We start from the raw sequence: 133581 nt of genomic DNA on the forward strand, positions 1-133581 counted from the left end.
GAATGGGATGTGGAATTAAAATGTGTGGCCACTGGGAGATCCTGCTTTCTCTGGCGGACAGAGCATAGGTGTTCAGCAAAGTGGTCTCCCAGTCTGCGTTGGGTCTCGCCAATATATAGAAGGCCACATCGGGAGCACCGGACGCAGTATATCACCCCAGCCGACTCACAGGTGAAGTGTCGCCTCACCTGGAAGGACTGTCTGGGGCCCTGAATGGTGCTAAGGGAGGAAGTGTAAGGGCATGTGTAGCACTTGTTCCGCTTACAAGGATAAGTGCCAGGAGGGAGATCAGTGGGGAGGGATGGGGGGGGAACGAATGGACAAGGGAGTCGCATAGGGAGGGATTGTCGCTTGAATTTCCAGCATCTGCCCAATTCCTCGTGACTCAGAAGATACTCAGTTTTGTGGAGAAGAGGATGACAAAATCAAACAACAGTCCCTATCTCCTGAGTACAACTTTACAGAGAGCGAACAACAGGATTACACGTTTCTCATTTTACCAAGTGTTTTTAATTAAGGCATATTGCAGGAACAGGATATAACAGTTTCTTCAAGCAGTGAAACAAATCCCATTATCACTGCTTGTCATGGAATACAATTCAATAAAGACACCTCACCATCTGTTACCGCCCGCCGTCATGTTCCACCAGCAAAAGGAGTGAACCGTAAACTCAGCCAGCTCCATCACGGGCACTAGCCTCCCCAGCATCCAGGACATCTTCAAGGAGTGACGCCTCAGGAAGGTAGCATCCATCACTCAGGACCCCTGTCTTCCAGGACAGGCCCTCATCTCATTGCTACCATCAGGGAGGAGGTACAGAAGCCTGAAGGTACACATTCAGTGATTCAGGAACAGCTTCTTCCCCTCTGCCATCCGATTTCTGAATGGACATTGAATCCAGGAACGTTACCGCTCTACTTTTTTTATATCTCTTTTTGCTCTAGTTTTAATTTAACTTTTTATATATAGGCTTCTTACTGTAATTTACAGTTTTTATTGTGTATTGCAATGTACTGCTACCGCGAAACTATAAATTTCACGACGTATTAAACCTGATTCTGATTCTGTACACAGATCAGATAAGTGTCGTTACCAACAAAAACGCAAGGACTGTTTCACAAGTGAGACCAAAACAAATCAGGAACAAGACAGCGCACGTGTTAATCAAACCTCTTGCAATGTTAAATTCTTCCTGATGGAAGTTCTCAGCCTGAAATGTCGACTGCTTATTCATTTCCATAGACGCTGCCTGACCTGCTGTGTTCCTCCAGCATTTTGTGTGTGTTGATTTAAATTCTTCAAAACAATTTGTACAGTGAAATGAAGCAACCACTGTGAAAAGTAATTTACTTTGCTATATAACCTGAGGGCTATTTTTCTGGGGATTGAGAATGTTAGAGCATTCCCAGCGCTAATTAGTATGTGATGTGTATGTAAAGGAAGCTTTACATTATTCTAATTAGAATACTCCCATGTCCTGATGAAAGGTCTCAGTCCAAAACATCGACTGTTTATTCATTTCCATAGAAGCTGCCTGACCTGCTGAGTTCCTCCAGCATTTTGTGTGTATTACTCTGGATTTCCAGCATCTGCAGAATCTCTTGTTTTTAAAACATAGGTTAGGGATGGTATAAAATTCCATTTATACTGTCCCATCTCACATTCCCAGGGTTCGTGACAGAGTAAAGTTCACTCTTTACTGTCCTATCACACACCCCCAGGGTTCGGCACAGCATAAAGCTGGCTCTCTGCTGTCCCATCTCACACTCATAGGTCAGTGACAACACAGGTCAGACATAATAAGATTCCCTCTATGCTGTTCCGTCCCATATTACCAGAAGAGGGAGTGTCGTGAACAGGGCCTCCTCCTTATGCCGGAGGAACTCAGCAGGTCAGGCAGCGTTAATGAAGAGGAATAAAGAGTTGACAGTTTGGGCTGAGACGAAGGGCCCTTCATCAGCACCATTTTGCAGTTGATACAAAAATGCAGCCGTGTAGGGCGGTGGGTGTAACTCAGTCAGGGCTGATGGGACAGGCAGGTACATTAGGGGCATTTAAGATGGGCACGTGGATGAAAGAAAAATAGAGGGTGGGGTAGAAGGGAAGGGTTAGATTGATCTTGGAGCAGGTTAAAGGGTTGGCATAACATCCTGATGAGGGATGTTGGCCTGAAACATCGTCTCTTTATTCCTCTCTATAGATGCTGCCTGACCTGCTGAGTTCCTCCAGCAGTTTGTGTGTGCTGCTCAGGATTTCCAGCATCTGCAGCATCACGTTGTGTTTGCAAAGCTCCCTTTACACAGTCCCGTCACTAACTCCCAGGGCAGGGGCAGCGCACGTTGGACACAGATTATAGATACAAGAGGTTAGATACTGTACAGGGGTAAGGATGCTCTATGCTGTCACATCAAATATTCTGAAGGCCCCTGCACAAGGGCTTCCTCTGCGCCCAGTAAAGATTTCACAGGTTGGGTAAAATGCCTTTTATAGTGTTTCGAGAGCCTGTATCCAGTTGCCGTTTTGTATTTGTGCGACAGGATTGTAGCCCTCGATGCAGCCGCCAAACAGGTTTGCTGTCCCGCAGACCGAAGTGATGTATTTGAGGATGCCGTAGGTCCATTTCACATCCAAATAACCGAACATGGCAGATCGTCAACCCATCCTTTTGGGCTCGGTATAAAGGCAGGGCCCGGAGAGAATCAGGCTGGACCCCACTTTTCCCCTTTCTCTTTTCGGGTTCACCCGTCTCTGTTTAACCGATACTCACTGGGCTTGCAATCAATTTCCACATCACTCCGTTCGAAGATTAGTTCTACTGGTATCCTTTGAGCCACATGCCTCCACTGCATGTGAGTCATGTAATTGGTATTTTTCAGCCGGTACCTGTTCTTGATATTGGAAGCTCTCTGTCATACATATTAACTGTGTTGTGCAGTATTTACTTCTCCCCCTTTGTCTCTCCCCCTCCCTCTCTCTCCCTCTCTCTCTCTGCCAGTTGGAGATGGTTGGGAGGCCGCTGATAGTCTTACAGATGGAGTGTTCCCTTATCGCCAGCCTGCCTTCACAAGTTACTGCTGTTTGTTTTGCACAGGGTAAAGGAGAGTCATGTGCTCCGCGTCCTTGAACGGAAGCTTCTCCGTGCCGTAGTACAGGACGACCTCTGGGATACTGTCGAAGAGGGCGCTGTTCTGATTCAGCGTGTATTTATTGTCTTTGGTCTGGGCCAAGATGATGTGGACACATCCCTGGCTAGTCCTGCGAACAGATGAAAATAACAGAGAGCGTGTTAGCAGCGTCCGGAGATCATTCAGGAGTCGATACAAAAACACCAAGAGGACCATTGTGGTTTGGGGGCTTGCACGCCTCAGGGCTTGCTTTGGCTCTTGGTAGGGTCATCCATGCCAAACAGGTCGAAGGGTAGAGGCCAAATTAAGAGTGGCCCACCGGTTCTCCAGGGCTAACAACCCTGACTGGTCAAACAAAACCGAAGCAGCAATGAACAATCCTTCTACGTCTGTGTGTGTTAGCATTCCCGCGTCTCCACCCAGGACTTGCATGGCTGACGGTAGTGAAAACCGAGAGGAAGCTAATAGTACGATGAAGGAAGGCCTGAACACTGCCAAGACCAAGACCAAACTAGGTTTCTGGAATGTATGCCCTCAAGGGTGGGGAAATGCAGGAGACCGAAGACAACATGGTGTCATACAGTAGAGGCAGAAATGAGGACCCTGAACAACACCTGGGGCACATTAGAGAAAATAGGCAAGGACAGACACAGATGGAAGACCTTCATTGCTGCCCTAAATGACAACAGTATAACGAGCAGTAAGTTATGGGTGCGTGGAACACCCATCCAGCTACATTAGAGACACTTAAGAGGCTCTCGTGGATGATAGAGAAAGAACATAGAGCACAGCACAGTACAAGCCCTTTGGCCCATGAAGTTGGACCAACCTAGTACTGATGATATGGGCCAGTATTTGAGCGGGAGGCTTTGGCTCAACACTTCGGTGAGAACAGGCGTGGGCAAGCACGGGCAGAGATCCCAAGTATGTGTCTAGTAACACACATCAAAGTTGCTGGTGAACGCAGCAGGCCAGGCAGCATCTCTAGGAAGAGGTACAGTCGACGTTTCAGGCCGAGACCTTTCGTCAGGACTAACTGAAGGAAGAGCTAGTAAGAGATTTGAAAGTGGGAGGGGGAGGGGGAGATCCAAAATGATAGGAGAAGACAGGAGGGGGAGGGATGGAGCCAGAAAGCAAGATCCCCCAGTGGCCACACATTTTAATTCCACGTCCCATTCCCATTCTGATATGTCTATCCACGGCCTCCTGTACTGTACAGATGAAGCCACACTCAGGTTGGAGGAACAACACCTTATATTCCGTCTGGGTAGCCTCCAACCTGATGGCATGAACATTGACTTCTCTAACTTCCACTAATGCTCCACCTCCCCCTCGTACCCCATCCGTTATTTATTTATATACACACATTCTTTTTCTCTCTTTCCTTTTTCTCCCTCTGTCCCTCTCACTATACCCCTTGCCCATCCTCTAGGCTTTTTCCCCCACTTCCCTTTTTCCTTCTCCCTGGGCCTCCTGTCCCATGATCCTCTCGTATCCCTTTTGCCAATCACCTGTCCAGCTCTTGGCTCCATCCCTCCCCCTCCTGTCTTCTCCTATCATTTTGAATCTCCCCCTCTCCCTCCCCCTTTCAAATCTCTTACTAGCTCTTCCTTCAGTTAGTCCTGACAAAGGGTCTCGGCCTGAAACATCAACTGTACCTCTTCCTAGAGATGCTGCCTGGCCTGCTGCGTTCACCAGCAACTTTGATGTGTGTTGCTTGAAATTCCAGCATCTGCAGATTTCCTTGTGTATGTGTCTGGTAAGTCTGTTTTCTCTCTTTCTTTGTTAGTACATAGCTAGTGCACCAAGAATGGATCCGGAGGTAGTGGCACGTTGCTTGTGTGAGATGTGGAAACTTTGGGAGACCTCCCGTCTCCCCGATTACTACATCTGCACAAAGTGCACTCGGAGACCATGTTGAGGATCTGGAGCTGCAGCTTGATGACCTTCAGCTCATACAGGAGACGGAGGAGGTGACAGACAGGAGCTACAGGGAGGTAGTCACCCCTAAGCTGCAGGAGACAGGCACCTGCTTGACTGTCAGGACAGGGAAAGGGAATAGGCAGCCACAGCCTGTGCAGAATACCCCTGTAGCCATTCCCCTTACTGCTTTGGATCCTCCTGGGGGCGAAAATGCCCTACTAGGGAGAAGTCACAGTGACCAGGAGTCTGGCATTGGGTCTGGCTCTGAGGCTCAGAAGGGAAGTGGGGAGAAGAGGACTGCAGTGGTGATAGGATTCCATAGTTGAGGAATAGACACGAGATTCTGTGGGAAATGCAGATGGTATTTTGCCTCCCCGATGGCAGGATCAGGGGTGTCTTGGATGGGATCCACTGCATTCTAAAGGGGGAGGGTGAGCAGTCAGGAGTTGTCATAGTTATGATATCAACGGCATAGGTAGGGAAAGGGAGGAGGTACGGAGAAGAGAATATAGGGAGTTAGGTGAAGCAGGACTTCCAGGGCAGTGTTCTCTGGATTGCTGCCAGTGCCATGTGCCAATGAGGGTAAGAATAGGATCATTTGGCAGGGCCCAGGTTTTCAGATTTCTGGATCATTGGAATCTCTTCCGGGGAAGGTATGACCTGTACAAAAAGGACAGGTTACACCTGAACCTGAGGGGGACCAATACATTGTGGGCTGCTCAGCTACAGTTGTCGGGGAGGGTTTAAACTAATTTGACAAGGGGATGGGAAGCTGAGTGATAGGGCTGAGGACGGGGCAGTTGGTATACAGTAGATGCAGTGTGTAGTGAGACTGTGAGAAAGGACAGGAAGATGATAGGGCAAATTTGCAGTCAGTAGAATGAATTACAGTGTAACTTGGGGACAACATCGAAAAGGGTGACACTTTCACATTGTAGCCAGGATATGAGATACATATACAATGGGAGATAGAAAATGCATCTCAAAAAGGCAATGTTACAGTAGTCATGGGAGATTTCTACAGGTAGATAAATTGGGAGAATTAGCTGGTGCTGGATCCAAAGAGAAAGAATTTCTAGAATGCCTACAATATGTTTTTTTTCGAGCAGTTTGTGGTTGAGCCCACTAGGGGAAAAACAATTCTGGATTGGGTGATGTGTAATGAACTAGATTTGATTAGGGAGCTGAAGGTAAAGGAACCCTTAGGAGAGAGTGATCATAATATGATGGAATTCATCCTGCAGTTTAATAGGGAAAAGATGAATCAGTATTACAGTGGAATAAAGGGAATTACAGAGGCATGAGAGATAATCTGGCCAAAGTTGATTGGAAGGGAACATTAGGAGGGATGATGGTAGAACAGCAATAGCTGGAGTTCCTGGGAGACAACTGGAAGGCGCAGGATAGATACAACCCAAAGATGAAGAAGTATTCTAAAGGGAGGATTGCAAACATGAGAAATCAAAGCCAACATAAAAGCAAAAGAAAGGGCATATAATAGTTTAATTCTGATTGGCTGCCAGTGACTAATGGTGTTCTGCAGAGGCTGGTATTGAGACCACTATTTTTTACATTGTATGTCAACAGTTTGCACAATGGAATTGGTGGCTTTGTGGCCAATTTTGCAGATGATACAAAGATAGGGGGAACTGCTGGTGGTGTTGAGGAAGCAGGGAGACTGCAGAAGGGCTTAGATAGGTTTAGAGAATGGGAAAAGAAGTGGCAGATGGAGTACCGTGAGCAGTTTAGGGTCATTTATCCGAGAAGAGATGTGGTGGAATTGGAGAGAGTCCAGAGGAGGTTCACGAGAATGATTCCAGGAATGAAATGGTTAACATATGAGGAGCATTTAATGGCTGTGGGCCTGTACTTACTGGAATTTAGAAGAATGTAGAGAAATTCTCTTATGTTTAAAGGACTTAGGGAACTTTAAGCCTACTCTAAAATCATTCTAACCCTTTCCTCCTCCATAGCGTTCCATTTTTCCAACGTCCATGTACCTGTCTAAGAGCTATGAGAAAATTAGACAGCTATGTGGGAAAGAAAGGTTAGGTTGATCTTGGAGCACACTAAACAGTTGGCATACCGTTGTGGGCCGAAGAGCCTGTAGTGTGCTGTACTGTTCTACGTTCTATGTTCTGATCAACAGTGTGAAAGAAAGCTCTGGGCCACACCAGGGTGCAAATGAAATTTGACTGAAGAGGGGTGAGATATTGCACTGGGGGAGGGCTCAAAGCATGCCAGCACAAAAGAGTGGAGAAGTCACAAAGACCAAAGGTCCATAGGGTCAATTGGCTCTTGGTGTGCGGATGACCAGACGAACTGGGTGAGGTGAAGGTGAGAGGAATGAAATGAGATTTGTACAAGGTTGGTGTAGATGAGTATTTGGTGGTTAGTATAGACCTGGTGAGCTGCATGGCCTCTTGGTGAGATGCTATCAACCTCCCAGTTCACGGACTGGTGAAGTAGATACTCTCCTTTACTGGATAAAGCATTTATGAAAGCATGGAACTAATTGTGCTGGTAACTGTAGATAGGGCACACTAGAGTGCACATTAAATGTTGGGACAGGCTTGAGGGACCTGGGTGATCTCTTCATGTTGCCATGCTCTTCTGCAACACCCACCACCACTGACCCCTGGTATGGGAACACCAAATGCCCAGGAATAGAAAGGCCTACAAAAAGTGATGGACACAGCCCAGTCCATTGGAAGAAAAGCCCTACCCACCATTGAGCACATTTACAAGGAGCTCTGCCACAAGAAAACAGCATCCATCATCAAAGACCCCCAGCATTCAGACCAGGTTCTCTTCTCGTTACCACCATCAGGCTTTAGGTCCCAACCCATCAGAATAACACCAGTTATTACCCTACAGCCATCCTGAACCCATGTGCATAACTTCACTCACCTCAACTATGAACTGATCCCATGACTACAGACTCACTTTCAAGGACTTGACAACTCGTGTTCTCAGTATTATTTATTTGTTTGTTTTATAATGTGCGCAATTTGTCCTTCCTTTGCACGTCGGTTGTTTGTCGGTCTTTGTTATTCACAGTTTTTATAAATTATTTTGTATTTATTTATTTTCCTGTACAAGAAAATGAATCGTATGTGGTGACATATATGTAGTTTGAATTAACTTGGAACTTTAAACTTTCCTGCTACGCCTGGTTACACCGCTGACTTATCAGGGTAGCACCTCTGACCAGCTGGACTTCCAACACTACCTGGAAACTCAGAGGACGTGGAAAAGAACAAAACCATTTTAAAATTCCAAGCTGGGTTAGGACGCAGCCAAGCTTACAGCCTCACCAATACTTACTTCAAGGCAAGTGAATACTTGCTGTTTCCTGACTCACTGTTTCGTACCAAGTAACTGGCCTCCTTACAGGCCTGCAAACGCAATTCTGCTTCCAGCCGGGTGATGGGACCGTGATACCAGCTGTGGAGAAAATTGAGAATCTGGTTAAATCTGGGTGAGGCTCAAGGCCCTTGGCTTTTGTTCGTTTATAGTACGTAGGTGGCTTGATAGAGGTGTACGAGATGATGAGAGGCATATATAGAGTGGACAGCCAGAGACTTTCTCTTAGGGTGGCAGTGGCTAATACAAGACCCACCTCTTCTCTCGCAATACATGGAAATTACGGCGAGCTGTCAGTTGAAAAATGTTCACTGGCTGCAGTCTACCATCACTGCAGGACTTGTATGTGTCCAGGCCAAAGAAATGGGCAGAGAAAATCATTACGGACACCCCCACCCGCCCCATCCAGCAAACTGCCTTTTCCTAAATCTCCTTTCTGGAACCAAAAACTTCACAGCACCTTAATAGTTTCTTCCTCCAGGCAGTTAATCTGATCAACCATTCTAGTTCACCCCCAACACCCCTCTACCCCATCACTGTGAACACAGTTAACCACGTTTCATAATGCTGTTTACATTGTAAATACCTGCTGGTATTTACGCACGTTTTATTCCATATCTGCACTTTAACCAGTAATTTTAATTTTTATATTATTATTTATTCTTATAATTGTTGGATGTTGCTGTTTTTAGTTGCGTATTCCACCAACACACCACAGCGAATGACGTTGACCCTTGCTCGTTGAGAAGGCATCATTTTGTGATTGGATGATGCCTGAGGTTTTCCCTCCGGAGAGTGGTGGGTGTGTGGAACGCCCTGCCAGGATAACGGTAGAGGAAGGCACGTTAGAGGCATTTAAGAGACTCTCAGATAGGCACATGGGTGACAATAAAATGGCAGGTTTTGGGCTATGGAGGAGGGAAGGGTTAGCTTGATCGTGGAGTAGGTTTATACAGCCTGGCTGCAGAGGAGATTTATAGATTAGAGAAGCATGTCTTATGGAGATAGGTTGAACAAGTTAGGGCTTTTCTCTTTGGAGAGGAGGAGGTTGAGAGGTGACTTGATAGGGGTGTATAACATGATAAGAGTCATTGATAAAGTGGACAGCCAAAGAGTGTTTCCCAGAATAGAAACGAGGGGCATAGTTTAAAGGTGTTAGGAGGAAAGTCTAGGGGAAATGTCTGAGGTAGGTTTTTTTTTCTCACAGAGGATGGTGAGTACACGGAACACCCTACCAGGGGTGGTGGTAGAGGCAGATACATTAGGGAGCTCGAAGAGACTCTTAGATGGGCACAAGGATAAAAGAAAAGTTGAGGAGGGAAAGGTTAGATTGATCTTGATTAAAAGGTTGGCATGGCATGATGGGCCCAGGTGACCATGCAAAGAAGGTTCACTCAATTGTTTTCTGGCAGGGTTACGCTCCTTAGCTGAGCTCCCTTTCACCAGGGTTCAGAGGAACGAGAAGGCAGAAGGTCCAAAAGTCCTGAAGCAGGATGAACCAAGTTGTTGTTCCCTCTGCTTGTAAAGTCTGGTGCTGGGAGTTCGCAGCCTTAGGATGGGCAGACTGACATTTTGTCAAACAGACTCTTTGGATTTCTCTGTCCCACAAGGACATAGAGGCCAAATAATCTAGTATACTTAAGGATCAAGTATGAATGCCAGGATATGGAGATCAAGAAAGTAGACAAAATGTCAGCCACAATCCTAACGGCCACACAACTGGGTGGCGAGGCACAACCAGCTCAAATGCCATCCAGTAATTTGCCAATGGCTTAACTGTTGCTGGCAGAAGTTTGGATGCTGTCGAAGAGGCATACAGGAGTGAGACAAATCAGCTGGTTGAGTGGCATTGCAGCAACAACCTTGTACTCAATGTCAGTAAGACCAAGGAATTGATTGTGGGCTTCAAGAAGGGAAATTGAGGGAAACCCTCCAGCCCTCCTTGAGGGATCAAAAGTGAAAAGGGTGAGCAGTTTTAAGTTCCTGGGTGTCAACACCTCTGAGGATCTCTCCTGGGCCCAACACATTGATGCAATTATAAAGAAGGCAAGACAGTGGCTATGCTTCATTAGAGTTTGAGGAGAATTCGTATGTCACCAAAGACGCTCAGAGCTTTCTACAGATTTAGCATCACCGTCTGGTGTGGAATGGCCGTTGCACAGGATCAGAAAAAGCTGCAGAAAGTTGTAAACTCAGTCAGCTCCATCATGGGCACTGGCCTCCCCAGCATCCAGAACATCTTCTAAAGGTAATGCCTCGAGAAGGCGTCATCCGTCATTAAGCACCCCCATCACCCAGCCATCCCCTTGGAGGACATCATCAAGGAGGAAGTACAGGAGCCTGAAGACACACACTCAACATTTCAGGAACCGCTTCTTCCCCTCTGCCATCAGATTTCTAAATGGACAATGAACCCATGATCATTACCTCTGTATTTTTTTCTTCTATGTTTGCACTAACTTAATTTAATTTTCTTTTTTATTGTATATACTTATTGTAATTTATAGTTTTCACTATTATGAAGAGCAATGTACTGCTGCCGCAAAACAACAAATTTCACGACATATGCCGCTGATATTAAACCTGATTCTGATGATTTCAAAGTAGTGAGGAAGCAGGGAGGGCAGAAGGAGGCACAGGAATGGGGATTTGGAGAGTCAAAGGAACTTACACTTGTTTCTCTAAAGGGATGGTCGGATCCACCTTCTCTCCCAGCTCACTGCCCTCTGTGCTCTGCTGCTTCGGGACCTTCGGAGTCCAGCTGGGCTGCCTGTTATCGTGCTTGACTCTCTCCTCTTTCGGTGGTGAAGCTCTTTCTGCCGAATCAAACTGGACTGAGGTCACAACACACAGAAAGTGGGAACATCATTAGTCAGACGAGTAGCTTACAGCCATAGAGCACCAAAGCACAGCAAAAGGCCTTTCAGCCCATTTAAGAACATAAGAGATGGGAGCAGGAGTCGGCCATCTGGCCCGTCGAGCCTGCTCCGGCATTCAGTAAGATCATGGCTGATCTGACCGTGGACTCATCTCCACCTACCTGCCTTTTCCCCATAACCCTCAATTCCCCTACTGTGCAAAATTCTATACAACCTTGTCTTAAATATATTTACTGATGTAGCCTCCACCACTTCATTGGGCAGAGAATTCCACAGATTCACCACTCTCTGGGAAAAGTATTTCCTCATCTCCATCCTAAATTTACTCCCCTGAGTCTTGAGGCTACATCTCCTAGTTCTAGTCTCACCTACCAGTTGAAACAACTTTCCTGCCTCTATCTTATCTATCCCTTTCATAATTTTATGTGTTTCTATAAGCTCTCCTCTCATTCTTGCGTGCCGTATTATTATTCTGCCTAGTCCTGGAACTGGACCGTAGACCTCCAGACCCCTCTCAAATATCTCTCAAATGAGCCATGTGCACTGGCAGCTTTTTACACATTCACACCAACCTCTGAGTGAAGAAATTCCCTTAAGTATTTCACTTTTCATCCTCAACCTATGACCTCTAGCTCTAGGCTCACAGTAAAAATCCTGCTTGCATTCATCCTATCTATACTTCTCATAATTTTGTATACCTCTGTACGATCCTGAGAACTTTCTACAGGGGCACAATTGAGAGCATCCTGACGGGCTGCATCACTGCCTGGTGTGGGAACTGTACCCCTCTTAATCGCAGGACTCTGCAGAGAGTGACGCCCTGACCAATCAGGAGACGATCAACTTCCACCTTAACTGTACCCACGGACTTGGCCTTCACCGCAGTCTGGGGCAGAGCATTCCACAGATTCAGTACTCTCTGGCTAAAAAAAATCCACTTTACCTCCGTTCTAAAGGGTTCCCCCCCCACACACACACAATTTTGAGGCTGTGCTCTCTAGTTCAGGATACCCCCATGCATCCTCTCCACATCCATCCTATCCAGTCCTTTCAACATTTGGTAGGTTTCAATGAGATGCTCACATGTTCTTCTAAATTGCAGTGAGTACAGGCCCAAAGTGGCCAGACACGCCTCATATGTTAACCTCTTCATTCCTGGAATCATCCTCATGAACTTCCTCTGGACTCCCTCCAATGACAACACAACCTTTCTGAGAAATGAGGCCCAAAGCTGTTGACAATACTCCAAGTGCAGCCTGACTAGTGTCTTAAAAAGCCTCAGCATTGTCTCCTTGCTTTTATATTCTATTCTCCTTGAAATAAATGCCAACATTGCATTTGCCATCTTTGTCACAGACTCAAACATCTCTTTGCTGAGAAATATATTTGATTTTCTTCCCCTTTTCCAGCACTTTGAGGTCTTTTAAGGGGCCGCTGTTACTCCATCCAATTTTGCTGAAGGTGAGAGTGAATTCTGTGGGACCATGTTGCTATGGTTAGCACACAGGCACACGTTCTCCAGTCTATTAAACGGTGAACGAGAATTATGGAGACACAAGGGGCTGCAGATGTTGATTTCTGTAGCTAAACAAAAAAAGCAAACTGCTGGAGGAACTCGGGAGGTCAGGTAGGATCTATGGAGGGCAATGGGTCGTCGACGGTTTGGGCTGAGGCCCGTCATCTGCATTCGGGAATGATCCCAGGAATGAAAGGGTTAGTGTGTGAGGAGCATTTGATTGCTCTGCCCCTGTTCTCACTGCAGCTTAGGAGAATGAGGGTGGGATTTCAGTGAAATCTATTGAATACTGAAAGGCCTACATAGAGTGGTGTCAAAATGGTTGTTGTGATGCGTCTGCTGTGGTAGTGCTTGTCGCTCTTACTTTCAGCTTCCGCCGCTGGCTAGCAGTCTTGTGAAAAGGAGAGCTGAATGTGTAAGTCTCTCTCTGCCAGTACACAGCCTCGCTGACAGCAAGCCTCATTAGTGCCTCCTCGCTGGCGACACGCAGAAACTGAACCCCTTTGGGACTCGGGTTGAACTACGGAGGACGGGGAGGAGGTCTGGCCCCTGCACATGTAGCACACAGGCCCACCGGTGTGTGGACACGCCCTGGTGCTCGTGAACCAGATCCCCAGCTATGGGTAGATGGCCCCACTGCCTCGTAGGCAGCCTCAGGAGAGACGAAGCCTACGGGAGTAGACACAGACAGCAAATCCGGAGTGGAACCCCTAAGACAGCTGGACGTCATTGAACATCCTTCCAGCAGCTCCTACAGCCAAGCTGGTACCAAATGTATTGCTTCACAAGCTTTCCTTTGGACTGCACCGGTGAGACTGAGAGGGGGATCTTGACGACTGGGCATCTCAGGATCTCCACCTGGGTTGGGATGATGACCATCACCCATTGTCCTTCGAGACAGACGGATAGAGTGAATGTGGAGAGGATGTTTCTTACAGTGGGGGACTCCAGGACCACAGGGCACAGCCCAAGAATAGAAAGATATCCTCTGCAGGTTGAGAGGTTCTTGATTAGCAAATGCGTCAAATTTAAGGGTAGAGGGCAGCAGAAAAGGGTTGAGAGGGAAAATAAATCAGCCATGATAGAATGGCACAGCAGAGTCGATGGGCCAAATAGTCTAATTCAGCTCCTATGTCTTGTTGTCTAATGGAAAGGAGAAACATCCCCTTCTTAGAATTCTGAAGCACTGGGGGAGTAAGAACTAACTTTGGCCCATGACTGCAGCATTTCACGATTTGGCTCTTCAGTTATTTTCAGCAAGACCAGTTTCCTTTCCAGTCTTCATATCCTTGGATTTCCCCATTAACCTTGGCCTTGAGAACACTCAGTATCTGAGTATCCACACCCCTTAAATAGGACTCGAAACATATACAAATTTCCATAAAACCAACTTTGCCTGACACCTTAAGTGTCTGACTTCTTCCCCTGATACTTTGCCCTCAAGTTCTCTCAGACCGAGGGGAAGTAACCTCTCAGTATTTGCCTTGTCAACCCCGGCCTCTTGATACTCCCCTAAATTCCAGAGAAAATACAGTGGATTTTCATTAATTTAGCCATCGGTCAATCACAGCAGCCACTTATTTGGGACAACTTTAAAAAAACAAAAACTAATCGAGAAAATAGTCCGATTCCCTTAATTTATTTGGAACATACTGCCACTTTTTAAATAGCATCAGTTGCGTGAGCTTGTGTTCAAACCGCAGTGATCTTTCACACTAATAGCTGGTGAGAAATAAGCGGTAAGACGGTACAGGACTGCTTTGCTCACTGTGGTTTCAAGTATTCAGGGTTGAAGATGCCAGAAATGGCAGGGAGTGAAAACAGAGTGATTTCACTATGATTTATGATTATGAGGACACACAGTCCTCTTTTATTGTCATTTAGTAATGCATGCATTAAGAAATCTTACAATATTTCCTCAAGTTCAACAAGTTAGGAACTATGAAGAATTTGAAGATATGGACAAACATTTTGAATGTTACAATGAAAATGAAAATTTGGAGGATGCAGTTGTCGAAAGTATTGATTGAAGGCAGTCCATTATCTACACTAGGCGTCTGTGCTAATTTTGTTCATTTACAGTTAATCATAAGAACATGGCAGGGTGCACTGGATAAATTCCTCTGTCAATAACTATTAGGAACTAATACATAGTTTTATAGTACTGCAGATGTATTGATAGTGTGCTAATTTGTTCTGTATTTCATTTGAATAGATAATTTGTTACTCGGTTAATGGTAGTTGTCTTCATTTTTATTTAACGATGAAGTGTGGAATAAGTGCTTCGAGCCTTGCGCCCCAGCAACCCTTGGCAAACCCGATTAACCCAAACCTAATCACAGGACAATTTACATTGAATAATTAACCTACCCGGTAGGTCTTTGGACTGTGGGAGGAAATCAGAGCACCCGGAGGAAACCCACACATTCCGTGGGGAGGATGTACAGACTCCTTACAGCTGGTGCCAGAATAGATCACCTAACTCCAGAACTGCTCGAGCTGTGACACCATCATGCTAACCGCTAACCCACCTCTTTTATAACCTCTTAATTATTTCTATGAAACTTCAGCTAATTGGGGCAGCTGCTTAACTGGCCCAAAATGTAGTAGTCCTGATGTGCCCCAATTAACAGGAATCCACTGTAGGAAAAAAATATCCAGGAATTAATCTTGTAAACCTTAGTTGCCCTATCGCCTAGATAAAGTTCATTGAGAGACCAAAACCATACTTCACATTTTAGGACTGAGCTCACGAAAGTAGGAAGAGAGTATTGTAAGACCACAAGACATAGGAGCAGAATTAGGCCATTCAGCCCTTTGAGTCTGTTCCACCATTCCATCATGGCTGATCCCAGATCCTAGTCAACCACATACACCTGCCTTCTCGCCATATCCTTTGAAGCCCTGACTGATCAGGAAACTACCAACTTCTGCCTTAAATATACCTACGGACTTGGCCTCCACTGCAGTCTGTGGCAGAGCATTCCACGGATTCACTACTCTCTGGTTAAAAAAAAAATCCTCCTTACCTTTGTTCTAAAAGGTCGCCCCTGAATCTGAGGCTGCGGCCTCTAGTTCTGGATATCTGGAATCATCCTCTCCACATCCACCCTGTCTAGTCCCTTCAACATCCGGTAGGTTTCAATGAGATCCTCACGCATTCTTCAAAATTCCAGTGAGTACAGGCCCAAAAGTTGCCAAACGCTTCTCATATGTTAACCCCTTTATTCCTGGAATCATCCTCATGAACATCCTTTCTGAGATATGGGGCCCAAAGCTGTTGACAATAATCCAAGTGTGGCCTGACTAGCGTCTTATAAAGGCTCAGCATTATCTTCTTGTTTTTATATTCTGTTCCCCTTGAAATAAATGCCAACGTTGCATTTGCCTTCTTTACCACAGTCTCAACCTGTAAATTAACCTTCTGGGAGTCTTGCACAGGGACTCCCAAGTCCCTTTGAACCTCTGATGTTTGAATTTTCTCCCCATTTAGATAATAGTCTGTGCTATTGTTCCTTTACCAAAATGCATTATCGTACATTTCCCAACACTGTATTCCATCTGCCACTTTTTTTGCCCATTCTTCCAATTTGTCTAAGTCCCGCTGCAATTGCATTGCTTCCTCAGCACCACCTAATCCTCCACCATCTTCATATCCTCTGCAATCTCTGCCACAAAGCCATCAGTTCCATTATCCGAATCATTGACAAACAATGTGAAAAGCAGTGGTCCCAATACTGATCCCCAAGGGAAACCACTAGTCACTGGCAGCCAAGCAGAAAAGGCCCCTTTTATTTCCACTCGCTGCCTCCCGTCTGTCAGCCATTCCTCTATCCATGCCAGTATCTTTCCTGTAATGCCATAGAATTTTATCTTGTTAAACAGACTCATGTGTGGCACCTTATCAAATGCCTTCTGAAAATCCAAGTAAATGACATCCACTGCCTCTCCTTTGTCCATCCTGCTTGTTACTTCCTCGAAGAACACTAACAGATTTGTCAGGCAAGATTTCCCTTTACAGAAACCATGCTGACTCTGACTTATTTTATCATTAGTGTCCAAGTACCTGAAAACCTCATCCTTAATAATAGACTCCAACAATTTCCCAAACACTGAAGTTAGGCTAACTGGCCTATAATTTCCTTTCTTTTGCCTCCCCCCACTCCTTCTTAAAGAGTGGAGTGACATTTGCAATCTTCCAGTCCTCCGAGACCATGCAAGAATCAAGTAATTCTTGAACGATCATGACCAATGCTTCTGTTAACTCTTCAGCAATGTCTCTCAAGATTCTGGGATGTAGTCCATCTGGTCCAGGTGATTTATCCATCTTAAGACCTTTCAGCTTGCTTTGCACTTCTTCCTGTGTAATAGCAATGGCACTCACTCCTACACCATGACACTACTGGTGTCTCCCACAGTGAAGACTGATGCGAAGTACCCATTAGGTTCATCTGTCATTTCTTTGTCCCCATTACTATCTCACCAGCATCGTCTTCCAGTAGTCCAATATCAACTCTCACCTCCCTTTTACTCTTTATGCAACTGAAAAAGAAACTTTTAGTATCCTACTTTATGTTATTGGCAAGTTTACCCTCAAATTTTATCTTTTCCCTTTTTATGACTTTTTTGGTTGTCTTTTGTTAGATTTTAAAAGCTTCCTAATCATCCAACTTCCCTCTTACTTTTGCTACCTTATATTCCCTTTCCTTTTTTATGCAGTCCTTAATTTCCCTTGTCAGCCACGATTGCCTACCCCTGTCATTTGAGAACTTCTTCTGCGGGATGTATCTCTCCTGTGCCTTGTGAGCTGTTCTCAGAAACTTCAGCCATCTCTGCTCTGCCGTCATCCTCGCCAGCATCCTCCTCCAACCCATCTGGGCAAACTCCTCTCTCATGCCTCTGTAATTCCCTTTATTCCATTGCAAAACTGATACATGTGACTTATAGTTCTCCCTCTCAAATTGCAGTATGAATTCAATCATGTTATGATCACTGCCTCCTAGGGGGTTCCTTTAGATTAAGCTCCCTAATAAGATCACAACACTAATGTCCTCATATCCCCTTGCAGTAAAGGCTAATTTGCCTTGCTGAATTCCCTGCTTACCCAACTCTGCAACTGGGTATCTTTCCTAAAACTTTTCAGGATTTCATGGCTCAGAGCTCCCACAGGTTTGTCCTTTTCCCTGCTTGTATTTTCTGAGTAGGCAGTATGCCATGTTACCCTAGAGAGTTTATGCACCTGCAAGTGCCTTGGCGATTTGTTCTGCCTTCCACTCCCAGGGCTGTTCGTACTCTGCCGCTGGCCGCTCATCATTCTCCGGCAGGCAGCTGTCAATTGGCCACTGGTTCCCCGTCCTTTCTGACACGGTGTTCCCGAGGGCCTCGGTCTTTGGTCCCAATTCCCCTGGTTCGTAGGGGCTGTCGTACAACAGGGATTGCTTCCCAAGTGGATCCTTTGATCCTCGCCTTCGTATTTCTGGATTGGGAGAAAATTGCAATGTGCTTAGGGATCATGCATTCTTGAAACAGGAAACAAACTGATACAATGCTTAGACGGACATGCACTCAGTGGCCACTTTATTAGGTACACTGGTACACCTGCTCGTTAATGCAAATATCTAATCAGCCAATCATGTGGCAGCAACTCAATGCATAAAAGCATGCAGACGTGGTCATGAGGTTCAGTTGCTGTTCAGATCAAAAATCAGAATGGGGAAGAAAGGTGACTTAACTGACTTCGACTGTGGAATGATAGTTGGTGCCAGACAGGGTGGTTTGAGTATCTCAGACACTGCTGAACTCCTGGGATTTTCACACAAAACAGTTTCTAGAGTTTACAGAAAATGGTGCGAAAAATAAAAAAAAAAATCCAGTGAGCAGCAGCTCTGTGGGTGAAAACTCCTTGTTAATGAGAGAGGTCAGAGGAGAATGGCCAGACTGGTTTGATCTGACAGGAAGGCAACAGTAACTCAGATAACCTCACATTACAACAGTGATATGCAGAAGAGCATTTCTCAATGCACAGCATGTCTAACCTAGAAGTGGGTGGGCTACAGCAGCAGAAGACCACGAACAGACACTCGGGTCACTTCACAGGAGGTAGCTAACACTGCGGTCACTGAGTGTAGACCTAGTGGATAGCCAGAGGTTCTTTCCCCAGGCTGGCAATGGCCAATATGAGAGGGCATCAATGTAAGGCGAGGGAAGACAGAGGGATAGAACATGGAACACAGAACTGTACAGTACAGGAACAGACGCTTTGACCGCAGTAGTTCCTGAATCCGCTAAAAAGTAACTCAAGACCACCCAAACATTAATCCCTCCTGCCTACACCATGTCCATATCCCTCCATCTTCCTCACATTAATGTACCGATCTAAACGTCTCTTAGAAGCCTCCAATGTATTTGCCTCCAGCACCACACCAGGCTGTGTATTCCAGACATCCACCAGTCTCTGAGTAAAATAACTTACCTCTCACATCCCCCTTTGATCCTCCCCCCCCCTCACCTTCAATGCGTGCCCTCTGGTATGAGACATTTCAACCCTGGAAAACACTGTCTACTCTGTCGATGTCTCTCATATCGGCGGGAGGAGAAGATGGCGCCGCGCCTGCGCAGCCCTCCGGTGAAAAATGATATCGTATCTGTTAAATAGGGGCCGTGGACAATTCTGATTTGATGGAGAATGGACGTGAAAGCACAGAGGAACATCTGGAGAAATTTCTGAAACGCCCGTTCGCTGCTGTCGTTACTGTGTGGTCGGGAATCTTTTGGAGGGTAGGCCTCAAAATCCCCGGCCTTGCCTGCTTTTGGCCACCGAGGTGGAGGTTGAATCATTAGCACAGAGATGGCGCTCAGTACTCGGTGTCGGAGAGCTGATCAGAGCTCGAAGTTTTCGGATGACTGAGAGTCGGTTTGTGGTCGGCATGGCAGGGAGAGTTTTTCTTCCTTCTCCTGTCTGCGTGAGATGTGGGACATTTGAGAAACTTTGAACTTTTACTGTGCTCACGGACTGTTCTTCATCAAGTTATGGTATTGTTGCACTGTTGTAACTATATGTTATAATTATGTGGTTTTGTTAGTTTTTTTCAGTCTTGGTTTGTCCTGTGTTTTGTGATATCACACCGGTGGGAAATAATATATCATTTCTTAATGCATGCATTACTAAATGACACTAAAAGAGGACTACGTGTCTTCATAATCATCATAACCTTGTAAACCTCTATCAGATCTCCGCTCAGCCTCTGGCACTCCAGAGAAAACAACCCAAGTTTGTCCAGCCTCTCGTGATAGCACATGCCCCCTAAACCAGGGAGCATCCCGATAAACCTCTTCTGCGCCCTCTCCAAAGCCTCAACATCCTTCCTACAGTGGGGCCGACCGGAACTGTGAGCAATACTCCAGATGCGGCCCAACCAGGGCTTTACAAAGCTGACAGAGTTATTTTACAGGGAGGGCGGTGAGTGGCTGGAACACGATGCCCAGGGGCGGTGGTAGAAGCGGACACATAGGGACAGTTAGACAGCCAGATGGCTGAAAGGAGACGGACTGCACAGTAGTGTGGCAGTTACTGTAACACTATTACAGAAACAGCGACCCAGGTTCATTGTAAGGAGTTTGTACGTTCTCCCCATAACCGCATGGGTTTCCTCCCACATTCCAAAGACGGATGGTTTCGGAGGTTAGTTGGTCACATGGGTGTAACTGGGTGGGGCAGGGGCAGGCTCGTTGGGCCGGAAGGGCCTTTTACTGTGCTGTAACGCTAAATAGTGGGCATGTGGCCAAGTGGTTAAGGCATTGGACTAGCGATCTGAAGGTCGTGAGTTCGAGCCCCAGCTGAGGCAACATGTTGTGTCCTTGAGCAAGGCACTTAACCACACATTGCTCTGCGATGACACCGGTGCCAAGCTGCATGGGTCCTAATGCCCTTCCCTTGTACAACATCGGTGGCGTGGAGAGGGGAGACTTGTAGCGTGGGCAACTGCTGGTCTTCCATACAACCTTGTCCTGGAGAGTGAAGACTTTCCAGGCGCAGATCCATGGTCTTGCAAGACTAACGGATGCCTTTTTTTAAAAACTCTAAATAAATAAAATTAAAATGAGAGAAGGGTTAGATTGATCCTGGAGTGGGTTAAAAGGTCAGCACAGCATTGCGGGCCGAAGGGCCTGTACTGTTCTGGGGTTGTTTTTCCCTCAGTCCGCGAGGCTTCCTCTCATGTGATTATCGTTTAGCTTCCGACACAAGAACTGTGACCCTGTGACTCACAGCTGCTATTTTTCCCTTCCAATGACAGCTCCGTGGGAATACTTTGAGAGGTTGGTTCTTTTCCCGGCAGGGTGGGAACCTGTCAGAAATCCTCTCGTCTACGTATGGAGATGTTACAAGTCAGCACTTTTAAACCGGCCACACCCTAGGGACCGAGGCCGTCAGTCACACCAGGGAGCCGCTGCCCCACCGAGGGGCACCGTGGGTCCTCCACACAATCTCCCAAAGACTGGGAGAAGCCAGCGTTTTCAGAAACTTTTTAAACATCAAATCACTGCGTGTAGGAAGTGCATAATTGCACAAGACGGTGCACAGATTGGCTCTGCGAACGTCTCTTGGGATTCGTGTAATTATACTCACAATGCAAACCGGGACAGGCTGGGGTTGTTTTCTTTGGAGGACGTCAGATTTAATCACAGAGGATAAAGTTATGAGAGATCTTTGTAAGAGCGAAATGAGAAGGTTGAGAGACCTAAAATGGAATAACTGGAGGACCGTGGTGTTTCTAATCCTTTATCATTTCCTGTCAGTCACCTTATGTACACACACTCCCACACCTCGTGCCACTTATGTACATACAAACAGCCTGTGATTAGAAGCTATTGTAGGTATTTATATTTATTCTGTTTTTTAAAAAAGTTATTGTGTTCTTTATCTCCAGTGTGTTTTTTTGTGCTGCACTGGATCTGGAGAAGCAATTATTTCAGTCTCCTTTATACCTCTGTACTGGAAATGTCATTGAGCAATCTTTAAAAACTGTGCACAGACCGACACACAAAGTGCAAAAGAAGACGAACTGTGCAAATAGAAAATAAATAAATAGTACGGAGGCAGATCGTAGAATCCTTGAAAGTGAGTCCGTCGGTTGTGGAATCCGTTCAGAGCTGGAATGAGTGAAGTTATCCACACTGGTTCAGCAGCCAGATTACTGAGGGGTGTTCACTGTTCCTGATCCTGCTAGTGTGGGACCTGAGGCTCCTGCACCTCCGGCCTGATGGAGACCGTGAGGGGAGAGCATGGTCCGGATGGTAGGGAGTGGAGGGAGGTGGTGGGGTGGGGTGCTCGATGATGGACGCTGCTTTCTTGTGGCAGCACTCCTCGTAGATGTGCTCAGCGGTGGGAAGGGCTTTGCCTGTGATGGACTGGGCTGTTTGGAGGGTTTCCCATTCTTGAGAGCTGGTATCTCCATACCGGGCAGTGATGCAATCCGTCAGGATAATCTCCACTGTGCATCTACAGAAGTTTGTCAAAGTTTTTGGTTATGTGCCTAATCTATGCAAACTTCTAATGAAGCAGAGGTGCTGTGATGCCTGCTTTGTGATGGCACTTATCTGCTGGTCCCCGGACAGATCCTCTGATATGTGAATGCCAGGGAATTTACCGACCCTCTCTGCTTCCAATCCCTTAATGAGGACTGGATCATGGAGCTCCTGTAGCTGACGATCGGCTCTTTGGCTTTGCTGATGTCCCTTGATCTTTCCTTTTGCTTCTCTGTTTCCTCTGTACCTCACCTAAAGGAGTTCGCCTTCTTCCTGAAAATGGCAATCAAGCATGAATCCTGGTGGGTGCCTCCTATGATCGACCATTTTGTTCAGAAGTGCTCAGTTATTAGGTTTTATAGTGGAGTGTTAGTGGGGAATGTTGCTTAAGAACTTCAGGAAACCTGCTCCCCTCCTCCTATATGTGATACCAGCAAACAACCAGGTGGGCACGTGGCCAAGTGGTTAAGGCATTCGACTAGCGATCTGAAGGTCATGAGTTCGAGCCCCAGCCGAGGTGACATGTTATGTCCTTGAGCAAGGCACTTAACCACACAGTGCTCTGCGAGGACACTGATGCCAAGCTGTATCTGCCTTTGCCCTTCCCTTGGATAACATCGGTATCATGGAGAGGGGAGACTTGCAACATGGGCAACTGCCGGTCTTCCATACAACCTTGCCCAGGCCCGCGCCCTGGAGAGTGAAGACTTTCCAGGCACAGATCCATGCCTAACGCATGACTAACGGATGCCTTAACTTAACTAACCAGCAGGAAGAGGAAAAATAGAGATAGCTGCTCACAAATATCTGCACGCAACTTCTTTATAACAAAAGGTTAGGGTCAGAATCAGGTTTTTATCACTGTCATACTGTGCAAACGTCTTAGGCTCATACATACTGTATAACTAGGGTGCCTAAGACTTTTACACAATACTGTAATAATTTTATGTATTGCACTGTACTGCTGTCGCTAAACAAAAAAATCACGACATTCGAGAGTGATGATACACCTGATTCTGATCTGGGTCTCCATTGTGGACTGAGGGTGGGAAGAGGGCAGGGAGTGGGGAATCAGGTTTGGGAAAATGGGAATGGAGAGGGGAGGGAGCGGGAAGCACCGGATAAATATTGCGTAATGAGTAATAAATCAATTGTTTGGAATCAAATGCCTGGTGTCTCAGGACTAGGTGTGTCTGTACCTGTGGTACCCCACCCCCCCGACCCCTGGCATGCCTTCTCTGCCACCTGTCCCACACCCCTCCTGTGGCACTCCAACCTCACCATTCCCTTTGCTCCTGCCAGATTTACAAACTCACTCTCTGCTCCACGTTGACAATGACAGCACTGTGCGAAGGTCTTATGCACCCTAGCTTTATGTACGTGCCCGACACTTTTGCACAGTACGTATGTTGTGAAGTTTGTTGTTCTGCAGCAGCAGTATGATGCAATGCAAAAAATACACGGTAAGTGCAGCAGGAAATGTTTTAAAAATAAATAATGCAAAAAGAAAGCAAGATAGTGTGGAGGTATTTGTGGATTCAGGGAAGTTCACGGCGAAGTTATTCTCCCATCACCTCGACCCAGTTCCGACCCTGACTTCTCAATCTGCCTTTCTTGTAACGTAACCACGGGATCTCAAGTATGCATCTGACCACAACAGCCTCTCACTCGATGTCAGCAAAACCAGAGATGATCATTGAGTTCAGGAGGAGGAAACTGGAGGTCCGCGAGCCAGTTCTCTCTAGCGGAACAGAGGTGGATAACTTCAAATTCCTTAGCATTACCAACCCAGTCGATCTGTTCTGGGTCCAGCATGTTAAGTGCCATTCCAGAGTTCCATTCGGCGTTGGGAGCAGAGCACTGCGAGTTAAATAAAAGTACAGAAGGGGCAAGCGGGGCGGCCCCTGTCGGGGCAGCCTTTGTTGGGAGTAGGCCAGCGGTGAGAGTGGCAACATCAGGCTTTGCCTCCAGAGGCTGAGGCCAAAGACACAGGTTAGAAGATTTGTCCTTGGTTGCCCATTGTACAGTTCAGGCAGGTTGGCAGATACGACAGTGGAACGCTCCTCCTGTGGGATGTGGGAGTTCACGGAACCTGATGGTCTCCCGGATGACTACACCTGCGGGAAGTGCAGCCAACTCCAGCTCATGAAAGACCGCATTAAGGAGCTGCAGCTGGAGGTGGATGAACTTAGGATCATCCGGGCGGCAGAGCATTTGGTAGATTCAACTTTTGAGCAGGTGGTTACACCCAGAGTGCAGAGTTCAGGGCGTAGATGGGTGAACATCGAGAGGTAAAGGGAGAAAGAAGTCAGTGCAGGGACTCCCTGTAGCCATTCCCCTCAGCAACAGGTATATCCCTTTGGATACTGCCGAGGGGGATGAACTATCTGGGCAAGGCAGCAGCAGCCAGACTAATAGCCCTGCAATCGGCTCTGACCCTCAGAAGGGAAGGGTGAAACATAGAAACATAGAAAATAGGTGCAGGAGTAGGCCTTTCGGCCCTTCGAGCCTGCACCGCCATTCATTACGATCATGGCTGATCATCCAACTCAGAACCCTGCACCTGCCTTCTCTCCATACCCCCAATCCCTTTAGCCACAAGGGCCTTATCTGACTCCCTCTTAAATATAGCCAATGAACTGGCCTCAACTGTTTCCTGTGGCAGAGAATTCCACAGATTCACCACTCTCTGTGTGAAGAAGTTTTTCCTCATCTCGGTCCTAAAAAGCTTCCCCTTTATCCTCAAACTGTGACCCCTCGTTCTGGACTTCCCCAGCATTGGGAACAATCTTCCTGCATCTAACCTGTCCAATCCTTTTAGGATTTTATATGTTTCAATCAGATCCTCCCTCAATCTTCTAAATTCCAGAGAGTATAAGCGTAGTCGATCCAGTCTTTCATCATATGAAAGTCCTGCCATCCCAGGAATCAATCTAGTGAACCTTCTTTGTACCCCCCCTATGGTAAGAGTGTCTTTCCTCAGATTAGGGGACCAAAACTGCACACAATACTCTAGGTGTGGTCTGACCAAGAGACCAGGCAATCGTCATAGGGGACTGGATAGTTTGGGGGACAGATAGGAGATTCTGTGGCAGCAAACGACACACCAGGATAGTGTGCTGCCTCCCAGGTGCTAGGGTCCGGGATGTCTCTGGGTGGTTGCAGGATATTCTTGAAGGGGAGGGTGAGCAGCTGGAGATCGTGGTACATGTTGATACCAATGACATAGGCAGGAAATGGGTAGAGGCATCTACTTCCCGAATTCTGCACTCTGGCTGTAACCATCTGCTCAAAAGTTGTATCTATCAACTGTAAGTTTAGGGAGTTGAAAAGGAGGCTGAAGAGTGGGACTTCCAAGGTGGTAATCTCCGGATTACTCCCAGTGCCACGAGCCAATGAAGGTCAGAACAGGAAGATAGTGCAGATGAATGAGTGGCTGAGAAGATGGCAGAGGAGGCAGGGTTTCAGGTTCTTGGCTCATTGGAACATTTTCTGGGGAAGGGGTGACCTGTACAAGTGGGACAGGTTGCACCTGAACTGGAGGGGAACCAATATACTGGGAGAGAGGTTTGCTAATGCTATTGGGGAAGGTTTAAACTAGATTTGCAGTGGGGTGGGAACTGAAGTGAGGAGGCAGAGGATGGGGCAGTTGGCGCACAAGTAGTGACAGTTTGTAGGGAGTTTACGAGGAAGAATAGGTAGATGACAGAGCAGAGAAGCGCTCAGTCAAATGGTTTGAGATATGTCTATTTTGTCCATGGTAAAAGAACCATGGTGTACAAAGGATGTAGAAAATCTAGTTAAGAAGAAAAGAAAAGCTCATGAAAGGTTCAAGAAACCAGGTATTGTTAGTTCTAGAAAATTACAAGGGTGCCAGGAAGGAGCTCAAGAATGAAATTAGGAGGGCTAGAAGGGGCCATGATGAGCAGGATTAAGGAAACCCCATGGCATTTTACAAATATGTGAAGAGCAAGAGGATGAGCCGTGTGAGAATAGGACCAATCAGGAGCGAGAAAGGAAACGTGCGTGCAACCGGAGGTTGTAGTGAAGATACTTAATGAGCACTTTGCTTCAGTATTCACCAGTGGCCTTGGCAATTGTGGGGATGACTTACCATGGACTGAAACGGTTGAGTGTATAGACATTAAAAAAGAAGATGTGTTGGAGTTTTTGAAAGGTATTAAATCAGATAAGTCACCGGGACCAGACGAGATATATCCCAGGCTACTGTGGGAAGTGAGGGAGGAGGTTGCTGAGCCTGTGGCGATGACCTTTGCATCATCAGTAGGGACAGGAGAAGTACCAGAGGATTGGAAGTTTGCAAACATTGTTCCCTTGTTCAAGAAAAGGAGTAGAGATAACCCAGGAAATTATACACCAGTGAGTCTGACTTCAGTGGTGGGCAAGTTGTTGGGGAAGATCCTGAGAGGCAGGATTTATGAGCATTTGGAGAGACATAATCTGATTAGGGATGGTCAGCATGGCTTTGTCAAGGGCAGATCGTGCCTTACGAACCTGATTGAATTCTTTGAGGATGTAACAAAACATATTGATGAAGGTAGAGCAGTGGATGTAGTGTATATGGATTTCAGCAAGGCATTTGATAAGACTCCCCATGCAAGGCTCATTCAGAAAGTAATGAGGCATGGGATCCAAGGAGTGGATCCTGAACTGGCTTGCCCACAGAAGGCAAAAGGTAGTTGTGGATGTTTTGTATTCTGCATGGAGGTCGGTGACCAGTGGTGTTCTACAGGGATCTGTTCTGGGACCCCTACTCTTTGTGATTTTTATAAATGACCTGGATGAGGAAGTAGAACAGTGGGTTAGTAAGTTTGCTGAAGATACAAAAGTTGGGGGTGTTATGGATAGTCTGGAGGGTTGTCAGAGATTACAATGGGACATCAGCAGAACTGGGTTGAGATGTGGCAGATGGAGTTCAACCCAGATAAGTGTGATGGTGGGTCAAATTTGAATACAGAATATATTAATGGTAAGACTCTTGGCAGTGTGGAGGATCAGAGAGATCTTGGGGTCTGTGACCACAGGACACTCAAAGCGGCTGAGCAGGTTGACAGTGTTGTTAAGAAGGCATATGGTGTGTTAGCATTCATCAACCGTGGGACTGAGTTCAAGAGCCGAGAGGTAATGTTACAGCTATATAGGATCCTGGTCAGACCCCACTTGGAGTACTGTGCTCAGTTCTGGTCACCTCACTACAGGAAGGATGTGGAAACTATAGAAAGGGTGCAGAGGAGATTTACAAGGATGTTGCCTGGATTGGAGAGAATGCCTTATGAGAATAGGTTGAGTTAATTTGGCCTTTTCTCTTGGAACTTGGAGCTATGGAGAATGAGAGGTGATCTGATAGAGGTGTATAAGATGATAAGAGACATTGATTATGTCGATAGCCAGAGGTTTTTCCCAGGGCTGAGATGGCTAACACGAGGGGGCATAGTTTTAAGGTACTTGGAAGTAGGTACAGAGGGGACGTCAGGGGTAAGTTTTTCACACAGAGTGGTGGGTGCATGGAATGCACTGCCAGCGACAGTGGTGGAGGCGGATACAATACGGTCTTTTAGATAGGTACATGGAGCTTAGAAAAATAGAGGGCCGTGAGGTAGGGAAATTCTAGGCAGCTTCTAGAGTAGGTTACCTGGTCGGCACAACATTGTGGGCCGAAGGGCCTGTAATGTGCTGTAGGCTGGTATGTTCTATGTTCTAAGAAAGCACAGCAATGCCTCTACTTAGAGGTTTGCTTAGATTTGACATGCCGTCTAAAACTTTGACAAACTTCTGTAGATACTCAGTTGAGAGTATTCTGACCGGTTGCATCGTGGCCTTTTATGGGAACGCCAATGTCCAGGAATGGAAAAGTCTACAAAAAGGGGTGGATACAACCAAGTCCATCACAGGCAAAGTCCTCCCCACCATCCAGCCCGTCTACGAGGTGTGCTGTCACAAGAAAGCAGCATCCATCATCAAGGTACCCCACATCCCTGGCCGTGCTCTCTTCCCGCTACTGCCGTCGGGCAGGAAGCACAGGAGCCTTAGATCCAACACCACCAGGCTCAGGAACAACAATGAACCAGCCTGGATAACTTAACTCACCTTGACACCGAACAGATTCTATAACCCATGAACTCACTTTCAAGAACTCTGTACCTCCTGTTCTTGGTGTTATTGATTCCCTTTTTAAAATTATTTGTATGCTTTGTCTTCTTTTGCTCACTGATTGTTTGTCAGTCTTTGATTATGTATAGTTTTTAATAAATTCTATTGTATTGCTTTATTTTCCTGTAAATGCCTGCAAGAAAATGAATCTCAGGGTCGTATACTGCGACATATACATACTTCGATGTTAACTTTACTTTGACTTTGACTTGGCAAAGAGATAACTGTGTGAATTTGTTCCAATAGCTTTTTTAAAAAATTAAAGCATAACATAGCAGCAACTGTGCATTGAACCTCTTTAACTCTCTTTCTTTGAAATCAAAGAACCCTCCCACCCTGATCATTCTCTCCTCTTCCCCCTCCCATTGCAATATTCCCTCTAATTTGTAACGACCAGTGTGTGCAAAAATCTTGTGCTGTGCAATTTTTTTTGCCCGGCGACGACAACATGTGCGCAGCTGAATAATTCCTTCGCTGAAGACAGTGTGAGTAAGCCAGTTCTGAAATCTGCAGACAAATCATCACAAGCTCCACGGTGCCTACACCGTCTGAGTCGGAAAAGAAAACGGGATTGTGTACGATTGATTGTGAAATATACATAACGTGCCAATGAGGTGGAGGCGACGTTCTGTCTAAAATGTCCGCATTTACACACACCCATCTTTTGCTACAAGCGCACAAAGGAATTTAAACTGCCTGCACACAAGAGGTTCTCACTTTCTACCTTGTTGGCACCTTAAGTATATTTCACAATCGTACACAATCACGTTTCCTTTTCCGGTTTCTGATGCGCACAGTGTTGATTCAGAGGCAAGGATGTTTCTCCCAAACTAGGACCATAAGACATAGGAGCAGAATCAGGCCATTCGGCCCATCAGGTCCAGTCCATCATGATCTATCCTCCCCCTCAACCCCATTCTCCTGCCTTCTCCCCATAACCTTTGATGCCCTGCCTAACCAAGAACCTATCCAAGGCATCCGTTAGTCTTGCGAGACCATGGATCTGGGCCTGGAAAGTCTTCACTCTCCAGGGCGCAGGCCTGGGCAAGGTTGTATGGAAGACCGGCAGTTGCCCATGCTGCAAGTCTCCCCTCTCCACAACACCGATGTTGTCCAAGGGAAGGGCATTAGGACCCATACAGCTTGGCACCAGTGTCGTTGCAGAGGAATGTGTGGTTAAGTGCCTTGCTCAAGGACACAACACGTTGCCTCGGCTGGGGCTCGAACTCACGACCTTCAGGTCGCTAGTCCAATGCCTTAACCACTTGACCATGTGCCCACTAAGAACCTATCAACCTCCACTTTAAGTACACCCAGTGACTTGGCCTCCACAGCCATCTGTGGCAATGAATTCCACAGATTCACCACCCTCTGGCTAAAGAAAATCCTCCTCATCTGTGTTCCAAATGGATGTATTTTTATTCTGAGGCTGTGCCCTCTGGTCCTAGACCCTCCCGCTATTGCAAGCGTCCTCTCCACACCCACTGGGATGTTTCACAGCACGGTACCAGAGACTGTGAACTGCTCGGCAGCAAAACAGTTAAGCCAATGTTCTCAGAATCCTGTCTCCCTTCCAGATGGTTTCCAAAAGTGGATGTGTTGTGTATTGTTTCCAGGGTGCAGTTTCCTCCGGCTGCTTCCTCCCTCTCTCTCTCTCGTTTCCGCTCAGAGCTGCACACGCCACATCCAGACCGTGGAAAGGAAGTCTCAGCCACGGTGCTGGGATTGTTACAGTGGGCTCGGCGTCGCCCTTGCTCGCGGCGGCGCTGGTCTGCTGCGCCGTGACAAAATAATCCCACAGCCACGGTGCATCACTCCGTGATCGCCAACAAGGGGGCTGCTCCAACACTGAGGAGGGTAGTTAATAGCTGAGCGGCGAAAATGTCCATCTCAGGGCTGTTCCTGGCCATCGGCTTGAAACCTAAAATGGTGCACGCAACTGGTGATATGCATAACGACAGTCCTCCTACAGAGCACTGGAAGAAGCCAGCAGGTCAGTCAGAGATGGATTGGGCTCATGACGAGAAGGGCAGCCAACTCCAGCACCCCAGCGGATCCCTGAACGGTGAAGGAGATGGGGAGACCACAGACAACTTGGTGCTGTGCTACAGAGGCAGAAACGAGGGCCTGAGCCACTGCTGGGGCACGATAGAGAAGATGGCCAACATCAGACAGAGAGCGAGGGCCTTCATTCAAAGATTTCAAAGGTGCATTTAATGTCAGAGAAATGTATACAATATACATTCTGAAATTCTTTTTCTTGGCAACCATCCACAAAAACAGAGGAGTGCCCCAAAGAATGAATGACAGTTAAATGTTAGAACTCCAAAGTCCCCCTACGTGTAAGCAGCAGCAGAGCAACGACCCCCCCACCAGCAAAAAAAAACATTGGCACCCTCCACCGAGCACTCAAGCATGCAGCAAAGCATCAATAAAGACACAGACTCGCAGAACCCCAAAGATTATTCATTCACCCGGTATTCGACATATTACAGGCTAGTAAGGGAAAAAGAGATGTCCCTGTTTCACGGCGAGAGGGGAGACATGACAAAACAACTCGCCGATTTGCAGTGTTAAAAGTCTGTTGCGTCGTTTTTCCCGAGCTCTGTGCCCAAAGAACTCGGGTCTCTGGGCACACAGCCAGCAGCCAGCTCGCTGCCCTAAACCACAGAGGCATAACGAGTAGGAACTAACTGACTAACTTAGCAGGTCAGGCAGCATCTATGGAAGTGAATGAAGAGTCGATGTTTTGGGTGGAGACCCTTCATCGCGACTGATTTCTGCTGACGCTGCCTGACCTGCTGAGTTCCTCCAGCATTTTCTGTGTGTATGAGTTGCTCTGGATTTCCAGCACCTGCGGAATATCTTGTGTTAACAATCCTCCTCGGCAAGTATTGACGATTATTTCTGCTGTGGCGGAATTGTGCTGAATATTTTCAGGAATAGTGACGTCCGGGACCAAGGAATCAGAGGGAGGGAACCGGATCAATGCTTATTGTCTGACTCTAATGATCCAGTCGGTCAATCAAAGTATGTTACCCTACTCCACCACCCGCGAGAAGAACTGGATGATTATTGCAAGTTCAAATCTGCGAAAGGCATTTACTCAAATTGATGGCGTCAGTCATTAATTTAAAATACCTTCGTTCTTTATGAATATTGGCACCCAATGCCCTGCTTCTGTGAGTAGATTCTGTAAATGGTTCCTTCCCTAAGTGGTGTTCTTGCCTTCTTCCCCTCCTTAGTAGTGTTGCCCTCATGGCACATTGGCCTTTATAAATCAATGTATCGAGTATAGGAGATGGGATGTTATGTTGAAGTTGTGTAAGACATTGGTGAGGCCTAATTTGGAGTAGTGTCTGCGGTTTTGGTCACCTACCTACAGTAAAGATGTACTCAATGTTGAAAGAGGACAGAGAAAATTTACAAGGATGTTGCCACGGCTGGAGAGCCTGAGTTAAAAGGAAAGATTGATTAGGTTGGGACTTCATTCCTTGGAAGGTAGAAGACTGAGAGAAGATTTGATAGAAGTATAGAAAATTATGAGGGTTATAGATAAGGTAAATGCAAGCTGGCTTTTTCCCACTGTGGTTGGGTGGGAGTGCAACTAGCAGTCATGGGTTAAGGGCGAAAGGTGAAAAGTTTAAGGGGAACATGATGGAAAATTTCTTTGCTCAGAGGGTCGTGAGAGTATGGAATGAGCTGCCGGTGGTGCACACAAGCTCGATTTCAACGTTGAAGAGAAGTTTGGATAGGTGCATAGATAGTAGGGGTATGGAGGGCTATGGTCCCGGTGCAGGTCGATGGGAGTAAGACAGTTTAAATGAGTCAGCATGGACTAGATGGGCCAAAGGTCCCGTTGCTGTGCTGTACTTCTCTGTGATTCTATGTCTCTATGATCTGCAAATTACCTTTCTGGCACCAATTTCAAAGTCACTAAAGCCTTGCACATTTCTATACCCACCAGTTCATCTGTCCAATGAGTACGTATTCTCCTTCCCTCCAATACATGTAAATATTGTACCTTCTAAACTGTGTGGTCCTGGGTCGTAAACTGCACCAGGCTCCAGGCTCCATTCACCTATCATAAACACAAGAGATTCTGCAAATACTGGAAACCTAGAGCAACACACACACACACACACACACACACACACACACAAAATGCTGGAGGAACTCAGCTTGTACAGTACTAGGCAAAAGTCTTAGCTAGGGTGCCTAAGCCTTTTGCACAGTACTGTAGTAATTTTATGTATTGCATGTACGGCTTCCACAAAAAACACCCACAAATTCCTTGAGTGATGATAAATCCGATTCTGATATGGGTCTCTATTGTGGACTGAGAGTGGGAAGTGGACAGGGAGAGGGAAATCATGGTTCTGAAAGAGGTAGCGGTAGAGATTGTGAAGGCATTGGCAACGATTCTTCAAAAATCGTTGGACTCTGGCACGGTGCCAGAGGACTGAAAAACTGCAAATGTCACTCCACTCTCTAAGAAAGGAGGAAGGCAGCAGAAGGGAAATTATAGACCAATTAGCCTGACCACAGTGGTTGGGAAGATGTTACAGTCAATTTTTAAGGATGAAGTTATGGAGTACTTGGTGACACAGGACAAGACAGGGCAAAGTCAACATGGTTTCCTTCAGGGAAAATCCTGCCTGACAAATCTGTTGGAATTCTTTGAGGAGATTACAAGTAGGATAGATAAAGGGGATGCAGTGGATGATGTATATTTGGACTTTCAGAAGGCCTTTGACAAGGTGCCACACATAGGGTTGCTTACCAAGTTAAGAGCCCACGGTATTACAGGAAAGTTACTGGAATGGTTAGAACATTGGCTGATTGGTAGGAGGCAGCGAGTGGGAATAAAAGGCATGAACATTGACTTCTCTAACTTCTGTTAATGCCCCTCCTCCCCTTCGTACCCCATCCATTATTAATTAATTAATTATCTTTTCCTTGTTTTTCTCTCTCTGTTCCTCTCACAATAATTCCTTGCCTGCTGTCCATCTTCCTCTGGTGCTCCCCTCCCCCTTTCTTTCTCCCTAGGCTTCCCATCCCATGATACTCTCCCTTCTCCAGTCTCGTATCCCTTTTGCCAATCACCTGTCCAGCTCTTGGCTCCATCCCTCCCCCTCCTGTCTTCTCCTATCATTTTGGATCTCCCCCTCCCCCTCCCACTTTCAAATCTCTTACTAGCCCTTCCTTCAGTTAGTCCTGACGAAGGGTCTCGGCCCGAAACGTTGACTGTACCTCTTCCTAGAGATGCTGCCTGGCCTGCTGAGTTCACCAGCATTTTGTGTGTTGTGGGAATAAAAGGATCCTTTTCTGGTTGGCTGCTAGTGACTAGTGGCGTTCCTGCAGGGATCGGTGTTGGAACTGCTTCATTTTATAATGTATATCAATGATTTGGATGATAGAATAACCTGATTTGTTATCAGGTTTGTAGATGATATGAAGATTGGTGGAGGGGCAGGTTGTAGAGGAAACAGGTAGGCTGGAGAAGGACTTAGATTAGGAAAATGGGCAAGAAAGTGGCAAATGAAATACAGTGTTGGAAAATGCTCTTTGGTAGAAGAAATAGATGTGCAGATTATTTTCTAAGTGGAGAGAAAATCCAAAAATCTGTGATGCAAAGGGACCTGGGAGTCCTTGTGCAGAAACCCTAAAGGTTAACTTGCAGGTCGAGTCGGTGGTGAGGAAGGCAAATGCCATGTTAGCATTCATTTCAAGACGTCTAGAATACAAGAGCAAGGACGTGATGCTGAGGCTTTATAAGGCACTGATGAGGCCTCACCTTGAGTATTGTGAACAGTTTTTGACCCCTCATCAAAGAAAAAATGTGCTGGCATTGGAGAGGGTCCAGAAGAGGTTCGTAAGGATGATTCAGGGAACGAAAGGATCATCATACAAGGAACATTTGCTAGGTCTGGACCTATACTGGCTGGAATTTAGAAGGATGGGGGGAAGATGTCTTTGAAACCTTTTGAATGTTGAAAGGCCTAGTCAGAGCAGATGTGGAAAGGACGTTTCCCATGGTGGGGGAGTCTAGGACAAGAGGGCAGAGCCGCAGGATAGAGGGGCGCCATTTCAAAACAGAGATGCAGAGAAATTTCTTTAGCCAGAGGGTGGTGAATTTGTTACCACAGGCAGCTGTGGAGGCCAGGTTGTTGGGTGTATTTAAGGCAGAGGATTGTTAGGTTCTTGATAGGCCATGGCATCAAAGGTTACGGGGACAAGGCCGGGGAGTGGGGCTGAGGAGGTTAAAAAAGGGATCGGCCATGATTGAATGGCGGAGCAGGCTCGATGGGCCAAATGGTTTAATTCTGCTCCAATGTTTTATGGTCATGTGGTTGGGAAAAGAAGAAGGGAGAGGGGAGGGAGCAGGAAGCACCAGAGAGACATTCTTTAATGATCAATAAACCAATTGTTTGGAATCAGATTGGTATCTCAGGGCCGGGTGCGTCTGCACCTGTGACACCCCCTGCCCCTGGCACCTCTCCTCTGCCACCCGTCCCACACCCCACATCTGTCAGATTTACAAACTCCCTCTCTGCTCCACGTTGACAAATGCAGTACTGTCTTAGGCACCATAGCTGTATATGCAGTGCCTTGAAAAGATATTCAGCCCCCACAACTATTTTCACATTTTCCTGTCTCATTTCCTAAACTGAAAATATATGGAAACAGGACTTCTTCGAGTGAGTCTGAAGACATTACATCATGTCAAATAAAAAGAAACATTCACACAAAGTGCTGGAGAATCTCAGCAGGCCGAGCGCAGTCGACGTTTCAGGCCGAGACCTAGCAGGACTGGAGAAGAAAAGAGATGAGGGGTAGATTTAAAAGGTTTGGGGGGGTGGGAGGGAGAAACACAAGGTGATTTTTGAAACCAGGAGGGGGAAGGGAGGAAGTAAAGAGCTGGCAATTTGAAAGAGATACAGGGCTGGAGAAGGGGAAATATGACAGGAGAGGACAGAAGGCCGTAGAAGAAAGAAAAAGGGGGGAGAAACACCAGGGACAGGCGATGGACAGGCAAGGAGGTAAGGTGAGAGGGGGGAAAGGGGGTTGGTCAATGGTGAAGGCGGGGGGGGGGCATTAGCAGAAGTTAGAGAAATCGATGTTCATGCCATCAGGTTGGAGGCTACCCAGACGGAATATAAGGTGTTGTTCCTCCAACCTGAGTGTGGCTTCATCTCGACCGTAGGAGAGGCCATGGATGGACATATTGGAATGGGAATGGGAAGCGGAATTAAAATGGGTGGCCCACTGGGAGATGCCATTTCTTCTGGCGTACTGAGTGTAGAGGTAGGGCGAAGTGGTCTCCCAGCCTGCGTTGAGTCTCACTGATATACAGGAGGCCACACTGGGAGCACCAGACCCAGTAGATGACCTGAACAGACTCACAGGTGAAGAGTCGCCTCACCTGGAAGGACTGTTTGGGGCCCTGAATGGTGGTGAGGGAGGGGGTGTAGGGGCAGGTGCGGTACTTGTACGGCGTTGCAAGGATAATTGCCAGGAGGGAGATCAGTGGGGAGGGATGAACGGACAAGGGAGTTGTGTAGGGAACAGAAAGCAGAAAGTGGGGCGGGGGGGAGGAGATGTGCTTGGTGGTGGTCAAAAACCCGTCAACAATTTACTAAAAATTAACAACCAAAATTGTGAGGCTGAAAAGTATTCATCCCCTTTGTGGAAAAGTGGGAAAAATATGAAACCACAGCCACACTGCTGAGATCAGACCACCCCTATAAACTCAGTCACCGGGGAAGAATGACCCTTGTACGGGGGGCTACTGTGACACTAGCAGTCATGCTGAGAGAGCTGCAGAAGTCAGATGGTGCAATTGGAGATGAAGTTCATGGCTCCACAATCTCTAAGACCTTGCACAAAAAGTATATTTTTGGAAGAGTGACAAGGAAGAAGCAGTGGCTTAAAAAAAACATACCCTTGTGCATAAAGACTCTGCAAAGAGTCACTTAGAAGATACTTTAAAGATGTGGAAGAATCATGAGGTTGGATGGGACTAAAGTGGAACTTCGTGGCCTGAACACTAAGCAGTATGTGTGGCATGGCTTGAATGCCATGCATCAGCCGGGTAACACCATCCCTACTGTAAAGTCTTGCTGTGGGGATGCTTTTCAGTAGCAGGGACTGGAAATCTGGTCAGGACTGATGGGAACATGAATGCTGCTAAATACAGAGAGATCCTGGATAAAAACCTGCTCGCCTCTGCAGAAAGCTTAAGCTGCGGAGGAACACACATCAAAGTTGCTGGTGAACGCAGCAGGCCAGGCAGCATCTCTAGGAAGAGGTACAGTCGACGTTTCGGGCCGAGACCCTTCGTCAGGACTAACTGAAGGAAGAGCTAGTAAGAGATTTGAAAGTGGGAGGGGGAGGGGGAGATCCGAAATGATAGGAGAAGACAGGAGGGGGAGGGGGGAAGTTTATTTTCCAGCGGGACCACCCAAAGCACACTGCCAGACCAGCCATGGAATGGTCTCAAATGAAGAAAACTGATGTCCTTGTGTGGCCCCGTCAGAGTCCTGACCTCAACCCGATCAAACATCTCTGGCAAGGCCTCAAGATTGCTGCACTCTACCGCTCCCCGGCTAACCTGGCACAGCTTGAGCAATTTTGCAAGACAGACTGGGCAAATCTTGCTTCACCATGTTGTGCGAAGTTAATAGAGACTTGTCTAAAAAGACTGCTGGCTGTAATAGCTGCGAGAGGAAAAGGGGTTGAACAGTTTTGAACTGCTGACATTTAGGTTCTTGAAATTTAGTTTTTCATGCTTTACAATTATTCCTGTTTTTTTTGGGCTCTACTGTGGAAAAAAAAGAACATGTGATTCACAAATAAAAGTTCTCAGTGAAATTGATTAAAGTTGTAATACTCATTCAAGTGAAAGTTGTAATACTCATTCATGTTAACAAAGGGTTGGGGACTGAATACTTTTACAAGGTACTGTACGTGCTGAAGACTTTCACACAGTCCTGTAGAATGATGGGGGTGGGGGGAAATTAAACAGTCAGTGTTGCTGGCCGCGATCATCAATCCTGATGAAGGAATTTTTTAACGACTTACTGAGCTATGAAGCTACGTAAAATACTGTGTAATTCAATTCTCACTGTTTTCCTATTCTTTGCCGCAAAGCAGTAACTTTGCATTTCTCCTCATTATACTTCATTGGCTCTTGCTTCACCCTTCTCTAAACCCAGATGCTTTCTATCCTTACGATAATACTTTCATGTCTATCGTCATGATATACACAAAAAAAACAATGTGACTCCAGTTGGTTCCTTCAACTAAGTCATTAACAGGGATTGTAAAGAAGTAAAGGCTGATTTATACTTCTGCGTACCAGCTTACGCCGTAGCCTACGCAAGTGGGCTACGCCGTTGTGAGCATTTATACTTGTGCGTTGGTGTGTCTGCGTCGCTCTGCAATTCACCGCCAAAACGTTAGTTGGTGGTGGGGTTTCTATGCCACTGTGTTGAGTTTCTTCGTGTTGAAACTCAACATGAAGAAACTCAAACTTCAAACAGTGACGACTGAAACTGAAGGAGGGTGAATTTTCTGTGCTTGTCCGGCCACTGAGAGACATGGATGAGGAAATGCATTTCAAATATTTTCGGATGTCGGCAGGTAGATTTGACAATTTGGTTCATCGTCTCCAACCATTTATTTCGCATCAGTGTACGCACAGTATGCTCAGAGACTGGCAATCACCATTTGAGTTTTAGCTTCAGGTGGAAGTGAACAGCTGTAGCAGCTAGCTACAAACTGGCGTCAAGCACAGGCTCCTCCATAATTTCGGAGGTCTGTGAAGCTTTATGGAAAACACTGCAGCCAGAGTTCCTTCCCTGCCCTTCAGTCGTCCAATGGGAAGCTATTGCAGCGTAGGAGGAAATGCGATGCTACCAAGCCGACCAATCACAGTTGTTCGGTCTGCGTCGCTGTAACACGTAGTTACATTTTGGGAGAGATGCGCGTTAGGCTACAGGGTAGGGTTGGCGTAGAGTACAGCGTAGTGTATGCTGTACCTGCGGCGTACATTTGACGCACAAGTATAAATCAGCCTTAGGCACCACTTTGATTCTTAGCTGATAATTAGAAATGATCTATTTAACTTGACTTTTTGTTCCATCTGAACCGATCTCTATCTTTGTCAATGTTTCACCTTTAACCCCATGAGTCATTATCTCGGCAGTGTCCTTAATATGACACCTCATCAAATGTTCTTTGGAAATCCAACCATACAACATCTACTGGCTCCTATTATTCATCCTATTATTTTTATTTGTATTTAGAGTTACATGACAGTCACAGTCCCTCCCAGTGCAACGAGCTCACCCACCCTGTCCAATTACACCCAAGTGACCAAATAACCTACGCGGTCACAGGGGGAACATACACGATCTGTACAGGCAGCAGCCGGAAATGAACTCCAGGCACTAGCGCTATAAAGGTTTATATTAACCGCTACACTACTGTGCCCGTTCAGGAAATCAAAGATAAAGAAAAAATTAGTTTTATTTGTCACATGTACGTGAAAATGTAGAGTGAAATGGATGATTTTGTGTCAGTGACCGGTGCGGTCCGAGGATGCGCTGGGGGCAGCCTGCAAGTGCCAACATGCTGCTGACAGTAGTGTAACACGATGCCCACAACTCACCAATTCTAACCTGTACACCTTTCACCTGCGGGAGGAAACCCGCACAGCCACGGGGAGAATATACAAATTCCACAGAGGCAGAGGCGGGAATCAAACCCTGCTGGTCTTGTCAAGCTGCTGTGCCATCCTGCATTAGTAAAAAATTTCCGAAAGACCATGTTGGTTCTGCTCAATCAAAGTACACTCTGAAGAAAGTGCTATTAATAATGGATTCCAGCACCCCCCTGACCAATGGCCTGTACGTCATAATTTTTGGTTCCGCTTTCTTCCTTGAAATCCATGTAGAAGTTACTGTTTTGAAATGGCAGGGAACATTCCAGAACAGAGTAGGTTGTAAGATGACAATCAACTGCCTCCGTACCCACCTCCTTTAGAGTCCAAGCTTATGGGCCATTTTAAGGGATTTTTTAGCTTGTTGTGAGTAAACGATATATATATATATTTTGTAACTGGGTTACCTGTCTGGACACGCCCCTCTGCTGACTGCTCCTGTGGCTCCTCCCACTGATCCTGAATAAAGACGATTGCGCCATTGCTCCTGCTCCTCAGTCCAGGGGCAGACACTCAGCATGGTGGAGGTCACATTTTACTGCTAATAAAAGCCTTTCAGTATTTACTCTACTTCCAGTCTTTTGGGGTTATTGATGGTGCATGACTTGTATACTGAGTATTTTTCCTCCTGCAAACAGATAAGCGGCGGGTATAGGCTACTCAACCCCTCAGTCTCCCCCAGCGCTTCATAAGATCAAAACCAATGCAAATGCAACCTTGGCTTGGAATTTCCATCTGCTGAGAGGAGATTGGTTACGCCACCAAGCGTCCTGGCAAGTTTCTGCAGTACGATGGAGAGCGTTCCAACTGGCTGCATCAGTGGCTGGTGTGGGGTCTCCGCTGCACAGGGTCACAAGATGGTGGTAGACACGGCCAGCTCCATCACGGATATACGATCCACCTTCCTGTGTTTCCTTTCATGAGTTGGGATGCATCTACTGCCATGTAACCCATTCCAGTTCAGAACCTTTTTTGAAGAAAAATTCTACGAAAGTGAGGCATGACTCACTAGCTTACGATAATTGAGGAGAAAATAAAACAGAGAAGATATTGCTGAGAAAAGCCACACCAAGTTTCACATTAATGATAAAAATTGTTAAAACACAGTGACGTTACTTGAACAAGGTTATGAATAAACTTATGCTTGCAATGGATACTGGCTGGTCTAAGCGATCAGAAATTTAATGACATAATTAAAAAGGGAGAAAAGGTGAAAGCTTAATCAACATGTCTCTAGATACGGTAGGTACATGAATACCAGTAAGGTGAGAGGAATGAAACCAGCTCTCTAAGGTTTTATGGAAATTAAAGATATTTTGATAAATTTTTGGGAGAACACTGTATTAGGAAAAAAAATCAATGAATTGTTCTAAACAAGAGGATGACTTCCTCACTCACAACAGGGAAATGTTCACCAGCCAATCTATTTACGAGGGGTGATTGATAAATTCGTGACCTAGGGTAGAAGGCGATGAGTTATACAGCTCTCATTACATGCGCATGCAGGTCAATTCTTTGAGTGATTATGCAGAAAGTTTGAGGTTAACAACTCATCAGGGGTGATTGATAAGTTTCTGGCCTAAAGTAGAAGGAGATTAGATTAGATTATGAGGACACTCAGTCCTCGTTTATTGTCATTTAGAAATGCATGCATTAAGAAATGATACAATGTTCCTCCAGTATGAGTTATTAACCTAAAACTTTCTGCATAACCACTCAAAGAGTTGAACTGCATGTGCATGTAACAAGAGCCGTATAACTCATCTCCTTCTGCCTTAGGCCACGTATTTATCAATCACCTCTGCCTGTGGACACTTTCTGGAGGTCCAAGATCTGTATGCATCACGATCGCTGGACTGAGTGTGTAAATGTAGGAGGGGACTATGTTGAAAAATAAATGAGCTAGGTTTTCTAAAATTGACTCCTTCTACCTTAGGCCACAAACTTATCAATCACCCCTCGTATTTTACCCCTGTTTTAACATTCACACCCTTTACACATGTAACTAGTTCCATTATGGTCACAACCCTCCCCACCATCGAGGACATTTTCAGAGGGCTGCACCAAGAAGACTATAATGACCCTCATCATCCGGGACGTGCCCTCTTCTCGTTACTACCATCGGGGAGGAGGTACGGAAGCCTGAAGGGGGTCAGTGTGGACATGGTGGAGGATTACAAATACCTGGGAATACAAATTGACAATGAACTGGACTGGTCAAAGAACACTGAGGCTGTCTACAAGAAGGGTCAGAGCCGTCTCTATTTCCTGAGGAGACTGAGGTCCTTTAACATCTGCCGGACAATGCTGAGGATGTTCTATGAGTCTGTGGTGGCCAGTGTGATCATGTTTGCTGTTGTGTGCTGGGGCAGCAGGCTGAGGGTAGCAGACACCAACAGAATCAACAAACTCATTTGTAAGGCCAGTGATGTTGTGGGGATGGAACTGGACTCTCTGACGGTGGTGTCTGAAAAGAGGATGCTGTCCAAGTTGCATGCCATCTTGGACAATGTCTCCCATCCACTACATAATGTACTGGGTGGGCACAGGAGTACATTCAGCCAGAGACTCATTCCACCAAGATGCTGCACAGAGCGTCATAGGAAGTCATTCCTGCCTGTGGCCATCAAACTTTACAACTTCTCTCTTGGAGGGTCAGACATCCTGAGCCAATACGTTGGTCCTGGATTTATTTCCTGGCATAATTTACATATTACTATTTAATTATTTATGGTGCAACTGTAACGAGAACCAATTTCCCCCGGGATCAATAAAGTATGACTATGACTATGGCTATGACTAAGACCCACACTCGACGATTCAGAAATAGCTTCTCCCCTTCCACCATCAGACTTTGGAACGGACCATGAACCCATGAACACTACCTCACTATTCCTTTGTTTGCATAATTTGTTTATTTCATCATTCATAGGAGTTCTTGTGCATTGCGTTGTACGGCAGTTGCAAAACAGCAAATTGGACGTCATATAAGTCAACAATAAAAAACCTGATTATGATTCTATCCACTTCTGCTTTGAAATTGTTCATAGACTCTACATCTAGTTTGAAGAAAAGGGTTCCAAATACCCTCAATACTTAGAGAAACTATTTTCCGCTTCTTCTGTATTGAAAGGGAAACTTAATTTTTTCTACAGTGATCTCTTGCTCTAGATTCTCCCTCAAGAGGAAACATACTCTCCACGTCCAGCCTGTCAAGTCTCCTGAGGATCTTACACATTTCAATCAGGTCCCTTAGTCCACAGTGAATACAAGACAACATTGTTAAAGTTTCTTCAGAATTCAATCTGTCCATTCCTGGAATTAGTCCAGAAAAGCTTCTTTGCCCAATGTATTGAGATCCTTTCTGAGATGACCAACATTGTACACAGTGCTCTAGATGTGCTCTCTCCAATACCCTATGTAACTGCATGAGATTCTGCAGATGCTGGAAATCCAGAGTTAACACATAAAAAATCTGGAACTCAGTAGGTCGGGCAGCATCTATGGGGGCAAATAAACAGTCGACGTTTCAGGCCAAGACCCATCCTCATGATGAGTCTCAGCTCAACACATCTCCTTCGATAGATTCTGCCCGAACTACTGAATGTACGATTCCCCTAGCATCAGACAACAGCGTACTGCCGGCTTTCTGAATTACTTGTGCCAAGATGAGGCCACCCCCAATGTGGAGGAACAACACCTTATATTCCACCCCTCCAACCTGATGATATGAATATAGATTTCTCTTCCCGGTGAAAAAAAATCCCCTCTCCTTCCTCTATTCCCCACACTGACCACCTATTTCTCCTCACTGATCTTCCATTTCTCCTCACCTGCCTATCACTTCCCCCTGGGTCCCCTCCTCCTTCCCTTTCTCCTATTGTCCACTTCCTCTCCAGCCCTTGACCTTTCCCACCCACCTGGCTTCACCTGTCACCTTCCATCTAGCCCCCTCCCCCCCCCGATCTTCCCCCTTCCTTCTCAGTCCTTATGAAGGATCTCAGCCCAAATGTCGACTGTTTACATAGATGCTGCCTGATCCGCCGAGTTCCTCCAGCATTTTGTGTGTGCTTCTGCATTATTTGTTCTACCTGAAAGCTAGTCTTTTGTAAATGGTACACTAGGGCTCCGACATCCCACTACATGTCTAAGTTTTTGTTTTAAGTTCCTTATTCACACTTGCACCTTAATTATCAACTGTTTATGGTGTGCTTTTATTGTCTTTTACCTTGACGACAATATTGGTTTAATGTGGCTGCCATCTCCGTTTCTCTAGTACAAGTTGCTACCTCAACTTCCAAGGGATCATCATTAACTTCTCCTACGATTGTTGTAAGCGTCAATGATTTACAGGGTGTTCAGTGATCGTCAGGTTTTTAGGGTTGATGCTGAGGAGCGAGGCCCGAGGGTTGAATCGGAAGTTCGGAAGTTGAGGTCCATTGGCCGGAAACGCTGGGTCTGCGAATCTTTGCAAGTCCGCTGGGCTAGCTGAAGGCCCCTTATCTGCATGTCTGCGTCCGGACCCAAGTCCAATGGGCTGAAGGACATGGACTGCCTTGGCATTAGAGCGCTGTGTCTGTGCGTGGATGGGAGGGAGGAACGGGCCTCTTTTGCTGTTGCTGCGTTGTTGGAGTCTGTATTATTCTGCCAAGCATTGTGGGCATGCTAGGTTGGTACTGGAATGTGTGGCAACACTTGTGGGCTGCTCCCAGCACATCCTTGTGCATAAGCCATAGGAGCCATTTGGCCCACCGAGTTCGCTCCGCTATTTAATCATGGCTGATTCATTTTACCTCTCTCCCCAATCTCTTGCCTTCTCCCCATATCCCGTCATGTCCTGACCAATCAAGGATCAATCAGCCTCTGCCTTAACTATTCCAAAAGACTTGGGCTTCACAGCTGTCTGTGGCAATGAATTCCTCAGATTCACCACTCTCTGGCTAAAGAATTTCCTCCTCCTCTCCATTCTAAAAGGATGCCCCTCTATTCTGAGCCTGTGCCTCTGGTCTTAGACTTTGCCATCACAGGAAACATCCTTTCCACATCCACTCCAATGAGGCCTTTCACTGTTTGATAGGTTTCAATGAGGTCACCCCTCATTCTTCTGAATTCTAGTGAGTAGAGGCCCAGAGCCATCAAACGTTCCTCATATGATAAGCTTTTCAATCCTGGAATTATTTTTGAGAACCTCCTTAAAACTCTCTTCAGTTTCTAAGATAAGGGGTCCAAACCTGCTCACAAAACTCCAACTGAGGCCTCACCAATGCTTTATAAAGTCTCAACATTACATCCTTGCTTTTATATTCTAGTCCTCTGGAATTGAATGCTAACATCACATTTGCCTTCCTCACCACAGACCCAACCTGCAAACTAACCTTTAGGGAATCCTGCACAAGGACTCCCAAGTCAATTTGCACTTCAGATTTTTGAATTTTTTTCTCCATTAAGAAAGTAGCCTATACTTTTATTTCTTCTACCAAAGTGCATGAGCATACATTTCCCGACACTGTATTCCATCTGCCACTTCTTTGCCCATTCTCCTAATCTGTCTAAGTCCTTCTGTAGCCCCTGCACCTCCCTTCATATCATCTTCAAACTTGGCCACAAAGCCATCAATTCTGTCATCCAAATCATTGACATATAACGTAAAAAGAATCGGTCCCAACACAGAACCCTCTGGAACACTGCTAGTCACTGGCAGCCAACCAGAAAAGGCTCCCTTTATTCCCACTCTTTGCCTCCTACCAATGCTCTATCCATGCTAGTTATCTTTCCAGTAATACCATGGGCTCTTATGTTGTAAAGCAGCCTCATGTGTGACACATTGTCAAAGCCGTTCTGAAAATTCTCTAACCTCCCACTAATTTTTGTTCTATTATATGCCCTCTCTTTGGCTTTGATGTTAGCTTTGACTTTTCGTCTCAGCCTGCCTTTTTGTGTCATCCTGCCTTTAAAATATTTCTTCCTCTTCGGGATGTGTGTTGGTTTTCCAAGCAAATGACTCATTTCATTGTATCTTTTCATGTACATGTGACAAACTTCAATCTTGCATCCACGTTTGGTTCCAAGAATTGCATGTGACAATTCTCAGGACTTTTGTAATGTCATTAGCTGGCAACCAAAGGAAAAGAACAACTGGATTTTTCCCATGAAAGGCAGAACGCCACCGAAAAGCAGCAGGCAGCCTGGCTGATGCCCCTGTCTTCACGTTGAAGCCAACGTCGCTGGAAGTTTGAAGTGACAGGAATGCCCATGTACACAACCTCATCAGAACCCCAGTGTTGGCAAACCATGCCTGGGGTTCAGTGAGCAGAATTCTCCGCTGAAGTCGGAAATGGTGTCCCAGTCCTTCTCCACAGGCTCAACCTTGTTAATTAATCAGTCTGGAAGTCCAAGCCCAATGACCGAAGTCCTGGATCTGTGAGTGTGAAGTTGGAGTCCCGTTGTTCACAAGTCCGCTGGAGGCCTGTCCTAGGTTTGGAGGACCACTTGTGTAGGAATATGGGTGGGAGGGAGGAATTGGGTTAGTTTTACTCAACACACCCAAAATGCTGGTGGAACGTAGCAGGCCAGGCAGAATCTATTGGAAGAGGTACAGTCGACGTTTTGGGCCGAGACCCTTCGTCAGGACTAACTGAAAGACGAGATAGTAAGAGATTCCCCCTCCCACTTTCAAATCCCTTACTATCTCTTCTTTCAGTTAGTCCTGATGAAGGGTCTTGGCTCGAAACGTCGACTGTACCTCTTCCAGTAGATGCTGCCTGGCCTGCTGTGTTCCACCAGCATTTTGCTTGCGTTGCTTGTATTTCCAGCATCTGCAGATTTCCTCATGTTTGGGTTAGTTTTACTGTTGTCTTTTTGCTTCTTGTTGCGTTCTGTGTTGCTCTGCAGAGCATTGTGAGCTATGAGGGTGCCGGAGAGTGTGGCAACACTTGTGGGATGCCCCCCACCACCAGCACACCCTTGGGTATTAAATCATTTTAGTGTGTTTCAATGTACATGTGATAAATAAATGAATGAGTCTGAATGAAGCTGACCTGCCAGTGCAGTATTGGGAGCCTCAGCTACTCTTTAGTATTTTTTTAACAAATCTGGCACGAGAAGTCAGTCAGTGTGATCACTTGAATCGGGTACGAAGTTCTTCCAAGGGGTTGTCTACTGGTGGGTCAGTGGCTGTAGAGGTCCATCTGGGTTTACCTGACGATCCTGACCCCTTTGCCCCACGGCTTAATCCAGGACGTTAGGGTGGATTCCCTTAATGGAGAACGCCTGTCTGTGACTTTGTTTAAGGTGGGGAGGCTGATGCACGGGCAGACACTACACGGTCCCTGACAGATCGGGGTCAGAGTCCAGCAGAGGGGAGTGCAAGATGACTTCCTCCGCATTGCGAAGCATCGTCATCTCCAGCAGCTCCACCGCTGAGGTCCAGGTCGGAACTTCCCCCTTGACCTTCCTGGATGGGTGACCCTACCAGGAGCTAAGCAAGAAATGGCTAAGCTCCAGATGGCTTTGCTCTGGGGGCCTCAGGAACTCACAGGCCTCTCCAGCACAACAAGGTGTCAATCCTCAGAGGAGTCATGAGAAGAGCTATGCAAACACAAACCCTGCCTTCTCTGGCTTCATACAGGTGTCAGCGCAGGGCCATTTATTGCAGTTCACAGGGGGTTAAAAATGATTAAGTGCAAATTTAAGAAATAATGTTCCATAAATATCAGAGATCAGGAACTCAACACAAACAACAGGCATAAATTATATTAATAAAGGGAACAAATTCTTTTATTTTGGCCTTCCGTTGCCTGCCCGCTTGCTTCCTGACATTCTCTGCAGCTGGAGAGTTTTTAACCTTTTCCGAGTCTGCCGAGAGCACTGCCTGTCTCACTGAGTTTCATCTGTTGCCCGGCACTGGACACACGCTGTTGGATCTTGTTGAGGTTAGCGGTGCCATCCCTTGAGTCAAGTAGGATTGCCCATTGGTGGCTCCTCCGACGGCTGTAGAAGCTGATCTGGGATCCACATAGTCTGCCAGGGTGAATTTAAGGGTAGTGCCCGCCCATGGGGTAGCTGAAGCATCGGCAGCCCACCACAGGTTCCTCGACAGATTGGGGTCAGCGCCAGTGACGTGGAGTACAAGGCAGCCAGGGATCCTTCAGTGCTGTAGCCTTCCTCCAGCTTCACTGCCGTTGTGATGTGTCGTCATCTTCCACCAGCTCCACTGTTGAGGACTTGGCTGGATCACTGTTTGTCTGGAACCTCTCCTTTGACCTTACCACCATGAGCAACCCTACCAAGAGCCAAGTGCCAGAGAACATCGCTCTCTGGAATCTCAGGAACTCACAAGCCTTTCCACCACGACAGGGTGACCATCCTCGGGGAAGCACTCAACCCAAGACCCAAAAACCCCTTCCTTATCTTCACAGCACACTCTGAGCTGCAGGTAACAGTACAGCTCTCACTGAGGTGAGTAGTCTCCTTCTAGCCTTAACCCTACGCCCGCTCTCCAACAGGAGTTGTGGACCATGACGACAATGATGCAGAAACGAGCATCGAGAAATATCCCAAGGCACTTGGCATAGACCTATCACATCCCATTGTGAGTAAGTGAACAGCTGAGGGAGGGAGGTGCAGCAATATTCTGACCTTTAACAGTGACAGGGCCCAGAATGTGACAGTTCATGTAACTGAAGCATTCACCCCATGTTCATCCAGAGTCTAGAACAAGAGGGCACAGCCTCAGGATAGAGGGGCGCCTTTTCAAAACAGAGACATGGAGAAATTTCTTTAACCATATAACCGTATAACAATTACCGCACGGAAACAGGCCATCTCGGCCCTTCTAGTCCGTGCCAAACTCTTACCCTATCCTAGTCCCACCGACCTGCACTCAGCCCATAACCCTCCATTCCTTTCCTGTCCATATATCTATCCAATTTAACTTTAAACGACAACATAGAACCTGCCTCAACCACTTCTGCTGGAAGCTCGTTCCACACAGCTACCACTCTCTGAGTAAAGAAGTTCCCCCTCATGTTACCCCTAAACTTTTGTCCTCTAATTCTCAACCCATGCCCTCTGGTTTGAATCTTCCCCACTCTCAATGGAAAAAGTCGAACCACGTCAACTCCATCAATCCCCCTCATAATTTTAAACACCTCTATCAAGTCTCCCTTCAACCTTCTACGCTCCAAAGAATAAAGACCTAACTTGTTCAACCTTTCTCTGTAACTTTGGAGATGAAACCCAGGCAACATTTTAGTAAACCTCCTCTGTACTCTCTCAATTTTATTGACATCCTTTTAGCCAGTGGGTGGTGAATTTGTGGAACTTGTTGCCACGTGCAGCTGTGGAGGCCAGGTCGTTGGGTGTATTTAAGGCAGAGATTGATAAGTTGTTGATTGGCCTTGGAATCAGTTATGGGGAGAAGGCCAGGAATTGGGGTTGAGGAGGAGGGAAAAAAAGGATCAGCCATGATTGAACGGCGGAGCAGACTCGATGGGCCAGATGGCCTAATTCCGCTCCTATGTCTTGTGGTCTTATGGTCTTATAGTCATAAGTTCCAAGTACATAATTCCTCTTGGCTTCCTCCAGCAAGTCTTCAAACAACTCCACATCGCGTCAAGAAATAGCAGAGTACAATGGATATAGTAAAGTCTATGGGATCAGAAAACATCCCAGTTGTGCTTCTCGCGGAGCCTCTTACCAAAAAGTTCCAGTCTATTTAAACACCGGATCTACAGATAGATAGATTCTTCGTTGGTCCCAAAGGAAATTACAGTGTGACAGTAGCATTATAAGAGCACAGATACAAATATTAGAAGAGAAGCAGAAAGAATAAAAAATCATTTTCCACAAGCAGTCTAACAGGAGGAGGGTCACCAGTTCGTGTAGTGGTCAGCACAACGCTTTACAGTACAGGTGACCCGGGTTCAGTTCCCACCTCTGCCTGTAAGGAGATTGTACGTTTTCCCCGTGACTGTGTGGGTTTCCTCCGGGTGTTCCGGTTCCTTCCCACAGTCCAAAGATGCACTGGTTGGTAGGTTAATTGGTCATTGTAAATTGTCCTGTCACTAGGTTAGGGTTAAATCGGGGATTGCTGGGCGGCCTGGCTCAAAAGACCAGAAGGGCACTGTGCGTCAATAAATAAATAAATAAATTCCTTGGCTAAAGTTTGCCTCATTACAGAACCTAATGGCCATGGTAAGTATGACCTCATATAGTGCTCGTTGGAGCAGTGCAGTTGTCTTAGTCTATTACTGAAGTCCTCTGTTCAGCCAAGGTGGCATGCAGGGAGTGAGAAACATTGTCCAGAATTGCCAGGATTTTCTGTAGGGTCTTTTGGTCTACCACAACCTCCAGTGTGTCCAATTTGACTCCTATAACAGAGCCAGCCTTTCTAATCAGTTTATTGAGCCTAATGGCATCACCCGTGTTGATGCCATTGTCCTAGCACGCCACCCCATAGACAACACACTGGAAGGACATGTGAAGGAGAGGCCTGCATATTCCAAAGGACCTCAGTCTCCTCAGGAAGTAGAGGCAACTCTGGCCCTTCTTGTACACAGCCTCTGTGATGGTGCTCCACTCAAGTCTGTCATTCAGGTGCACCCCCAGGTACTTGTAGATCCTCATCACATCCACGTCCTCACCATCAATTGTAACAGGGAGCAGTGCAGGCTTAGTCTTCCTAAAGTCCATCACCATCTCCTTTGTCTTACTGATGCTGAGCTGCAGATGATTCAGCTTGCACCATTTGACAAAGTCCTCCACCAGGGCCCTGTAGTCATCTGCCCATCCTCCATGACAATGTAGAAAATTGCTAAGGTACAGGAGCCTTCGGTACCATACCACCAGGTTCAGGAACAGTTATTACCCTACAACCATTAGACTCCTGAACAATTAACTTCACTTACCTCAGCACATAACCTATAGACTCACTTTCAGTGACTCAACAACTCATGTTCTCAGAATTATTTATTTACTTCTTAAATCATTTGCACGATTTGTCTTCTTTTGCACATTGGTTGCTTGTCAGTCTTTGTTATGTCTAGTTTTTCACAAATTCTATAGTATTTCTACACTACTGTAGCACCCAGTTTATATACTTATTGAGATACAGTGTGGAATGGGCCCTTCCATCTCTTTGAGCCGTGCTGCCTCGCAAACCAGCAATTTGATCTTGGCCTAATCATGGGACAATTTACAAAGACCAACTAACCCACCAGCTGGCACATCTTTGGACTGTGAGAGGAAACCAGAGTACCTGGAGGATGTGCAAACTTCTTCCAGGCAGGTTTGAACTTCTGTTCACAAAATGCAGTGTAGATTCAATCCAACTAATTACTACCCAACCCATTGTCAATCACCGGTGATGGTAGGTTTCATTGGTAGCTACTTTGGGTTTCACCAGGAGATCACTCTGGTTCTGAACTCGCCGTGGTCTCAATCCAATCACTGAACAAAGAGCAGAATTCACTTTGGCAGGGTGAAACCAAGGGCAGCATTTAACTTAATGTGGCACCAAGGAGTTTTGGTAAAACTGGTCAAGGGGCAGCAGTCTCCGTAACTGGAGCCATACCTTGTGCAAAGGAAGATGGTTATGGTTATTTGAGGCTGGGCATCGCACAATGTTCAATTCCATTGGCAACTCATCAGCAAACAGCCAATAAAAACACAATTGTGCGTAACCAGACCTAGACAACGTGGCGTGGACCAGACGGGCGAAAGTGTTGTGATGCTACTTCAGGGTTAAGTTCCAACATCGTCTGTAAGGAGTTTGTACGTGGAATGCGTGGGGTTTCCCCACGTGCTCGGCTTTCCTCCCACAGCCCAAAGTTAGTAGCTGAATTTATCCCGTGATTAGGCTATGGTTAAAGCGGGGGTTGATGGGTTCCACAGCTCAAAGGGCTGGAAGGACCTATTCAAGAAATAAATTATCTCCAGTCCTCCAATCTACAGATTTCGGCCATTGGGCGACAACTTCCAGGCTTCCAGCCATCCTTCAGCCCTCACTCCTGGGAGTTGAGCCCCGGACTCGCCGAGAACGGGACCCTGAGATCCGGGATTGGACTCCGAGAGTGCTGACCTTATTAACAGCTCTGACTCCTGATTCTTCTGACAATAGAGACGAGCGCAAATATCTAAGCCCTGGAACGCCTTCAATATCACCTTCAGCAGATGGACTGCTGCAGGCACCTCATCCCCGCATTCTCAAAGGCACTTACAAAAGAGTGACAAATGCTGCAATTGCTAACAATGTTCTGACCCTGAAAAATTAATAAATTTAAAAAAACTTAATCAGGCAAACGCTTGATACAAGCCACGCAGGATAGCTAACGTATTGTCTGTTGTGGCTGGCGTTTATGGCAGCAATGAAGGTCTTCCATCTCTGGCTGTGTCCAGGGACTCCTCCATCGTGTCAGTCGCTCAGCTTTCACTACTGTCAGTCATGCAAGTCTCGGGTGGAGACTCAGGAATACTGTCACACTCAGACGTGGAGGGATTCTTCATGGCAGTTTTGTTTGACCAGTCAGGGTTGTTAGTCCTGAGCTGAACCCCCAAACCTGGAGGACCAGTGGACCACTCTTAGTCTGCCCGCTACCCTTTGACCTGTTCGGCTTGGGTGACCCTACCAAGAGCCAAAGCATAAAGCCCTGACTCCAGCCAACACAGCCCTCTGGGTCATTGAAGCACGCAGGCCTCCAAACCCTACGGCCAGGTAGTGGTCCACTTGGAAGACACAGCAGTTAAAGCAAGACCGAAATGACTTATAGAAGGAGTTTAAGAATTTTAGCTTAAACAGCTGAAGGTATAGCTGACAGTGATGGATAATATTTATGTGGAATAATTTTCAGGCTAGGAATGAAGTATACAGTATATTTCTTCAGGGGATTGGAGAAGATTGTAGAGATGGGGGGGCAACGAATGATCAAATTAAGATATACATCGATCTTAAACTTATCTCTTAAACATCAATCATGGAACAAAATGGAGCAGGAGCAGACCCTTTGGCCTGTGGTGATGCGCCAAATTAATGAGATTTGATAAGTTAGCTTTATTTGTCACATGTACAATGAAATATAGAGTGAAATGTGTCGTTTGCATCAAATCAGTAAGGATTGTGCTGGGGGCGAAATGTTGCTGTGCTTCTGGTACCAATATAGCACACCCACAACTCACAAACAACACAAGTAATGAAATGCCTAAATAAACCAATCCCTTCTGCCTACAGAATATCCAAATCCCTCTTGTCTCTGCACATTTAAGAGCCTCTTAAATACCTCTATTGTATCTGGCCCCAGTATTGCTTCTGGCAGCCCATTCCAGGCACCTGCCATTCTGTGTTTTTTAAAAAAGTAGCTTGTGCCACACATTCCCTTTCAACTTTGACCCTCTCACCTTAAACGCATGCCCTCTAGTATTAAACATTTTGATCCTGGGGAAAAGATACTGGCCGTTCTCTGTTCTTGTGCCTCACATAATCCTATGATCTATCTCTACCAAAGGAGGCATAAGGTGCTCCTTCCCCCTACTAGGCTGCAGGTCGCCCTTGGGCAAGGTGTAGCACCTGCTTAGCCTTCCCCACCCCGATCAGGGTCATGTGAAGCCATGGGAGCAGGTGGTGGATGGTCGTACGAGCAGCCAATGCAGATCACAAGTCCTGGTTATGTGACCACTGACGCCAGGCAGATAATCTCTGAAGTGTATTGATATTGGCTGGGGTACCTGACAGAAGAAGGCAATGGCAAACCACTTCTGTAGAAAAATTTGCCAAGAACAATCATGGTCTTGGATCATGATCGCCCACATCATACCTTATGGCACGTAATGACGACGGTGATAGATGTCCCATAGGCGTCTATTCATCAAAATTGGATTTCTTTGAGAATATAATTAGTAAAATCAATATAGTTGAACCAATGGATGTGAGGGCTTTCAATAAGGTCTCACACAGGAAGATGCTCAAAAAAGCTAGAACAAACGATTTGGGTCAGTAAACTTAAATGGATTGAGAATAGGTAGTGCTTGGGTTTTAACTATGCAACGTTTGGCTGAGGGAATCAAATTTTGAGGGTAAAGGAGAGAGTAAAAAGGCATCAATTTGATTGTGGGCAAGTGAGAGGTGCAGCTGAAAACAGAGAAGGTGGAACATAACATGATGACCCACAGGATGCACAAAGCAGAATATATTAAAAAATGACATTGGGAAATTTTGATGTATTTAAGTCACTGATAACTAACATGCAGGTCTAACAAGTACAGTGGATTCTGATTATTTGGGACACACTGGGATCAGTACATTTTGGCCCAATTAAGTGGCTGCCCCATTAACCAAATTTTCATGGAAATACTTAAAAAGGTATTAAAAAAAAGACAAACTACCATTGAACTGGGTAACAGATTATGCATTTAAATGAAATACAGAATAAATTAGAACACTAACTTACAGACAAGCGCGAGGTTTTGCACTTTGGAAGGACCAGTCAGGGTGTCTTACACAAGGTATGCTTGGGCACTGAGGAGTGTGGTAGAACAAAGGGATCTAGGAATATAGGTCCATAGTTCATTGGAAATAGCATCACAGGTTGATGGGGTCATAAGGAAAGCTTTTGGTACATTGGCCTTCGTAAATCAATGTATTGAGTATAGGAGATGGGACGTTATGTTGAAGTTGTGTACTGCAGAACGTTGGCGAGGCCTAATTTGGAGTGTTGTGTGCAGTTTTGGTCACCTACCTTTCAGGAAAGAGGCAAACAAGGTTGAAAAAGTACAGAGAAAATTTGCCACAATGTTGCTAGGTCTGGAGGACCTGAGCTATCAGGAAAGATTGAATAGGTTAGGACTTTATTCCTTGGAATGGAGAAGATTGAGAGGAGATTTGATAGAGGTGTGCAAAATTATGAGGGGTATAAATAAGGCAAATGCAAGCAGGCTTTTTCACTGAGGTTGGGTTGGGTGGGACTACAATTGGAGGTCACATGTTAAGGGTGAAAGGTGAAAAGTTTAAGGGGAACATGCGGAGAAACTCCTTCGCTCAGAGGGTTGTGAGAGTGTGGTACGAGCTGCCAGCACAAGTAGTGCTTGTGAGCTCGATTTCAAAATTTAAGAGAAGTTTGGATAGATACGTGGATGGTAGGGGTACGGAGGGATATGGTCTCAGTGCAGGTCGATGGGAGTAGGTAGTTTAAATGGTTTCAGCATGGACTAGATGGGCCAAAGGGCCTATTTCTGTGTTGTACTTCTCTAAGACTCTATAACTATGACTACCAATACTACTACAGTACTGTAAAACTGTGTATTATTTCCTAATAGTTATCGACAGAGGAATTCATCCAGTGTACTGATTGACTGTAAATTAACAAAATCAGAGCAGACAGTTTGCGTAGATGGTGGACTGCCCAGTATTTTTGAAGACTGCATCCTTCAAGTCTTCATCTTCCTTGTAACGCTCAAGATAATTGTTGATACCTTCAAATTCCTCATGATGTTGAAGTAGTGAAATAATTTCATTTTTTCTCCCAGCCTGAATGCTTGGAACCACAGTGAGAAAATCCGTTCTGAATTGTCTCACCCCTTATTATTTGCTGACTACCAGAGGCAAAAATCACTGCTTTTTGAACACAAACACACCAAGTGATGCTCTTTAAAAACGATTCCCTCGAAGTGCAATGTAGTGCCCAAAACCAACATGTGCACACCACTGACACTAGTTAGAAAAGGTTTGGCAACAGTGTCCTGCCTCAATTAAGTCTTAAATAGACAAAAGGAATCCAGCCATTTTCTCGATTTGGTTTTGTTCTTTAAGAGCTGTCCCAAATAAGCGGCTGCCCGATTAAACAATGACCCAATTAACAGAAATCCACTATAATTGGAAAGGCAAATGGGATGCAGAACAAATGAGTAAAGATGTCTTACTAAAATTATCCCATCCTCGGTGAAATTACAAACACAAGAGATTCTGCACATGCTGGGAGTCCAGAGTAACACATGCAAAATCCTCTTCTCTGCTCCTTGCCTGCCCATCATCTCCCTCTGGTTCCCCCCTCCTTCCCTTCTCCCATCTCTCCTCCTATCAGACTCCTCCTTCTTCACCCTTTACCTTTTCCACCTATCATCTCCGAGCTTCTTACTTTATCGCCCCCTCCCCCATCCACCTGGCTTCCCCTATAACCCTTGTACTCCCGAACTATGCAAGTCCAGGTACAAAGTACCTAAGGCTATCTTAAGGGCGAAGGGACAAAACTGATTCAGGGTAGAGATGGAATCGGACGCATGTTAGCTCTGCTGGGGTTTGCAGACCGTTATTTCCTACAAAAGTCAAACCTAACATGGCAGTGATGCTCCACTTTGATGCATGCGTTGATAGGGAGAATAAAGCCACATCTAGGCAAATCCCTGCAGCATCTGAAGACCCTGGGATCTCTGTGTTGGAGGCCAACATCAGAAGATCTTTCAACAGGGTGAACCTTCGCAAGGCATCAGGCCCTGATGGTGTACCTGGTAGGGCTCTGAAAACCTGTGCCAACCATGAATCATACCAGTGCCCCAGGACAGCAGGGTGAGCTGCCTCAATAGCTATTGCCCAGTGGCATCACATCTGCTGTGATGAAGTACTTTGAGGTTGGTCATGGTCAACAACTGCCTGGGCCGGGATCTGGACCCACTGCAACCTGTGTATGGCCACAATGGGTCTACAGCGGATGTGACCTCACTGGCTCTTCACGCAGCCTTGGATCACCTGGACAATAGTAATATCTACATCAGACTGTCTTGTCTCCCTTTCTCTTCACCATTTACACTTCGGACTTCAACTACTGCACAGATTCTTGTCATCTTCAGAATTTTTCTGATGACTCTGCCATAATTGGATGCATCAGCAAGGGAGATGAGGCTGAGTACAGGGCTACGGTAGGAAACTTTGTCTCATGGTGAGAGCAGAATTATCTGTAGCTTAATGTGAAAAAGACTAAGGAGCTGGTGGTAGACCTGAGGAGAGCTAAGGTACCGGTGACCCCTGTTTCCATCCAGGGGGTCAGTGTGGACATGGTGGAGGATTACAAGTACCTGGGGATACGAGTTGACAAAAAACTGGACTGGTGAAAGAACACTGAGGCTGTCTACAAGAAGGATCAGAGCTATCTCTATTTCCTGAGGAGACTGAGGTCCTTTAACATCTGCCGGACGATGCTGAGGATGTTCTACGAGTCTGTGGTGACCAGTGCGATCATGTTTGCTGTTGTGCGCTGGGGCAGCAGGCTGAGGGTAGCAGACACCAGCAGAATCAAGGAAACTCATTCGTAAGGCCAGTGATGTTGTGGGGATGGAACTGGACTCTCTGACGGTGGTGTCTGAAAAGAGATGCTGTCCAAGTTGCATGCCATCTTGGTCAATGTCTCCCATCCACTACATAATGTACTGGGTGGGCACAGGAGTACATTCAGCCAGAGACTCATTCCACCGAGATGCAACACAGAGCGTCATAGGAAGTCATTCCTGCCTGTGGCCATCAAACTTTATAACACTTCCCTTGGAGCGTCAGACACCCTGAGCCAATAGGCTGGTCCTGGATTTATTTCCTGGCATAATTTACATATTAATATTTAATTATTTATGGTGCAACTGTAGCGAAAACCAAATTCCCCCAGGCTCAATTAAGTATGACTATGACTATGACTATCATGCTGCTGTTTATTGGCTGCAGCTCAGCAATCAACACAATCATCCACCCAGTTTCAATAAAAAGCTCCAGAACCTGGGTCTCTGCAACTGGATTGTTGACTTCCTCCAGAGACCAGAGTCTGTGTGGATTGGAAGTAACATCTCCTCATCACCAGCGCACCTCAAGGATGCGTGTTTAGCCCACTGCTGTACTCTCTCTACACCCACGACTGTGTGGATAGGCACAACTCAAGTGCCATCTATAAATTCGCTGATGACACGATTATTGTTGGCATAATTTCAGATGCTGACAAGGAGGCGTACAGGTGCAAGGCAGATCAGCTGGTTGAGTGATGTCACAACAACAACCTTGCACTCAATGTCAGTAGACCAAGGAATTGACTGTGGACTTCAGGAAGGGAACACACTCCAGTCCTCATCGAGGGATCAGAAGTGGAAAGGGGGAGCAGTTTCAAATTCCTGGGTGTCAGCATCTCAGAGGATCTCTCCTGGGACCAACACCTTGACGAAAATACAAAGAAGGAATGAGAGCTCCTATATTTCATCAGGAGTTTGTGAAGATTTGGTCTGTCATCAAAGACACTTGTAAATTTCTACAGATGTACGGTGGAGAGCATTCTACCTGGTTGCGTCACTGCCCGGTAGGGAGGGGCTACTGCACAGGATCGGAAATTTGTAAACTCAGTCAGCTCCAGCACGGGCTCTAGCCTCCCTAGCAACGAGGACGTCCTCAAAAGGTCAGAAAGGTGGCATCCATCATTAAGGACCCCACAACCCCGGGACATGTCCTCTTCTCACTGCTACCATCAAGGGGGAGGCACAGGAACCTGAAGACACACACTCAATGCCAACTTCATTCCCTCTGCCATCAACTTTTTGAATGGACAATTAATTCATGAACTATTTTTCCCTCTCTTTTTGGACTACTCATTTAATTTTTTCCAATATATATTTCTAACTGTAATTTATAGTTTTTACTATGTATTGCAATGTACTGCTGTTGAAAAAGCAACAAATTTCATGACATATGCCAGTGATATTAAACCGGATTCTGGTTCTCCTTCTCCTCCCACACTGCATTCCGCCCCCTTCCTTTCCAGTCCTGATGAAGGGTCTCAGACTGAGGCGTCGACTCTTTGTACTTTTCTACAGATGCTGCCTGACCTGCTGAGTTTAGGTTATGAAGACACGCAGTCCTCTTTTATTGTCATTTAGTAATGCATGCATTAAGAAATGATACAATATTTCCTCCGGTGTGATATCACAAAACACAGGATTGACCAAGACTGAAAAAACTGACAAAACCACATAATTATAACATATAGTTACAAACAGTGTAACAATAGCATAACTTGATGAAGAAGTCCATGAGCACAGTAAAGTTCAAAGTTTCTCAAATGCCCCACATCTCATGCAGACGAAGGAAGAAAAACTCTCCCTGCCATGCCGACCACAATCCGACTCTGAGTCATCCGAAAACTTCGAGCTCTGATCAGCTCTCCGACACCAAGTACTGAGCGCCATCTCTGTCCGAACGATTTGACCTCCTTCTTGGTCGCCAAAAGCAGGCAAGGCCGGGGATTTTGAGACCTACCCTCCCAAAGATTCCCGACCACACAGTAACGACAGCAGCGAACGGGCTTTTCAGAAATTTCTCCAGGTGTTCCTCTGTGCTTTCACGTCCATTCTCTATCAAATCAGAATTGTCCACGGCTCCTATTTAACTGATACGACATCATTTTTCACCAGAGGGCTGCGCACGCGCGGCGCACTGCCATCTTCTCCTCCCGCCTTTTTTCTTCAACATTTTGTGTGTTCGTCAGTGAGATCACACCTGGATTGGGTATGGCTTTGGTTTCCTTACCCAAAAAAGGGTATGAAATAAAACTTGCTATAGATGGAACTCAATTAAAATTCACTAAGCTGGTTCTTGGGAGGGTAGGTTTGCCGAATGAAAGGAGATCGAGTTGACAAGGCCTGTATTCCCTGGAAGAATGAGAGATGATCCCATTGAAAATTCCTGTAGGGTCGGGCAGGGTGGATACAGGGAGAATGTCTCACCTGGCTCAATATACAATAATCACAGAGTCAAAAGGGGCAAGCCATTTCATACTAAGTTGAAGTGAAATTTTTCCACCCAATCCGAGAACTTCTCTGCTCCAGAGGGCTGTAGCGGCTCAGGCTTCAACTTTATTGAATTGGTCTCTGAATATTAATGGGATCAGTAGATATGGAGATTGTGTCAGAACAGCAAGCTGAGTTAGATCAGTAATGATCTTGAATAGTGCAGTAGATGGCCTGCTCCTCATCCCAAGTCTCACGTAGGAAGCAAGAGACACAACTAAAATCCCTTCTCTGATCTGAAGTGATAGCAATCTGCCCTGAGTTCAAACAGCAAGACTGGCCCAGAGCACCAGTTTGGATCTGTTTCACCACATGTGTCCGTGAGGTCTGGGCCAATGGTCATTTCAGTTTCTTGGAATTTGGATAAATATTTGTAAAGAGTACAGAACAATATGGGGAAACAGCTGGGAAGAAGCATAGGAGGAGAGAGCTTAAATTAAAATGGCAGGATCACATTCAGTCAGAGAAATGGGAGGGAGCTGGAACTGTAAACATAACGGATGAAAAGGGCCCACAGTTGCATTCACTGAAGTACATCTCTCGTTGCATGCAGTGGGTTCCATTGTTGTCACGGGTGTCCGCAGGATGTCACTAACAGACATTAAACTTAAAAGATATGTTGAACGCAGGCCAGTTTGGCAGCACAGTGTAACAAACTCTGAGTTACTTGTCTGTTGTTCTTGCCATGATTAAGCAGTGCGTCATCCCCGAGAGAGACGGTGCTCTGCAATAAAACTCCTTTAACAGTTCTTAGTCAACAAAGCTGTCAACGGGGTTAAGAATGTCACGGACTTCAAAGTCAAAGTACATATATTATCAAAGTACAGAAATGTCACAATGCCCCACTTGGAGGCTTACTTCCTTGCAGGCATTTACAGGAAAATAAAGAAATACGACAGAATTTATGAAAACTATATTTAATGCAAAGACTGACTAACAATCAATGCGCAAAAGAAGATAAATTGTGCAAATAGTAAATAAATAGATCGATAAATAAAACTGAGAATCTGAGTTGTAGAGGCTCTGAAAGCGAGTCCGTAGGTTGTGGAATCAGTTCACTGCTGAGGTGGTTCAGGAGCCTGATGGTTGAGGGGTGATAACTCTTCCTGAACCTGGTGGTGTGGGACCTAAGGCCCCTATACTTCCTGCCTGATGGTATTAGCAAGATGACAGCATGGCCTGGATGTTGGGGTCCTTGATGATGGAGGTTCCTTGTACATTAAAATAAATCTTAAAATACAGAACATGTTGGTTACGGATGTGGCTTTTCCATTTTCTGCACTGCACTGGTAATATACTTTAAAATGTACTTAACTGACTGCAAAGCAATATGGGCTGGCCTGAAAACATGCAAAACCCTGCAGAAGTGCAAGTGTTTTTTTTCAATTATGTTAAGTTGTGAGGATTATAGAACAGGAACCCCACTCCACCACCCTTCCCAATCCAACATGTCTCTCCATGGTCTCCTCTCCTGCCATGCTGAGACAACTCTCAGGGTAGAACAGCAACTCCTCTTATTCCTTCTGGGTAGCCTCCAACCTCAGAGCATAAACACCGATTACCCTAATTTCTGGTCATTTCTCCCTCTCCCTTCTCTCTTTTCGATTCCCTTTTCTGGCTTTCCTCACCTCACCTGCCCATCACCTCCCTCTGGTGCCCCTCCTCCTTCCCTTTCTCCCATGGTTCACTCTCCTCTCCTATCTCCTCTCCTTTTCTTTCTCCTTCCATCCATTATCACTTCCATTTATCCTCTCCTAGCTTCTTACTTCATACCCTCCCCCCACTCACCCATCCCCCCTTCTCCCTCACCTATCACCCGTTAGCTTGCACTCCTTCCCATCCCCCACCTTCTTATTCTGGCTTCTTTGCCCTTCCTTCCCAGTCCTGATGAAGGGTCTAGGGTCTTGGCCTGAAATGTTGACTGCTTATTTCCCTCCATAAATGAACACTAAGTTCTTCCAGGATTTTGTGTCTGTTCTCCATGGTTGGTTATTTTGCGTCTGTTCTCAATGGTCAGGCATTTTGTGTCTGCATTCTTCGGGCAGCCATTTTGTGTCTCTCTCCATGGTCAGACATTTTGTTCTTAAATGGGAAGATGGTTAATTGTGTTTTTGGTGGCGCTTCCCCTCTCTTCATTAGTTATTTTCATGTCAACTACTTATTCCACTCCATAGATGCTGAGTTCCTCCAGCATTTTATGAGTATGTTACTTTGGATTTTCAGCACCTGCAGCATCTGCAAAAGCACATCTGCCATCCGCAGCGAATGCTAGAGAGGATGGACTGAAGACTGATCCGCTCCAAGGAGTGGCTGAGGGATGGCTGTTCAATTGACAGTGTTGTAGCATTTCCCATGGAAAGAGTACAAAGAGCTTCCCATACCATTAATTACACTACATTGTAGTGTTATGTCAATTAAAGGGAAGAGGGTGGGAAAGTGGGACTAATTGGACAGTGGCCGTGTGCACAAAGCAACAAATAGTCAGCGTGTGTTGTAAGATTGTAAGATTCTTCAGGCTATACATTATTTTGTTTGCATATTGCCAAATTCCAAAGGTACTGAGGTGAGTGAGTGACTAAGTTAATTTTTGGATGAGGCGCAAGTCTGTCTGGACCCTGGGAAGGAACTCTGAACCAAAAATAGCGCAATAGCATCTTTACTATTCAAAGCCGGTTCTGCTCGCTGCTCTGAGACGTTTATTCCACTCTCCATGGCTCGGAGGCCGAGGCCCTGGGCCTACTTCGGCTGCTCCGGGCTTCGTGCCTCTGGACTCACTTTCGTTCTGAATGATGTGGCTTGCTTTCATTGTTAGCACCATTTGTCTTGTTTTTTTTCTCTCTCTCTGTGCACTGGGGGCTTTTTGGTCATTTTTTTAATGGGTTGTTATGGGTCTTTCGTTTTGTGGCTGCCCGTAAGGAGATGAATCGCAAGGTTGTGTAACTTTATACGTACTTTAATAATAGACATGCTTTGAACTTTGAACTTTGGAATTCTAGGGTTAGAAGAAGTAAGTTTGGTTTTATGTTGCACCTACAATGCCAGTCTTTCTAAAGGATCAAGGATCAACTTATTCCCCATGTACATTTCCCGTGCATAGATCAGGAACTTACTAGGGTGCTTTGGGCAGGGCGCAACATGCAGAAAAAAAGGATAAGGAATTATATAGAATGTGTAAACTTGGAGTATAGTACAGATATGGAATAAAACATGCAAGGAAAGACATCCTTGCCATAGAGGGAGTACAAAGAAGGTTCACCAGATTGATTCCTGGGATGGCAGGACTTTCATATGATGAAAGACTGAATCAACTAGGCTTATATTCGTTGGAATTTAGAAGATTGAGGTGGGATCTTATTGAAACGTATAAAATCCTAAAGGGATTGGACAGGCTAGATGCAGGAAGATTGTTCCCGATGTTGGGGAAGTCCAGAACAAGGGGTCACAGTTTGAGGATAAAGGGGAAGCCTTTTAGGACTGAGATGAGGAAAAACTTCTTCACACAGAGAGTGGTGAATCTGTGGAATTCTCTGCCACAGGAAACAGTTGAGGCCCGTTCATTGGCTATATTTAAGAGGGAGTTAGATATGGCCCTTGTGGCTAAAGGGATCAGGGGGTATGGAGGGAAGGCTGGGGCGGGGTTCTGAGTTGGATGATCAGCCATGATCATACTGAATGTCGGTGCAGGCTCGAAGGGCCGAATTGCCTACTTCTGCACCTATTTTCTATGTTTCTATGTTTCTATACCTTGCTCCATCACTGAACCATTCCCACAACCTATGGATTCACTTTCAACAACTCTTCATCTCACATTCTCAATATTTATTATATATTTATTATTATTTCTTTCATTTTGTATTTGCACAGTTTGCTCTCTTTTGTACACTGGTCGAACACCCAAGTTGGTGCATCCTTTAATTGATTCTATTATGGTTATTATTCTATTATAGATTTACTGAGTTTGCCCACAAGAAAATGAATCCAGGGGCTGCATATGGTGACAAATATGTACTTTGATAATAAATTTACTTTGACTTACATGGCCAAGTGGTTAAGGCATTGGACTAGCGACCGGAAGGTCGTGAGTTCGAGCCCCAGCCAAGGCAATGTATTGCGTCCTTGAGCAAGGCACTTAATCACACATTGCTCTGCGACGACACTGTTGCCAAGCTGTATGGGCCCTAATGCCCTTCCCTTGGACAACATCGGTGTCGTGGAGAGGGGAGACTTGCAGCATGGGCAACTGCCGGTCTTCCATACAACCTTGCCCAGGCCTGCACCCTGGAGAGTGAAGACTTTCCAGGCGCAGATCCATGGTCTCGCAAGACTAACGGATGCCTTTGACTTTGACTTTGAAATACCAGTATATATTTACATTGCAAACAGCATTATAAAAAGTGATTTAATATGTTTACATTGCAGTGCAGAGATTGAGGTAACAGATAGAGGGGGTTGGGGGGAGCTAACTAGAATGGTTAATTGGGGGTTGGGGAAGAAACTTTTAAGATGGTGTGAAGTATTTTTGTTTTAAAAGCCTTAAAGCGCTTTCCAGAAGGGAACTTTTGGAAAGGCAGTTTGCAGAGTGGGTAATGCCCTTAATGATTTTTCCTGCTCACTTCTTTGGGTTGGAGATGTACAGGTCCTATGGTGATCGTAAAATACACAGAACAACTAAAAATAATGAACATCTGCTCTTATCCATAAGGCCATAAGACATAGGAGCAGAATTAGGCCATTCAGCCCATCGAGTCTGCTCTGCAAATCCATCATGGCTGATTTACTATCCCTCTCAAGCCCATTCTCCTGCCTTCTCCCAGTAGCTTTTGACAGCCTCACTAATCAAGAACCTATCAACCTCTGCTTTAACTATCCTCAGTGACTTGGCTGCCACTGCCATTGGTGACGATGAATTCCACAGATTCACCATCCTCTGGCAGAAAAATTCCCTGTTCATCTCTGTTTTAAAGGGATGTTCTTCTATTCTGAGGCTGTGTCCCTGGTCCTAAACCCTTCCACTATAGGAAACATCCTCCCCACATCCACTCCATCTCGGCCTTTCAGTGTTTAATAGGTTTCAGTGAGATCCCTCAGACTTAGCAACATGACTGGAAGGTAAATAGAAGCATTTGGGCTCCTGAGTCGGCTCCTCTCTAACACCTTTGTTTGATCCTCTACCTCAACCATAATTCTCCCCACCCTCCCCTTCTCCTTGTTTTGTCTTCATGTATTAAAACCTTTTTACTTTATTTTATTTTATTGAGATACAGCATAGTTTGGATCTTCGAGCAGCTCCGTGCCGCCCAGTAACCCCCAATTTAACCCCAGCCTAATCACAGGACAATTTACAATGACCAATTAACCTACCATCTGGTACATCTTTGGACTGTGGGGGGAAACCGGAGCAAACAGAGGAAACCCACGCGGTCACGGGGAGATCACCAAACTCCTTACAGCCGGCGGTGGGAATTGAACCCGGGTCGCTGGTACTGTAAAGTGCTGTGCTTGCCACTACACTGTGTAGGCCATTTGCAACCTTGGGGTTCATCTTCTTGCAGGCAAACAAAGAAATACAATAGAATGCACGAGAAATCAAAGGCCAGCAAACATCCAAAGTGCAAAAAAGTGCAAATTGTGCAAATAATTTTAAAAAAGTAAACAAATAACACTGGGAACTGCACAGTCTCCAAGAGTGAGTCTACACGCAGCCACGGGGAGAAAATACAAACTCCTTAATGACAGTGGCAAGAATTGAACCCAGGGTGCTGGTACTGTAAAGTGTTGTCCTAACCACTACACCACACTGCCACCCCATTTCTGCCTTAAATACGTTCACTAACAAACTTACCTTAGCTTTTGGGGGGTAAGAAGTAGGAATTTTTCATTACAGTCTGTTGCGAACCAATACCACAACATAAGACTCCATTCCCTGAATCCAGACTCTCTAACCAGGAGGTGCAATCACTGAGCATTCACATTATCAACCCCTTTCACAAGCCTTCAAGTTTCAATGATATTCCCTCATTCTTCCAAACTAGGAGAGAAAGCCCATCCTATTAAACCATCAGACAACCCTCTCATTTCAGGAACCAGCCGTGTAAATCTGCCAGGCTATCTCAGTTACTGACGGGGACTCAAAGCACTTCACAGGACAATAAGCAAGTATTTTTTTAATCATGCAAGTTTGCATTAAAATAAAGATAATTATCAACAAATCTGTATGTCTCCAAATTAGTCTGAAAAAAAGGATGATATCAATTACACAAGAATCTCTCTTTATTTTCTCAAAAGCATGGGTATACAAGTGAAGAGCTTTCCTTTTCAGCTAATTTTACTGTGAGTACGGTGGGGTGGAAATGGAAGTGGATTTTGGCTGGTGTGAACAATTAACTGTTCACATTAGCTGTTATGTATTTCAAACTCTTCTCAAGCCTCTGACTCAGTAGAGTTAGGTTCAAAGGTTGCGACCCGAAAGGTCATCAGCGACTTGGTCACTTCCACCTCCCCTGGCGTCCCTTATCTCACCCTCACACGAGAGCAGGAAAAAAAGCTCACCGCCTTCCGCCAGCAAGGCGTCACTTTCTGAAAACTACTCCTGACCCGGTCACAGGAACTGGGCTACAAAGGAAGGGACGGCTCTAAAGCTTGTACCAATGCCAGCTCTCTGTGTTATGTCTCATCAGCACAGTCTCCCATGGTGGGTGAGATTACATGGCGAATTACACCCTTCTCCTACATTGGACTCTAGATCCTAGAAAAGGATCTCTAGATTCAATGGTTCCATTTAATATCAGAGAATGTATACAGTATACAGCCTGAAATTCTTCCTCTTCACAGACAGCCACATAACAGATAAACCCCCAAGAATGAATGACAGGAACCCCAAAGCCTCCCCGTCCTCCTGCGAGCAAGTAGCATCTAAATCATCAACTCCCCCACCTGCCTCAGCAAAAAATCATCAGCCCCCCCCCACCATCCATCATGCAAGGAATAGCAAAGCCCCCAAAAAGCACCAGCCCCCCCAACCACCTGTTGTGCAAGGAGTAACAAAGCCCCCAAAAAGAGTCTGATCTAAAGCCCATCGGAAGTCCTGTTTTTCTTCACTCTGCTGAGCAGTTTCACCGTCATTTAGTACATTTAGTACAACTTTCAGTGCGTGTCAGCATATCTCTGTCTTCACCTTTCACCCAGATTCGCACATTACTCGTCCTCACCCCGATCTAGAGTACTGAGCGAATACATTACCAAGTACCGAGATCAGAGAGAAAACCTCCCTGGTTCACGAGGTTCGACCCCCTCCGATGGGTAAATTTCACAGCAGCACACTGAGATTTGATTCCAGCAGTCCGACCGTGGAGGCAGGTCACAAATGCAAAAGTGGAACTTTTTTTGTTAGTCAAGCAGCCTGTGTGGAGAAAGAAATTCTTACTCTCCTTCTCTTTCTCTCTCTGTCTTTCTCCCATGCTCGCTCCCTCTCTCTTTCCCTCTCTCATGTACTCTTTCTCTCTCTCTCTCTCTCTCTGTCTCAGTCTCTCTCTCTCCATCTCTCTGTCTTTCTGTTGCTGTCTGTACATCACTGACCATGTTGAAGTTTATTGCCCATCTGCCCCCACCCCAAGGTGGGGGGGGGAGAGGGACTGGGGTGGGGAGGGTGGGGAGGGAGAAGAGGGAGGGAAAAAAGATACAGCGAGAAGGAACGCATGAGAAAAAGAGAGAAAGAGAGGGGGAGTGAGAATTTCTTTCTGCACAGAGGCTGCTCGATCCTCTGCATATTTCAAAAATGTTTGTTTTCATTTTGAATTTTTATGACATAACTGATTCTAAATATGTTTAGTTACGTTAGATATAACTTAATTCTCTTGTGCTTTGATCTGTAAATAAAATAAAATTTACATTGATCTGTAAATAAAATAAATTATTGAACTGCCATGTTAGAATATGAGCTCATTTCTCCAGATCAATGCTGCAGGCCTCTGGATATTAGTCCATTAACATCAGGAATCAATATTACTAAGATGAATCTCGTTAATAAGTACACAACACCACTGAACTGAGAATGGCGACATTAATCTTCCCAGTCTAAATCCTTCCCAGAGTCAGAAACCAGGAAGAAACACACACACATTCTACCGGGCTTTTCCTGTGTACCTCCCAGCAGTAATGAGGACACTAGTGATGGATTGCGGAAAAATGCCTGGTGACTCGGTGGAAAACCCTACTAGACGAAATAATCCCAGTTGGATTTCAGCTCTGCCGTAAGCCAGGAGACCATATTCTTGGAGCTGTCAGCTGGAGTGAATGAGGCATTTAGCAAGCCAGGCGGTGCTCCTGTGCCTTATCGTCATTCAGAAAGGACAAGTGCAGGGTCAGTCTGAGAAGGGTAGCTTTGGACTTGGCCGCAAAGCTCTGATAACGTTGATTGTAGAACTCCCCCCCGGACTCAGATCCCCATTGAAATGATTTCCCATTGACACCTTGCTGCAATTACAGCAAGGAGAGTTCCACCACAGACTCCAGCAGGCTTGGCTGTGAAAGGAAGAGGAATGCTAAAACCCCAGCCCCTAAAAAACCAGAGCCCCAGAAACACCAGCAGAAGCTCCAGAGACCTCCTCATCCCTGGGACGGAAAGGACCTTCACCTAGAAGGCATATGAAGTTGTGTCGTGAAAGTGGGAGCCACAGAACCAATCAACCTTAAGCCCAGGCCTGACTCTGGTGACCTGCCCCTAGTGGTGATGGGCTAAAGATGAAGGAGAAGAAGATGGCAAGGAGGAGGTCACGTTGTGATCCAAAGAAATCATTTACGTATGTATCAAAGTCTTTTGGGATCTCATTGCCACTGAATCCATGAACTTGTGATGAAAAGTAGCCCAGTCACTAATTTAGAGCTTGGCTCATTGAGCGTAGTTAGAGCAGCTGAACCCAGTGGTCTCACGTTTCAGGTGCCTTACCTGTGATCATTTGCTGTGCGTCGTACGGCTCCATGTAGCCGTCGTTTTCTCCCACCCGCTCCGCCTCATTCTGCCCTGTCTCCCGTTTCTTGGCATCGTAGGGGTCTGCATAGTCTTCCACAATGATGATCTGCGGGGTTAGGGGGTGGGGGGGAGAGTTGAGTCAGGTGATTAGAGTGGAGGAGTAGAATGAACACAGGGAGATTAGAATGAACATGCTTTCCTCACACTTCCCTCTCCATTTAATCTGTTCTTGCTGCCAATCCGTGCTGCTTTTCTGACAAGATGTTTGAATTGAGGACCCATTTGCCAAGTCAGCCCATGACAGTAGTTCAAAGCGAGGGGGGTTCTCCCTGTTATCCTGACCAATATTTAGCCCTCAATCAATTATGTCAAAAACAAATTATTGAGACATTTACCCCACCCCACCTTCCCTCTCTCCTGGCTTCACCGTCTAACTAGTACTCCTTCCCTTCACCCGTTTCGTATCCTGGTTTCCTCCCTGTCCTTTTCTGTAGTGATGAAGGGTCTTTGCCCGAAACGTCGACTCTTTATTCCTTTCCACAGATGCTGCCTGACCTGTGGAGTTCCTCCATCACTCTGTGTGTGTGTGTCTGTGTGTGTGTGTGTGTGTGTGTGTGTGTGTGTGTGTTTGTGTTATTGGGATATTAGTGCATTACGGTCATAAGACATAGGAGCAGAATTAGGCCATTCAGCCCATCGAGTCTGCTCCACTGCTCCATCATGGCTGATCCTGAACCCCACTCAACCCTGTACACCTGCCTTCTTGCCATATCCTTCGATCTCTTGACCGATCAGGAAACTATCAACTTCCAATTTAACTATACCCTTGGACTTGGCCTCCACCGCAGTCAGTGGCAGAGCATTCCACAGATTTACTACTCTATGGCTAAAAAAAAACCTCCTTACCTCTCTTATAAAAAGTCACCCCTCAGTTTTAAGGCTGTGCCCTCTACTTCTGAATACTCCCACCATAGGAAACATCCTCTCCACATTCACCCTATGTAGACCTTTCAACATTCGGTAGGTTTCAATGAGATGCCCCCCCAACGAATTCTCCTAACTTCCAGTGAGTACAGGCCCAAAGATGCCGAACTCTCCTCATATGTTAACCCCTTCAATCCCCGTGAACCTCCTCTGGACTCCCTCCAATGACAGCACATCCCTTCTGAGATATGGGGCCCAAACAGCATTGCTGTTTGTGGATCCTGGCTTTTTAAAATTAGCCTCCTCATTTTCTACAGTGATGAACAATAGTGACCCTGCATTGGAAGTATTTAATTAGACATAATGCACCAATGAAATGCTTGCCTTTTTTAAACCAATTTTCGATGCATAAGTAACAAGACATGACAGGCCTTCATTTACACTTTTCTTTTAAGCAGGGAGACATCTGTACTCTGTAGCATGCATCCTCATATAGGAATGGGTCTCCTCCAGAAACTAAACTCATTTTGTATGTAACTGCAGACTCAAGATACCAACAGTAAGTATCCCTAATCCAAGAGGATATTTGAAAAAAAGGAGACACAGGTAGCAAAGACCCATCCTAACCTCTTCACTTTTTTACTGCAATTTGTGCTGCTGTTGCAGTTCCTACACCCAAGTTCAGTCCTGACCTTGACTGCTGTCCACGTGGAGTTTGCATGGTCTCCCTATGCTGCATGATATTCCTCTGGGTGATCTGTTTTCTACCCATGTCCCAAAGGAGTATTGGTTGATTGGTTAATTGTGTCTCATGTAGGTGGGTGACTGTGCAATTGGTATAATGGGGTAGATTATTGGTATGTGATACAGACTGGGAAATGTGGGATAATAGGGTGCTTTGAGAGCTAGCATTGATTTGACAGGCAGAATAGCCTTTTACATCGTGAGAAAATATGGGCAAACTATCTTTGTGCTACATCTCCATATAGTTTCACATTCAGCCTCAAGAGTATTTTCCTTTATCATTTCAGTCAACACTAATACAAGGAATAGATAGAGTGGATAGCCAGCGCCTCTTCCCCAGGGCACCACTGCTCAATACAAGGGGACATGGCTTTAAGGTAAGGGGTGGGAAGTTCAAGGGGGATATTAGAGGAAGGTTTTTTACTCAGAGAGTGGTTGGTGCATGGACTGCACTGCCTGAGTCAGTGGTGGAGGCAGATACACTAGTGAAGTTTAAGAGACTACTAGACAGGTATATGGAGGAATTTAAGGTGGGGGCTTATATGGGAGGCAGGGTTTGAGGGTCGGCACAACATTGTGGGCCGAAGGGCCTGTATTGTGCTGTACTATTCTATGTTCTATGTTAAACATGCACCAAGTACGAACCTTGGTGGTTGTTGAGAAAAACACCAAGGATATCAGGTACAGATTTAATGAAAGCAGCCAGCCAAACATTGGTTCCTCTGTATAAGCAGGAGAGACTATTCTTGTGACCGAACTTAAGTTTAAGTGAATTAATTATACACCCCATGGACTTATTATTAGGTACACCTTGTACACCTGCTTGTTAATGCAAATATCTAGTCAGCCAATCATGTGGCAGCAACTCAATGCATGAAAGCATGCAGACATGGTCAAGAGTTTCTGTTGTTATTCAGATCAAACATCAGAATGGAGAAGAAATGTGATCTAAGTGACTTTGACTGTGGAATGATTGTTGGTGCCAGATGGGGTGGTTTGAGTATCTCAGAAACCACTGATCTCCTGTGATTCTCACACAACAGTCTCTAGAGTTTACAGAGAATGGTGCAAAAAGCAAAAAAACATCCAGTGGGTGGCAGTTCTGTGGGAGAAAACACCTTGTTAATAAGAGAGGTCAGAGGAGAAGACCAGACTGGTTCAAGCTAACAGGAATGCAACAATAACTGAAATAACTGCACATTACAACAGTGGTGGGCAGAAGAGCATCTCTGAATGCACAACACGTCGAACCTTGAAGGGGGTGGGCTACGGCAGCAGGAGGCCACAAGAATGCACTCAGTAGCCACTTTATTAGGTACAGGAAGTAACTAATAAAGTGGCCATTGATTGTATACTGTACTTATCACATCAGGAACACATTGCCATCCTTTCTGTCACTATCAGATCCTTTCCTATCAGGATTCCCAAAATGGAAAGGCATGATAGAATTCCAATTCCTGTCTGTTCTTAATTGTCTCAGAAACAACAACCTGTATTTATGCAGTGAACTTAACTGCAATGTGGCAAGGCACCTCCTGGAGCAATGGATGACAAACAAACTTACACCAAACCGTCCAAGGGGATTAGATTAGAGACCAAATCCTTGGTAGGTTAAAAAGCTGACTTGAAAAGGTGGATAGAGAAGTTTAGAGGAAGGTAAATCAAGAAGTTATAAGCCAGGGAGTTGAAGAGACAGTCGTCGATGAAAGGGTACAAAGATCCCAGAATATCACAGGGAGAGGAGAGATGGCAGACACAGGGAGGCAGAATGCCATGGAGGTACATTGAACCCAAGGTTACAAATACCAATAAAAACCTATTTCAGAAGTGGAAGGGTGAGAGAAATAGAAGTGATCAACGACATATTAGCAGTTGATGATAAGAAGAGTAAGAGACCCAGAGGTCCTGGGGTCCCCAGATAGATCAGGAATTCTTACGATAGAAGGAAGGATCCACAGTCAACTTTGAAGATTCCTAATCAAAGCAACAAGGAGAGGGATGGAGGAGGTGGAAGATCAGCTCATCATGATGGGCTTGGAAATGTACTCTAATGGCTAATTCCAACATTCTCTTTCAATTAGCATTTGAAGGCAGAACATGGGGTTAATGGAAGGATTGCCATCAGTTTGCAGGAACAGAAGGACTGGGGCTGCTTGCTCACAGAACCTCTGAGGTTGCTGCACAGGTTGATTAGGTGGTTGAGAAGGTGTATGGTGTGTTGGCCTTCATTAATCAGGGGATCAACTTCAAGAGCCACGGGGTAATGTGGCAGCTGTATAAAACCCTGGTTAGATCAGACTTGGAGTATTGTGTTCAGTTCTGCTCACCTCAAAGGATGTGGACTCTTTTGAGTTAGTGGTGGAGAGAAGGTCACTAAACAAATTGTATGGACAATCAGACACATCCTCTTCATGACCTACCGGATAAACAGCAGAGCACCCTTTCAAACAGACGCTTTCAGCTCCACTGTCACAGGCATCGTTACAGAAAATCTTTCCCACCAAATGCAGTAAGTGGCACATGGCCAAGTGGTTAAGGCATTAGACTAGCGACCTGAAGGTCGTGAGTTCGAGCCCCAGTCGAGGCAGCGAGCTGTGTCCTTGAGCAAGGCACTTAACCACACATTGCTCTGTGACGACACCGGTGCCAAGCTGTATGGGTCCTAGTGCCCTTCCCTTGGACAACATCGGTGTCGTGGAGAGAGGAGACTTGCAGCATGGGCAACTGCCGGTCTTCCATACAACCTTGCCCAGGCCTGTGCCCTGGAAAGTTTCCAAGGCGCAAATCCATGGTCTCATGAGACTAACGGGTGCCTATAAAAATAAAGCATATACAACAGTTCATCTCTGAATGACAGGAGGCACACATCATCGTTCAGTTGTCTCTCATTTATTATTTAATTATTGTATATATTATTATTTTGTACTTTATTGTTATTTAATATTATTACATTATTTATTATTGCTAAGTGTGTTTTAAAAAGTTGCTGCCATAACGAAATAATTTCCCACTCACGATCAATAAAGTACCTAATATTATTATTATTATTATTAATAAAATGATAAGAGGCATAGATAGAGTGGACAACCAGAGACTTATTCCCAGGGCAGAAATGACTAATGTGAAGGGGCATAAATTTAAAGTGATTGGAGGAAATTATAGGGAGAAATGTTAGAGTTATTTTTTTTCACAGTGTGGTGGGTGCACGGAATGCACTGCCAGAGGCAGATACATTAGGGACATTAGAGAGACTCACGTGGATGATAGGACAATGGAGGGCTCTATGGCAAGGAAGAGCTATGTTAATCTGAGAGTGGATTAACAGGTCAGCACAACATCGTAGGCTGAAGAGCCTGTACTGTGTTGTGGTGTTCTCTGTTCTGTGTCAGACGGATTGGCTGTAATAAACAACGGCCCCCTCTCAGCCTGCACCACCGCCATCATCACCTGTGTCACTCCGCTAGTCTTCAACTCTGGGGCGACGCAGTAGCGTAGCACTGTTACAGCGCCCGTGACCGGGGTTCGATTCCTACTGCTGTCTGTAAGGGGGATATACGTTTCCTCGTGACCGTGTGCCTCTCCTGCGGGTGCTCTGGTTTCCTCCAACGTTCCAAAGAGGTACGGGTTAGTAGCATAAGTGAGGAATTGGGTGGCGTGGACTTGGGCCGGAAGGGTCTGTTGTTGTACTGTATCTCTAAATTCTTAAAAATCCTTGACTCACTGGGCAATAATTCCTAGGATTATCCCGTTACCTTTCTTGAACATGGGGATAACATTAGCCACCCTCTAGCCCTCTGACTCTACTCCAGTGAAGAAGACAAAGAACATCAATAAAGGCCCAGCAATCCCTTCCTTTGCTTCCTGTAGTAACCAGTGATTTCAGTTTGTCTTCATTTCCATATAATCAGAGACGTTCCTGTTGCCCTGTCCCAGGCAACTTAAAATTTCTAACTTGTCCTCGACCTGATGAAAGACCACTGACTTTAATTGTTAACTCTCTTCTTCTTTCTACAGTTTCTACCTGACGCACATTTGCTGGTTTCGTTACAAATGCTAATAGAGGTGTGATGGGAAAAAAAGAAAGGAACAATTTAAAAATAATTAAAGCACTTTGAATGGAACCTTAAACCGTATAAAATCATTTTTCCTTGGGAGGGAGGGTGAGATTTTCGGAGTTGTCTGTGTGTGCATCAATACTAAAATAACATATACGAGGGGTGATTGGTAAGTTTGTGGCCTAAGGTAGAAGGAGTTAATTTTAGAAAACCTAGCACATTTATTTTTCAACATAGTCCCCTCCTACATATTCACACTTAGTCCAGTAGTCGTGGAGCATACGGATCCCTTCTTTGTAGGAATGGTCCACAGCAGGGGTGATTGATAAGTTCGTGGCCTGAGGTAGAAGAAGATGAGTTATTAACTTCAAACTTTATCATTCAAATAGTTGAACTGCACGTGCATGTAACAAGAGTGTCTCAGTCCTCCAGGTGGTCCATAGCAGGGGCGATTGATAAGTTCGTGGCCTAAGGCAGAAGGACATGAGTAATAGCACTCTCGTTACATGCACGTGCAGTTCAACTCTTTGAGTGAAAATGCAGAAAGTTTTAAGTTAATAACTCATCTCCTTCTACCTTAGGCCATGAACTTATCAATCACCCCTGCTGTGGACCACTTTCTGGAGGTCCACGACGCCGACTTCTACAAAGAAGGGATCCGTCTGCTCCACGACCGCTGAACTAAGTGTGTAAATGTAGGAAAAATGAATGTGCTAGGTTTTCTAAAATTGACTCCTTCTACCTTAGGCCACAAACTTATCAATCACCCCTCGTAGAATATAAAGCCTGCAAACTTTATTAAACTAAATTATTAGTGAGTTTCAGCATAATGTATTGGGTATTGCACAAGTACAAGGCTGTGGTGTGTTCATGGTCATTCTAAAAGAGAGGGTGAACACTTTGTTTTCACTACAGTCATTCATCTTTCCCAATACTGACATTGATATTTCAGTAAGGAATGTGTTCAATTGAATTGCGTGAGCTCGAGTGGACTAGAATATAAATATACAAGGATGTCATGCTGAAACTTTATAAGGCATTGGTCAGGCCGCACTTGGAGTATTGTGAGCAGTTTTGGGCCCCCTAACTAAGAAAGGGTGTGCTGGCATTGGAGAGGGTTATCCTGGGAATGAAAGGGTTAACACACGAGGAGTGTTTGATGGCTCTGAGCCTGTACTCACTGGAGTTTAGAAGAATTGAGGGTTGACCTCGTTGGAACCTATTGAATATTGAACATCCTATATAGAGTGGACGAGGAGCATATGTTTCCTCTCGTGGGGGAGTCTAGGACCAGAGGGCACAGCTTCAGAATAGAAAGATTCCCCTTTAGAATGGAGATGAGGAGGAATTTCTTTAGCCAGAGGGTGGTGAATTTGTGCAATTCATTGCCACAGACAACTGTGGAGGCCAAGTCATTCGGTATGCTTAAAGTGGAGGTTGGTAAGTTCTTGATTAGTAAGGGTGTCAGAGGTTACGGGGAGAATAGAGTTGAGAGGGAAAATAAATCAGCCATAATGGAATGGCAGGGCAGACCCGATGGGCCGAATGGTCTTACGTTCTATGGTCTCTCACGGACGAAGAACTTAGCACTGTGAACATTATTGATCTAGTATTTACAATGCATTAAAGAGAGATGGTTGCAAGGCAGTGGGAGACCAGCCCAGAATGCTAATTTCAGAATCATACTCATGCAGTAACTTCAGAGTGTGGAACCCAGGGAGCTAGAGACACAACTGTCAATGACATGGAAGAACATAAAGAATCCTACAAGGACGTAGGACAGAGACACGTCGCCAAGTAGAGCTCAGCTCATGCTTATCCGGGGCGAGCTACAGTCTGAGGTTCAAGCCTATTAAATGAGGCATAATAATGAACCAAATAAACTCCAGTAAGTAGGTTCAAAGGTTATCAAAGTATGTATGCAATATACAACTCTGAGACTCTTAGCCACAAAACAAAAATGCATGGAAGTCAGTTCAAAGAGAAACAGCAAACCCACCCCCCGCACAAAAAAAAGAAAGGCAACACAATCATCAACCCTCCCCCCACCTCAAAAACAGGTTTTGCTTTGATTACACAAGCAAGATTGAAGCTTGAAGGAAGCTCCATAGAATAAAGGAGTTTTGAGTGTCTCTTTATCCCAGGGAGCTGTTAGTTATTGTGATGTTGGAAGCTGAGCTTTTCCAATTCAGTTACATGGCTGGAGGTAGAGATTGGAAAGAGAGTGAAGCTGAGGAGGAAGATCGGGCCTCAGTAAGCTGAATGATCTCCTCTGGCTCTTACATCTAATGTTGTGCTTCTTCGATGCTGTGCACTCCCAGAACCCGCCAGCATTCCATTCAGCCTTGCATGCAAGTGAAGGCAAAGGGCTAACAGGCTATTCAATCACGGAGGTCAATTTATCCTTGCCAGCTCCCTTCTGGACCTGGAGTCAACAGTTGGAGTTTGTTCGCCACCTTGTTCTACCTTCATGGAACACCAAAGGCTTTAAAGTCAGATGCAGACATGAGCAGACGAAATGGTCCACCTGCTCGTTCACCTCCTTCCCCACCTCCATTCAAGGCCCCAAACAGTCCTTCCAAGTGAGGCAAGGTTTCACCTGTGAATCTGCTGGGGTCGTCTACTATATCCAGAGCTGCCGATATGACTTCCTCTATATCAGTGAGGCCTGGCGTACTGTAGATTGGGGGACTGCTTTGTCGAGCACCTTCGCTCCACCTGCAGAAAGCAGGATTTCCCGGTGGCCAACCATTTTGATTCCAATCCCCATTCCCATTCTGACATGTTGGTCCCTGGCCTCCTCTTCTGCCATGATGAGGTCACTCTCAGGTTGGAGAAGCAACACCTCAAATTCCGTCTCCAACCTGACGCCATGATCATTGATTTCTCTAACTTCCGGTAATTTTCCCCCTCCCCCTTCCCTTTTTCTCAATTCTCCACTTTGGCCCCCTTCTTAGCTCTTCTCCTCACCTGCCTACCACCTTCCCCTGGTACCCCTCCTCCTCTCCTCTCTTATCAGATTGCTTCTTCTTCAGCCCTTTACCTTTCCCACCTGTCAACTCCGATCTTCTTACTTCATCTGCTCTTCCCTGTCTTCACCGATCACCCTTTAGCCAGTAGTCCTTCCCCTCCTCCCCACCCTCTCATTCTGACATCTTCTCCCCACCTCCTTTCCAGTCCTGATGAAGGGTCTCAGTCCAAGTAGTCGACTCTTTGTTGCTCTCCACAGCTGCTGACTGACCTGCTGAGTTCCTCCAGCATTTTGTGTGTGTTATAGGTGTGTGGTAACTAACAGGGATTCCTGGACTCTATCTGGGTTTGTAGGATACAAAGCAATCCACTTGGTTCACAAGCTGTTGGTAGAACGAAGATGATGACTATTCTGTATGAAATATTTGATACAACTCTAAATTTCATTTCACCTGCAAGTCAAAAACCTGTCCTATCACATCACACACTGGAGCCTTGGACACAAAATCCAGGAGCGGGTTGAAGGATTCTTTCTACCTTGGCATGAAAACTATGTCTCTTACACTGTCTGCTGGTAAACTACTTCAAAGGAAAGCAAGAGAGCGAGTCTAACTTTGTTCTTTACTTTAAGCGAGGTCGTACGTATCTTGTAGTAGCGTTATGACGTGTGCCATTCACAAATTTTACATATAACCCATTATTAATTATTTAAACAAATAAAGAATGCTTAATCAGCAACATAAGGGGAGGAGAAGATGGCGGCGCAACACAACGCGTGTGGCCGCTCCGAAGTGATATCGTATTTGTAAGTAGGTACCATGCACAATCCTGCTTTGATGGAGACAGACGTGAGAAGCACAGAGGAACATCTGGAGAAACTTCTGAAACGCCTGCTTTGCTGTCGCTGCTACTGTACGATCGAGAATCTCCGGAGGGGAAGGCCCCAAATCCTTGGCTTTGCCTATTGCCTGTTGCCGGGGCCGGGGACAAAGCGCTCGGCAGAGATGGTGCTCGGTGTCGGAGGGCTGGTCGGAGGCTCGAAGTTTTCGGACGGACTCAAGAGTCGGCTGTGGTCGGGTGCTTCCAGGGTGCTGCATCGGCAAGTTTGCGGCACTGGAGGCTCATGGCAGGGAGAGTTTTTCTTCTTTCTACCGTCTGCGCGAGATGATGGGACTTTCGAGAGACTTTGAGACTTTTTTTTTACCGTGCCCATGGTCTGTTCTTTATCAAATTACGGTATTGCTTTGTACTGTTGTAACTATATGTTATAATTATGTGGTTTTTGTCAGTTTTTTAGTCTTGGTTTGTCTTGTGTTTCTGTGATATCATTCTGGAGGAACATTGTATCATTTCCTAACGCATACATTTCTAAATGACAATGAAAGAGGACTGCGTGTCCTCATAATCTAATCTAACCTAATATTTACAATACTATTGAAACGCTGCTGAACTATTAACTTCACAACAGGGACAATATCTATCACTCAGTCAACTTAACTAGGGAAAAGCAGGAGTTATCATACTGCTAGAACCAACAACGTATTTAGAAAACTATTGAAATATTAAATACACAACCACTAGGGAAAAGCAGAGATTGTCATACTGCCACATGAAAACTAGCCACTGCATCCCCAACCACAAGAACGCAGGCCACCCCTCCCGCCACAACCCTCCGGCCCCACATCCAGGCCATGGTGTCTTCTCACTACTGTCATTGAGAAGCTGGTGCAGGAGGCTTAGGTCCCAAGCCACCAGCTTCAGGAACAGTAATTACCCCTCAACCTAACAGGCTCCTGAACCAGCGTGGATGACTTCACTCACCTCAACACTGAACTGATTCCACAAGCTACAGGCTCTCTTTCAAGGACCCTGAGAACTTCCATGTTCTCAGTATTATTTATTTATTATTTGCAGTTTGTCTTCCTTCGCACATGGGTCTGTGTGTAGCTTTACACAAATTCTATTGTATTTCCTTTTTCCACTGTGAATGCCCGGCATACTGTGTACGGAACTTTGATGGTAAATGAATGTTTGACAAGCAATAACAAAAGTTCTTTGTGAATCCCTGTGGTCAGAAAGACACTTCATAAATGCAAGTGGTGTTGTCTACTGGATGCTAAGGAGGGACATTTAGAAAACCATTGCTATGTAATTTATCATTCCATTTAAAGTACTTTATTAGAATGCACAAATTTGCTTACCGTGTCTTGTACAGGTTTTCCACTTTCTTCTTCTTTTTTCACACTCTGCATCCGGTTCAGAAGATTCTTCCCATTTTTTTCCTGGTTTTCCACTTTGATCAGTCTGTGTTTGGACGACATGTAGTTCGATCCTGAGAGCTTCCCAGGGTTTTGTGCTGATTTTCCGGGTTTCGTCCCCGTTATTTTTCCGAGATTCAGCCCAGTCTTCCCTAGGCTTTGTCCTGTTTTCCCAGCTTTCAATCCGTTTTTCCCGGGGTTGGTCCCTGTTATTTTTCCAAGATTCAGTCCAGTTTTCCCAGGATTTTGGCCTGCAGTTTTGCTCAGTTTCGGGTCAGTTTTTCCAGTTTTCGGATCAGGGGTCTTTGCAGTTTTTGTCTCTGGCTTCCCGGTTTTCAAATCTGTCTTCTTTAGCTTCAGGTCAGGTCTCCCACTTTTTACGTCAGTCTTCCCCACTTTCAAGTCAGCCTTTACAGATTTCGGGTCTGTTTTCCCAGTTATAGGATCAGTTTTCATTTCAGTTTTGGCTGGGCTCTTCCCTGTAATTTTCCCTGGGTTTAAACTGAGCTTCCCAGAAAAACTTTGCCCCGGCTTGCCGGCATTCTGTCCCCGTTTTAACGTCGGATTTTTGACCGGTTTGCCAGCTTCGTCACCGCTCCCGGGATCCACAGGGGAATTTTTGATGTTTTTTCCGAGGACACTCTTCCCATTCTCCCCGGAACCTTTGATCAGTTTTGCATTATCCTTTTTTATAGTTAATTCTTTTTTAATCAGTCCTGTAGCGTTTTTCCCCTGGGCAGGGGCTTTATTTGCTTCGGGTTTTCCTCGTAGCAGAGTGGTGCCAACCGGCTTTCCTTGAAGGCCGGTAGATTTCCCCTGTATGCCAGCACTTACCGCTTTACCGAGTTTGCCCAGCCCCGAATCGCCATGCCTTCTCTCGTTTGCTCCTTTTATCTCTCTGCCAACTACCCGCGGGGTCACCTCGCCCTGGGTGGCGCGCCGATTCCTGTTTGCTCCCTCGGAATCTGCCCCGGTGCCCTCTGGCTTGGGTCGGGTCTTCAGGCTCAGCTGGAAGTCCTTGAACCACTTTGCCATGGTGAACAGTCCAACAGGCTTGTGTTGCAAAGCACGAGAGCCGTCTCCAGCAACAGGAGTCTCCAGCTGCTGCAAATCACAAGGCAAACCCGGAGACCAGAACCAAACCTCAGCTTCATAAAACGTGAACTATTCAATCAAACAATAAATCTGTACAGACACCCAGGGTGTTGAGAAGTCAGCAGTCTTCATTCAATTGAGAAGTTACATTTTCCTTTACTGTGTGATTCCAGACTGAAACAGCCCTCCCTCTGCAGACCTCCGCCTGTTGAAGACGTGGGCTATTTCCACACAGCCTGATTCTCTCGTTAGCCTTCAAACTCCACCTTCCTGCCATTGTGAGCCAGTGTGATGAAAACTACAGCGACTTCCACTTCTACAGACACCTGATAGCTCAACAGGAGCTGAAACAAATACACGGATTTTCCATCTACAGCCATTGTATTCATTCCTGTTTAACAGAAACACAATTAGTCCCAGTAGGAGTATTCAAGGCATGAGCGAACTGATCGTCAGTTTCTGGACCACTTCCCTTCATTAATTCCAAGTGCAGTTGATTGAATTGTGCTATGGAAACACTTAGATTTCCCAATCTCTGTTTTAATGTAGAGGTTGGTGGGGTGGCGAGACGTCTCTACTAAAGGAGGTGAAAGGCGCTCCTTGCCTCTGCTAGCTGGCCGGTCACCTTTGGGTAAGATGTAGCATTTGCTTAGCCCCCCCGATCAGAGTCATGTGAAGCCATGGGAGCAGGTGGTGGATGATCATAAGAGCAGCTGGAGCCTATCGCAAGGTGCATATCCTGGTTATGTGACCACTGACAACAGACAGACAATGTCTGAGGGGTATTGATAATGGCTGGGGGGGGGGGGGTCACCCGTCTTGTAAAGACACTGCCTAGAAGAAGGCAATGGCAAACCACTTCTGTAGAACAATTTAAGATAGGTGGTGTTGTGGTTGATGAGGTAGGTTTTCAAAACTTGCAGAGAGATTTAGGCCAGTTAGAAGAGTGGGCTGAAAGATGGCAGATGGAGTTTAATGCTGAAAAATGTGAGGTGCTACATTTGGGAAGAACTAATCAAAATAGGACATACATGGTAAATGGTAGGGCATTGAAGAATGCTTTAGAACAGAGAGATCTAGGAATAATGGTGCATAGTTCCCTGAAGGTGGAATCTCATGTGGATAGGGTGGTGAAGAAAGCTTTTGGTTTGCTGGTCTTTATTAATCAGAGCATTGAGTATAGGAGTTGGGATGTAATGTTGAAATTGTATAAGGCATTGGTAAGGCCAAATCTGGAGTATTGTGTACAGTTCTAGTCACTGAATTATAGGAAAGATGTCAATAAAATTGAGAGAGTACAGAGGAGGTTTACTAAAATATTGCCTGGGTTTCATCTCCTAAGTTACAGAGGAAGGTTGAGCAAGTTAGGTCTTTATTCTTTGGAGCGTAGAAGGTTGAGGGGAGACTTGATAGAGGTGATTAAAATTATGAAGGGGATTGATGGAGTTGACGTGGATAGGCTTTTTCCATTGAGAGTGGGGGAGATTCAAACAAGAGGACATGAGTTGAGAATTAGAGGACAATAGTTTAGGGGTAACATGAGGGGGAACTTCTTTACTCAGAGAGTGGTAGCTGTGTGGAATGAGCTTCCAGCAGAAGTGGTTGAGGCAGGTTCTATGTTGTTGTTTAAAGTTAAATTGGATAGATATATGGACAGGAAAGGAATGGAGGGTTATGGGCCGAGTGCAGGTCGGTGGGACTAGGTGAGAGTAAGAGTTTGGCACGGACTAGAAGGACCGAGATGGCCTGTTTCCATGCTGTAATTGTTATATGGTTATATGGTTATATAATTTGCCAAGAACAATCATGGTCATAGATAGAGAAAGGAATAAGAACAGCTTGAAGGGGGTCTTATTAGAACTTCTCAGGTTAAACACAGGTGGAAGGCCACGATCGCCCGCGTCATACAACACGGCACGTGATGATGTTGATAATGATGATGATGATGATGTTGATAATGATGATGATGATGAAGATGATGATGTTGATAATGATGATGAAGATGAAGATGATGATGATGGTTGATAATGATGATGATGATGAAGATGATGATGATGATGTTGATAATGATGATGATGTATTAATATAATAAAATAAACCCTGACTGATACCCACAACTCTATCTCCCCTAAAATTTGACAAACTAGTTCTTAATCTCTTAATCAGATGATCAATACCCATAAATACTGGAGGAGTTCAGCAAGTCGGGCAGCATCTTGTGGAGGAAAATAAACAGGCGGCATTTTGGGCTGAGACCAAGGTTGGTCTCGGACCAAAGAGTCGACTGTTTATTTCGCTCCTAACCTTCTGAGTTTCTCCGGCATTTGTGTGTGTTGATCATGGTTTCCAGCTCCTGCAGAATCTCTTGTGTCTTAATCAGCGGACAAGTGAACGCGAGGCAGTCACTTTTCTGCTCGCTGCTGTAGGAACAGGATCAGCAAAACAACGCACAGCAGAGATGAGACCTAATGCTCCCCAAAAACTCTTTAATAGCTACAGAAATAGAAGATCCTGCTGGTGCTGAACTCTGGGAAAACAAACAATATGCTGGAAGAACTCAGCAGGTCAAGCAGCATCTGTGGGAGGTCATCAGATGTAGAAGCAGAATTAGGTCATTCAGCCCATCAAATCTGCACCGCCATTCGGTCATGGCCAATGAGGAGGAGGAGAAGATGGCGGCGCGACGCAGCGCGCGCGGCCTCTCCGGTGAATGATATCTGTAATCTGTCAAGTAGAGGACCGTGCACAATTCTGATTTGATGGAGACAGACGTGAGAGTACAGAGGAACATCTGGAGAAACTTCTGAAATGCCCGCTTCGCTGCCGCTGCTACTGTGTGGTAACCGGAATCTCCGGAGCAGAAGGCCCCAAATCCTCGGCTTTGCTTGTTTCGGCGGTCGGGGCGAGGTTCAAAGGCGCTCGGCAGTGGATGGTGCTCAGGAGGCTGTATCGGGGGGGCTGGTCAGAGGCTCGAAATTTTCGGATGGATGGACTCAGTGTTGGCTGTGGTCGGCTGCTTCCAAGGCATCGGCAAGTTGACGGTGCCTTGGAGGTTTATGGCAGGGAGTTTCTCCCTTTTGCCACCTGGAGTTGATCGGGACTTGAGACTTTATTTACTGTGCTCATGGTCTGTTCTTTATCAAATTATGGTATTGTTTTGCACTGCTGAAACTATATGTTATAATTATGTGGTTCTGTCAGTGTTAGTCTTTGGTTTGTCCTGTTCTCTGTGATATCACTCTGGAGGAATATTGTATCATTTCTTAATGCATGCATGGATTTCTAAATGACAATAAAAGAGGACTGAGTGTTCTCATAATCTAAAAAAATCTAAAAATTTAATTTCCTTCTCAAGTCCATTCGCCATGCAACCTTTGCCATCCCTACCAATCAAGAGCCTATCAACCACCCTAGGAAAGTAGTATTCACCATCAAGGGCCCCGACCGTCCAGGCCAGGCTCTCTTCTAGCTGCTGCCATCAGGAAGATGGGACAAGAGCCTCAGGACTCACAACACCAGGTTCAGGAACAGTTATTACCACTCCCTGGCTAAAGAAATTGCTCCTCATCTCTGTTCTGTAAGAACGCGGTTGTACTTTGAGTCTCTGTCCTTTGATCCTATTGGAAACATCCTCTCCACATTCCATTTATCGAGGCCTTGCATTATTCAGTAGGTTTTAATGAGATTCCCCCCTCATACTTCAAATCTCCAGTGAGTGCAGGCACAGAGCCATCAAGTATATTAACCCTTTCGGGAGGGTTAGAAAGGAAAGGAATTGTCAACGTTTTGAGCCAAAATCTTGCATCGAGGCTGAAAGTGGAGAGGTGAGATGGCCAGCATTAAGAGAAAAGAAATGGTGAGAAAGGATTCCAATGTAGGTGGTGGACTGGGGAAGGGTGGGAGGATGACAGGGGAGGGGGTGAGAGAAAGGGAACAGTGAGAAAGGATTCTGATGTGGTTGGCAGACTGGGGAGGGGTGGGAGATGACTGGGGAGTGACTGGGGAGGCTGGGTGATGACTGGGGGCGGTGGGAGATGATTGGGGAGGGGTGGGAGATGACTGGGGAAGCTGGGAGATGACTGGGGAGGGGTGGGTGAAGACTGGGGAAGGGTGGGAGATGACTGGGGAGGGGTGGGAGATGACTGGGAAGGGTGGGAGGTGACGGGGAAGGGTGGGAGATGACTGGGAATGGTGGGTGATGATGGGGAAAGGGTGGGAGATGCCTGAGGAGGAGTGGGAGGTGACGGGAAAGGGTAGGAGATGACTGGGGAGGGGGGAGATGACTCGGGAGGGGTGCGAGATGACCGGGGAGGGTGGGTGATGACTGGGGAGGGGTGGGAGATGACTGGGAAGGGTGGGTGATGACGGGGAAAGGGTGGGAGATGCCTGGGGAGGAGTGGGAGGTGACAGGGAAGGGTGGGAGATGACTGGGGAGGGGCGAGATGACTAGGGACGGGTGCGAGATGACCGGGGAGGGTGGGTGATGACTGGGGAGAGGTGGGAGATGACTGGGAAGGGTGGGTGATGACGGGGAAAGGGTGGGAGATGCCTGGGGAGGAGTGGGAGGTGACAGGAAAGGGTGGGAGATGACTGGGGAGGGGGGAGATGACCCGGGAGGGGTGCGAGATGACTGGGGAGGGTGGTTGATGACGGGGAAAGGGTGGTTGATGACGGGGAAAGGGTGGGAGATGACCGGGGAGGGTGGTTGATGACGGGGAAAGGGTGGTTGATGACGGGGAAAGGGTGGGAGATGACTGGGGAGGGGGGAGATGACTGGGGAGGGGTGCGAGATGACCGGGGAGGGTGGGTGATGACTGGGGAGAGGTGGGAGATGACTGGGAAGGGTGGGTGATGACGGGGAAAGGGTGGGAGATGCCTGGGGAGGAGTGGGAGGTGACGGGGAAGGGTGGGAGATGACTGGGGAGGGGGGAGATGACTCAGGAGGGGTGCGAGATGACCGGGGAGGGTGGCTGATGACTGGGGAGGGGTGGGAGATGACTGGGAAGGGTGGGTGATAACGGGGAAAGGGTGGGAGATGACTGGGGAGGGATGGGAGATGACTGGGAAGAGTGGGTGATGACTGGGGAGGGATGGGAGATGACTGGGGAGGGGTGCCAGATGACCGGGGAGGGTGGGTGATGACTGGGGCGGGGTGGGAGATGACTGGGAAGGGTGGGTGATGACGGGGAAAGGGTGGGAGATGACTGGGGAGGGGGGAGATGACTGGGGAGGGATGGGAGATGACTGGGAAGAGTGGATGATGACTGGGGAGGGGTGCGAGATGACCGGGGAGGGTGGGTGATGACTGGGGAGGGTGGGAGATGACTGGGAAGGGTGGGTGATGATGGGGAAAGAGTGGGAGATGACTGGGGAGGGGTGCCAGATGACCGGGGAGGGTGGGTGATGACTGGGGGATTGGGAGATGACTGGGGTGAGAAAAGGTTCCCACGTGGTTGGTGGACTGGAGAGGGGTGGTAGATGGCAGGCAGGTAGTATAAGGAAGGGAAAGTGAGCTGTGGTGAAGTTGGAAGACTGTGGCAAGTGAACGGTAGTTGGAGGCAGACAAAGAGAGAGAGAAAATAATGAAATGAAGATGGAGCAAGGTGGGGCGCGGGGAGTGTACCTTTTGATTACTGGTGGGGGGAGGATGCCCTATCAAGGATCAGTAGCTGCAGCCAGGCCGGGGGTGCCCTAGCTAGCTCAGAGGCTCAGCAGGGATGGGTAAAGCCAGGCAGAAGGAGACTCGATAACTAAGGGAATAGACAAGAGATTCCATGGCCATAAAGGGAAGCCAGGAACGTGTGTTGTCTCTCGGGTGCCAGGGTCCAGGATGTCTCAGAGTGACTGCAGAAGATTCTCAAGAGGGAGGGTGAGCAGTCAGAGGCCAGGTGCACATTGGCACAAATGACGTAGAAAGGGGGAAGGGGTCCTGTGCAGTGAGGGTAGATAGTCAGGGAAGAGGCTGAAGAGCAGGACCTCTGTGGATCACTCTCAGTACCACATGCTAGTCAAGACAGGAACAGGGTGATGGTACAAATGAATGAGTGACTGAGGAAGTGGTGCAGAGGGCAGGGTTTCAGATTCTTGGATCATTGGGATCTCTTCTGGGAAGATGCGACCTGCACAAAAAGGACAGTTTGTGCCTGAAGCCGAGGGGGATCGATATCCTTGCAGGCAGGTTTGCTACAGCAATTATGGAGGGTTTAAACTAAGTTGGCAGGGGGCTGGGAACCGGAGCGATAGGGCTGAGGGTGGGGCAGTTGGTATACAAGCAGAGGCAGTGCGTAGTGAGACTGTCAGGAAGGACAGGCAGATGAGAGGACAAAATTGCTGTCAGTGGGATGAGTTGAAGTGTAACATGGGACAAGATCCAAAAGGGTGATGAAGACAACACACGTCAAAGTTGCTGGTGAATGCAGCAGGCCAGGCAGCATCTCTAGGAAGAGGTACAGTCGACGTTTCGGGCCGAGACCCTTCGTCAGGACTAACTGAAGGAAGAGTGAGTAAGGATTTGAAAGTGGGAGGGGGAGGGGGAGATCCAAAATGATAGGAGAAGACAGGAGGGGGAGGGATGGAGCCAAGAGCTGGACAGGTGATTGGCAAAAGGGATATGAGAGGATCATGGGACAGGAGGTCCGGGGAGAAAGACAAGGTGGGGGGGGACCCAGAGGATGGGCAAGGGGTATAGTCAGAGGGAGAAAAAGGAGAGCAAGAAAAAGAATGTGTGTATAAAAATAAATAATGGATGGGGTACGAGGGGGAGGTGAGGCATTAGCGGAAGTTAGAGAAGTCGATGTTCATGCCATCAGGTTGGAGGCTACCCAGAGGGAATATAAGGTGTTGTTCCTCCAACCTGAGTGTGGCTTCATCTTTACAGTAGAGGAGGCCGTGGATAGACATGTCCGAATGGGAATGGGATGTGGAATTAAAATGTGTGGCCACTGGGTGATGAAAGTGTTATATTTGAATACACACAGTGTACGGAATAAGGCAGATGATCTTGTAGCTCAGTTAGAGATTGGCAGGTATGACGTTGTGCGCATCACTGAATCATGGCTGAAAGAAGATCATAGTTGGGAGCTTAACATCCAAGGACACACCTTGTATTGAAAAGACAGGCAGGTAGGCAGAGGGGGTGGGGTGAAATCAGATCCTTAGAAAGAGGTGACATTGGATCAGAAGATGTAGAATCCATGTGGGCAGAGATAAGAAGTTATACATGCAAAAAAGACCCTGATGGGAGTTATATATAGGCCTTCAAACGGTAGGAGGACAGGTTACGAATTACAATGGGAGGTAGAAAATACATGGCAAAAGAGTAATGTTACGTTAGTTATGGGGGATTTCAATTTGCAGGTAGACTGGGAAAATTAGGTTGGTGCTGGATCCTAAGAGGGAGAATTTGTAGAATGCTTACAAGATGGCTTTTTAGAGCAGCTTGTGGTTGAACACACTAGGAGAAAGGCAATTCTGGATTTGGTGTTGTGTAATGAACTAGATTTCATTAGGGAGCTTAAGGTAAAGGAACCCTTGGGAGACAGTGATTGTAATATGATAGAATTCACCCTGAAGTTTGAAAGGGAGAAGATAAAGTCGGATGTATCGGTATGACAGTGGAGTAAAGGGACGTGAAAGAGAAGCTGGCCAAAGTTGATCGGAAAGGGAACACCAGCAGGGATGACAACAGAATAGCAATGACTGAAGTTTCTGGGGACAATTCGGAAGGTGCAGGATAGATAAATCCCAAAGAAGCAATAGTATTCTAAAGGGAGGATGAGGCTACTGTGGCTGACAAGGGAAGTCAAAGACACCATATAAGCAAAAGAGAGGGTGTATAATATAACAAAAATTAGTGGCAACTTAGAGGATTGGGAAGCTTTTAAAAACTAACTGAAGGCAATTGAAAAAAAAACAAAAGGAGATGGAGAATCAATATGAAGGTAAGCTAGTCAATAATGTAAAAGAGGATATCAGAAGTTTTTCCAGATATTTAAAGAGTAAAAGAGATCAAGAGTGGGTATTGGACAGCTGGAAAGTGAAGCTGGAGAGGTAGTAATGGGGGACAAAGAAACGTTGAATGAACTTAATGAGTATTTTGTGTCCGTCTTCACTGTGGAAGACAACAGCAGCATGCCAGAAATTCGAGAGTGTCAGGGGGAAGAAGTGAATGTAGTTGTAATTACTAAGGAGAAGATTCTTGGGAAGCTGAAAGGTCTGAGGTAAGATAAGTCGCCTCAGATCTGAACAAGGTAGCTGAAGAGATTGCGGAGGCATCAATAATGATAGTTCAAATGATCATTCTGGAATGGTTCTGGAGGGCTGGAAAATTGCAAATATCACTCTACCTTTTAAGAAGGGAGGGAGGCAGAAGAAAGGGATGTTATAGGCCAGTTAGCCTGACCAGTGGCTACGAAGATATTGGAGTCTATTATTAAGGATGAGGTTTCTGGCTAATGGAAGGCACATGCTAAAATAGGTCAAAGTCAGCATGGTTTCCTGAAGGGGAAATCTTGCCTGACAAATCTGTTGGAATTCTTTGAGGAAATAATAGGCAGGATAGACAAAGGAGACAAAGGGGAGTCTGTGGATGTTGTTTACCTGGACTTTCAGAAGGCCTTTGACAAGGTGCTGCACACGAGGCTGCTAAACAAAATAAGAGCCCCTGGTGTTACGGGAAAGAGGCTAGTTTGGATAGAAGAGTGGCTGACTGGCAGGAGGCAAAGAATAGGAATAAAGGCAGCCTATTCTGGTTGGCCGCTGGTGACCAGTGGTGGTCTGTGTTGTGACTGTTTCTTTTCATTGAATATGTCAACAATTTGGATGATTTAATTGATGGTTTTGTGGCCAAGTTTGTTGACAATGCGAAGATAGGTGGAGGGGCAAGTAATGTTGAGCTAACAGGGTGTCTGCAGAATGGGCAATGAGAAGGCAGATGGAACCTAGTGTAGGAACTGTATGGTCATGTCCTTTGGGAGAAGGACTAAGGCTGTAGACTACTTTTTTTTTAACTTTATTTTTTAAATTTTATTGAACAAACACATATCTACAAACAAGCATCAGCTATCGGTCCACAATTCACTGCACAATGGTAAGTGCCTATATTAACAATACCGGGGTGGAAGAGATTAGGAGTAAAGGAAAGAAGAAACAAAAAGCACATATCTACAATTACATACATACACAAACATACACATGATCTACATTCTTTACATCACTCCTCAATGCAGATTTACATCTATTTTAAATAAAATCACAGTCGTCAGTAAATCAACTCAGTCCCTCATTTTGCCAGGCCCCTATATGGACCTTTCACTGTGCCAGGTACACTATAACAGAGTTCCATCTTTCCAAGTAAGAGTCCACTTTCGGTTGTAAACTAGCAGTGATATTTTCCATACAGTTCACTTCTTTCAGTCTCTGTATCCATTGTTCCAAAGTGGGTGGGTGAGATTAAAGCTATCATTTTACGAGCGATCAGAATCAAAACTTTTAACATGTATAATTTATTCTTCTCTAATGCAGATTGCGGGAGGTTGCCTAAAATTAAATGACTAGGTTCAAAGGGTATGCTTATATCCAAAATCCTTCTTATTTCCTCAGTGAACTTGTACCAAAATTCCCTTAATTTGGGACAGTCCCAGAACAAATGTGCAAAATCTCCCACTAGGCCACATCCTTTCCAGCAAAGTCTGTTGTTTTTTTCTGTGTATGATGATATTACTAACAGGGTTTTAAAGTACCTCATCCTTATTTTCCAAGCAAACTCCCTCCAATTGGGACTATTCAAGCATTTATGCCATGACTCCCAAGACCTCTCCCACTCTTCCTCTTCTATTATGGTATTTGCCTCCAATTCCCACTTATGTTTAACATCTAACGTGTTATCCATTGTATCCAGATGTATTTTTTTATGTAGACAAGATACAATTTTCTGGGATCGCAACCTACCCATGATGATCTCTATCCAAAATTTCTCCAAGTTATTTGGCTGTATTTTAAGATTGTTCCATTCTTTGTATGATGTAAGGTAGTGTCTAATTTGGAGGAATCTATAAAAATCATTTGATACAAGGTCCAATTCAGTTTGGAGTTTCTAAATGGGGAGAAAATGCAAAAATCAGAAGTGCAGGGGGACTTGGAAATCCTTGTGCAGGATTCAATATAGACAATAGACAATAGGTGCAGGAGTAGGCCATTCAGCCCTTTGAGCCAGCACCGCCATTCACTGTGATCATGGCTGATCATCCACAATCAGTATCCAGTTCCTGCCTTATCCCCATAACCTTTGATTCCGCTATCTTTAAGAGCTCTATCCATCTCTTTTTTGAAAGCATCCAGAGACTTGGCCTCCACAGCCTTCTGGGGCAGAGCATTCCACATATCCACCACTCTCTGGCTGAAAAAGTTTTTCCTCAACTCCGTTCTAAATGGTCTACACCTAATTCTTAAACTGTGGTCTCTGGTTCTAGACTCACCCATCAGCGGGAACATGCTTCCTGCCTGCAGCGTGTCCAATCCCTTAATAATCTTATATGTTTCAATAAGATCCCCTCTCAGCCTTCTAAATTCCAGAGTATACAAGCCCAGTCGCTCCAATCTTTTGAGATACGACAGTCCCGCCATCCCGGGAATTAACCTTGTGAAACTACGCTGCACTCCCTCAATAGCAATTCCCCAAAGATTAACTTGCAGATTGAGTCAGAAGGCAAGTATAATGTTAGCATTTATTTTGAGAGGACTGGAATATAAGAACAAGGATGTGATGATGAGGCATTGGTCAGACCACACCTGGAACACTGTGAGCAGTTTAGGGCCCCTTATCTAAGGAAAGATGTGCTGGCATTGGAGAGAGTCCGGAGGATGTTCACGCAATTGATTCCAGGAGTGGAAGGGTTAATATATGAGTAACATTTCATGGCTCTGGCCAGTACTCACTGGAATTCAGAAGAATGAGAGGGGATTTCATTGAAATCCATCTAATATCAACAGAGTGGATGTGGAGAGGATATTTCCTATAGTGGTAGAGGCTAGGACCGGAGTGCACAACAGCGTCCATTTAGAACAGAGACGAAGAGGAATTTGTGGTGAATCTGTGGGATCTGTGGAGGCCAAGTCATTGTGTATATTTAATGGGGAGTTTGATAGGTTCTTGGTTAGTCAGGGCATCAAAGGTTACGGGGGAAGGCAGGAGAATGGGGTTGAGAGGGATAGTAAATCAGTCGTGATGGAATAGTGGAGCAGACTTGATGGGCTGAGTGGCCTGCTCCTCTGTCTCATGGTTTTCTGGTCTTGTGAAGAGAGGAGGCAGCTGCTCAAGTGCTGACTGCTGATAAACGCTGTGTTGGAGATGAGAAAGTATTTCTGCTATTATTCTTCAAAGTGCCTTAGATTCTTCACAGCCACCTGAAAGAGTATAGCCAAACAGTATAACAGCTCCAGTAATCCACCTTAATAATACCTCACTGGGTACCCGTGCCCAATAAGATGCAAAGTATAACAACACTTACCCCCTGAGCCTGTTCAGGTCATCAGCCGTATCTGCTGGTGCGGCCCCCACCCCTTTACGTTCAACACTGTTTAATGTCATTTCCAGTTCACAAGGGTAAAGAAGAACAAAATAATTGTTAATCCAGATCCGGTACAGCACACAAAAAACCCAGTAACATAAAGAACACAATAATAAAAATCGATAAATATACACACATAAGATAGCTTATAAGCAATAAATAAGTTAGATTGATTGTATGTCCATAAATTGTCACTGGGCACAGGAGTGTCTGTACATAATGTGACTCTGACAGGAAACGATAACGTAGTGTGGTGGAGGGTGGGGAGGTGGGTTAGTGGGTGGAGGTGTTGATCAGCCTTACTGTTTGGGGAAAGTAACTGTTTTTGAGTCTGGTGGTCCTGGTTTGGATACTACGAAGCCTCCTCCCTGATGGGAGTGGGACAAACAGGCAGGTGGGATTACTGGCCCTACTGAACTTTTTATTGTGAACCAGCACAATTAAAGCTTCTCAATTGATTCTAACCCCTACTTCACTGTTGCATATATCCCAAAAACTCAGTTAAATTGCAGATTCATTCAGTTCCAGGTACCTATTGGTCTACAAACAAAAGAGATTCTGCAGATGCTGGAAATCCAGAGCAACGCTTACAAAATGCTGGGGGAACTCAGCAGGTCACATAGCATCTGTGGAGGGGAATAAACAGTGAATAGTTTGGGCTGAAACTCTTCACCGGGACTCGAGGGCATTCTTTCCATACATGCTGCTGAGTTCCTCCAGCATTTTGTGAGCGTTATTGATCGGTCTATATATATAAATTGTTAAAACTATTAGACATTTGCTTAAACACAACTCTCAGGTATCTGCTTTTCCCCGTAAAAGCTTCGCCCATCTCACAAAACTCCTTGCTTAGATTCCAATTTGTTGCATGGTCTGAAGTATCTGTAACTCTGCATTTGACCTCTTGACGAGATTCTAGCTTGTGACTTGCTCCTGTATCCGTAATGCAACAGCTAAAGTCTCCTCTTCCCTTCCCCAATGGATTTGAATTTCGTCACTTATTCTGGATGCCCTTGTGTTCGAACCGTCTCCTCTCTGAGTTGGGCCTGTAAATTTTGTATTTTGTACATAAAACTCCTCAATCAGATCTCAACATATATACTCTCTCCAGGGCGTCTTATATGCAGTATGTAAACACCTCACATGTTCCTCACTACCTGATCATCATCTGGTCTTTAGCTCAGAATCAAAAGCAGGTCTATTAATTTGAGGCAGCAGTACTGTGCAATACATATGAAGGTTTCAAAGGTACATTTAATGTCAGAGAAATGTATACAATATACATCCTGAAATTCTTTTTCTTCGCAAACATCCACGAAAACAGAGGAGTGCCCCAAAGTATGAATGAGTTAAATGTTAGAACCCCAAAGCACCCCCCAGCTCCCCCCTCCCATGTAAAAGCAGCAGCAAAGCAACGATCCCCCTCCCCCCACCGGCAAAAAAAAGCATCGGCGCCCTCCACCGAGCTCTCCAGTGTGCAGCAAAGTATCAGTAAAGACACAGACTCGCAGTACCCCAAAGACTACTTGTTCACCCGGTAATTCAATATAACATAGGCTCTCTCTCTATCCCTAATAAGAGAGAAAGAGGTGTCCCTGTTTCACAGCGAGAGGGGAGACATAACAAACAACTCGCCGATTAACAATATAAGTTACAAAAAGAAACAGGTATTCTATAAAATACAAGTAGAGCGAGAAGAGAGCAAAAATAGTGAGTTAATGTTCATGGGTTCATTGTCCATTCAGAGATCTGATGGCAGAGGGGGAGATGCTGTTCCTAAAGTGTTGAGTGCGCGTGTCTTCAGGCTGCTGTGCCTCCTAAACACAAGAGGTTCTGCAGGCGCTGGAGATCCGGAGGAGGCCAGAATAAAGGCTTCTTGTACCTCCACTCTGATGGTCGTCATGAGAAGAAGGCATGTTCTGCGTGGCAGCGGTTCTTAATAATGGATGCTGCCATCTTGAGGCATCGCCTTTTGAAGAACTCTTGTCTGTGTATCTTTGGATAGAAGATCTGTAAAGGATCAGTTAAATTCCAATATGCATCCTTACATCAGATAGCGATTCAAGACTGTTGTGAAATCAAAGTTCAAAGTAAATTTATTGTCAAAGGATCCTGATGAAAGGTGTCAGTCAAAAACGTTGACTCTTCATCGATGCTACCTGACCTGCTGAGTTCCTCCAACATTTTTTTGTGTGTTGCTTTGGATTTCCAGCATCTGCAGATTTTCTTGTGTCGTTATTATCAAAGTACATAATCTATCACCATGTACTACCCTGCGAGTTATCTTCTCGCAGATATTCACAGTAGATACGAAGACGCACAGTAAAATCATTGAAGAACTACAAAGACGGACAACGTGTAAAAGACGTCAAATTGTGTAAAAGAAAAATAAAATTAAAAAAAATACTCAGAGCATGAGTTGTCAAGTCCTCGAACGTGAGTCCAGAGGTTGTGGAATCAGTTCAGTGTTGAGGTGAGTGAAGTTATCACGTGGGTTAGAGAAGCAATTCCACAGATCTTCCACCAGGTGGCAACCTTATACCTGGGAGATCGTGCAGCTCGTCAGCAGCGTCAGTTAATTGACGTCGCTTAGTTGATGAAACATGAATTGACAGAATATCTTTTACAGAATTGAAACTGACTGGCTACTGTATCTTCTGCCTGAGTAATGTGTGTCATTTTACATTATTTTACTTGAGAAATCAGTGTGCGTTTGCTAGATTGCGATGAAAAACCAGCCTACTTTTTATGCATGAAGGCTGCAAAGGTGGTGAACAATCTATCGATCAGTGCTTTGCAGGAGAGATGATCCTGCCTTGATGTCAACAGGCATGCGTTAACTTGCTTGAGTTAGGAGGGGTGGTCTGTACCCAGCTAGGAACCAGTTTAAAACCAAATGTGATGCTGTTGAGGGTAAGAATGGAATCATTTGGCAGATAAATCTGTGACTGAAGAATTGCTGCAGATCACTAGATCATAAGACCATCAGACCATCAGACCATCAGACATTCAGACCATCAGACCATCAGATCATCAGATCATCAGACCATCAGATCATCAGATCATCAGATCATCAGACCACCAAGCCATCAGACCATCAAACATAGGAGCAGAATTAAGCTATTCAGCCGATGGAGTCTGCTCCCCATTCCATCATGGCTATTTATTGCTGCTCTCAACTCCACTCTTGTGCTTTCTCCCCATAACCTTTGACACCCTTACTAATCAAGAACCTCCTCTTTAAATGTACCCAGTGACTTGGCCTCCACAGCCATCTGAGGCAATGAATTCTGAAGGAGCAGAGTTTCAGATTTGCAGATTATTGGGGTCTCCTGTTGGGAAGGTGTGATCTGTACAAAAGGAACTCGATGGAGACCAATATCCTTGCGGGCAGATTTGCTAGAGCTGTTAGAGAGGGTTTAAACTAGATTGGTAGGTAAAGTAGGTTGTTCTGTGTAATCGGCCCTTTCTACACTCTGCTGACTATAATGAGAACCAGTAATAAACGTGATGCCAGTGAGGGTAATAATCGGACAATTTGGCAGATGAATTTATGGCTGAGGAACTGGTGCAGGAGGCAAGGTTTCAGATTTGTGGATCATTGGGATCTCTCCTAGGAGAGGTATGACCTGTATAAAAAGGGATGGGTTACACCTGAACTCGAGGGAGACCAATATCTGTGCAGGCAGATTTGCTGGAGCTACTGGGGAGGGTTTAAACTAGCTTGGTAGGTAAGGTAGTTTGTTCTTTATAATCTACTAACTCTGCTAACTATTAAGAGAACCAGTTATCCCATTGCTTTGGAGAAGTAAAACACAAGAGTTGATATCCAGGTAGTGAATTTGTGGTTCAGGTGGCAGACTGATTCTGTTGAAAACTTTTTGCCCAGGTCCCCTTTTCATCTGGGACAGAAGAACTGAGAGGTTGGGGAAACCACTCTGGTTCCACTGCCAAGGTCATGGTCAGAGTCACCCGGAGGTGACGTGTGGGATGATTCCGGTAAGGCTTTCGAGATTCAACACTGTGTATTGTTGTTCTTCAGTACATGTCTAAAAGGGGACAAAACCGTTGTTACTCAGGATTCCATGTAGCATGAAAACACAATGAAAATAAAAGCAATCCTATAACACACAATTGTTGAAGTATGTGTTTGAGTGTGGCCTTATGTACCTAAAATTAGGTTTGTTACATACCCTGTAACAGGTTAAAGAACCAGCAGAAATGGAAAACCCCTTGGAGTCTGGCATTGCTGTTAACTAACGCTCATTTATTAGTAACTACACAATACAGTAATATAAAATCAGATAAATCAAACAGGTTAGCAAAGCTCATGCATATATAAGTGTGGAAATATAAAAACCAAGCTTCTTCAAGCCTAGGGGGTAAATGGATGCAGTCTTACAATGATGTGTAAATGAAATCAGTTCAGTTCGTGGTATTGAGTTCAGTAGTGATGGAGAGAGAGAGGTGTGGTGCTTGTCCGAGTGAGCCGATGCCATCGATTCTTCCCGTTGTCCTCTGAAACTTCCAAGTTGGCCAAACTTGACCAACTTGAGAGCCCCGTCTTCAAGTGATAGTCTACCAACCCAGGCGAAGCTTAGACACACTATTAGACTCCACAGGGTTGCCTCTTCACGCACTAACAATCTCAGGTCGATCCCTCATGATCGGTCCACAGTCCCACACTCGTGGGCACCTGAGCAGGATAGTGGTAACTTCACCACACCCTAGTGCATCTGCGTGTCCTGTGAAACGGGCAATTACGCTGGTTTAAGTACTGTTGTGCTGAACACCAGCTGTCCATCATGTAGCTCCTCCCTTCTCTCTCTGTAGGAACTTAGAAGCTGGCAGTGTCCTTGCAGAAATTCCAAACAAACTCTGAGCAGTCTTCGCCCCCCCCCCCCGTAACAAGCTGTTTGTGCTGTACAGCTGCATGCTTTCTCTCTCTTTTTAAAAGCACAGTCCATAATGATTAACTCGGGATATTGTCACAGGTTATATACATAGACTGACTCTATGGACAGTAACCTACTGAGGTGTAACACACACAAAATGCTGGGGAAACTCAACAACTACGGAGAAGTCCTGATGAAGGGTCTCGGCCCAAAACGTTGGCTCCTTATTCCTCTCCACAGACGCTGCCTGACCTGCTGAGTTCCTCCAACTTTGTCTGTGTTACTCTGGATTTTCAGCATCTGCAGAATCTGCTGCACTTATAACTTGCTGGGGAGCTTGTGGCACTGTATTCTTGGAGTCATTCACGTCTCACTCAGGGGACACCAACACACGACCTGGACTAGACTGTCTGGGACGCAGTCTGTCAGCAGACATGTTTTAATCAGCGGTCTCTGCTCTCCCGTGGTATTTGGACAGAGAGCAGGAGTATTTCACCTGGTGTCAAGAAGCCATTAATTAAACCTCCACAAACACCCTGCTTGAAACAGATTTTCTGCTAAGTTTCATCAAGTTAGCGTGTGCACAAGCTAACCGAATTCCTTGTTTCCTATTTCGCCACAGTAAGCAAAAATCATTTTAAAAATCAGCAGATGCCGGAAATCTAAAATAAAGACTAGCTCAAAGTCCTGAAATATTAACATTGTTTTGCTTCCCACAGATTAGCGCAACGCTATTACAGGTCGGGACATCAGAGTTTAATTCTGGTGTGTTCTGTGAGGAGATTGTACGTCCTCCCCATGGAATGTGTGGGTTTCCTCTGGGTGCTCTGGTTTCCTCCCACGGTCCAAAGACGTACCGCTTGGCAGGTTAATTGGTCATTGTTAGTTGTCCCGTGGTTGGGCTAGGGTTAAGTCAGGGTTGTCGGGCGGCACCAACGTGCACATTGCAAACTCGCTCGAATAAAATACCAAATAATGAGACCCTACCCCATACGACATAGGAGCAGAAACAGCCCAATCGGCCCATCGAGTCTGCTCTGCCATCTGATCATGGCTGATTTATTATCCCTCTTGAGCCCAGTCTTCTGCCCTCTCCCCTAATCTTTGGCACCATTATGAATCAAGATCCAGTCAGCCTCCACGTCAGATACAACCAGTGACTTGGCCCTCCACAGCCATCTGTGGCAATGAATTTCACAGATTCACCCCCCTCCTTGTAAAGACGATCCTGCTCATCTCTGTTCCAAAGGGACATCCTTCTATTCTGAAGCTGTGCCCTCTGGTTTTAAGCTGAACGGTCTCTTTCTGTGTTGGCCCTGGGGCAAAGCTCGAGGGCGGCATCAGGCAGCTGGCAAGGAAGCTGTTTTGCACCAAGGGACCACCTAGTAAGAGATTAGAAGTGATGAAGGCAACAGGTAAGTGAGAAGGGCTTGCTTCCTGTCTCTTAGTAATGGGTTGTTGTCCCAGATGTTTCAAGTGGATTGATTGTCAGAGTTCAAGTTTATTGTCATCTGACCGTACATGCAGGCTATACGTCCAAATGAAACAATGTTCCTCCTGACAACGGTGCACCCAAAAATGATATATCGCACAGAGCACTTAAAGCAAAATAGTACCACAAATAAGTTAATAAAATATAATTCATATTGCATGCAGTGCTTAGCAGAGGTAAACAGTAAACAGTCGCAGCTCACTCTCCTGGTGATGGGAGCTCGGTGGTGGCAGGGTATTCATTAGTCTCACAGCCTGGGGGAAGAAGCTGTTACCCAGTCTGGCCGTCCTAGTACTGATGCTTTTGTGCTTCACATACCTCCCTTTTTACACACACAAGGTATGTACTTGTCTCCATATCCAACCCTGAGATTCATCTTCTTGCAGGCATTCACAGTAAAACAAATAATTGGAAAAGAACCAATGAGAAGCTACGCACCAACACTGACAAACAACTAATGTACGAAATTAGGCAAATTGTGCACATTTCAAATAAAAGTAACACTGAGAACGAGTTGTAGAGTCCTTGAGAGTGAGTCTGTAGGTCATGGAATCAGTTCAGTGTTGAGGTGAGTGAAGTTATCAACATTGGTTCAGGAGCCTGGTGGGTTTAGAGTAATAACTGTTCTTGAACTCGGGAGTGTGGGACCTGTACCTCCTGCCTGATGGTCATGGCATCTGTATCGGTGCATGTGAGATTCAACTAATAATAGTTTATGAAAAGAATCAAATTACGCCAACGTGTGGGGTAATCCCATATTGCTGATAGTGACGTTCCATTGCAACCCTGCTTCAGACTTTCCATGAGAGAGAACGTAGAAGGAGAGTGGTACCTGTGGGCAGGTATGCAGCCAGAACCAAGGGCCAGGTGTGATGTAGGTGACGTTGCTGATTAACTTGCTCCCGCTCCTCAGCCACTTTGATTACGGGTGCACAAGGAGAACAGCGTGGCCCTGGTCACCAAACCGTTCTGAAGTCTCAACAAAGAAATGAGCGGGATCTCCTTCACTCAGAGGGTGGCGAGAGTGAGGAACAAACTGCCAGAGGAAGTGGTGGATGTGGGCTGGACCACAACTTTTGGAGAAGTTTGGATAAGTACGTGGATGGGAGGGGTATGGAGGGATATGGTCCAGGTGCAGGTCGATGGAACTAGGTGGAATAACAGTTCAGGACAGACAGATGGACAGACGGACCATCTGTGTTTTATACAGAAGTTGTGTAATGGCTGACATTGAACTTGTGGATGTTCAAATTTATTATTTGCACAGTCAATCACCCACCATGGGTAAGTAACCGACCAACAATAAGTGTCACTCTAGAACCCTTCATTTGCATCCTTATCATGTCTTGGTGTTCTAAATGGCTCCAGTCCATATCTTGGTGTTCCAAATGGCTCCAGTCCATATCTTGGTGTTCCAAATGGCTCCAGTCCGTGTCTTGGTGTTCTAAACGGCTCCAGTCCATGTCTTGGTGTTCCAAACGGCTCCAGTCCATGTCTTGGTGTTCCAAATGGCTCCAGTCCGTGTCTTGGTGTTCTAAACGGCTCCAGTCCATGTCTTGGTGTTCCAAATGGCTCCAGTCCATGTCTTGGTGTTCCAAATGGCTCCAGTCCGTGTCTTGGTGTTCCAAACGGCTCCTGTCCATGTCTTGGTGTTCCAAACGGCTCCAGTCCATGTCTTGGTGTTCCAAATGGCTCCAGTCCATGTCTTGGTGTTCGAAATGGCTCCAGTCCGTGTCTTGGTGTTCCAAATGGCTCCTGTCCATGTCTTGGTGTTCCAAATGGCTCCTGTCCATGTCTTGGTGTTCTAAATGGCTCCAGTCCATGTCTTGGTGTTCCAAATGGCTCCAGTCCGTGTCTTGGTGTTCCAAATGGCTCCAGTCCCCTGCTATGCCAAGGGAAACAATGCTCTTCAAACATCTTTCTTGGTGGAGTTGACTGGACACGATCTGTAAACTAACCCCGCTCGGGTCTGAGAGCTTGGGTCAGGTGTGTGGCCAAAGTATGAGTTCTGGAATGTGGACAAGTGTGCAACTGGGGAAAGAGATCAGAAACGTGGTATGTATGTATGTAGCAGGATACTTGCCTGCTTTTTATTGTTCTCCAAACTAAATATTAAAAACTAAAGACACTGCCCAGAAGAAGGCAATGGCAAACCACTTCTGTAGAAAAACTTGCCAAGAGCAATCATGGTCACCATGGTCACCCACATCATACGCCACGGCACATAATGATGATGTCATACAATGTGGCACATTATGATGATGTCATACGATGTGGCACATTATGATTAAGCCATACAACATGGCTCATAATGATGATGATGAAACTAAATAAAGTCGGTTCTGGATTGTTCGAATTAATCACACCCCGTTGTGGACATGTTAATTTAATCACCAAACAAGCCAAGCACTTGAAAAACAGAAAAATGGATGTGACTTTGATGTTCTCATAAGCTTAGGAAATGGTCAATTTAGCCTGTCCTTTGTCCATTTGTATGGGTTTTGATAAGGTAAGTGGAGAGCATTGAGCTTGGCTACAGAAAGTGGTAAATACAGCCCATGCCAGCAATCTCAGGAACACTTTTACTCTACAACCATCAGGCTCCTGAACCGGCGTGAATAACTTCACTCACCCCAACACCGAGCTCATTCTACAACCTATAGACTCACTTGCAAGGCTGCACAACTCATGTCCTCAGAGTTTACTGTTTGTCGTCTTTCGCCCATTGGTCACGTGCCAGATTTTTATCAGCATTACATCTAAAAACTGGGAAGGCGCTGCACTCAACAGATGCACCTGGAGGAAAGCTGTTCAAGAAGGAGCTGCACTACATGAGAACGACCTTCTCCACGCCACGGAGAGTAAGCGGCAGTTGTGAAAGGAGAGGGTGAGAAAACCAAAAGACCCAGCCACTGACAACAGCCACCACTGGCTCTTGCCCACACTGCACCAGAATACGTGGATCCCGGATCAGTCTCTACAGACACCCGAGGACCCACCAATGGACAACGTCTTAGGAGAACATCATACTCAATTCATGTGATTGCATTATGACTCCTTCGTCGATTTATGGTCCTTTGGTCCCCGTCTGCCTCCCAGCTCTCACCTGTGGCTCCAGGTAACTGTTTACATGTGACAGTAGCCACACCCTGGTATGCTTCCACAGGTGGGCTGAACCAGGTGAGGGGTAGCCGGGAACCTCCAACACGGTGAGATACGGACATGCGTACCCTAGCAAGCAAAGTCAGTTGAGGGGGACTGGGCGGGTGAGGTTGACTATATCCAACGGCCAAGGAGACGGTGCTGCAGTTCTTCGAGGTGAGTGAAAGTCAAGACAAGACACAGGAGGTGTCATGACTCTCCACGGCAGCCGAAGAAGTCTCCGGTCGTGATGAGTTTTTGTAGCATTGGATCAAGATTTCTGAGGCCGCGAGTGTGGAACTACCCCAGTACAACGGCTCTTTTCACTATAAAACTCCTCCCGCACAGGCGTTTCTCTGTGCAGCTATGGGAACATTGATGGCGCGTGGCCAGGTGGTTAAGGCGTCGGTCTAGTGATCTGAAGGTCATTAGTTCGAGCCTTGGCTGAGGCAACCTGTTGTGTCCTTGAGCAAGGCACTTAATCACACATTGCTCTGGGACGACACCGGTGCCAAGCTGTATCGGCCCTAGTGTCCTTCCCTTGGACAACATTGGTGGCGTGGAGAGGGGAGACTTGCAGCATGGGCAACTGCTGGTCTTCCATACAACCTCGCCCAGGCCTGTGCCCTAGTAGCCTTCCAAGGCACAAATCCATGGTCTCACGAGACTAACGGATGCCTTTATGTACTTTGATACTAAATTTACTTTGACTGTGGCTGTCCCACCAGTTCACTGTAATAGTCCCTTGAGTGAGATATCAAGACGATCAAAAGAGTACAGAGTAAATTTACAAGGATGTTTCCAGGATTTGAGGACCTGAGTTACAGGGAAAGGTTGAATCGGTTCAGACTTCGTTCCCTGGAGCGCAGGGGAATGAGGGGAGACTTAGAGGTGTACAAAATTATGAAAGGTGTAGTTAGCAAGCAGGCTTTTTCCCACTGAGGTTGGGTGAGACTAGAGATAGAGGTCATGGGTTAAGGTGAAAGGTGAAATCTTTAAGAGGAATCTGAAGGGGAAGCTCCTTCCCTCAGAGGGTGGTCAGAGAGTGGAATGAGCTGCAAGCAGAAGCTGGTGGATGTGGGTTTGATCTTGATGCTTAAGAGAAGTTTGGACAGGTACGTGGATGGGAGAGGTATGGTCCAGTTGTAGCTTGAAGGGACAATGGGCTGAAGGGAAAGCTTCTGTGTTGTTGTACTCTGGGAAGGAACCATCGTCATTTCCCTCCATTTAATTAATTCTCATGTTTCTGGCTTACTTTAGGGCTGAAGACGAATGGGGTTTATATCAGAAACTTGCTACCTGAAATCACAGAGGTGAATCCGTTCAGTTATGCGTTATTGCTAACCAACACTTGCAGCTTGTCAGCGACTAACTTTGTTCCATGGCCTGTGTAGACACAGAGAGAGACTGTGTTCCAGCGAGATCTCCCTTTCTGATTCTAACTGGGACCAATTAATATCAAAGCGACTGTCAAGCTTTTCACGAAGAAACAAACCGACCTTGTTCTTATTTTTCTTCCTTTCATCTAGATCTCTATCTGTGATGGGAAATCTCCGCTGTAAGCACAGGAGATTCTGCAGATGCTGGAAATCCAGAGCAACACACACAAAATGCTGGAGGAACTCAGCAGGTTAGGCAACATCTATGGAAATAAAAGAACAGTCCACTTTTTGGGCAGAGACCCTGCTTCAGGACTGGAAAGGAAGGGGGAGGACGCAGGAATAAAAAGGTGCGAGTAGGGGGAGGAGACTAGCTAGAAGGTGATTGGGGAAGCCAGTTGAGTGGGAAAGGTAAAGGGCTGGAGAGGAAGGAATCTGATAGGAGAGGAGAGTGGACCATGGGAGAAAGGATGGAGGAGGGGACTCCGGGGGAGGTGATAGGCAGATGAGAAGAGGTGAGAGGTCAGGGTGTGGAATAGGGAAGAGAGAGAGAGAGGGATTTTTTTTACCAGAAGGAGAAAAGCCATCATTGCAGGCTACCCAGGTAGAATATAAGGTGTTGCTCCTCCACCCTGAGGATAGCCTCATCTTGGCAAAAAAGGAGGCCAGGGGCAAAGGGGAACGAGAACTGGAATTATTGTTAATGCATTCAGCAATCCAGTTGTGATGCATGGCTGTGAGAGCTGGGCTATTGGTAAGGCAGAACACAAAATAATCAGCTCCTTTGAACTTGGATGCTTGAGGGAGGTGTTAAGAGTTTGCTGGACAGCAAGAAGATCTAACAAGTCAATATTCGAAGAAATGCAACCAGACTGCTCACTAGGAGGCTGGATTGTGAGACAAAAGCTCAAACATTTTGGCCACATCATGAGAAGTCAGAAATCCTTGGAGAAGTCTCTCATGTCAGGTAAAACAGAAGGTAAAAGAAGGGGTGGACAACAGAGGCTACGATGAATAGATAATATTACTCAGACAATGTGTATGACCTTGGGGGATCCGAGAGAGGCAGTTTCCAACAGGAAGGCTTGATGTGCAGGAGTCCATGAGGGAACAAAGAGTCAGACTCGACTTAACAACTGAACAACAACAATCTGCCAATTCTCCTTTGTCTATCCTGCTTGTTAGTTCCTCAAAGAATTCCAACAGATTTGTCAGGCAAGATTTTCCCTTAAGGAAACCATGCCTATTTTATCCTATGTCTCCAAGTACCCCAAAACCACATCCTTACCAATCAACTCCAACGACTTCCCAACCACTGAGGTCAGGCTTTAGGTTTATAATTTCCTTTCTTCTGCTTCCCTCTCTTCTTGAAGAATGGAGTGATATTTGCCACTTTCCAGTCATCTGGAACCATTCCAGCTATCTGGAAAGATCACTACTAATGTCTCCACAATCTCATCAGCTACCTTTTTCAGAACTCTGGGGTGTAGTCCACCTGGTCCAGGTGACTTACCTACCTTCAGATCTTTCTGATTCCCAAGCATCTTCTCCCTAGTGATTGCAACTTCACACACTTCTGCCCCGACACTCTCGAACTTCCACCACATTGTTATTGTCTTCCACAGTTCGTCCACCATTACTGTTGTTTTGTAACTTCAAAACTTCAAAATATTAGCCTAATACAAAGAAAGAGTCTGAAGTGCGGCTCTGACTTCAAGTTTACTTTAAATGAGCTCACATGTATCACATGGTGGCATGATGACGCTTTCAATTAACATAATTTTACATATAACTAGTAATTAATGATTAATCTATCAATATATATACAAGATTATTCAAATATTACTTCCACAACACTCCTATAAACTCCAACTCAGTAGAGAATACATCTCAATTATATACACAATATACTACATACAGACATCTACAACGGAGTAAATTTTAAGTTGTCCTATTCAGGCCTAAATATTTAATTACTAACAACAGGAATTCTGCAGATGCTGGAAATTCAAGCAACACACATCAAAGTTGCTGGTGAACGCAGCAGGCCAGGCAGCATCTCTAGGAAGAGGTACAGTCGACGTTTCAGGCCAAGACCCTTCGTCAGGATATTTAATTACTGTTGGGTCTTCCTTATTCTGGTGGCCACACATTTTAATTCCACATCCCATTCCCATTCTGATGTGTCTATCCACTGCCTCCTCTACTGTAAAGATGAAGCCACACTCAGGTTGGAGGAACAACACCTTATATTCCGTCTGGGTAGCCTCCAACCTGATGGCATGAACATTGACTTCTCAAACTTGCGCTAATACCCCACCTCCCCCTCGTACCCCATCCGTTATTTATTTATTTATATATACACATTCTTCTTCTCTCTCTCCCTTTTCTTCCTCTGTCCCCCTCACTATACCCCTTGCCCATCCTCTGGGTTTCCCTACTCCCCCTTTTCCTTCTCCCTGGGCCTCCTGTCCCATGATCCTCTCGTATCCCTTTTGCCAATCACCTGTCCAGCTCTTGGCTCCATCCCTCCCCCTCCTGTCTTCTCCTATCATTTCGGATCTCCCCCTCCCCCTCCCACTTCCAAATCTCTTACTAGCTCTTCTTTCAGTTAGTCCTGACGAAGGGTCTCGGCCTGAAACATCGATTGTACCTGTTCCTAGATATGCTGCCTGGCCTGCTGCGTTCACCAGCAACTTTTACGTGTGTTGCTTAGGATAACATCTTTCCTGACAAGGGGGTTCACCTGGAACCTACCAGCCTTCTCCTTCCCACCCTCCCTCCACCTTCTTTATGGGGCCTCTACACCTTCCCTCTACAGTCCTGACGAAGGGTTCTGGCCCGAAACGTCCACCGATCTTTTCCAAGGATGCCGCCCGACCTGCTGAGTTCCTCCAGCGTGTTGTCAGTGTTGCTTTGACTCCAGCATCTGCAGATTATTTTGTGTTTACGGATCACTCTGCTTGGCAGCTGACACTTGTGGCTGTGAAACAACCTCAGGTTTTGGGTCCTTCTCCGTTGTGGTTGTAGGAGTTGACTCTGAGATTGCAGGAAGTGGTTCTGATAGTGGTAGCCACATTTCTTCTTCTTCCCTTTTAGAGACATAGGAGCAGAATTAGGACATTTAGCCCATCGAGTCTGTTCCACTCTTCAGTCATGGCTGATCCTTCATCCCCACCTCATCAACCCCATTCCCCAGCCTTCTCCCCGTAACCTTTGATGCCGTGTCCAATCATGAACTTATCAATCTCTGCCTTAAGTACACCCAACGACCTGGCCTCCACAGATGCCTGTGGCAACAAATTCCACAAATTCATCATCCTCTGGCTAAAGAAATTTCTAGACATCTCGATCCTGAGGTTATGCCCTCTTGTCTGAGATTCCCCCACCATGGGAAACATCCTTTCCACATCTACTCTGTCTAGGCTTTTCTACATTCAAAAAGTTTCAACGAGATCCCCCCTCATCCTCCTAAATTCCAGTGAGTACAGATCCAGAGCCATCAAACGTTCCTCATATGATAACCCTTTCATTCCTGGAATCATCCTTGTGAACCTCCTCTGGACCCTCTCCAATGCCAGCACATCTTTTCTAAGATGAGGAGCCCAAAACTGTTCACAATACTCAAGGTATTACAAAGTATTATCAAGGTATTACAATACACCAGTGCTTTATAAAGTCTCAGTATCACATCCCTGCTCTTGTATTCTAGACCTCTTGAAATGAATGCTAACTTTGCATTTGCCTTCCTCACCACCGACTCAACCTACAAGTCAAACTTTAGGGTGTTCTGCACAAGGACTCCCAAGTCCCTTTGCATCTCAAATGTCTGGATTTTCTCCAATCTATATAATAACCTGCACATTTATTTCTACTACCAAAGTGCATGACCATGCATTTTCCAACATTGTATTTCATTTGCCACTTTCTTGCCCATTCTCCTAATCTGTCCTTCTGCATCCTACCTGTTTCCTCAACACTACCTGCCCCTCCACTAATCTTCATATCATCTGCAAACTTGTCAACAAAGCCATTTATTCCATCAACTAAATCATTGATATACAGCATAAAAAGAAGTGGTCCCAACCCCGACCCCTGTGGAAAACCACTAGTCACTGGCAGCCAACCGAAAAGGATCCTTTTATTCCCACCTGCTGCCTCCTACCAATCAGCCAATGCTCTAACCATGTTAGTAACTCTCCTGTAATACCACGGGCTCTTAACTTGGTAAGCAGCCTCATGTGTGGCATCTTGTCAACAGCCTTCTGAAAGTCTAAATATACAACATCCACTACATCCCCTTTATCTATCCTACTTGTAATCTCAAAGAATTCCAACAGGTTCAGCAGGCAAGATTTTCCCATAAGGAAACCATGCTGACTTTGTCCTGTCTTGTCCTATGTCACCAAGTACTCCATAATCTCATCCTTAACAATTGACTCCAACATCTTCCCAACCACTGTGGTCAGGCTAACTGGTCTATAATTTCCTTTCTGTTACCTTGCTCCTTTCTTAAAGAGTGGAGTGACATTTGCAATTTTCCAGTCCTCTGGCACCATGCCAGAGTCCAATGATTTTTACATAGAACATAGAATAGTACAGCACAGTACAGGCCCTTCGGCCCACAATGTTGTGCCGACCCTCAACCCCTGCCTCCCATATAAGCCCCCACCTTAAATTCCTCCATATACCTGTCTAGTAGTCTCTTAAACTTCACTAGTGTATCTGCCTCCACCACTGACTCATACTGACTCAAAAGAGGATCCTGCTACATTACCCACCCTTTCTGTAGCTGTAATAGTATCCCTGACTAGTAATGCCACCCCTCCTCCCCTTTTTCCGCCCTCTCTATCCCTTTTAAAGATCATTTCTAATGCCACCACAATCTCTACTGCTACCTCTTTCAGAACCCTAGGGTGCAGTTCATCTGGTTTGGGTGACCTATATACCCTTTGGTCTTTCAGATTTTTGAGCACCTTCTCCCTTGTAACAGTAACTGCACTCACTTCTCTTCTCTCACACTTTTCAATACCTGGCATGCTCTAGTGTCTTCCACAGTGAAGACGGATGCAAAATACGCATTTAGTTCATCTGCCATCTCCTTGTGCCCCATTATTATTGCTCTTGCCTCATTTTCTAGCGGCCCTATATCTACACTCATCTCCCTTTCATTTTTTGCATACTTAGAAAAGCTTTTACTATCCACTCCCATATTGTTTGCCAGCTTGCGTTTATGTTTCATCTTTTCCCTCCTAATGATTCACTTAGTTGCTCTCTGTATAGTTTTAAAAGCTTCCCAATCCCCTGTCTTCCCACTAATTTTTGCTTTGTTGTATGCATGCCCTCTCTTTTGCTTTTACATTAGCATTGACTTCCCTTGTCAGCCACGGTTGTATTATTTTGCCATTTGAGTATTTCTTCATTTTTGCGATACAACTATCCTGCATCTTCCTCATTTTCCTCAGAAACTCACATCATTACTGCTCTGCTGTCATCCCTACCAGCATCTCCTTCCAATTTACTTTGGCCAACTCCTCTCTCATATCATTGTAATTTCCTTTACTCCATGAGATACTGCTACGTCAGACTTTACTTTCTCCTTATCAAATTTCAAGTTGAACACAATCATATTGTGATCACTGGTTCCTAAGGGTTCTTTTACCTTAAGCTCCCTAATCACCTCTTGTTCATTATATAACACCCAATCCAGTATAGCTGATCCCCTAGCAGACTCAATGACAAACTGCTCTAAAAAGCCAACTCTTAGGCATTCAACAAACTCACTCTCTTGAGGTCCATTTCCAACCTGATTTTCCGGTTCTTTGTGGAAATGGGACCCGCTCTCAGGGCCTCACGACCGGCCACTTTTCGATATGCCAAGGACGCAGCCTGGAAGACCAGTGCGCCTTCAGGATGCCAGATTTTCGTGGCTCTGGAGGTGGGCAGATTCGAGGTTGGCGCTGCCGCCTGACGTGTCGTGGGAGATGGAAGATCGAAAGCAGCGAGCTGGCTGCCGACTGTGTGCCCAGAGACCTGAGTTCTTTGGGCTCAGAGATCGGAAAAAGTGATGCAACAGACTTTTAACACCATAAACCGGCGAGTTGTTTTGTTATGTCTCCCCTCTCGCTGTGAAACAGAGACACCTCTTTTTCCCTTATTAGGGAGAGAGGGAGCCTGCCGTTTGTTGAATTACCGGGTGAACAAGCAGTCTTTGTCTTTATTGATGCTTTGCTGCACACCTGAGCGCTTGGTGCTTTTTTTTGCTGGTGGGGGATGGTCGTCGTTTTGCTGCTGCTTATGCGTGAGAGGGGGGAGTGCTTTGGGATTCTGACATTTAACTCATTCATTCGTTGGGGCACCTCTCTGTTTTCATGGATGTTTGCGAAGAAAAAGTATTTCAGGATGTATATTGTATACATTTCTCTGATATTAAATGTGCCTATTGAAATCTCCCATGACTATCATAACGTTGCCTTTTCTATTTCCTGTTGTGATCTGTGGTCCACATCCCAGCTACTGTTGGGGAGCTTGTATATAACTGCCATCAGGGTCCTCTTACCCTTGCAGTTTCTTAACTCAGCCCACAAGGATTCAACATCTTCTATGTCACATCTTTCTGCAGATTTGATTACTTTCTTTACCGGTAGAGCCACGCCAACCCCTCTGCCTACCTTCTTATCCTTTAGATACAACATATAACCCTGGACATTCAGCTCCCTACTACAAATATCCTTCAGCCAAAATTCAGTGATGGCCACAACATCATACCTGACAGTCTGTAATCGCGCAGCAAGATCATCCACCTTATTTCTTATATTCCATGCATTGAGATATAATACTTTGAGTGTTGTACTTGCTGCCCTTTTTGAATCTGAATCCCTAACGCACTAATACTCACCCTGCTGTCTGTAATTTCGTCCTACATCTGCTTGCCCTTCCTGATAGTCTGACTGCGCGCTATCTTTGCTTTTTTGCCATCCGTTCTGTCCTTCACTCTGGTTCCCACACCCCTGCCAAATTAGTTTAATTCCTCCCCAAAAACTCTCACAAACCTGCCCGCGAGAATATTGGTTCCCCCTCAGGTTCAGTTGCAACCGCCACTTTGGAACAGGTCATACCTCCCCCAGAAGAGATCCCAATGATCCAAGAACCTAATGCCCTGCCCCCTGCACCAGCTTCCCAGCCTCAGTGATGTGTGGCACAGGTAGCAATCAGAAATTATCACGTGGGAGACCCTGTTTCTCAGCTTTCTACCTAGCCCTTTAAGTTCCTTTTTCAGGATCTCTTTGCTGAAGAGGTCCTATATCATTGGTACCAATTGTACCACGACATCTGCCTGCTCTCCCTTCCTCTCCAAGATGTTGTGGACGCGATCCGAGATGTCCCTGCCCCTGGCAGCTGGGAAGCAACATACCATTCAGGTGTCCCGTTCACCTTCACAAAATCTCCGGTCTGTTCTCCTATCACCACCACTCCCCTCTTCTCCTTCGGCAACTTTGGGGTGACTACTTCCCTGTAGCTCCAGCAGATGATCTCCTCACTCTCCTGTTCAAGCTGAAGATCATCCAGCTCCGGATCCCCAGACGGTCTTCGAGGAGCTGCAGCCGGATGCGCTTCACGCAGATGTAGTTACCTCGGGAGACTCTGGGTCTCCCGACATCCGGCACGAAGAACACACGACAGCCATTTAAACCACAGGCAAGGGTGAGAAAAAAAGGGAACCTTAACAAAGCCTAACCCAGAGTCGACGCCGCTTTCGAGCCGAAGCCTGACACTCCCACCACCACCACTGGCCAGCTCCCAACAATGGCCGCCTCCCTTGTCCCTTCTCTCTTAAACAAGCGTCGCCAACCTGCGAGAAAACTGGCTGTGGCCGGCTCCTGCCGCTTTGATTTATTGATTGATTTATCTATCTATCTATTTATTGTTTTTATTTCATTTGTTATTTTTTTCTATATTATGTATTGCATTGAACTGCTGCTGCTAAGTTAACGAATTTCACGTCCAGTGCCGGTGATAATAAACCTGATTCTGATTCTTCTCTGATGGGGCATTCTAGAAATTCCACCCCCCCCTCCCCCCGGGATCCAGCAGCAACGTGATTTCCCCAGTCCTCCTGCATATTGAAATTCCCCATGATTACTGTAACATTGCCCCTTTGGGTTACATTTTCTGTCTCCCGCTGAAAATCGCAGGAGACTCAAACCAACACACATCAAAGTTGCTGGTGAACGCAGCAGGCCAGGCAGCATCTCTAGGAAGAGGTACAGTCGACGTTTCGGGCCGAGACCCTTCGTCAGGACTAACTGAAGGAAGAGCTAGTAAGAGATTTGAAATCTCTTCTTTCAGTTAGTCCTGACGAAGGGTCTCGGCCCGAAACGTCGACCGTACCTCTTCCTAGAGATGCTGCCTGGCCTGCTGCGTTCACTAGCAACTTTGATGTGCGTTGCTTGAATTTCCAGCATCTGCAGAATTCCTGTTGTTTGAGACTCAAACCAACAATCATTTCACGGTCAGCGTCACTTAGCTCACATTTCTTCACGAATCTGATGTTTGGCTTGAACACCATCCGAACGTCCCGGCTATGTCTGCATGTTTTAACGCATTGAGTTGCTGCCACAGGATTGGCTGCTTAGATCTTTGCATTAATGAGCAATGTACCTAATAAAATGGCCACGGAGCGTGGGTTCGTGTTTTAACGTCAGTAGGGATGTTCGCTGGGCCTCCATGCATTTGTGACATCTTTCAGTTTGGTTAGATATTACAGAGAAGTTTCACAGGAGCGCTCAACAAAACCTTGATCCGGGTCTGATCGAACGCTCCCCACTTGCCTGGGTGGAGTTAGTCCATGCGCTCAACATCCGCCCAGTACCTCTCCCCTGCCTGCAAGGCACGGGCCGGGAGGGTGATGGGATATTCGCCGTCTACCTGTGTTTGGAAAACCGTCTTTCTGCTGCGGTCCCTCATCGCCACCCCTCCCACAGCGCGTCGTCCTCGCCACCCCTCCCACAGCGCTTCGTCCTTGCCAAGAACCTGAAGCCCCACCCGCTTTGCACCAGCTTCTCAGCCACGCAACAATCTGCCAGATTTCTACCCTCACCAGTACGTGGCACAGGCAGCAATCCAGAAATTACTACCCAGAAGGTCCTGCTTCTCAGCTTTCTACCAAGCTCTCTAAATTCCCTTTTCAGGGTCTCTTTACATTCCCTTCCTACGTCATTAGTACCTATATGTATCAAGACATCTGTCTGCTCTCCTTCCCTCTCCAAAATGGTGTGGACTCGATCTGAGATGTCCCTGATCCTGGCACCTGGGAGGCAACATACCATTCGGGTGTCCCATGCATGTCCACAGGATCTCCTGTCTGTTCCTCTGACTATTGAGTCTCCTATCACTACCGCTCCCATCTTCTCCCTCTTTCCCTTCTGCTCAGTGCCAGTAACCCAGTCTCCATGGCATTCCCCTGGGAGGTCTTCCCCCACAATAGTATCCAAAAGCAGTATACTTATTCTTTATCCTCCAGTTTGTGCATCTTGATCTTGGGAAAATGCATTTAGTTTACTGGAGTATTCTCTTATTAATCCTCCTATTGCTCCCTTTACAATTTGAACTCTTCTTTTGGTTTCCTCATCCCCAACATCATCTGACAAATTCTTTGTTTTCATATCTCATTGACTCCTTTCTTTTTGGCCTTCCATTCATCCGTCCATTTGTACCTACATTTACAAGCAGATTTTTGTCTCCCACTTTTTTAGAATATGAGAACATTCAGTCCCCTTTTATTGTCATTTAGAAATGCATGCATGCGTTAAGAAATGATACAATGCTTCTCCAGAGTGATATCACAGAAAACAGGACAAACCAAAGACTAACACTGACAGAACCACATAATTATAACATATAGTTACAGCAGTGCAAAGCAATACCATAATTTGATAAAGAACAAACCATGGGCACAGTAAAAAAAAAAGTCTCAAAGTCCCCGAGTTGATCGACTCCCGAGTCCCCGATAGCAGGTGGCAAAAGGGAGAAACTCCCTGCCATAAACCTCCAGGCACCGTCAACTTGCCGATACCTTGGCAGCAGCCGACCCCAGCCGACACTGAGTCCATCCGTCTGAAAACTTCGAGCTTCCGACCGGTCTCTCTGATACAGCCTCCCGAGCGCCATCCTCTGCCGAGCGCCTTCGACCTCTCTCCGGCTGCTGAAACAAGCAAAGCCGAGGATTCGGGGCCTTCTGCTCCGGAGATTACGGTTACCACAGAGTAGCAGCGGCAGCGAAGCGGGCATTTCAGAAGTTTTCCAGATGTTCCTCCGTACTCTCACATCCATCTCCATCAAATCAGAATTGTGCACGGTCCCCTACTTGACAGATAACAGACATCACCACCGAAGTGGCTGCGCGCACTGCCGTCGTGCTGCCATCTTCTCCCCCCTCCCGGGAGGGGGAAGTTCATGCAATAACCTTAATGCATGCAGAGTAGATTCTGGTTCTTTATATTCACAAAAGCTGAATGTTTGCAACTTTCCTGAAGCTCCTTGAACTCTCTTCCAGCTGAAATACAAGCCACGTTTCACAAGTAACTGTTAACGTATCAGAAGCTTTCTCAGATATGTTGCCTATGAAAACCGTTGTAGTCAGACCACTGCTTTTATCACTTTCACACTTCCTCTGAGCAACAACGTGCTTTCCAACCAGAAGCACAGAGCTCGGCACCAACACCTGCTTGCCCTCTGTGGGGCAGTGACCCATGGTGTTTGGCATGGAGACAGTCGTGACATCATCCAGTACCTTTCTTAATTCAATTTCACATGGGTCTATTGCCGGGGATGTGGCATGCAAATGGTGAATGGATCTCCAATCAAGCTCTAGTTATCTCACATCTCCACGATGTTGGTCCTCCTGTTTTTACCACATACAACCCAATGTGGCCTGTTGGTTGTTGTATTTCACTGTTACAAATGTCATTCCTACAAGAATTACCTTTTCTCCAGTATAAATTCTTAATTGAATATCTGCAGGCTTTAGTTTGGTATCCTTGAAATGCTATTCAAACTTGTTTTTTGGAATGACTGAAACAGAGTCCAATTTATTTTAATTAATTTGCCACTCTCTTCCGGTGTAAGCCATATTGCTTGCTTGTTGCTAATTTTCACATGTAAATCCCAGGGCTACACAGTCCTGTGTCATTCATCGTGATCAGATTTTTCATCAGCAGCATGCAGATCAGTGTTCTTTTTGAAACTGCAGCTTGACTTTGTATCTTTCTCTCTTCCCTGTGCAGTCCATTTGTTTTGTCTGCCCGACTTTGAGTCCTGCTTTGTTGCATTTTCTGCAAGTTTCACCCTTGCCTGCACTTGTTTGGTGTATGTGAGCCCCCACCACAATGATTTGTTTGGCCAGACAGTCCCCTGTCTAGATGCTGCAATTTTGTTCACACTCACTTTCATTTATGACTGCTATTCAGTGGCCTCTCTGTGGTTTCCATTGAAACAGCGATTTCAACTGTTCTGTAAAATGTGAGATGTGCTTCAGTTAGGAGCCTTTTTTGAATGCGTTATTCCACAAACTAAGCGTAGCTACAATGGCGCTAAGGAGCAGCTTCTTTGAACTCATCTGCAGAAACAGCTTAATTTCTACCTTTAACGTCTCCTGTTTTCCCTTTTCAGGGTGACCTGAGCTGCACTCAAACTGTGGTCCATTACGGTGATGATCCCCGCTCCCGGGACTCACTGACCGACTGATTTTCAATATCTGAAGGTCGCGGCCTAGGAGATGAGTGCACCTCTGTGATTCCGAGGTTTTGCTGCTCTATAGATAAACGGATTCTATGCCAGTGCCATTGACTGAAGTGTTGTGGGAGAAAATGAAATATTGGAAAAGTGGATCAGCTGTCGGAGGTCTCAGTACTCAGTGAATCTCTCTCTCTCTCTCTCTGATTGGTGGGGGTGGGTTTGCTGCCGATTCTTGAGTCAGAGAACTCGGAAAGAGCGACGCAGCAGACTTTAACACTGTAAATCAGTGCATTGTTCGTTTTAGTTGGTCTCCCCTCTCACTGTGAAAGGGTGACACCTCTCTGCCCCTTTATTAGGGAGAGAGAGAGAGAGCATGCAGCATGTCGAATTGGAAGGGTGAGTGATTAGTTTTTCTGTACTGCAGATCGCAGTCTCTCTTGGGGGCTTTGCTATTTATCGCTTGGTGGGAGGTGGGTGATGATGCTCTTTTTGGTGAAGCAAGTGGGGAGGGGGAGGGGAGAAGGGGGCTTTGGTGTTTTTACTGTCATTCATTCTTTGGGGTCCTTATTTCAGGTTGTATATTTTGTTTTAGATTATGAAGACACGTAGTCCTCTTTTATTGTCATTTAGTAATGCATGCATTAAGAAATGATACAATATTTCCTCCGGTGTGATATCACAAAACACAGGACAGACCAAGACTGAAAAAACTGACAAAACCACATAATTATCACATATAGATACAACAGTGCAATAATACCATAACTTGATGAAGAAGTCTGTGAGCACAGTAAAAGTTCAAAGTCTCTCAAATGTCCCACATCCCACGCAGACGGGAGAAGGAAGAAAAACTCTCCCTGCCATGCCCGACCACAGTCCGCCTCTGAGTCATCCGAAAACTTCGAGCTCTGATCAGCTCTCCAAGACCGAGTACTGAGCGCCATCTCTGTCTGAGCGATTCGACCTCCATCTCGGTTGCCAACAGCAGGCAAAGCCGAGGATTTTGAGGCCTTCCCTCTGAAAGATTCCCGACCGTGCAGTAACGACAGCAGCGAAAGAGCGTTTCAGAAATTTTTCCAGATGTTCCTCTGTGCTTTCACGTCCATTCTCCATCAAATCAGAACCGTCCACAGCCCCTATTTAACAGATACGATATCATTTTTCAGCAGAGGGCTGCGCACGTGCGGCACGCTGCTCCTCGCTCCTCCCACCTATACATTCTCTGATGTTAAATGGAGCTATTGAACTAAGCAATCACTCATTGCATCATTAAGCTCATTACAGAACTGACAATGCTCAGACAATATCTTCAATTCAGCCACATTCACTAAAATGGATTCCCCTTCTGTTTGATTCCACTTATGAAGCCTAAAGCATTCTGCAATCTACAAAGGCCTTGTTTCTAAGTATTCATGGTTTCCTTTTACAACAGCAGCAAAGCTCATTTCTGCTGGTTTGGTCAGAGCTGTCAACCTTCGAAACAAACTGTATGCCTTTAAAGCCAATGCACTGAGCAAAACTGGTATTTGTTTCTCATTGGCTATATCATTTGCTTCCAAGTATTGCTGAATTAGATCAGTGTACATGAACTAATTACCTGTTGTGTAATTAAATATGCTGATCTTTCTGATATGGCCAGCAACTTCTGCTTTTTTAAAAATCGCCCAGTACTCACCCTTTATAAACCTGTGGATTCTTCCATTTTCTGACTTAAAAAAAAACTCGATCTTGTCTTCCCTTCTGAAGAACATGTTCTGTGATGTTTTTAACTCAACGGGTCCTTGCTGCACTGTTCTCTTAACTCGAACGCCTCGCTGCCTTTGAACTGGTCGGTAGCCATCTTGGGTTCGTTTAAAAAACTCCTCATCGCCAGTATTAAATTTTGTAACTTCAAAACATTAAAGGAAGTCATGGGAGTCCAAAATGTGGGCCTAGATTTAACTTTATTTTCAGAGAGTCGTGCACATGTCGTGTAGTAGTTTGATGACATAAGCAATTAATGAAATTTTACATATTAAACAATTATATTTGTGATTTAACAAATATTAAAAATTATATTTGTTCAAATTATAATGTTAACAATAATTAAAATTATTGTTAATAATTTTACAATAATAATCTGTGCCTCCCCCTCCCAAAGTGTTCTGCCCTACCCCCAACAGTTCTCGGGGGTAGACAAAACTTTGCTAAGGATCCGGCCTGAACACTGGGTCGAAGGGCCTCTGCTGGTAGCTCTGGATCATGACAGTCTTTAATTTCTGTTTTCTTTCACCTGGCCATGTGGATTCTGGCCCAGCCCCTTTCCTTTTTGGACTTCCTCCAATTACCTGCTTGTCTCCTCGTTTGCACCCAGCTGTTTCTAATATTCACTCATTATCCTGTCCATTTAAACCCTGCCTGGACTAGTATTCTCTGCTAGTTTGTCCCAGTTTTGGTCTGTGTTGTTCCAGCCTGTCATTGTGACTTCTGCTAACTGATTTTGCCTGATTCTGTGTTTTGGATTTTGCCTGTTCCTGGACCTGATTTTTGCCTGTGTGCTCTGGATTGTCTGCCCTCGCCTGACTGCCTTTCCTGGTAAGACCTCTGCCTGCCATTTCAGATTTGTGCCTGCCTTCTGTTTTTGAAAGACTGTTGCCTTTGTGCTCCTTAATAAATCCTGGTCTGCACTTGAGTCCCACTGAAACCTGACAGAACCTGACAAACTTAAACAAACAAGAATGCTTAATCAACTGATATATGTGGAAGATTAGTCAAATATTGCTTAAGTATTAAATTACTAACCCCCCCCAGTGTCATTTTCCAGCAGTTCAATATCCACTTTTGCCTCTTTTACTCTTTATATATCTGAAAAAGTGTTTGGTTTCCACTTTAATATTGGCTGCTAGCTCATCTTCATATTTCATCTTCCCACCCCATGCCATCTTATGGTCTTTTAGTTGCCTTCTGTTGGTTTTTAAAATTTTCCCAACATTCCCCAGTCAGGGTTGGATTCCCACTGCTACCTATAAGGAGTTGGTATGTTCTCCCTGTGACTGTGTGGGTTTCCTCTGGGTGCTCTGGTTTCGTCCCACAGTCCAGTCCAAAGGTGTACTGGTTGCTAGATTAATTGGCCATTGTAAGTTGTCCAGTTGTTAGGCTAGGGGTAAATTGGGGGGGGGGGGTTGTTGGACAGTGTGGCTTGAAGGGCCAGATGGGTCTATTCTAAGCTGTGTATCAATAAATTTATTTCATCCTTGCCCCACCCATTCCTTTGGATTGATCAGCTGTGTAGAGAGGGGGAGCCTGCTACATGGGCAACTGCTTGGTCTCCATATTGTACTGCCCTGGTTTGCCTATCATGTAGACAGCATGGTTAAACCTTTCTTATTCCTCAGTTCCACCCATAATGCCTCACTAGCTGAGTTCTCCAGTCTGTCCTGATGGAACTCGTGATATTTTCCCTGACCAGTAACATCAGCCCTCCTCCTTTAATCCCTCCTGCTCTGTCACGTCTAAAACAATAGAATTTCCTGCCCCTCTTGCAGCCAAGAATCACTGATGGCTACAATGTCATAATTGGTGTTGATCCATGCCCTGGGCTCACCTGCCTTCCCTACCATACCTTTTGCACTGAAATATTTGTAGCTCAGGACAGTGGTCTCACCATACTCAACTTTTTTGTGTCCTGACTTTGTCTGAGATCTTATCAACATCAGTCTCCACAACCTCTCCACTAACTGTTCTGGCACCCTGGTTCCCATCCCCCTGCAGGTCTAATTTAAAACCCACTGTGTGGCATTAACAAACCTTCCTGCTAGGATATTAGTCCCCCTCTAGTTCAGGAGCAAACTGTCTCTTCTATACAAGTCCCACCTTCCCTGGAAGAGAGCCCAACTTGTGCCCTCCCTCCTACACCAACTCCTTAGCCACGTGTTAAACTGTATAATCTTCCTCGTTCTGGCCTCACTAGCACATGGCACTATAGCAATCCTGAGATCACAACCCTGCAGGTCCTGCCCTTTAACTTGGCACCTAACTCCCTGCAACACACACAAAAATTGCTGGTGAACGCAGCAGGCCAGGCAGCATCTCTAGGAAGAGGTACAGTCGACGTTTCAGGCCAAACTCCCTCTGCAGAACCTTTTCACTCATCCTACCCATGTCTGTCTTTTTAAATCTTTTTATTAAATTAGTACACAAAATAAACCATGTAGACACTAATACACTATTGCAATATAAATTTGCAAGAGATATACACAAAAAGTTAGTACAAACAGTGCAGTTTAGATATAAAATAACAAGGTAATATAATAGTATACTAATTTTCCATACATATCAATAAAGAGAAGGGGGAAAAACCCAAACCCCCCACCAAAAAACCCCACCGTGCAACTAATCTAAAAAGCAAAGCAATGGGCTAACTAGGTATCAAGTGGACTTAAACAACTTAAAACAATCGCATCCTCAAACCCGGCCTCCATTAAATATCCGACCCATGTCATTGGTACCTTTATGGACCTCTGGCTGTTCACCCTCCCACTTAAGAATGCCAAGGACTTGATCCGAGATGTTCCGGACCCAGGCAGTGTATGCTATCTTGTGCTTGGCTTTAGGGTTCCAACAATTTGGAAGACGTACAGGCTGGTAAGTTGCAGGTTGGCACCGGAAGCATGGTGACACTCGTGGGCTGCCCCAGAACATTCATCAGACTATGTTTGTAGTTGCTGCAAAACGATGCATTTCACTATCTGTGTTTTGATGTACATGTGACCAAGCTAATCTTCAGTATACAGCTTCCATATAGATATACTTTATTGATCCTGAGGGAAATTGGGTTTTGTTACAGCTGCACCAACCAAGAATAGAGCATAAATATAGCAATACAAAAAACACAAACAACAAAATGCAAACTATACCAGATGGAAAATAAGTCCAGGACCAGTCTATTGGCTCAGGGTGACTGACCCTCCACAGGAGGAGCTGCAAGTTCGATAGCCACAGGCAGGAACGACCTCCCGTGCTGCCCAGTGTTGTATCTTGGTGAAATATGGCCAGAGTCCAACAGCAAAAAGTTTAATATCTAGTCTACAAACACATTCCTCAATCGTAATATGACCTGGATTGCACCATCATTTTGAGCTGGTGTGGGAGTTGAGAACAGTATGCTCTATTGTGGGCTTGCTCTTAATAATCCCCAGGGTAAGGTGTGGTCTTAATGTTTCCTGAAGAGGTGAGTGAGGCCCCTCCCCTCCCTGCCATTTTAACTGGTTTTTACAGGAGCATCGTTGAGAGAGCCCTGACCAGCTGCATCACTATTTGGTAAGGGAATTGCAAGGCATCGGTGCACAGGTCCCTATGAAGGATTGTGAGAACTGCTGAGAGAATCATTGGGGTCTCCCCTCCACCCATCAGAAATATTTATCAGGAGCCTTGTGTATGCAGGGCCCTTAGCATTGGCAATGATCCCTCCCATCTGTCCAACAATCTCTATGACCCCTGACCATTATTGACAAATGCATGCATTGTATTTTCTATATTTACTATGTAACCACTGCTAGCTGAATAGAAGGTATTCACTATGTAGCCATGACTTTTGACCTGTTCACTATTAATTCATGAAGAGAACTAGAATGAAACCAAGTAGAAAGATAACGGTGGTGAGTAAGGTGTTGAAATATGTGGCAGTATGTCAACACAAGACTAAGAAATAACTGTGGTTAGGGATGAGAGGACATATGTCCTAGTTTACATTTTAGACCATAATTAAGTCGGAGTAAAAACAATAGTGGAAAGTCAAGAGTGGATATATTGATGATATGTAATCACAGGCTGACTGTTTATGGTAATGTAGCTAAGATAGGAAATTGCTATAAAAAAAGTGCTGTATACAAGCCTTGATGGGCAGTCAGCTACTGGCTTTCTGATTGTCTTTTTTGATTTGCAAATTAAAGTTTAAAACATGAGTTTTCTGTGTCTCCTTGTCGTTTGTGAGAAATGAGAAACCACGACACCAGGCAGCAGGTAACATTGCATTAGGCCGGGGACTGTTAGGATGGGAAACATCTTCTTCCCTGCAGGCTGTGAGACAACTAAACTCCCTGTCACCACCTGGGTCTCATCACGTATGAAGCACTAATAGGGTTCTACCGTTTACTTTTTAACTTGTGTCATAAATGCACCTTATTACTTGTTAATTTATTTGTGGTAACATTGTGTGTGATTTATGTGCACTGTTGTGCACCTCGGTCTCATTTGGCTGTATACTATTGTGGTTGAATGAAAATAATCTTTAATTTCCTAGTTGTAGGCTTCCAGCCAGTCATAGTCATACATAATTGATCCCAGGGGAAATTGGTTTTTGTTACAGTTGCACCATAACTAGTTAATAATAAAACCATAATTAAATAGTAATATGTAAATTATGCCAGGAAATAAGTCCAAGACCAGCCTATTGGCTCAGGGTGTCTGACCCTCCAAGGGAGGAGTTGTAAAGTTTGATGGCCACAGGCAGGAATGACTTCCTGTGATGCTCTGTGTTGCATCTCGGTGGAATGAGTCTCTGGGTGAATGTACTCCCGTGCCCAACCAGTACATTATAGATAGACAGATAGATGACATGCAACTTGGACAGCATCCTCCTTTCAGACACCACCGTGAGAGAGTCCAGTTCCATCCCCACAACATCACTGGCCTTACGAATGAGTTTCCTTGATTCTGTTGGTGTCTGCTACCCTCAGCCTGCTGCCCCAGCACGCAACAGCAAACATGATCGCACTGGCCAGCACAGACTCGTAGAACATCCTCAGCATTGTCTGGCAGATGTTAAATGACCTCAGTCTCCTCAGGAAATAGAGACCCTGTGGTAGTGTGAGCAACACTCACAAGTCCTGATGAAGGGTCTTGGTCCGAAATGTTGACTGTACTCTTTTTCCACAGATGCTGCCTGACCTGCTGTGTGTTGCCTGGATTTCTGGCATCTGCAGATTTTCTCTTGCCCGAGGTGGTGTGTTGCCTTTAAGGAATCATTTCTGAGGCACTGTGCCACCATCTGGCCAGAATGAGCATTACAACCAACCCTGCCATCACTGTTTCCTGTTTCAAAACCAGACTGGGGTAACTCTGGGTTCAACCACAGCCCTAAGGTGCTACCTGATCTTGGCTGAGATGGGGAGGGTTTTGGAACAGAAAGGACTAACCACAATCTAGTAGGCTAATTTCATTCCATAATACTGCCATCAGATTTCTGAAAGTTCCTTAAACCCATGAACACCACCCCTAGTCTGTGCTACTTTATTATAACTTGTGGCCACAAAACAACATATTTTATGAACTAACACAAAAAGAGGAACTCAGCATCAATGAAGAGGAATAAACAATTGACTTTTAAGGTTAAACAGATTCTGATGAAAGATCACAGCCCAAAATGTTAACTGAAGTGGTAAATGTGGGCTCACTTTTAACATTTAAGAAAAACTTGGACAGGTACATGGATGAGAGGTGGAGGGATATGGTCCAGGTACAGGTCAGTGGGACTAGGCAGGAAAATGGTTTGGCACAGCCAAGAAGGGCCAAAAGGCCTGTTTCTGTGCTGTAATGTTCTATGGTCCTATGGTTTATTCCTCTCCATAGATACTGCCTGACCTGCTGAGTTCCTCCAGCATTTTGTGTGAATTGCTCTGGATTTCCAGCATCTGCAGAACCTTGTGTTTATAATTTTACAACTTGTATCAGTAACAATAAAACTTATTCCAAGTATAACACTAGCAGCCACTCCTTAGCCATCTGTTTAACTCTAAAATGCTTGTCAAAAGCCCTCTGCCCCCTCTCGTGACATTTATTTAAAAAAAACAAATCCCCTGCCTCCATTAAGTTTTTTTTGCCACCTGTCCTGATCTCTCCTCAAATACAAGAGATTCTGCAGATGCTGGAAATCTAGAGTAACACACAAAATGCTGGAAGAACTCAGCAGGTTGGGCAGCATCTATGGGGGGGAATAAACAGGTGACATTTTGGGCTGAGACCTTTCATCAGGACTGGAAAGGAAGTGGGGCAGGAGCCAGGATAAGGAGGGGGGAGGGTGAAAGCAGGGAGGTGATAGGTGGGAGGGGGGGATGAAGTGAGAAGCTGGGAGTGATAGGTGTGAGAGGTAAAGGGTTGAAGAAGAAGGAATCTGATAGGAGAGGGCAGTGGACCATGGGAGGTGTTCTGAAAACAGTGTGTCTTCAGACTCCCGTGCTTCCTCTGCTGGTAGTAATGAGAAGAGGGCCTGTCCTTCGTGATGAATGCCACCTTCTTGAATGACTGGCACTACTCTTGAAGTTGCCCTTGATGGTGGGGAGTGTTGTGCCCATGATGGAGAGGGCTGAGTCTGCAGGGGATGTTAATTGGCTGCTGTCAGTTGTCCCCATTGTGTTTGGTGAGTGGTAGGATTTGGGGTGGGGTGGGAGAATAACGTTAGGGTAGAGTTAGTGGGAATGGTGAGTGTGGATTCATTTAGCAGAAGGGCCAGTTTCCATGCTCTGTGACCAGATAGTAGTGCCTGTTACATCTTCCAGCAGAACCTCTCCAATATAATCTCAACAAGTTATCATCTGAATAGTGAGGCCAAAATGTTCAATCACACCGTGCTTGCTCCTCCACCCGCCCCACTCATTATCATCATGTGCCATGTCGTATACCTTGGGCGATTATGGTCCTGACCATGATTGTTCTTGGCAAATTCTTCTACAGAAGAGGTTTGCCATTGCCTTCTGGGCAGCGCGGTGTCTTTACAAGATGGGTGACCCCAGCCATTATCTTCAGAGATTGTCTGCCTGGCGTCAGTGGTCGCATAACCAGGACTTGTGATGTGCACCAGCCACCAGCTGCTCCGATGGGTTCACATGACCCTGATTGGCTGGGGCGGGGGCTAGGCAGGTGCCAGCCTTGCCCATGGGTGACCTGCAGCCCGGTGGAGAGAAGGAGAAGCTACACCTCCTTTGACAGAGGTATTCCCACCCCGCGCACCCACCACTCCGTTAGATGCTGGATAGTTGACGTGATGGAGAATAAGGTCACCCTGTTCTACGTGGATTTTGGGAACATTACCCGCGGCCCTGCAGTAGCAGTGAAATCTCTGGATGATGACAGGTTCCGGACCCACTCTCCACTGGCTTGACCTTCTGTCCTGTGACAAAGTTCAACATTCAAAAGTTCAAATTTATTCTCAAAGTACATACATGTCACCATATACAATCCTGAGATACATTTTCTTGAGGGAATGCTCAATAAGTCTATAGAATAATAACTATCATACAAAGATCTCACACACTTGGGAGTTCAACCAGTGTGCTACAGATGACAGTGCAAATACAAAAGGAAAGTATAAATAATAATAAATAAATAATAAATATCGACTGTGAGATGAAGAGTCCTTGAAAATGATTCTATAGGTTGTGGGAACATTTCAGTGATGGGGTAAGTGAATTGAGTGAAGTTATCCCCTCTGGTTCAAGAGCCTGATAGTTGAAGGGTAATAACTGTTTCTGATCCTGGTGGTGTGAATTCTGAGGTTCCTGTATCTTCCTGACAGCAGCAGCGAGAAGAGAGTATGGTCTGAGTGGTTGGGGGTCCCTGATGACCGATGTGGCTTTCCTGCAACAGCACTCCATGTGTCTGTGCTCATTGGTGGGGAGAACTGGTCTTACTACTTTCTGTAAGACTTTGGCAAGTCTGCTTGCCACTGAGGTAATCTTCAACCAACCCCTAATCCCCAGATGAAACCACAACACTAATTCTATAGCCTGGATACAATAGATCTTCAAACTGCTTTCTAGCATACTGTCATGACATAAAAGCAAGGATGTGATGCTGAGGCTTTATAAAAGGCCCTGGTCAGAGTGCACTTGGAGTATTGTGAGCAGTTTTGGGCCTTTTTTCTAAGAAAAGATGTGCTGGCATTGGAGAGGGTCCAGAGAAGGATCACGAGAATGATTCTGTGCGTGAAAGGGTTAATTTCTGGGGAGCTCCGGGCCTGTACTTGCTGGAGTTTAGAAGAATGGAGGGGGGTGTATCATTGAAACCTATCGAATATTATAAGGTCTAGATAGAGTGGATGTGGAGAGAATGTTTCATATAGTGGGGATCTCATTGAGACCCACTCATTGAATGGGCACTCGGAAAGTCAACATTGAAACAATGAGCTGCTGGCTTCCTACTCTCGTTTGTTGTAGAAGTGCTCTCTCTCTCCTCGCTAGTGAGGGAGAGCCTGTCTGAGATACTGAAGTGTTGGGATGGACTGTAGCTTTTGATGGACTCTAGATATAGGTCTTCTTGGGGGCTTTGCTATTGGTTGCACAGTGGTTGCGGGTGGATGTCAGTGCTTTTTCTGGAGTGAGTGGTGGGAAGCGGAGGGGGAGGGTCAGTGCATCTGCTGTGTGCGGGAAGGAGGAGGGGGTTTGGGTTCTAATGACAGAAATGTCAGATTTGTTTTTTCTGTTTCATAGATGTCTGCGTAGAATAAGAATTTCAGGTTGTATACTACATACACTCTGTTCTCTGATGTTAAATTGAACTATTGAAGAGATTTCCCACTCTCACTATAACCCTCTGCCCTCTTTCTTGATTCCACCATCCTGGGCAAGAGACAGAGTGCAGTCACCGTTTCTATGCCATGCAGGATTTTATACACCTGAGATCTGGGAGATCTCTTTCAGAAGAGACATTAAAAATAGCCCTGTGCATGCTTTTGTGAATCTAAAAGCAACTTTGCAGAGAGGAGCTATTGCTGTTGCCCTGAGGAGATCTTTATAATGCATTCAACATCACTGTAAGCAGTTACTGTGGCTGTAATCTGCTGCTCATATCTTGTCCACAAAGCAGCTCCCATTTTCCCATTAGTAAAATGATGAATGAATCTTGGAAGCAGCACTTAATTTCCTGCTAAGAACTCTTTAGTGGGGAAAGGCGTTGCTCTTTCTTAGAAAAGTCGAATCAGTAATGCCGGATGGTATTCCTGATCATAAACACAAGAGGTCCCGCAGATGCTGGAAATCCAAATTAATGCTCACAAAATGCTGGAGGAACTCAGCAGGCCGGGGGCAATGTCTATGGAAATGAATAAACAGTCGACATTTTGGGCTGAGACCCTTCTTCGGGACTGGAAAGGAAGAGGGAAGATGCCAGAAATAAAATGTTGGGAGAGGAAGGAGGATGGCAAGAAGGTGATAGTTGAGGACAGGGTGGGAATGCCACAGGGATGGAGAAGGAATCTAATAGGAGAGAGGAGAAGACGGCAGCGCGCGCGGCCGTTCCAAATGATATCGTATCTGTGAAGTAGGATGCCGTGCACAATCCTGATTTGATAGAGACAGACGAGGGAGAGAGAAACCGGGGAATTATAGACCGGTTAGCCTAAAGTCGGTGGTGGGGAAACTGCTGGAGTCAGTTATCAAGGATGTGATAACAGCACATTTGGAAAGTGGTGAAATGATCGGACAAAGTCAGCATGGATTTGTGAAAGGAAAGTCATGTCTGACGAATCTCATAGAATTTTTTGAGGATGTAACTAGTAGAGTGGATAGGGGAGAACCAGTGGATGTGGTATATTTGGATTTTCAAAAGGCTTTTAACAAGGTCCCACACAGGAGATTAGTGTGCAAACTTAAAGCACACGGTATTGGGGGTAAGGTATTGGTGTGGGTGGAGAGTTGGTTAGCAGACAGGAAGCAAAGAGTGGGAATAAACGGGACCTTTCCAGAATGGCAGGCGGTGACTAGTGGGGTACCGCAAGGCTCAGTGCTGGGACCCCAGTTGTTTACAATATATATTAATGACTTGGATGAGGGAATTAAATGCAGCATCTCCAAGTTTGTGGATGACACGAAGCTGGGTGGCAGTGTTAGCTGTGAGGAGGATGTTAAGAGGATGCAGGGTGACTTGGATAGGTTGGGTGAGTGGGCAAATTCATGGCAGATGCAATTTAATGTGGATAAATGTGAAGTTATCCACTTTGGTAGCAAAAATAGGAAAACAGATTATTATCTGAATGGTGGCCGATTAGGAAAAGGGGAGGTGCAACGAGACCTGGGTGTCATTATACACCAGTCATTGAAAGTGGGCATGCAGCTACAGCAGGCGGTGAAAAAGGCGAATGGTATGCTGGCATTTATAACGAGAGGATTCGAGTACAGGAGCAGGGAGGTACTACTGCAGTTGTACAAGGCCTTGGTGAGACCACACCTGGAGTATTGTGTGCAGTTTTGGTCCCCTAATCTGAGGAAAGACATCCTTGCCATAGAGGGAGTACAAAGAAGGTTCACCAGATTGATTCCTGGGATGGCAGGACTTTCATATGAAGAAAGACTGGATGAACTGGGCTTGTACTCATTGGAATTTAGAAGATTGAGGGGGGATCTGATTGAAACGTATAAGATCCTAAAGGGATTGGACAGGCTAGATGCAGGAAGATTGTTCCCGATGTTGGGGAAGTCCAGAACGAGGGGCCACAGTTTGAGGATAGAGGGGAAGCCTTTTAGGACCGAGATGAGGAAAAACTTCTTCACACAGAGAGTGGTGAATCTGTGGAATTCTCTGCCACAGGAAACAGTTGAGGCCAGTTCATTGGCTATATTTAAGAGGGAGTTAGATATGGCCCTTGTGGCTACAGGGGTCAGGGGTATGCAGGGAAGGCTGGGGCGGTGTTCTGAGTTGGATGATCAGCCATGATCATAATAAATGGTGGTGCAGGCTCGAAGGGCCGAATGGCCTACTCCACCTATTTTCTATGTTTCTATGTGAAGAAGCACGGAGGAACATCTGGAGAAACTTCTGGAATGCCTGCTTCCCTGCCGCTGCTACTGCGCAATCGAGAATCTCCGGAGGGAAGGCCCCAAGTCCTTGGCCTTGCCTATTGCCGGGGCCGGGGTCAAAGCGCTCGGCAGAGATGGTGCTCGGTGTCAGAGAGCTGTTCGGAGGCTTGACGTTTTCGGACGAACTCTGAGTCGGACTGAGGTCGGATGCTTCTGGAATGCTGCTTCGGCAAGTTTGTGATGCTGGAGGTTCACTGTCTGCGTGAGGTAATGGGACTTTTGAGAGACTTTGGTCTGTTCTTATCAAAGTATGGTATTGCTTTGCACTGTTGTAACTAGTTGTTATAATTATGTGGTTTTTGTCAGTTTTTCAGTCTTGGTTTGTCTTGTGTTTCTGTGATATCATTCCGGAAAAACATTGTATCATTTCTTAATGCATGCATTACTAAATGACAATAAAAGAGGACTGTGTGTCCTCATAATCTAATAGGAGAGAAGGGTGGACCATGGGAGAAAGGAAAGGAGGAAGAGAACAAGGGGCAAGTGAAGGCAGATGAGGAGAGGCCAGAGTGGGGAATGATGGGGGGGGGGGAGAAAAATTACCAGAGAGAAATTGATGTTCATGGCATCGGGTTGGAGGCTACTCGGATGGAATATGAGGTGCTGCTCCTCCATCCTGAGAGTGGCCTCATCGTGGCACGTGTAGTCAGCCATGGACCAACGTGTTGGAACGGGGATCAACAAAGCGGTCCTGCAGCTTTCATTGGGTCTCACCAATGTAGAGGCAGATGCACCAGGAGCACCAGCTACAACAGGGGCGACCCTGTCAGACTCATAGGTGAAGTGTTGCCTCTCCTGGAGGACTGTTTGGGGCCCTGAATGGAGGGGGAGGAGGAGGTGAGTGGGCAGGTGTAGCATTTCTGTCGCTTGCAGGGGGTATGTGCCAGGAGGGAGATCAGTGGGGAAGGATGAGTAGACATGGGAATCACTGAGGGAGCGATCCCTGTGGAAAACAGACCTGGGGGTGGTGGTGGGGAGCGGGGGGGGGAGGTAAAGATGTGTTTGAGTCCAGTTGAAGATGGTGGAAGTTGCAGAGGGTGATGTGATGGATGTGGAAACTCATAGGGTGGTGGTTAAGATAAGAGGGACTCTATCACTGTTGAGGTGGTGGGAAGATGGGGTGAGTACGGATGTCTGGGAAATGGAGGTGCGGTAGAGGGCAGCATCAATAGCGAAGGGAAGGAAGCTCTATTGTTTGAGGGAGGACAACATCACTGATGTTTCATCCTGGCAACAGATGCAGTGGAGACAAAGGAACTGGGAAAAGGTAATAGTATTTTTACGGGAGATAGCGAGAAGAGATCCAGTCAAGATGGCCATGGGGATTTGTAGGTTTATAAACTATGTTGGTAAACAGTTTGTCTCCAGAGATGGAGACAGATTGAGAAGGAGAAGAGAGGTGTCAGAGGAGGACCAAGTGAATTTAAGGACGGGGCAGAAGTTGGAGGCAAAGCTGATGAAAATGGTGAACTCAGCACGGGTGCATTAAGCTCTGGTCGATGTACTGGAGGAAGAGTCGGGGAGCATTACCGGGGAAGGCTTGGAACGTGGACTGTTCCACGTAGCCACCCAAAAGGCAGGCCCATGGTTACCCCTTGAGTTTGGGAGGAGCCAAGGGAGAAATTGTTGAGGGTGAGGACCAGTTCTGCCAGTCGGAGGAGAGTGGTGGTGGAGGGGAACTGGTTGAATCTTTTAGTGGGAAAGAAACAGGAAGTTTTTAAGCCTTCTTGAGGGGAGAAGTCTTTAGGGATTGGACATCCATGGTGAAAATGAAGTGGTCAGGTCTAGGGAATTGTGAGCAGTTTGGTGCCTCTTATCTAAGAAAATATATTATTTTCCTAATATCATTAACTTGGCATCTCTTCGGACAGATTTACAATTATTTGTCTGGCTAAACATATGATCCTGGGAATGAAAGGGTTAACATATGGTGTGTTTGATGGCTCTGGGTCTGGAGTTCAGATGAATTGGGGGGGGGGGTCTCATTGAAACTTATTAAATATTGAGAGGACTAGATAGAATGGAAGTGGAGAGGATATTTCCTATAGTGGAGGACTCGAGGACCAGAGTGCACAGCCCAAGTAAAGGACGTCCTTTCAGCACAGAGATGAGGAGGAATTTCTTTAGCCTGATGGTGGTGAATCTGTGAAATTCATTACCACAGATGGCTGTGGAGGCCAAGTGGTTGAGTATATTTAAAGTGTAGGTTGATAGGCTCTCAATTAGTAAGAGAGTCAAAGGTTACGTGGAGAAGGCAAGGGAATGGGGTTGGGAGGGAAAATAAATCAGTCACGATGGAATGATGGAGTAAACTTGATGGGCTGAATGGCCTAATTCTGTTCCAATGTCTTATGGTCCTACAAATCATTAATGCAGGCTAGTTTTCCTGATATCGTTTATCTGGTGTCTCCCCCAAGGCAGATCTGTCTGGTGAGACAGTCTTTCTTAAGCAACAGAAGTAACCCTTTGAACAAATCTCACAACCTGTCCATTTACTTTCTCAAATGGGAACTATGGTGAGCAGCTGGATCAACAGTCTCTTTCAGTGACTACTTTTGTCAAAAAAGTGCTAATTTTTTATTAGAAGATACAACACAGAATTGGGGTGGTGGAGTGTAGGTATATCTCTACCAAAGGAGGTACAAGGTGCTAGCTGGCAGGTCACCCTTGGGCAAGGTGTAGCACCTGCTTAGCCCCCGATCAGGGTTATGTGAAACCATGGGAGCAGGCGGTGGACGGTCGTATGAGCAGCCGGTGCAGATCACAAGTCCTGGTTATGTGGCCACTGATGCCAGGCAGACAATCTCTGAAGAGTATTGATAATGGCTGGGGTCACCTGTCTTGTAAAGGCACTGCCCAGAATGCAGCAGTGGTAAAGCACTTCTACAGAAAAATTTGTCAAGAACAATCACGGTCATAGAAAGACCATGATCACTCACGTCACACAACATGGTATATAAATGAACAAACAGTGCATTTTACCCCTTCCAGGCCTCCGAGCTGTGACGCCCAGCGACCCCTGAGTAACCCTAATCTCATCACAGGACAGTTTACAATGACCAATTAACCTACTAACTGGTCCGTCTTTGAACTATTGGGAAGAAACCAGAGCACCCGGAGGAAACCCATGCTTTCATTGGGAGGGTGTACAAACTCCTTACAGAGGGCACCAGAAATGAACCCTGGTTGCTTCACACTAACCACTACTCTACGGGGGCGCCACTGCTGGATAAACCACCTCTGAGGATCATCACCTTGTCGTGGTGGTGAGGATTACGAGCCCCTGAGATCCCGAGAGTGAGCTGGTGATTAGCTCCAGGTAGGCTCACTCATGGAGGTAGGGTCAAGGAGGAAGTTCCAGACACAGACGATGACACATCACAGTGGCAGTGAAAGTGGAGGAGGCCACAGCAGCAAATGGTCCCCAGTCACCTTGCATTCCATGTTGTTAGAGTGAGTTTTTTTGGGTAGATGATTTGTTTACACTTAAATGACTTTGGCCACCAGACTTCTATTTGACAAAGTACTGTGGATTGAGTCCACAACAATGCGCTTCCTAAAAAGGTGTGAATACCAGATGCTTCTGGTGCCGTGGTTTGACCAGATGCTGTAGTTTCGAACATGGTATTATCTATACTTTATTGTCTTCTATGTTAGCACGTAAAATGCCAAATAAATGTATTGTGGATTTAACTTGCATTCCTAAGGGCTGTGGATACCAACCCAGACATGTTGATGTCAGAAGGAAAGGATGAAGTTAGGAGGTGTGATGTTTGTAGGTAGTTTCAAAAGGAAACATTGTCTATAACTTTAAGATTGCCTTTTGTGTTTAGCATATAAATATCGAGCCCACATTGGGCTAGCAGACCTTTCTACCAAAAGCATCTCTGTCCATATGTGCCTGCTGTACCTTGTTGTGTCGAATAAAGAAGCTGCTTTGTATCTACCAGTGACTGTCTTTCTGGTGATTTCATCCATGCTACAACACATGTCACTAGATCCTGACGCCGATCTGTCAGGGACAGTGTTGGTGGCTGCCCATGCAGCAGCCTCCTCACGTTAAGCAAAGTCATGGACAGGCGTTCTCCATTATGGGAACAACCCCTTAGAAGATCAAACTCAACTTGAGTGATCACACCAATACTGCAGATAAACTTTTACTGTGTTAATTTGAAGATACCATGTACCTGCTAAGTATGTGGGATCTCTCACATCCTTTTTAAATTGCCTCAAAGCACCAGTAACTAAGAAATCCAAGTTGGTAAGAACCTCTTTAAACATGTCCCAAGAATCGTCTTGAACAATACAACTGCCTTGCAGAGAAAATTTCCAAGGATGTTGAGGAGCTAAGTTATAAGGAAAGGCTGAATAGGTTAGAACTTTATTCTCTATAGTGTAGGAGCTTGAGGGGTGATTTGATAGAGGTATACAAAATTATGAGGGGTATAGATAGGGTAAATGCAAGCAGGCTTTTTCCACTGAGGTTGGGTGAGACTAGAACTAGTGGTCATGGGCTAAAGGGGAACATGAGGGGGAATCCTTTCACTCAGGGTTGAGAGTGTGGAACGAGCTGCCAGTGGAAGTGGTGGATGGGGGTTCAATTTCAATATTCAAGATAAATTTGGATAAGTGCATGGATTGGAGGAGTATGGAGGGCTATGGTCTGGTGTAGATTGGTGGGACTAGGCAGAATAATACTTTGGCATGGACTATTGGGGTGAAGGACCTGTTTCTGTATTGTAGTGCTTTATGACTCCAAGGCAGGGAAACATACAGAGGATATCAGAAACAAGTTACACACATCAAAGTTGCTGGTGAACGCAGCAGGCCAGGCAGCATCTCTAGGAAGCGGTACAGTCGACATTTCGGGCTGAGACCCTTCGTCAGGACTTCATCCTAGAGATGCTGCCTGGTCTGCTGCGTTCACCAGCAACTTTGATGTGTGTTGCTTGAATTTCCAGCATCTGCAGAATTCCTGTTGTTTGCATCAGAAACAAGTTGTTGCTTTTTTTAAACACAGAGGGCGGTGGGTGTGTGGAATGCACTGTTGGGAGGGGGTGGGGGAAGGAATGTATTAGAGGCAGATACATCAGGCACATTGTTGATAGCAAAATAGAGGGCTATGTGAGAGGGAAAGGTTAGATAGGTTTTGGAGTATGTTAAAAGGTCAGGACAACGTCATGGGCCGAAGACCTGAAATGATCTATGTTCTAACACAGCAGTGGATTCTTTCTAAAGTCTGTTCAGGGCTGCTGTCATTTATTGTCCTACATTGTGGAGGCTTTTGAGAGGTGAACACATTGATGGGACTGGAGCTTTATCCCCATAGAGTGTTTTGAATCAGATGCAGACAACTTTTTTTTTGTTATAGAGACTATTTTAATTCAAACTTAATACCTTGAATTTAAATTCTCCTTCTGTCATGGTGGGATTAGAACACTGTCTCTGGCTGAGTGGTACAGGCACCGGCTGCTTGCCTGTTAACTTAAGCATGGTCACTGTACGCAGACAGTGATCAGAAAGTGGTGGAAACAGCCCAGTCCATCACAGGAAAAGCCCACCCTCCATTAAGCACATCCACAAAGTGTTGCCACAAGAAAGCATCATTCATGATCAAAGACCCCCACCATCCAGGCCACTCTCTCTCCTCACTGCTGCCATCAGGAAGGAGGTACAGGAACCTTGGGTCCCACACCATCAGGTTCAGGAACAGTTATTACCCTAAAGCCATCAGGCTCCTGAACCAGTGTGGATAACTTCACTCACATCAACTATGAGCTGATTCCCAAGATATGGCCACACTTTTAAGGTGTATACAACTTATCTTCCTGCATAATTTGTTTATTATTATTATTTTTAAGGGATACACCATGTTAACAGACCCTTGCAGTCCAACGATCCCGTGCTGCCCTATTGTACATGTGACCCAGTTGACCTTCCAATCCGTTTGTCTTTGGGATGGGGCAGGAAACCGGAGCAGCCAGACAAAACCCATGTGGTCACGGGGAGAGTGTACAAACTCTCTAGACAGCGGTGGAATCGAACGTGGGTCGTTGGTGTTACTCTAACCGCAGTGCTGCCATACCATCCACACACATTTCACTGTGGTTTTGTTTTGCATTTGGTGTCTTTTTGCACACTAGCCATCTGTCAGTCTGTGTGTGTAGTTTTTCAATGGTTCTATTGTATTTTTTTTCTGCTGTGAATGCCTGCAAGGAAATAAATCTCAGGGTAGTAGTATTTGGTGACATATACATCAATAAACAAATGCAGCCGCTAGTCTTGCGAGACCATGGATCTGCGCCTGGAAAGTCAGGTTGTATGGAAGACCGGCAGTTGCCCATGCTGCAAGTCTCCCCTCTCCACGACACCGCTGTTGTCCAAGGGAAGGGCACTAGGACGCATACAGCTTGGCACCGGTGTCGTCGCAGAGCAATGTGTGATTAAGTGCCTTGCTCAAGGACACAACACGTCCCCTCGGCTGGGGCTCGAACTCACGAC

General features: G+C 45.8%; 1 protein-coding gene across 2 annotated transcripts; it reads right to left on the reverse strand.

Moving 5' to 3' along the window:
* Window positions 1–219: 219 nt before the first annotated feature.
* Window positions 220–80481, reverse strand: LOC140211884 (uncharacterized). Of its 2 annotated transcripts, XM_072282073.1 has the most exons (7): window positions 78892–80481; window positions 67974–68103; window positions 66276–66428; window positions 18050–18286; window positions 11087–11249; window positions 8377–8496; window positions 220–3256 (listed from the first exon to the last, which is right to left on the reverse strand). In XM_072282073.1, the coding sequence occupies exons 1-7, from the start codon at window positions 79981–79983 to the stop codon at window positions 3070–3072; spliced, it is 2082 nt and encodes a 693-aa protein (XP_072138174.1). In that variant the 5' UTR covers window positions 79984–80481; the 3' UTR covers window positions 220–3069. The 2 variants fall into 2 exon arrangements, with proteins under 2 accessions (XP_072138174.1, XP_072138182.1); XM_072282081.1 differs by lacking the exon at window positions 66276–66428 and having other exon boundaries at window positions 222–3256; window positions 78892–80476.
* Window positions 80482–133581: the final 53100 nt, after the last annotated feature.

Source organism: Mobula birostris, chromosome 2 (assembly GCF_030028105.1).
Source record: "Mobula birostris isolate sMobBir1 chromosome 2, sMobBir1.hap1, whole genome shotgun sequence".
NCBI classification, from domain to species: Eukaryota; Metazoa; Chordata; class Chondrichthyes; order Myliobatiformes; family Myliobatidae; genus Mobula; species Mobula birostris.

Bases quoted from the DNA above. Each gene is read 5' to 3' on its own strand.
- LOC140211884 (XM_072282073.1), bottom strand. From the start codon at position 79,983: ATGGCAAAGTGGTTCAAGGACTTCCAGCTGAGCCTGAAGACCCGACCC. The intron at 68,104-78,891 runs GTAAGCAAATTT...CTAACCCCGCAG, and splicing joins GAAAACCTGTACAAGACACG to ATCATCATTGTGGAAGACTA. The intron at 8,497-11,086 runs GTAAGTTCCTTT...TTTTCTCCACAG, and splicing joins ATCCCTTTAGAGAAACAAGT to CTGGTATCACGGTCCCATCA.